Below are 126,186 nucleotides of genomic sequence, written 5' to 3' on the forward strand. Positions count from 1 at the left end.
CCGGGCTTCCGGAGGGGCGGCATTTGCGATCTGCCATGGGCTCCCCCAGGCTCCTAGAGACACGTCTTCTCTGGTGTCCGTTGCCCATCCCCTGGGACGGCCGCCAAGGCCACAGGGTTCGAACTGGTCAATCGGCAGCGGCCCAGCGGGCGCAGCCAGGGCCAGGTAAGGAGGCTCCCGCTGACTCAGCCCTTGCCAGTCGGTTTCGAGCGTCAAGGAGAGCGCAACATTTGACAACTTTTCTTTTTCTCTCCAATTTTAAGGGAGCGGCTTATATTCGGGTACAGTGGTACTTCGTGTTACGTACCAACCCCTCACGAATTCTTCGGGTTACGCGCTCCGCTAACCCGGAAGCAGATGCCCCTTTTTGCGACCTCTGCCCCGCGATGCGAGCGGAAGTCGGGCTCTGGCGGCACGGCAGCAGCAGCAGGCGCCATTAGCGAAAGCGTGCCTTATGTTTACGAGCTGTTTCCGGTTACAAACAGAATTAAGTTCGTAACTGGAGGTAGCACTGTATTATCTTTCTCTCTCTCCCCCCCCCCCTGAATTTTAAAGGTGCAGCTTATTTGTGGGTGCGGCTCATATTCGGGCCAATACGATATTAAGATTATACCAGCAAGAATGAGTCTTTCTGTCAAAAAATGATTTAAATCAAGTCTTCCTGACTAGTGATTTACATCATGATTTAAATTGATTTGATTTAAATCAAATCCACCCTGCTGGGATCCAAGTCACTGGGAATAAACAGCTTCCCAAAACTGTGTTTTGCACAAGTGTAAAAGCGTGCAAGTGTTACAGGATTTCACCACAGTTTACACACACAAAGACATATACTGCATACATCTCAGAGCAGAGGTTAAAGACACCAAACTGAACCAACAACCCAACAGGCAGAGAAGCTTCAGTCAGTCTTTATTTGACTCTCGCCCAACTTTCCTCAGATGGTGCCGCCCAACATTTTTACTGGTCAAAAGAAGGTGGGTTTGTTTTGCTCCCATGAATAAGCAAACGGCAGATGTCTAGCTGGAATATATGGCAGCTTCCAGTTTCACAGGCAGGGAAAAAAATAAAGAACTCTGTGTTCGCAGGAGCCCTTGCTTCCCACTGGGCAGAGACAGCAGAAATTTGACAGGCTTTAAAAGCAGCAGAAAACATAACTATATTAAAAACACAAAGTAAATACTTACTGTACAGAACAACCTCTCCCAAAATAACCCCTATCCCAAATTAATAAAACCATGACTTTTTAGTTCAATTAAAGTGCAGTTCTCGAGCCATTCACACACTGCTGTAGCCAAAACAAAAATCAATGAGGCTGATCCAGGAGGAATCTGAAAAGTTCACTTCCACTAGCCTTGAAACTGCACTACAAGTATGGGTTTTGATTAGGCATGTTGGTTTTTAAAAAGCTACAGAACCTCAAGAAAATTTTTATTGGCACCAACAGACTGGGCTAATAAACTTCTTCCCTCTAGTGAAACATAGAGCCTTAGCCTGGGAGACATTAAGCCTGCAGCCAAAAATATTCTCTCAGGCATGACAAGGTTTTCACAATATCCTGCTAGGTCCCCACCACTGATAGATCACCTTTTCCATTTAGCACCAGTGTGAACATAAAAGTAGGCGTTTCTCCCCAAGCTGCATCTGACCTTAGGAGGAGGTCTTGAGCACATACCACCCTTAAAATCTTTCTCCAGTAACAGAAACTTTTCTTCCTTTTACCAAATCTCGTCCATATTCATATTTAATATATTTCCCCATGCTTTCATCGACATAATTTCCCACAAACACACACTACATCCATTGCCCAATCACCACTGGTTTGAGAAAAGACTCCAGTTTCCTTGGCGTATGATTAACCTGTTTGGATTTTAACCTGCAGATTGGCTCCCCCCCCCCTTCCCCTTCTTAAACATCAGACATCATTCCAGGCAGCTGATTTAAATAAAGCCTACGGAGGATTCCTCCGTGCCCTCCTTCCCTCGCTGATCCCACCCCGTTCTTCAAGTTTACATTTCTCAACCCTTCGGAAGATTCGCTCTTCAAAAGATCAACCCCCATTAAGGACCCAACTCTGCAAAACCCGGGGGGGGGGGGGGGGGGGATACAGTGTTTCAGGATGAGAAAGGAAGGAAGGAAGAAATGAAGCAGCATCCACAAAGCATGTCCGAAGCGTGGCCGTGTTTGCAAGCCGCGAGCAGGAGCCAGGAAAAGCAGCCAGGGAGCAGGCGGGCTTCTGCTGCAACTCCGCCTGCACACGAGGAAACCCACTGACTTACCCCAGTCGAAAGCAGACCAGGACTTTCACCAAAGAAAAGGCCTCGCCCCTCTTTCCAACTTTACAAAATCATCCCCTTTCTTTCTCTCTCTTTCCTTCTCCTTCTTCTTCTCCGCTCCTAAAAGCTCCTTCCGCCTCGCACCGCGCCAGGATCCAAGCAAGGAAAAACTGAACGGAGGAGCGACCCACGTCACTCCCTTTTCCCAGGCTCGTCCCGCTCTCCCCCCCCCCCGCGCAAAAGGGAGCGGCCAAAAGGACTGGAGGAAAGTCCGGAGAGCCCGCCCCCTGGCTCCCGCTGATTGGAGCGCGAGGAAGTCACTCGGAGGAAGGGGGAGAGGCTCGGGGTTTGGGCCAGCCTCCCCATCGGCATTCCAGGATCGCTGGGAGGCGGGGGGAGGAAAGTGGCTTTGCAGAGACCGCGGGGAAAAGGAGGCGAATCACCGGGGTGTTTATCACGAATGCAAAGCGAAACGGGGATCTTCATTACCAATGCAAAGTGGAAACTGGTTTTTAGAGTTTTTCCATTTTAAAAATCTTTTTGCCCTAGTAGTTTCAGAAACTGCATGCTCTCGAGGGGGTGGGGGGAATAGCCCCATGGCTTTCAGCAACTTAAAAAAACAACAACTGTGTTATCCTGGAAGAAAACTGCCTGCACCAGCCCATGTTGGGGGGATTTGGAATAAGGTCGCGTTTTAACAGCCTCCCCGCCGTTTGTCCCATTTCTTCTTGCAAGGTTTGCGCTTGGCAGTCCGGAACTGAAATGAACTTCAGTTTGGTTTTACAATGGACGTTATTCACGCAGCAGCAACAGCAAACACCAGCCAGTCGCACAGCCAAATTCTGAATGAATTGCAATTCAACTCGGGGACTGTTGCCAAATCATTCAGTTTAGGGACTGTCGCTAAATCATCTTGTTTGTTTGTTTGTTTGTTTGTTTGTTTGTTTGTTTGTTTTAGGATTGAGGAATCAAAACAAAAGTTTCTCAAACTAATTTTAAAAGGTCTAGCTTGAGACAGGAATTATATAATCAAATAACTGTAGAATTAGAAGGGACCCCCAAGGGTCATCTAGCCCAACCCCCTGCAATGCAGGAATCTCAGCTAAAGCATCCATGACAGATGGCCATCCAACCTTTGCTTAAATGCCTCCAATGAAGGAGATTCTACAATCTCCCAAGGGCGACCATTCCACTGCCAAACAACATGCTGTCAGAAAGTTATTCCTGATCTTTAGTTGGAATCTCCTTTCTAGTAACTTGAAGCTGTTAGTTCAAGTCCTAACATCCAGAGTTGAACAAAAAACAAGCTTGTTCCATCTCCCATGCGACAGTCCTTGGGATATTTGAAGATGGCTATCATATCTCCTCTCATTCTCCTCTTTTCCAGGCTAAGCACACCCAGCTTCTTCCTTCGTTCCTCATAACACCAACATCCTCGCCACACAAAACCCAGAGCTTAGTACACACACACACACATGCACCCAGGCAAGCAAAATACACTATCACTGTCCAGTGACACATTATATCCAGGCAAAAGCACCCAAGGAGAACCAGCAAGAGGTTTGGTCTAGGTCTAGGAAGAGTCCAGAAGCCAAACAGAGTGACCTCGAGGGCCACATGTGACCTTCATGCTTGATGTCCCCACCCCTATTCTAGATCTTCAAATGTTACTGTATAGGAGTTCTGCCCCCTTTTGGACTCTGCCTTTACACATAGGAGGTACAGTAAGAATATAAACATTCCAACACTGAAGCATTTAGAAGTGTTCAAATCAAATGAATCCCACAGACATTTCATGAACCACAAAGAAGTAGCAGGAAAACACCAGCTGGCTACGGTCGGTTACATCCTGAAACTCCCACTGGCCACACCCATAGGCTGACCTACACACATACAGTTGTACATAGAATCATACAGTTGTAGTGCTGGAAGGGTTCCAAGGGTCATTTAGTCCAACCCCCTGCAATGCAGGAATCTCAACTAAAGCATCCATGACAGACTCCCTGAATGCTTATCACTCAGCACAGCATCAAGGCGGCAGCAGCTGGTGTCCATTGGGACTAATAAGTGGAAGGCAGTGGCCCCAAACAGTTGTTCAGTTGTTGAGTCATGTCCGACTCTTTGTGACCCCATGGACCAGAGCACGCCAGGCACCCCTATCCTCCACTGCCTCCCGCAGTTTGGCCAAACTCATGCCAGTCGCTTCGAGAACACTGCCCAACCATCTCATCCTCTGTCGTCCCCTTCTCCTTGTGCCCTCCATCTTTCCCAACATCAGGGTCTTTTCCAGGGAGTCTTCTCTTCTCATGAGGTGGCCGAAGTATTGGAGCCTCAACTTCAGGATCAGCCCTTCCAGTGAGCACTGGAATGGATAGGTTTGATCTTTTTGCAGTCCATGGGACTCTCAAGAGTCTCCTCCAGTAGGTGGAGCCAATGAGGCACAGAGTCCACTAATTCTAGTTTTGCACCCCCTTCCCTGCTGAGCTTTACAAGGGCAGACTGAGACTAAGGAAGCTAATAGCCCCTGAACTGGCTGTTAAGTGGCAAGGCGGGCCTGTGTGGGTGCCTGAGAGCGGACCAAGTTGGGTGGGGAACATCCCCATGAGCCCTAATGGAGCAGCCTCCCCTGCCTCAAGGGATGTTACTAATGGGTGCTTTCTCATCAGCCCCTCACACATTCACTGGCTGTGCTAGGGAGGCCCATCTCAACACCACTTTGGTCATAACTAAAAAGGCTTTGATACAATGATAGCGCAGCACTTCATTTTTCCAACAAATTGTGCTGTTCTTTATCTGAAAATTAAGCCCCAGGTAAGCTCTTCCTTGCATAGATTATGCCATCATTTTAACAAAGTGACAATTAGCATAAGACAATGCTACTAAGTCTGCAGGAACCTTGAAACTATAACACTTGGATGTGAGAAAACTGCTAATATTTGCACTGTGGTGCTTAGTCGGGGTATTTTAGGTTTAAGATTTAGCACTTCTATGGTATTTTAACAGCAATAGGTAGCTAAAATATTTCGGCTGTTATAGGAGAACTGTGGTTGCTTCTAGTCTATGACTGTTTTGCAATTTAGGGGTATTATTTTTCCTTCCAAATGGAAATGGAATAAAAATGGTGCTCTAAGCCAGTGTTGGATTGTTGGTTTTTTAATAAATAATAATAATAATAATAATAATAATAATAATAATAATAATAATAATAATAATAATTATTATTATTATTATTATTATTATTATTATTATTATTATTATTATTTGTACCCTGCCCATCTGGCTGGATTTCCCCAGCCACTCTTGGCGGCTTCCAACAAAAATCAGATACAAAAATATCACACATTAAAAACTTCCCTAAAAAGGGCTGCCTTCAGGTATTGTTTTGCTTTGTTTTGCAGTACTAACTGGTATATGGTAGTTGCACCTCCCCCTCCAAAAAAAGAGGCTTCTAAAGCAAGCGTTTCTCCTGTGCCCATGACGGCAGGCCCCTCGGCACCGCCAGCCCCAGCAGTGGCACTTACTCCTCGTCCTCATCCTGCAGTAGCATAATTGCAGGAAGCTGCCGGGCTGCCACTGCACCTGCCACTCTGCCAGCTCCAAGGCTAGCAGAAGGCACTCGGCACACAGCAAATGGACCAGGTCCATGGCGGCATCAGCGTCAGCATCAGTGGCCGGGCCAGGCAGCACTAAGAGGACTCCTGTTTCCTTGAAGGCCTCGCATGTGGCGCAGAGGTGGAGGGCCATGTCTCCGGGCACTGGCAACCCCAGCTCCGGGTGCTCGGTGGGGACTCGCCCCACACCGACCCCCAGCCTGCAGCCACAGCCAGTCGGGTGAGAAGGTTACTTCATGGTAAGTACTGGCACCTTTTCTCCCTAGAAAACAGGCACTGGTCTAAACAGTATCACCAGCACTGCCATGGCAAAGACTCTTCTATAATATTTACCTTATTCTTAATGGAAGTCCTGTTCAGTGAAGCCCTCTTGCCATTTTAGTCTGCAGCTTCCTTTGTGTCGTTCCCCACCTGTAATTCCTCCCTACTCAGCAATGATAGGCCTGGGCGATGTATCAATCAGTGTACGAGGGGCAGACTGCGCTAGCGGCTTCACTCAGCACAGTATATCGCGGGTGAAACTGCCACTGCTCCTGAGTCCCTCTGCTATCAGTACTGCTTCAGCATTGGGCCGCTGCCAGCAGAGGGACTAGAGATGGGAAGGCCTGGGGGGGGGGAACCGGAAAATTGGGAGAAAGCAGTCACACACACACAAACACACCGTTTTTTCCCAATGCCATTTTTCTTTGGGGGGGGGGGGGGTTGATATAGTTTGAATATTCCACACACTATTTTTTTCCTGCGGGAAAAATGGCTTTGGGGAAAAAAATCAGAAAAATCCTGGGAGGGCCCCCCTCAATTTTTCCATTTTTCTTCCAGGCCTTTCAGCACCCACACTTTGGTGCTCCCTGCCGACTGACACCAGGCAGGTGCTCTCACTGTACTCTTTCCGGCAACTGCTCAAAACATTTTCGTTAGGGCCAGCCCACCTGAACACGTAGAAGCTGCATGTGATTTACTTCCTTTTAACCATTGCTGACTTTAATCATCTTTTGAATACTCTCAAATACCTGCTTTTAACTGTGTTTTATCAACCATTTTAATGTTCTGTTGCAGGGCCGTCTTAAGCATATCCGGCGCCGTGGTTCTAAGATCCCTCTGGTGCCCCCCCACCCCCCGTTTCCCAGAGTTGCTGACCATTTTACAGTGCTGCTGCCAGCTTTGCGGGGCTGGAGGAGGCGGGCAGCGGCTGCAGAGCGACTCCTCCGGTGGGGAAGATGCGGCGGGCAAGGGCAATGAGCTGATGCCGGGAGGTGCCGCGTCCAGACTCCGCCTCTTCCCCGGCGCCCTCCAGAACTTGGCACAAACTTGGAGCCCTGGTGCCCCGCGCCACTTGCCTCGATGGGCAAGACGCCCCTGTTCTGTTGTATATTTTTGTAAACTGTTTAGAAGCTCTCATACCATCCTGTGGTTTATAATATATAATAACAAATTCAATTTAAAACACACACACACACACACACACTCTTTTTCCTTTCAAACAGAGTTTAAGCCTTAGTGCAACATACTATTTAGTAACTGGATGTTGGTTACTTCTGGGCCTGGCATGCAAAAAAAAATTGCCTTACGCTTTGCCCCGGCTGTCCTCAAGTAGAGATGGGAAGGCCTGGGGGGGGGGGGGGAAACAGGAAAATTGGGGTGGAAACAAGTCCCCTCCCCCTGTTTTTTTTTTTCCAAAGCCAGTTTTTAGAAGTCCATGAGAAAAATGACAAAGAGGAAGAGGAAGAAGAAATGGAAAATGATAGCAGTAGTTCAGAAAATGAGATAGAATAAACTGCATGTATATGTTGTGTCTTTTGTGGGTTTTTTTTTTTTTTTTTGAAGCACTACTCAAAAGGCAGACCTTGCATGGAGCTTAAATATTGAGGTGGACCTTAACTTTATTTGCTGTTGGTGCTAAGGGGCAAATCTGATTATTTTTTAGGTTGATGGTTTCTTGCTTTTTTATTGCTTTTGAGGGAAAGGGGGGTAGTTACCTGTTTTATTCCAAGAATAATGCTTTTATATACACTGTGTTTCACGTAATTTGTAAAACCACTCCACACTGAACTTTTTTTCAATTTTTCCAAAATTTATATTTTTTTCCAGGGAAAAAGCAGGGGGGGGGGTTTTCATGGCTTCAAAATTTATGGAAATTTTACATCTGTAAGAGGGACTCTGGAACAGTGGCAGTTTCATCCGTGATGTACTGCTGTCTGAGGCCGCCGTCGCTCTCTGCCTCTCATACCGCAGAGGGAAGAACAAGCAACTCGAATTTGTTTCATACTTTAAACAACAAAAATAGAGGAAACCATTGTTTATTGCCATCCTGGCCTGAGTCCTTGCAACCTTTCTAATTGATTTTCTGAATTCCCCAAGGACTTCTATTATTTTATTAATTTCTTCATGGAACAGATAGCAGAAAAGCAGCATTTTGTATGAACTTTGCTTAAAGATACAGTACCTGTTCTGACCAATTAAATTAGTTTTAGGGGTCCACAAGCTGTGCATGTGTTCTGTTACCCAATCCTATTGCTGAAAATAATTGTGCACGAAGTGATAGTGCATGTAATTGTTATAAAAGTGTCTTGAATTTTGTATTTGTGGTCCCAGCTTTTTGGCTATATCTACTGGGGCCTCTAGATTTATGCTGCAGCAATAAATATACAGTAAACTCTTCCTACACACTGAGTTTGTCTTCTTTTGGCTGAAGGGTCAGCGTTTTTATTCCACCCTCCCTTGTATGGTAACAATTGTACAACCAAAAACACTAGATTCAAAAAAATGGAGAGAGGTTATATGAAATATTTATTTATTATTTTCAGCCTGTCTAGAGCTATCCAAATTGCCTCACAGAATGTAATAAAACAATATAAAAATAACCAATTAAAACTCTGCCATAAATAATTACACCAGGGGCCATACAATAGTGAAAGCAGGTCTTTAAAAAGCATTTAAAAAAGAATAATACTTCTAGATATTGTCAGGGGTCTAAAAGCAGGCTTTCCAAGAGAAAAAGTTCTGTACTCTGTACCAGCACCAATAAGGCCCTGCCTCACATGCCAAATAGTGTAAGCAAGTGGAACTGAACCTCCCAGAAGATCTCAGTGGGTACATACAATCATGTGGGAGCAGGTGATTTTCTAGAAGGACTGCCTTCTGACTTGGACGCCATTTGAGGCACTTCTTTGACTGCCCCCCTCAAAGAGAGGTCCAGAGGGTGGCAAAACAAGAACAGGCAGTTTCTGTGCTGGCTTCCCACTTGTAGAATGCTCTCCCCAGGAAGGCTCGCCTGGCACCCTTGTCACAAAGCTGTAGGCTCCAGGCAAAAGCGTTTCTCTTCTCCCAGGCCTTTGACTAATTAAACAAATCTGTGGCCTTTTTAAATAGTTTTTGTTAGTTATGGTGTTATATATTTTGCATTGTGACCTGCCCTGTGATCCTCGGACGAAGGGTAGTGTATAATTCTTTTAAAAGAAAGATACCTGGACACAACCCCTGATTTGTGAGCTGTTTGTATGCTCTCATAACCCCTTCCTCTGTGTACTCAAGCCCCTCGTCTTTATCATCATCATCATCATCATCATCATTGTGTTTATTTCTATACTGCCTTTTGGCCCAGGCCTCCAAATCTTTCTTTTAATACATTGCCCTTCTCAAGGCATAAAAATACAAAACACAAAAACAAGATGCATAATTAAAAACAAGAACAGAAACAAAACGAACTCTTAACCTCCTCCTACCAAAGCAGTGAATGGATTAAGACAAAATAAAATACAGTATAACAAAAACAAAAAGATAAAAGTACAGTAGAAAGAAAACTATTAACACCATGAATTACACATTATACACAAACAGCTGTCCTCCAGGGCAGGACTAGCTGGATTAACGTTCTAGCTCCTCAACAGGCAGCAGTTCTGTAGGAGGAGCAAAAGGAGGGGCTAAAGTTGGTGTCCTGATTTTCCAGGGACAGTCCTAGAATTACAAAAGCCATTCCGGCTTCTGATTTGATCCCAGAATGTCCCTACTTCCCCCACCAGTGCTGCCGCCACCACTGAGCTCAGAGTGGAGAATGAGCCGGCACTTGTCCAAGCGACTACAACGGCTGCTGCAGCTGCTGTGAGGGAGCACTCCATTGTGACTCTCCCTGGCTGCTGCTAGCCTCCTCCCTCAGGCCCCAGCTCTGAGGGGCAGGCAGAGGGCAGGACAGCCCTGGAGGGAAGAAAGGGGGAGCAGAGCAAGACTTTCTTTCTTTCTTTCTTTCTTTCTTTCTTTCTTTCTTTCTTTCTTTCTTTCTTTCTTTCTTTCTTTCTCTCTTTCTTTCTTTCTTTCTTTCTTTCTTTCTTTCTTTCTTTCTTTCTTTCTTTCTTTCTTGCATTTCATGTTACTTTAAATAAATAAAGAATAAGTTACAGCAACTATGAGTTAACCCCACAAGGCTTATCCACTCAGCTTGCTGAGGACTCCTTTAAGAAACAGGGATAACCAACTTCTCCATAGGGACCGTCTGTCTGGGGAAACATGCTTTCACTACTTCCAGATTCCTGGTCAGGGGAACCTAACACAAGCCCCGCCCCCAACAAAAAACCCATCTATTTTTGAAAACCTTCTCCTCTGGAGAGAAAGGGGTGGGGGGCTCAATCCTCTGGTTCTTGTGGAGGGCACTTGGGCCACAGGCTCCTCCTCTCAAGGAGGCACTCAGTCAGCCCATGTTATTGCGGTTGCCGTAGCCCCTGGGGTGAAGTTCCTTCCACTCATCCCACTCCTGGGCTTTTCACAAAGCTTCATTGTCATCCTTCTCCTCCGCTTTCTTCTCTTCTTCCTGCTGTTTTTCCGCAGCTGCTGAGGCTGCTTGTGATATGCCCTGATCAGAAAGGGCTCCTTGCTTTCGATGCTGCTCATACCACCAGTCATCCATTGCCATCGTCGCCAGGCTTGGGTAGCCAGTGCCAAAGACCTTTGCCTGGGCCGCATCCCGGGTCAGGATCAAGGGCTTCAATGGTGTCCCAAGCAGGCATGGGGGCTGCATCACTGTACCCTGCTTCATCAAGGCATCCCGCCAAATGAGGATGGCGGCTTCCTGATCAACGCTCTCAATTTCCTCCAGGCTTGTGCTAATCCACTTCTTGATCTGAAGCAGGTAGAACTCCCGGATCTGCTGCTCCTCCGCCTGGCCACCATCGATGAAGGGCTTCAGGGTGGCCAGCTGGTTCTTGAGCTCCTTCTTCTGCTTATATCTTTCGATCTTTGGCTGCCTGGCAAGGATAGCCGCCTGCTGATCAGACCCCAGAACGGAGTTGAAGGAGCTACCGGAGGACTCACTTTCATCCCTGCTCTCCACACCTCCACCTCCCGTGGGAGTTTGAAGCGCCCAATCCCATAGTCCTTGCAGACCTTCAGGAAGAAGAAGAAGAAGAAGAAGAAGAAGAAGAAGAAGAAGAAGAAGAAGAAGAAGAAGAAGAATATAAATAATATATTTATTTATACCCTGCCCATCTGGCTGGGCCTCCCCAGCCACTCTGGGCGGCTTCCAACACAATATTAAAATACAATAATTCATCAGACATTAAAAGCTTTCCTAAACAGGGCTGCCTTAAGATGTCTTCTAAAAGTCTGGTAGTTGTTGTTCTCGGTAGTGCACACATGCCATTTGAATGGGAGTGCCCATCAACTTTGCCCGGCCCCATCAAATACTTTATATTAAGGCAACGATGTAATTTATCTACATTCTGTAGAGAGGAGCAAATTCTGCCAGCATATTTAAATGACTTATCCACAGCTAAAGCCACTCAATGAGCCAAGAATGGCCTGCTGTTTTGATTCCCTCAGCTCTCCACAAGACTATCCTTCCTGCCTCCATAACAAAGAGGAAAACAACACACATGCCTTGTAATATCCACTTGTTAGCACTTTAACCCTCAAAGGGTTCCCGGGGGAGATGACAGCATCTTCATAGTTGAACAGGAACTGTGTTGGCTTCCCATTTCCAAGCGTGTATTTTAGGATTACATTCATTGGGTCTGCATTTCATTCATACCTTGACCTTTCAGAGTTCTTGGCTTATTCTTCCTGTGACACAGTTGTAGAGTATGAAGAGGCCCAAACTGGGGTGGGCTTAGGCCCATGGTTCTCACTCTGTGTGGTTATACTGACCTAATATCAGTGTTCTAAAGTCTCATACTGAATCATTGCTTTTAGCTGTAGAAGGGGATTGCGTTTACATACCTAGAGATGACATTAAAATAGACCATGATTCACCCACTGATATCAATGGCAGAGATTTAACCACTTATAAAAATAAATAAATAAAATAAATGCAAAGCCAAGGGCACATCATGTTCACCTAACTCCCCACTATCCCACAGCAACATGCAGCGGAAGGGGAGGGTGAATCTGTAAATTTTGTTTTCTCTCATTTCTCGATTTTTCAGTCTCAAATTCTCCACATTTTCACATCAGTTCATCCTTTTAAAAAGAATCTTCAATAAAGTCATCGGCATCTTAGTCAAACGATCTCCTAATGTAAACATTTTGCATTCAATTTTGTGTAATACAATGCATTTTGTATGCATATTTTTATGGAGACCTGAGTTTTGGTCTGCATATCGTTTTGGAAAGTTGGCCTCTAAATATAAACTGAATTGAATTTCTCCCTGATCCCTAAGCAGAACTTATTTACATTCAATATTACAACATGCTACATCTCCTCCTCCTCCTCCCACTCCACATAATTGGCTGCTACTGCTGGGGTGGGTGTGGGTGGAAGAGACACATGGAACATTGTGTTCCTGTTCCCCACAAGGATGTCACAGATTATCTGGAGAAGGTGCATTATTCTATGGAATATTATTGGGTAAAGGAGGAGCTAAATACATAGTGCCAGCTACATGTTTGGTATAATGTCTATTTTGACCAGAAACTGAACTATATATTGCCTCTGCTTCCCTCTGATCTGGTTCTACAGTTTATTCCATGCATTATCTTGAAAATAATATGCCAAATCAACTGCAGGATCAATGCCAAGGCTGCCTTGGCTGGGGACTTTGCAGCAGCTGTGACGAGCATGACACTTTCTCACCACATCTCTGGCCCAACCCTGAGGCAGGACATGCTTGCAACCTGGCCTTTACATACATACACACATACATACATACATACATCCTTTTATTTGTATCTTGCCTTTCCATGCTCAAGGCGGCTTACAACATGAAAAAATTACATAATTAACCACATAACTAGTCAAAAACAAAAAATAAAACATCAAAAAGCACAGAACCAAATAGAACAATTTCCACATAACTCATAAGATCTAAAATAAACAACCAACAACAAATGAATATTTCTTTCAGTTTCCTCATAAAATATCAAACATCCCTTTGCAAAACTGCACTTCATTTGGTGAAACTCCATTTTCACTGGCTGCACAAGGGGTTTAAACAAGCACCCTTGTGATAATCAGTTACTTCTTAAACCACACTTTTATTTTTAGCCTAAATGGATCTGAAACACAGAAGTAATAGTACCTTTGCTCAGAGAGTAGAGAGAAGAAAAACAAACTCCAAGGCTGAAATAATGTTTGGCAGCAGCATCTCTTTAGAATGATGTGTCTTCTAAGGGAGGTGGAGATGGGAGGGAGAAGAAGGAATTAAAAAAACCTGCAACATGCCATTCCAGCAAAGAACACAAATTAACAATTCAGTAAAACAGCATGATTAGCAATGCATAGCAGTAGCATTCATTGCTGAAGATTTCATATTTTGCCTCTAGCCTCCAGACCCTTCCCACCCTTTTGGCCACAGTGTCTGAAGGCTCAGTGACCATAAAGGCAGAATGAGAAACATTGGCTTCACTCAGAAGATCCCAAGATACAGTTTCAAAAGAATTTAGATTTAGCTTCAAGTTACTTCCCCACTCCTGTTACCCCACTTTTTCACATAGCCCCAGAGCATATTGTGATAAGCGGAAAACCTAAAGCCTTTCATTCATTCTAAGTTGTTTACTATATAAAGTACAATGACATCTTACCGGTATGTGAGGGTTCGGTTGCAAGGTTTCCATTCATAAAGGAAAACCAAAGCCTAGTCAGGGGATGGTGCTTGGGTTATTTATGTGCTCTACTACTTTTAAATTAAACATGCCTTATTTTACATATAGTGGAAAATTACTGCAAGATGTACTCTGCTTTTAACACAATATTATGCAACCAATCACTCCCGCATTAATCTAGAGACCAAACTTCAAAGGAACATTATGAGAACGAGACAAGCTCCCAAACGCCACCAAATGTATCAAAACAAGTTTGCAGAAATTCATCTCATTCCAACCTGAAGATAAAAACAGAATGCGGCGATAGATTTTCATTCCTGCTCAGCGCTCATTTCCTCTCCACCCATTCATCTTTGTTTTTCATGGCCTAGCTTTGCTTGTGTTTTGGAAACAGCAGGTCGCCTGGTATTGATATCTTTTGGTGTTCCTAAAAGCTCCTGGCCTTCTTCAGCACTTAATATAAGGCCTTCTAAACAGCACAGTGGCTTCAGAAATAAAAGCTTCTTCACATATCTTTAAAATAAAATTATTATTTTTTTCAAGGCCCAAGGCATTTTCCTGCCTGAATTGGAACTTCAGAACAGAGTCCTGTATTGTCTATATGTCAGGGCCAATCCTGTCACCATTCATAAGTTATCTAGAGATCTAGGCCTGTGACTTGGCTTCTGATCACTTACAACCTGGACAAAATGTGGAACTTGAGTGCAATATTTCCAGAATGAACTCTGGGGGAAGAACTGTAGCTCGGGGTAAAGCATGTGGTTTGCCTATCACATATTCAGTCCCTGTTATGTCCCCATGGGGCTGGGAGACAGCGCTGCCTGAATTCCTGGAGAGATCCAACCCCTCATTGCAGGCAATACCAAGCTATAAGGAGCCATGCTCTGATTCAGTAGACACATCTTTCCATTTATAGGTAGGTAGCTGTGTTGGTCTGCCATAGTCAAAACAAAATAAAAAATAAAATTCCTTCCAGTAGCACCTTAGAGACCAACTAAGTTTGTTCTTGGTATGAGCTTTCGTGTGCATGCACACTTCTTCAAATACATGTTCTCTATTCCTTCCTTTTCTTAAGAGTCCAGCCTTTGTCACTGATGTAGGTTAAGGTTGAGAGATGGTGACTTCCCAAATTCTACCAGCAACTTTTGCGGTTAAGTAGAAAACTTAAGAGGACTTGGAGAAGTGGAAGCAGGTAAAAATGGCATAGCATGTTGGCTTGGTCACTTTTATGAAAAAGCCAACATGCTATGCCATCTTAGCAAATGCACACTTAAGAGTAGGGGACACTTGTAGAAGAAGCTAATCTCTTCTGGAGCAAGGAAGGGGAATTACGGCATCTCTGACCATTGGCCATGCCAGCTGGAGCTTATAGGAGTTGGAGATTAACAACACGTGGAAAGCCACAGCTTCCCCATTCCTAAGATTTTTCAATTTACTCTCTCACGTGTGCTCTTGAATCATGATCATGCGTCTGGGGGGAGGCAGCAGACTGAGGGAGGGAGGGAACTGGGAAGGCAGGGGGGGGGAAGAGAAAACATTGAGGGGACTGTGGCTCAGGAGAACATTATTGGGGAGGGCCACGGGACCCCGGTCCCGCTTGTGCCAGGAGAAGGGGACGACAGAGGATGAGATGGTTGGACAGTGTTCTTGAAGCGACTAGCATGAGTTTGGCCAAACTGCGGGAGGCAGTGAGGGATAGGCGTGCCTGGCATGCTCTGGTCCATGGGGTCACAAAGAGTCGGACTCACACGACTGAACAACAAAATTGTGTGTGGGGACTTCTGTGAGGGAAAACTTGGTAATTAGTCTCAGGCAGAAAATGGTCAAACAAACAAAAAAAGTTTTATTAACAAAACAAAAAAAACCTATGAAACAATGTGGGTCAGGAAATGCTTAGTTACTTTAACTACAAGACGTCTCAGGCCTAAACACAGTGTTAGAGTCACGGCTTCTCTTAACCTCTCTTTACTCAAAATCAGTTATACTTCAATTTCTGTTACTTAGTTGTGGCAGTTAAATATTTTTAACACCATACAGCTTCCTTCACAGATTAATACCCTGGTTCATGAGTGAAGGGCACTTTTCCTCAGTTACCTCTTAACAATCCCACTCCTGATGGTATAACAGACCCAGGGGATCCCCTCCCCCCTTGTGACTGGCTTGGGGGTCTTCTGGACCTAGCAGCACTTTCCCCTCCTGGCTAGACGGAGACCCAGGGAGCCTGAATTCCCACAGGATCTGCCTCTCCGGGCTCATCCACAGCCCTCCCAGAACACTCCTGTCCCAGACCCTCAACATGGTCTCCCTATCTAAGCTGTGAGGCTCTGACCTCTTGTACAGTCCCCTCAGTGTGAATGTTTCACTCAAATCCGAACCAGTTCTCTCCATCTCACTATCTCCCAACTCAAATCAGACCCATCTTCTCAAATCAAGCACTCTCTCTTAACCTGAACCTCAGACCCATCCTGAGGGAATGAGGTCCTCCTTGAGCTAAAAAAAGAGGAACCCACAAAGTCCAAACCAAGTGATTAAAAATAAATTGAATATGGCACTTTGAAAAATGCATATACACACACACTACATTTTTGTATAAAATATATATTTATTCTTCCTACACATTAGTTAGCATAACTATTTACAAAAAGTAGAAACTGGCAAAGAGGAAAGGTTGAAGAGCAAGCTCTGTAAGTGGAAAAACAAGAATTTAATAACAAAGGAAATGAACAGATACTGTGCCTGTCACTAAGGAAAAAACACTGTCTTATTAAACTGAATAAAGCTAGTTCCAGAGATGATTTGCCCCAACAAAGAAAATGATACATGAACCATCATAAAAGATCTCAATAGTCATTACCCGAAGAGTTCACAGTGCCAAATATGCTTTAGGATGTCCATTTGAACCCTTTCAAAATTTTGTTCACTCATCCATCAAGTTCACAATTAGGTGGGACACAGAAGTCAAATTCAGGAGGCTTGTGGGTGTTTCCACAGGATCAAACAAGGTTCTTTCAATACAGTACTCTGTACCTCTGGAAAGCAACTCACTTTGCAAGATGGACACTACGAGAACGTACTGGGTCATGGGGAAGCCAAGAGGTCAATAATTTTCTTTAAAAGCTCTGCTGCCAAATCTTATTGCTTCAGATCATCCATTCATACCCTTTAAAAAAATTATTGCTTATCAAAGGGGGTGGGGCAAATAATATATTCAAGGAGCTGGAGGTTGCTTTGAGATGTTTACAGGTGAAACTCAAAAAATTAGAATATCATGGAAAAGTCCATTTATGTAAGCAATTGTTTTCATTAGCTACTGGAGTTTAATATATGCGATAGACTCATGACATGCAAAGCGAGATATGTGAAGCCTTTATTTGTTATAATTGTGATGATTATGGCGTACAGCTGATGAAAACCCCAAAGTTGAAATTGTTAATTTGGGCAGGTTTTTTACCTGGTAGACATATGAATAGCAATACAAGAAATATTGTGGATATATTGGAAAGACTGGAAAAGAAGTTAAATACACAAGCTGCTCTGATGTTTATAGACGCTGAGAAGGCCTTTGACAATATTTCTTGGAGTTTTATGAAGAAAAATTTGGAAAAGATGGAGGTCGGTCAAAGATTTTTAAATGGCATAAATGCCATATATAAATAACAAAAAGCAAAAATTATAATAAACAACGTGATATCTGAAGAAATTAGAATTGAAAAAGGAACGAGACAAGGTTGCCCTATCTCCCCCCTACTCTTTATAACGGTCCTGGAGGTCCTTTTGAATATGATCAGAACTGAACAACATATAAAAGGAATAAGGGTGGGAGAGAAAGAATATAAATTGAGAGCCTTTGCCGATGACCTTGTGTTATCCCTAGAAGACCCATAAACAAGTGTGATTAAAGCATTACAGACAATTGAATCATTTGGACAAGTGGCAGGATTTAAGTTAAATAAAGCAAAGACCAAAGTTTTAACAAAAAAATTAACACCCGTGCAGGTACAGAAATTACAAGATCAAACTGGTCTTAATTTTGTTAATAAGGTGAAATATCTGGGAGTTAATTTGACTTCTAAGAATCTGAACCTGTTCAAGGATAATTATGAGAAATTGTGGAATGAGATAAAAAGAGACCTGGATATATGGACAAGACTGAAATTGTCTTTGATGGGCAGAATAGCAGTTATAAAGATGAATGTGCTACCAAAGATGCTGTTTTTATTCCAAGTGCTTCCGATTACTGATAAGGTGGACTGCTTTAGAAAGTGGCAAAAGGACTTATCTAAATTTATCTGGCAGGGGAAGAAACCTAGAATAAAATGTAAGATTCTAACTGACTCTAAGGAAAGAGGTGGATTCTCACTGTCAGATCTTAGAATATATTTTGAAGCTGCAGCCTTTTGCTGGTTGAAGGATTGGTTCATGTTAGAAAATACGGATGTGCTGGACTTGGAAGGACATGATAATGTATTTGGCTATCATGCGTATCTTTGGTACGATAAAGTCAAGGCCCACAAAGCTTTTAAAAATCACATTATTAGGAATGCCTTGTATCAGGTTTGGATTCGGAATAAAGATTTGCTGGAGAGAAAGACCCCCAGGTGGCTATCGCCAGTTGAAGCTAAGGCCTATAAGAGACCTAATATGCCTGCAAAGTGGCCAAAATATGTTGATATATTAGAACAAGAAGGTCAGAACTTTAAATTGAAAAGCTATGAACAATTGAAAGAGAAATTATCTGACTGGTTGCAGTACTGTCAGATAAATGAAGTTTTTAAGTTGGATAAGAAACAAGGCTTTCAGTCAGAGAAATCCAAGTTGGAAATGGAACTAATAGAAGCTAGCACAAAAAAATCTTTCCAGAATGTATAATTTGTTGCTAGAGTGGCATACGAAAGATGAAATGGTTAAATCAGTGATGATTGATTGGGCTAAAGATGTTGGGCATAATATAATGTTGGAGGATTCGGAGAGACTGTGGAGGGAAGGTACTAAGTTTACTGCATGCAATGTTTTAAGGGAAAACATCATGAAAATGATTTATAGATGGTATCTAACGCCAGTTAAGTTAGCTAAGATGTATCACGGTTTGTGTAATAAATGCTGGAAGTGTAAGCAAATAGAAGGTACCTTCTTTCATATGTGGTGGACGTGCCCAAAGGTAAAGGACTTCTGGGAGATTTATAATGAGCTAAAAAAGGTGTTGAAAAACACATTTACTAAGAAACCAGAGGCCTTTCTGCTGGGCATGACCAACTATGAAATTCCCAATAAAGATAGAACATTTTTTATGTATCCAACTACAGCTGCTAGGATTTTGATAGCTAAAAACTGGAAAACTGAAGAACTACCAACAGTGGAAGACTGGCAGATGAAGTTGATTGAATACATGGAACTCGCAGAATATATATATAACCCAAGTGTCTCTGCGGCCAGTCCCTGTGTCTCTGGGTTTGAGCTCCTGCGCATGTGCCCCACGGACACAGGGATTGGATGGAGAGACATCGGGCGGGAGCAGCGGCGGCAGTTGAAGTGGGGCGGTTGAATCAGAACGCCGGCGCTCCAGAGGACGAGGGGAGGCTGAGAAAGGAGGCCACGCTGCCACTCCCGCCGCTACAACGAGAGCCCCGAGGCCTAGCGGCCCGCCCCGCAGCTTCTTCGTGTTTCCGAGACGGGGAGGGAAGCCCGGCCGCCCCGCTCGGCTCCGCCGCTTCTCCGTCCCTGTAGGAGCCCCAGAAGCTCTGTACCTGCCCCAGGAGGCCTTTCCCGCTGCCACGGGCCTGCCCAGGATCCTCCGCCATCTCCTGGCCCGGCGCATTGGCCGGACAATCCCCCGGCTTTGCCATCTTTACCCCGAGGAGGCCGTGGGCGAGAAGCCGCGAGAGAATTAGGCTAGCAGGCTGCTCCCCTTAGAGCACTTCGGCAGCCGCTGCCTGGTAACCTCAACACCGTGGCTTCTCCGTGTTTCCGAGACGGGGAAGGGGAGGGAGGGAAGCCCGGCCGCCGCGCTCGGCTCTGCCGCCTCTCCGTCCCTGGTGAGGCTAAGCCCTTGGCGGGGAGGGCCTGTGCCGGCCATAGAGCGCCTCCCCTCCTCGGGCGCCTCTATCTCCCACTCTCTGGGCTCCCGGGGTGGAGGTGGGCAAGGCGTGCGTGCAGGGGGTGGCTAGCTCTGGGTTTGTCCACCCCCCGACCTCCCGCTAAAGCAGGCTTTGGCAGGGGGCGGGGCAGGCAAGCAGCGGCTTCTCCGCTAAAGCGGAGAAACCGCTGCTTGCCTCTCCTCCACCCCCCGACCTCCCGCTAAAGCAGGCTTTGGCAGTGGGGGTAGGGCGCCAGAAGATTGGTCTTGCCTAGGGCGCCAGAAGCCCTAGCACCGGTCCTGGCTGCTGCAGCCGCCATCTGACTCAGGGCCCCGAGGACTAGCGGCCAGGGAGCACCGTACAACAGCCCACCCTGTGGAGTGCCGACGCTCCAGAGGCCGAAGAGGGACACCGCGCTCCCACAGCTGCTGCAGCCGCCATGTGACAGCCCACCCCACGGAGCAGGAGAAGGAGCTCAAGAGGCGCCTCAATTTTATAAAAATTGAACTTAACCCCCCCCCAACAAAAAAGAAATATTTTAAAAAGTGAGTTTTTTTAAAAAAAAATCACATTTGTTCTAGTGCCCGTTATTTTAATGGGCTGAAACCACTAGTAGGATATAAGTAGTGAGAATTATGTTATGTGGATTTTACTAGGAATATAATAGAGTTATATATGGATTAAGGTTTATATTGTTAAGATTAGGTGAGAAAGAAGATTTTACAATGTTACAAAGTTACTAAAGAAGATTAGAAATGAACGCAGAAGAGAGGACGTGAGGAGGTCCCAATATAATGTGATGAATATGAAAAAGATATTTAGATTTTTGTATTTTTTTGTTTGTTGTTGTTTTGTATGTATTTTGTATTGTTTGTTTTATTGGAAAATTTAATAAATTTCTTATAAAAAAGAAATTGTTAATTTGGGGTTCTCATCAGCTGTACACCATAATCATCACAATTATAACAAATAAAGGCTTGACATATCTCACTTTGCATGTCATGAGTCTATCGCATACTGTATATTAGTTTTACCTTTTAAGTTGAATTACTGAAACGAACCTTTCCACGATATTCTAATTTTTCAAGTTTCACCTGTATTCTTACTCTACACTTTGAGCCATCTTTAGCTTTGTCAGCAACCTTTTACACATGCTCCATATACAGCTACGTACATGATTTTAGTATTTTCCTTAAAAAGGAGAGGGGGAACACCACTTTCAGTTTCACTTCTATTTCTGAATAGGCAAGGAAGTGCACAGGTGGTGGGCACGACATCTCGGTGCTCCCCTGGCATGGGAAGTGTCCCGGCCACCTTGCTGGCCCTAACGTCTGTTGCCAGCTGGAGAACACCAATAGCTAGACAGCAAGAGTTACAAGCTTGGTGGATCAGGAGAATGCTGTGGACATAGTGTGTCTTGATTTCAGTAAGGCTTCTGACAAAGTCCCCCATTATATTCTTGTGGAGACACTGGTAAAATGTGGACTGGATGAGGTAACTGTTAGGTGGATTTGCAGCTGGTTGACTGACCAACCCCAAAGAGTGCTCACTAATGGTTCCTTGTCATCCAGGGAAAAAGTGACAGGTGGGGTGCTGCAGGGTTCTGTCCTGGCCCATTGTTGTTCAATGTCTTTATTAACAACTTGGACGAAGGAATTGAGGGGATACCCATCAAATCTGCAGATGACACCAAACTGGGAGGGGTAGTTAATGCTGCAGAGGACAAAATCTGGATTCAATGTAAGAAATTGTAAAACTGGGCCAAAACTAACAAATGAATTTCAACAGGGACAAATATAAGGTTTTACACTTGGGCAGGAAGAACCTGCTGCACAAATATAAGATGGAGGACACCTGGATTGCCAGTAATACATGTGAAAAGGATGTAGGGGTCTTAATTGACCGCAAGTGTATCATGAGTCAACAGTATGATGCAGCAGCAGCAGCAAAAAAAAAAAAAAGCTAATGATCTTCTAGATTGCATCAACAAAAGTCCAGTGTCACCATCAAGGGATGCAACACTCCCACTCTATTCTGCCTTGGTCAGACCACACCAGGAGTACTGTGTCCAGTTTGGGGCACAATTTAAGAAGGATATTGGCAAGCTGGAACATGTGCAAAGACCAAGGGTCTTGAAACCAAGTCTTATGAGGAACGGTTGATGGAGTTGGGTATGTTTAGCCTGGGACAGATGAGAATGAGAGATCTGATTACCATATTTAAGTATCTAAAGGGCTGCCACATGGGAGATGGAGCAAGCTTGTTTTCTCCTGCTCCGGAGGGGAGGACCCAAACCAATGGATTCAAGTTGCAAGAAAGGAAATTATGACTAAATATCAGGAAAAGGTTTCTGACTGTTACACTGTTGAACAGCTCTTACTGACTTCCTGGGGAGCTGGTGGACTCTCCTTCCTTGGAGAGGTTGGATAGCCACCTGTCATGTATGCTTTAATTGAGATTCCTACATTGCAGGATGTTGGGCAAGATGATCCTTGGGGTCCCTTCCAACTCTTCTTCTTTCCTTGGCAATCACTCATAATGCTGCTGGTCAACAAAAGATTCTATGTTGTCCAACTCTATGATTCTAACAAAAGTAGGCTGAAAAAAGTTATATCCAGTGGCAAATGTCCTGTCATTTTCTAGAGATTAAAGGTAAAGGGACCCCTGACCATAAGGTCCAGTTGCAGACGACTCTGGGGTTGCGGGGCTCATCTCGCGTTACTGGCCAAGGGAGCCGGCGTACAGCTTCCAGGTCATGTGGCCAGCATGACTAAGCCGCTTCTGGCGAACCAGAGCAGCGCACAGAAACGCCGTTTACCTTCCCGCCGGAGCGGTACCTATTTATCTAATTGCACTTTGATGTGCTTTCAAACTGCTAGGTTGGCAGGAGCTGGGACTGAACAACAGGAGCTCACCCTGTCACAGGGGTTCGAACCAACCTTCTGATCGGCAAGCCCTAGGCTCTGTGGTTTAACCCACAGCAACACCCGCATTAAATAACCCTAAAATGATTGTCTCTGCCCTTTCATATATGTACTGCAACATTACATGTGTGATTAGTGCAGCTCATACATTAATGCTGTTACAATACAGTACTCCGGAATAGTACAAGTAAGACCTCTAGTGGCTATTGGACAAAACTACTCACAATTTCTCTCCCTAGAATTATTTCCCTGGTATGTTTCACAAGTTACAAATTTAGAAGTTCTGTCACTCTATACCTGCAGAATATTCCATAATGTGGAAAAGGCAAATATTATACAGGTACTGCATATAACGTATTATAAATTTTCCCCAAAACACTGATGCAAATATCTGTTTCATAAATTTGTGGAGGTGGCTTCACATACAGACATATATTACATAACAAAATATTCTAATCTTACTATTCTCAGTGGAGCAATCATATTTAAAGACTTTAGAATTTTAAAATAAATTGCTATTTAGTATAGGCAGTAATTGTTTTTCTAAAGTTCAAATTTGTAGGTGTGGGTTAAACCACAGAGCCTAGGGCATGCCGATCAGAAGGTTGGAGGTTCAAATCCCCGCGATGGGGTGAGCTCCCGTTGCTCGGTCCCAGCTCCTGCCAACCTAGCAGTTCGAAAGCACGTCAAAAGTGCAAGTAGATAAATAGGTACTGCTCCGGCGGGAAGGTAAACGGCATTTCCATGCGCTACTCTGGTTCGCCAGAAGCGGCTTAGCCATGCTGGCCACATGACCCGGAAGCTGTATGCTGGCTCCCTTGGCTAGTAATGTGAGATGAGCGCCGCAACCCCAGAGTCATCCGCGACTGGACCTAATGGCCAGGGGTCCCTTTACCTTTACCTATCTGCATGTTCAAGTTTAAATTACTTTATGGCAGCAGACCAGTACTTCACATTCTCAGAAGGACTCTCTATGTGAAAAAAATGCACTCCAATGGCACAATGTGCTAGAACATCCTCACATAACATAATCATAGCATTTGCATGTATTCAAAATGGACATCCTGTATTCTATAATACATTTCTAAAGAGCCTAGAACAGGAATACTAATGGCCAATGCTACAATCTTATACAGTTACCTTAAGTCTCACTGAACTCAGTGGGAGTTACTTCTGAGTAGACATGCATAGGATTGCAACTGTAAAACTACAAAGCTCAGCCCCCTGCAAAAACAAACAAACAATTCTAGTATAACTATATTTTCTTCAAGGCTTGGGTACCTTGGGTATTGTCAGATATGATTCTCATATTATGCATTAAAGATACATGGGTGCTCAAGAGCTACTCCAAAGGTGGAAAGTGCATTTTAGTTTATTACTGAAAGATCATTGGCTTCCCTGCTCAAAATTTGTGTGTGTGTGTGTGTGTGTGTGTGTGTGTGATGTTTTCTACCACTACTGCAAACACTAGAAAATAATATACCAAATTTTGTTGTTTTAACTCTTTCCTGTAGCAGTTTTACATTGGAACAATGCACAATCTCACGATCAATATGGATGACTGCTCACTCCCATTCCTCGTTTCTTGATCCCTGGGTTCAAACAATCCAACAGCAAAATAAAATATCTTAAGGACAAGAGCTCCTCCAGGAATGGGCATAAAAAGTCTAGTTCTAGTACAGTATTCAAGTACAGTACTTCTACTCAAGTAGCAGTAATAAATTAGGAACAAGGAAAACACATATAAATAGACAGGAATATTTCAGAACAAAATCTCTATGCCCATTTTACAGTAGATCATCTTTTAAATTTTTTAAGTAAAAATATAACTGTTTTAAGATTCCGGTCAGCAAGTGTATCAGTAACAAAATTGAGGTCCTGTGTCATTTTTTAAAAATCACACGTTTTTAACATATGCAGCCAAAATGACTGAGAATAAGGCCAAAGTCATTTTAAAATATAGATATTGTAAATCTGAATTAAAGTCTTAAAAGGTACTAGTACAGTACTTGAGAACAGATTATTATTTTGTTCATCAAAGTAGCTTAAATTCCTTCTTAGCTATGTACAGTGGTACCTCGGGTTACAGACGCTTCAGGTTACAGACTCCGCTAACCCAGAAATAACGCTTTAGGTTAAGAACTTTGCTTCAGGATGAGAACAGAAATCGTGCTCTGGCGGCGCAGCGGCAGCGGGAGGCCCCATTAGCTAAAGTGGTACCTCAGGTTAAGAACAGTTTCAGGTTAGGAACAGACCTCCAGGACGAATTAAGTTCTTAACCCGAGGTACCACTGCAATACTAAAGAGTCCACTGCATGTCACTGAGCTCTGCTGGATTGCCCAGACCTCCTTCAGCTTCCAAGTAATTCATAAGAGCAGCCATTGCAGTCTCATTTTCACAAACTGCATTAAAATCCAGTTGAGAAGCATCACCTAAGAAAAGAACAAAAAATGCCACATCTTTATGCAAAAATCAGCCTCTGTAATACATTGTTTACTCTGAAACATGCAACATCCTTTTGGCACAAATAACTTTACACATCACATCTGTATTTCCTTGTACATGCTGCAAGATAGCCAAGACTGGGATACAAAGAATGAAAACACAATTTGTACTGACTGGCAGCTGCTCTCCAGGAGTTCAGACGAGGGATTCCCAACCCTATCTGGCTGAACCTGAAGTCTTCTGCAGCCAAAGCAGACCCCTCTACCTCTAAACTACCTCTAAACTCTTTGCCTTTGAGAGCTTAACTACTGCAAGGTAAATTGCTGCTTAATGTTCCTTAAGTGGGTAGTTCAAAATGCCCTGTTGAGAATGATTCTGACTAGCTTGAATTTATGTTACCAGAAAAAGGAAACCTTAAAATGTTAACAGATTTCTAATGAGTGTTTTCTTTAATAAATAATAATAATAATCTGAGTGACTTTATCTGCAAAAAGACTTTGCTAAATCATTGCAGGAGATCATGTGGCACGTACTGGGCCCTGAAGAAGCAGGTGGTTCCACTAAATTGCGAACCACCTGAAAAAGTCTCCTGCTGCTTTTTTTAGCAGATGCAATAGAAGTGGTGAAGGAAGTCTTCTTCGCCGTCGCTACCGCCACTTGGTAGGCTCGACATTGAGCTCTAACCTGTGTCCGGTCAGACTCAGAATGAGTTATCCGCCACCGCCGCTCTAGCTGTCTCAGCGATTGTTTCATTGCCCTCAGATCCAAGGAAAACCATGGCGCTATCTGGGCTCCATGCAACCGGAGAGGGAGCTTCGGAGCCAAACAGCCCTGGTTAACTCCACATTCTAGTGGGTCACCAGGGGATCAGCTGAAAGGGCATCAACATGGGATAAAGCATCCCCTACCACTCTCTGGAAACTATTTGGATCCATTAACTGGCGGGGGCGGACCATCCAAATCGGTCCCACCTCCCTGCAGAGGGGAACGGTCACAGAGAAGTCCAGTTGCACCAGGAAGTGATCTGACCATGGCACTTCTTTAGTTTCGCTTTTATTTAATGTCAGATCACCAGCATCCATAGAGATGAATACCAGGTCTAAGGCATGTCCTCGGCTATGAGTCTGGCCAGACTTATTCAGGGACAGCCCCATAGTGGCCATGCTTTCCATGAAATCCTGAGCGGCCCCTTTTAAGGTCGTGTCGGCATGGATGTTAAAATCCCCTAGGACAACCAAACTAGGTGTCTCCAGGAGAACATGCGTCACGACCTGAAGCAGCTCGGGCAGGAAATCCTTGGTGCAGCAGGGAGGTTGGTACACCAAAAGGAATCCTGTACTGCCCCTATTGCCCAACTTCCAGAACATGCACTCAGAGAACTGGGTCTTCCCAATAGGACGACTAGTGCAAACTAATGACTTCCTAAAAATCACTGCAACACCCCCCTCCCCGCCCACAAGGCCTGGGTTGCTGTGCATAAGAGAAAGCTGGTGGACAAGCAGCAGCTAAGACAGGCCCACCTGCTTCATCCAACCAAGTCTCTGTTACGCATGCCAGATCAAGTTCTCCATCCACAATCAGGTCGTGGATGGCAGTGGTCTTATTCATCATTGACCTGGCATTTTGCATTGAAAAAGAGGTATCTTAACACACATTAAAATGTACATATTAAATGTAGGCTTTATTCAGTTCTGTTAAAATAACTGATTTACCTTCATTCTTTACTAAAATATTGTTTCAAAACAGAATGAAGTTTGAGATGAGTCAGTTTACAGAAATAAAAGCCCTTGGTGGCAGTGGTTCACCAATATTTGTGAGCTGCATTTCTAAGCTAACTGGGCTTGCTCAATGAAAGATTTCAATTTTCTTCCCTTAAAAAAAAAAGTCGACCACTTTGACATCATTGAAGCATGACAGGCACAAACAGTAAATGCAATTGTGGAACAACTGTGTTAAGCATTGAAGTGTTTTATCTTTGTGGATCAGCTAGAGCAAGTAAGGGGAATTTTTTGGGCTCTATGGCTGACAGGTGGCTCATACCTCCCATCTATCTAAAATGCAGGTTTCTTCCTCTTGCTTTCCACAGCAGCAGCAGGAGGGAGTGGGGAACAAAAGGGAGACCCACCCCCTGCAGGAAGTGAGAGAAAGTGATGCTGGAAATGAGAAGAGACAGAGTGGTTCAAAAAGCCATTTGCCTGCCTCCCTGCGCTGCTGCTTCCACTTCTGACACTGGAGATGGAAATGAGCCATGCAGGGCAGCTTCAAAGATCAGTGCTTGGAGGGAGCAGCGGTTTCCAAGGAATGGAAACAACTTCCCTCTCCTCCAGTGAGGTGTGCTCTTACCACCCATCAGTTAATGGGCGGTTGGGAATGTGCCTTGCTCCTGCAATGGAACAACCAAGAGCCCACTTTAAGCTCCCAATTGTTACTTTGAAGCCTCACCCTTAGTCATACTAAACCTGTATTGTATCATGCATTAAAGGTAAAGGAACCCTGGATGGTTAAGTCCAGTCAAAGGCAACTATGGGGTGTGGCGTTCATCTCGCTTTTCAGGCCGAGGGAGCTGGCATTTGTCCACAGAAGCTTTCCAGGTCGTGTGGCCAGCATGACTAAACTGCTTCTGGCGCAACGGGATGGAAGCCAGAGCACATGGAAACGTTGTTTACCTTCCAGCGAAAGCAATACCTATTTAGCTACTTGCACTGGTGTGCTTTTGAACTGCTAGGCTGGCAAAAGCTGGGACAGAGCTGGGACAGGAACTCACCCCATCCCACAGATTTGAACCACCAACCTTCCGATTGGCAAGCCTAAGAGGCTCAGTGGTTTAGACCACAGTGCCACCCACATCCTCTGCATCAGGTACAGAGCAGGCTAAACGGGGAGACTGGCAGGGGGCTGGAAATTCCCCATCCATGAGTTAAGAGCATTTCTGTCCCCAATCAGGCTGCATCTACAGGTGACATCTATTTCTTTTAAACTAAGGATTCTATGAACAGGAGCACTGGTAATCTCAAACTGGTAGGAACTAAACACCTTCAGTTGCACAAAGTACTTCTGCAGAGACTTACAAACACTTCATTAAGAATAAATAAACACAAGGGAAACTTACTGAGAAGAGGTTTGTTGCTGGGGAGTGGAATAGTGTCCTGGTGTTGCCCTGAGGTTTCCACATCTAATATTCCTGAAGGACACAGCTGAAGAATGTCTCTCTTTGGCACCTGAGCACACACAAAAATGGTAACAATAGCCAGAAATCAACAAAAATGATATTACAGAAATCAAATACTTTTCAATGCGGATTCTTAGGGATACATTGTCAAAATTAGAGGGCTTTGTTTACAAGTGATGCAGGAGTAGGGAACTGGCAGCCCACAGCCCAGATCTGTCCCATTATGGCAGGCACTTGAGAACAATTGGAAGTGATGTTTTGTCCAGCTCTGCCTTCACAGACAACTCAAAGGAAAAATAAAAAAGCAGCAGGAAATCTGTGAGATCTACCTCTTCATCCAAGGAGGAACATGTGTTTTATGCCTGCTTACATGTAAGTATGCTAAGAGTGTGTTATATGTGTGCATGTTGGTGCATATGCATGAGTGTGGACTGGACTTGTCCACTTTAGCTATACCCACTTTGGCCCTGCCTACCACTGACATGTGGCTCGTGAACGGTTGGCCATGAGGGAATGCAGCCGTCTAGTGCAAAAAGATTTCCCATCCTTGATGTAATGAATAACAGCTGCAACAATTCTGTATTTGCGATGCCCTCTAAAATAGATTTTCGCCTTTAGTACAATAAAATCACCAGAAAGAAAGAAAGAAAGAACAACTAATTTTGTTCTGTATCGTGGTCTGAAAATACAGCTTGACAAAGTATCACAATGGGCCCCTAACTGAACTGCTTCAGAGGATACTTACCAAGAAGTAATAGTTGTTCCTATCCAGTTAGTTTATAGTCATAGAATCAGAGTTGGAGGGGATCCCTAGGGTCATCTAGTCCAACCCCCTGCAATGTGACTCTTTTGCCCAACAAGGGGCTTGAATCCACAACCCTGAGATTAACAGTCTCATGCACTACCGACTGAGCTATCCCACAGTCAGAAGCTTTCAGGCTCCCAAAAGGAAAGAGTTGTTGCCGTTTGGAAACAGCATAGTCGGTTACAGAAAAATTGCTATAGGATGAAATAACAGTGGCCTCCTGCACATCCTACATGAGGCCATGTGTGGAGCCAAAGATGAGGACTACGTTGCTAACCCTGCCCAAAATGTGTGTTGAGGATGGACATCAGAAGAGCCCCCATCAGGAGCAATTTGCCCACACATATGGGGCTTCACATGATCAGGGCCTCAACTGCACAGGTGGGCCTCTCATGTAGAACCTTTACCTATTAGCAGGTGCATTACACATAGGAGACCTTCACATAGCTGTCAACTCCCCCCCCCCTTTTTAAGGGAAATGCCCTTATTCCGAATAGGACTCCTTGCAAGAAAAGGGAAAAGTTGACAGCTATGCCTTCAGACATGATGTTGGGGGTGAGACAAGAGGCCTGGCACTCCTCCTTGCTCTATATACGGATTCTCTTCATGTGTGCAACATGTTTAGAGGGCTAGTAAGAAAGATCAAATCAAGTTATTGGGTTATTAGCCTTTCTTAGAGGCCAGTGGCTTATGGATACTCACATCACTACAGTCTACTGGGGAAGAAGACTTCCTCATAAGATCTGATGGACTTAACTCGCCAGAAGATGGAGATGTATGTAACCTAGATAAAAACAAAAGATGACATTTAATCCTCCTCACAAAGTCTTTGGCAAACACAAACAATCTGGCCTCTAAAACATTTATATTATTTATTAACTAGCGCTGTTGTATCAGAAACCAAGGTTAGCAACATTCGCCCTTTAAGTAAGATCTCCACCCCTTCCCTCCAAGGTCTTAGAGCTCCATCTCTGGAGGAACTTAATCATATTCAGTCCTATAAAAGAGTCCTAAAATTCAGACTAAATGATCAAGAGGCTGTATTGTTTAAAACTATGGCCTAAGCTGATTAAGTGATTCTTTAGTTCTGCAAAGTTTTAGTAGAAAGGGATGCCAGTGAACCAAAAGGATGTACTGACAGCCTTGATGGATCAGGCCAAAGGCCCATTTAATCCAGCATCCTGTTTTACAGTGGGCAACCAGATGCCTATGGAAAACCCACAAGATGGAACTTAGAACAACAGCACTCTGTCCGCTTCTAATTCCCAGCAATTGGTATTCAGGGGCCTATGAAGTTAGAACATAACTACTGTTTCCTCAATGAATTTGCCTAATTCTTTTTTAAAGCCACCCGAGATGGTGGACACCACATTTTGTGAGAACAAATCCCATACTTTAGCTATCACTGTGAGGGTCATGTGCACAATCAAGTGTGCCACGGCCATGTATTAATTACAGTTAGTTGGAAACTCTTCAGGAAATTTGGCCCTCACACTCAGCTGGCAGTCGGCATGACTTCAGGGATCAAAATTAAAGCCAGATCAATGCATTATTTAGGACTACCAATCCCCCCTCCCTAAATGTGGATTATTTGTTTAAATTTAATTTTCTACTGGTGCCTAAACAGATTACCGGTAATCAAGACCTCATGGCTTGGAGGAATATGAACCTCATGACTCTGGGCAGCCACAGTTAAAATGGTCCAGGCTTGTGTTCTTTTTCCAAGTGCTCCCTCTTTTAATTTCAAGTGCAAGTATTAAAGGTTGGCAATCCACTCCACTAAACAGATCTCCCATTTTATTAAATATGCGGGATTACAGGCTGGTGGTAAGGGATCTTTAGAGATTTGAATTTCCGGTGTCCAAGGGTTCTCAGAAGGAACTTGTTTCAACACTTTATGCTTTGCTTTTATACCTATAGTTTTCTCCCTTTGAAAACCCTTCAACTAACATGAGAGGGTGACCTAGCTCTTGAAATGAATCCCTCAGAGTGGTCTAAAATCCTGTCTTCTAAAGCTTTTATTTCAGTTTTGGCCATGGTTAATCCACCTTTTAAAATAAAAAAAATGGTTAGCGTTTGTTGCAAAAAACAAAACAAAACAGAGTTACCTTTGTAAATTTACCTTTGTAAATCTAAGACTTCATTTGCAATCTCAGTTCCTATGCTTCCAGCCCCAAGTACAGTTCCTGTAGACATCCCTGGTACACCAAGAAATTGTGGCTTTGCTGTATCTATGTTTTAAGAGACAGGGAATCAAGATGATTTTATTTAGTTTTACATTGTTTCCCACTGTAACAGATTATCTATTTTATTTTATTGAAATAATTTTTATTAAAGATTTTATTGAATTACAAAAGAACATGCAATCTTTCTCTCTCTCTTTTATCATAGAGTCTCAGTTATGTTCAATGTAAGAAAATGTATCAAGTACAGGGTTGAAGGGCAAGAGAGGTGATAGGAGAGAGTGGTGGGGAGATGGTGGGTGGTAAATTTTCATATTATTTTTCTCCCCCCCCCAAAAAAAATTGGCATATGTGTGTGGTTTTTGTGGCAGCATCACTTGGGCAGGTTCTATTTCTATTCATTTGTTGGTTTACACTGGCACCGAGAGAAGGTTGAGAGGCAGATTATCTGTTTTAACGCTTAAAAGTAATTTTAACTGTGTTATAAATATATCCTATTCACAACCATTTGTTTAAATTTTGATGACATAGATGGAATGCTTTCCCCTTCATGTAACGTAACTTTCAATTTCAGTATTTTTTTTACACTTAATATGGGATTCCAACTCTCTGCTCCAAAATAATAAACAAGGATAGAAACTTCAATCTTTTCACAGATGTAATACGATGAAAATTATAATTGTAATTCATTTTTCTCTTTCACAGAAGTAATACGATGAAAATTATAATTGTAATTCATTTTTCTCTTGCACATTTTTCTCAGCTTTTACCCTACAAGAGTAAGACACACGCAATAAAAATCTATGAGTTATTTGTCCGCAGAGCGCAGATTTATAAGAATGGGAAGGTGTGTACATCCAGACAGCTTCTATATGGGGTATGTAAATGTTAAGGAGTACCTTTGAACAGTGGTTGTCAACATGGTCCCCTCCAGATGGTTCTGGACTTCAGCTTTCATTGTTCCTAGTCACTGCCCATAAGACTGAAGCTGATGCAGTCCAATGCCATATGGAGGGAACACCGTTGGCCTTTGATTAATACCATATTTTCATATCAAACTGAAGGGGAGTGAATACACTTATATGTTCCATTTGCTCCTTATATGCTCCAGTTTGCTCTTCATAAAAGATTTGCACATTTACCCATGTGAAGGAAGCTTTGTTTGTTATGTTTATATGCCACCTTTATCTTCCATAGATCTCAGGGTGGTGTATTTGGCTTTGCTTCTCCCCATTTCGCCCTCACAACACCCCTGTAAAGTACAATAGGCTGGGAGATGCTGACTGACTCCAAAGTCACCCAGTGAGCTTTATGGCTAAGTGGGGATTTGAACCCTGCTCTCCCAGGTCCCAGTCCAGCACTCTAACCACACTGGCTTAAAGCTTAAAGCTCTCCAAAGTGGTGTTAAGTTTAGCCACAACATGCTGGTGAAACAAGTGGCACTGCTATCATCTAAATTATAAGTGGTGTGTATATAAAGGTAAAGGGACACCTGACCATTAGGTCCAGTCGCGGACTCTGGAGTTGTGGCACTCATCTCGCTTTATTGGCCGAGGGAGCTGGCATACAGCTTCCGGGTCATGTGGCCAGCATGAATAAGCCGCTTCTGGCGAACCAGTGTGTATATACATCACCATATAAAGAAACAAGTGTCAAAATATTGTAGCAAAAAGGCTGCAACCAATAAGGCTGCATCTTTTAATGTATTTTAATGCCTTAACATTATTAACAGTAGGTGTTTTAGATGCATACTAGTATGTGAGAATCATTTGATCAAGAGGCAAGAAAGAAATATTCTAAATAATAAAAATGATATTGTACTACTAATAAGTGATAGTTAATATGGTCCCTGATCTAACAACATTGTCACACTATGGAACTAAAAACAAAGGGTTAAAAGGACCGCAAATTTCCTGTGCCACAAAAACATACTGTTTTTTGAAATTTTATTCAGGTTGCAAACACACCAAGGCTTTAAAGCATATTTAAGACACCCACCCACCAAAGAATGCTAGGAACTGTAGCTTGTAAATAACAGGATGGATGTGCTTTAAAGGTATGGGACGTAAACAATTTCACAAGCTATTTGCAATGCAAAGCGGGGAGGTGGGAACTGATATTTGGGGGAGGGCCTTTTAGTTCATAGAGGTATTTGCATGCCTCTTCATATGCTGGTCACTTCATTAATTTAACAGACAAGTCTGCAGCTTGTATCAGGATTTATTTTTTAAGTAAGGTGCCCAGAGTGAAGCTCCCATTTGATTTATGTAATATTGTGTGTATTATTTTCACTGTAAGCATGTGTACTTGCCTTCTGTAGACAGGGAGTTGCAGGGTAACAGTGCCTCCTCATCTGATTCATTATGATCTCTAAAATTCACCAGAGTAGAAAAGTTACATACAGGAGCTTTCCCAGACTTAAATAATATACATGTTTTCTACATGAGTACTATTTCTTGCTTCTTCTTCTTTTTTGTGTCTTATCTTACTCTGTACTTTTGAGTTTTCAATAAAGAATCATCACCACCACCATTCCCTAAAACAGCCTTTCCCAGCTTCCCCCAGCCAAATCCCACCATCCCTTGGATGATAACCATGGAGGTAGAGGCTGAAGGGATTGCAGTTCAAAACATCTGGAGGACACCAGGATAGGATAACCTAACATTTGCCAAGTAAGGATTGCCATCCTAATTAGAAACATCCAATCTATTTATCCAACACAACAAGCCTGACATGGGCTGGTGAAATGGAAAAAATTTAATAAAAGCTAACACTTGCTATGCAGCCGTGGAGCCAACAAATGGCTTAGAAATTAATACATTAATATTTATTCCATTTACAACTGAAGTCCTAGCATACAAGGTGACAGTATGTTAGTATGAAGGTCAGCATGGCAGAACCAACATAGAATACCTGCATTACTATTGCATAATTAAATACAAAAGGAAACTTTTTTCTTTACATTCAAGCTCATAGGCAGTGAATGCACATGCATTCTTTTAATTAACTTTGTCTTTTTATAATATCTAAGCTATGGTAAATATTTAAAATAGTTTATTCATAGCTTATATGAGTAAGACTGAAACTTACGAAACAACTGTGTTGACTGACACAATGTACTCCAGTTCTTTGGTCCATGGATTTATGAAACTAAACCACTGACTTTTTAACGTGACAAAAGAGCCATCTTTTGCTCTGAATTTGTAGAAGTTTGTGAATATCTTTTCTTTGCTCTGAAGCACTGGGAAAAATATAAAACATGAACAAAACCAGGGTTCAAATGTGTTTCAATTAAACCTATGTTCATACAGCAACTGTAAAACATTAGGCTGCATAAAGACCATTCAAAAGATGTCATCCCTATGATGCAGATAACATGATTCTCGTGATCATTCATTTAATGAATGAGAAACAGAGGGAAAAAAGGGAACTTGCTAAAACATGAGGTGATGAATCAATTTCTGATGAAAGTAAAAGTGGCCACATATAGCAGCTACAGCAGGCATAGGCAAACTCCGGCCCTCCAGATGTTTGGGACTACAATTCCCATGATCGCTAGCTAACAGGACCAGTGGTCAGGGATGATGGGAATTGTAGTCCCAAACATCTGGAGGGCTGGAGTTTGCCTATGCTTGAACTACAGTTAACCATGGGTCTGGATACTTGGTCATTCTCCCATCTTGCCAGAAGCGAGAAAAAAAAGAACACTTTAAAAATGTTATTTCTCTGGCTGGAAAAAGAAACATTGTTTCCTACCTGAAGGGCAGTTCTTGCTGCTGGTAGTAGCTCATCAAACCAGGATGCATCACCACCTTGTGTTGAAGGCAGGAAAGTGAGCTTGAGGGAAGTAGGACTTTCCCAGACACTATTTATTTATGCTTCCAGTGGGAAGCAACACAGGAAACTGCCTTATACCAAGTCAGGCCTCTATTCCATATAGCTTACAGCCTCAGACGCTCCAGGCCTCTCTACCTGGTTCTTGGGGCTTTCCCAAGGCAACACACCAACCTGAGCCACACCTTCACCAAACCAACTTTTCACTCTCCTCAAGTATTTCTGCCTGGGAGGAATAGGGCTGTGAACTCTGATAATGCTTCTTGCTTGTCTGGATGGAGAGGGATGTGTGAATATGAAGAAACTAGCCTATACTACAAAGGTTAAATTCACATGTATTGTTCCACTCATTTTTTGTCTCTGATCCTGCCACCACCAGAAGGGAATGTAACCCCTGGGCTGAAAAATATTCCCCACCTTTGATCTACACCAGTGGTTCCCAATTAGCTAATTACTGAGGAGCCCCTATTTTTCAAAAGCCACAGCAAGGACACCCTACTTTTGAAAATTTTGATAACTCTATGGTAGTTACCTCTGCAGAGCAATTTTTTGAACAAAATGTGGGGTAGCCTATAATAAGCAAAGGATTTTAGGTATACAAAAAAAAAAAAAAAACAGACTACGGCTGAGCAAAATCTGGTTTTCAACATTGTCATGTATCAGCAGCTAAACATCATGATATTCTGATGTATCACTGAAATTGGAGATCAGGTGGGGATGAGGGAAGGAGAAGTCACGGAGATCTGGCGGGTGAAGTGCGTGCAGATCAGGCATGGGGATGAGAGAAGGAACAGCCACGGAGATCAGGTGGGTGGGGGGAGGAGAGGAAGCAGAGACCCCTCCACCGCATGGTTTGAGTGGGAGGGATGAGGGTGCATCAAGCCGCCATCAGTGGGGCAGCCACTGGTGGCAGCCAGTGATGATGCACCTCCACTGTGGCTGCTGCTGCTTTGCTTTCCTGCTGACTGAGAAAATCTGCTCAGCCTCAGCACCAGGGAAAGGTAATGCCACAGTGCCTTGAAGTGAGGGCAATCAGCTGCAAAGTTATTGGCTGAGATCATCGTGTGATATCAGTGGTGCCTTGAAATTGGCTGCCTTGCTCTCCCTCGCACAAGGAGTGATACATTGCTGAGTCAAAATCATTATCACAATGTGATTTCAAAACCGATTTTGGCCAATATATTGAAAAATCACACAGCGCTAAAACAGACCATAAAATTTGTGGTATTACCATGCAAAAATGACCCCAAAAATGGTTGGGGAAAAGCAAGGGATGGGGCCGCGGACCCCCTGGGTGTGTTTTGCGGACCTCCAGGGACCCCTGCACCCCAAATTGATTGGCAGTGGCTTTCCAAGGTTTCAGACAAGAGTTCTTCCTCAGCTGTACCAGAAATGCAAACCTGTAACTCTCTGCAAGCAAAGCATGACCTTCACACTACAGAGCCACTACTCAAGATAGCACTCTTCCCCCCACAATTTTTTAAAAAAATGTTAGCAGTAGAAAGAAATAAAATACTACCATACTTTACCTGCTTTGTGTTTCTCTGTTAGATGGCTGTAATCATCTTGGTGGAAGTACTCATAACATGAAGTTCCTAGAAGCTCTTGTGGTAAGTATCCCAAAATAACTGTTGCACTATAAAGAAAACACGAACACACTACAGATTCTGAAAATATCTTAAACAGGCTTTTTAAACACTTTACTCTGATCCCTCATGCATACGAAAAGCAACGGATGCTCGTTTCTGAAAAGAAAGAAATACTAAAACTGGAAGTTAACATATACATCCAAACAGAAGGACAAAACAAATGCTACATTGTAATTCTTTTTTTATTATTAGATCTAATAAAATGAAACATCACCACAATTCAAAAATTAAACTCAACTTCGAAACCACATTTAATTTTTTATTTAAACTTCAATCAGTTTGAAGTCAGAGATTATTTGTAAATGTTCATATCAAATCAAATCAAATCAAAAAAACCTGTTAGAAACTAGTATTTTAAATAAGTCTTATTTAACTAAAGGACTCCGAAGTAGTTTATAGAGCAACAGCAAGTTAACAGGAATTCTGCAGTGGGGGGGGGGGGATCTTATCTAAATATTGAAACCTTACACAATTTAAGAGCTATTGTCTTAAAATTAAAAAGACAAAAATGCTTACCGCTGGTCTACAAAAACAAATTTTCCATCCATGGCAAAACGTGCTACAAATTCTGTTGGCTTGACTTTTATCTCACCAATTTTTTGTGGAACAGTGCAAGTGTGTAATCGCCCAATTGCAACAAGGCAGTTAAAGTTACTGCTGTCTTTTTCAGCATCACTCTCCTCTTCAGCTCCCACTTCATTAGGAGGCCAGCTCTTCAGATACCCGGTGCAATGAACAGTACAGTACTTTTTAAGATCTAATTTAGTACAAACACAAAACAGTTTTTCAATTTCTTTTCTAAAATCACCAGAAGCTACTACATTTTGCACTAACCTAAAGGCATGAGCCATACAATTATTAAACTCAAGACTGTAGTGTTCATTTGTTATGATTTTTTTTTTTTAAAAAAAACACTGTTTAGGTTTGGCTTACCTGTGGAAGCGTACTTCTAATCTTACAAATGATTTGAGAAGGTAAGTCATAGGTGCTGGCAATTAAAACGTGTTCTTACATATAAGAAGAAAATTTAATAGTTTAGTAATAAAGACTGCCTTCCAGTACAATACTGTCTGATTTCAAAAGTGTTATGATTTACATTGAGCCAGATAAACTGCAGAAGGGACTTTGAGCTTGAGCCTATTAAAAACTTAATGACCCCCCCCCTCCAATACAAAAATATGGGGAAATCAGGAAAGAGAACGAAGAGGAAATTGTATTTATCTTTCATTTGGATAAATAAAGGCATAATTGCAAAGGTTTCTCCTATCGCCAAAATGGGAAACATTGAAACATGAACCAGACAACTGCAGTTTCAAATGCTACAGTCCAGCAACACGCACATCATATATCAGTTTGGTTCTAAAGCCTTGGCCATATTTAGCACATGTACAAATTATTTGTGAGAAACAATGAGCATTATATCAGGTAAAACATCCCAATCTTATGCACTGCTCTGTGGAACTGACTTGCTTAGGATGCTGTTGTAGCAATATGCTTGCACTACTTCACTTGAAGTGAGAGATAAGATGGAGATGAAAGGTAGGCTTCAGTGGGGTATTGTTCAGCTGTTACTGCCTATTCTAAGGTTTCCCAGGCAAATATCAAGTGGCAGTGGCGTAGGAAGGGCAGGGCGTAGGGGGTGCTGCGCCCCGGGTTCCAGGGGAGGGGGGTGACACTCCCCGGTCCCTCCCCTGCTGCCCAGCACCCCGTCCGGACGGGGCAGCCTCATAAGCCGCCGCTCGCTCGCCGGCTCACCGCAGGATCAGCAGCGCCGGCCCGGATGCATCCGGCCTTCACAGCTGCTCCCATGGCGAGCGAGCGAGCAGCGGGTTGTGGGGCTGCCCAACCCGCCGCTTGCTCGCAGCAGCACTGGCCGGATCCACTACACATGCCCGGAAATTCCGGGCATTTGCAGTGCATCCAACGCATCGTGACGTCACGATGCACGCGCCGTAACGCCCTGCCTCCAGGGAGGTGCCTCCACGCCGCCGCCCCAGGCAGCGAAGAGGCTTCCTACACCGCTGTCAAGTGGTATACAAAACATGTGAAACAATAACACAGCTGTAACATTTTAAAAAGATCATATTCTGAAATACACTTGCACAAGTAAGTAAGAATAGGGGAAAGCTGAGGTTGAAGTTGCATTCTTTAAAATGAGGTATGTGGTCTCACAATTAAACCAATAAAAATGGTTAAATTTAAGGAAACCAGCTGTACAATATTCTACTCAAAAATATAGTCATTGTCCTGTGTATGCAAATTTCTACAGACATAAAAAAGAATGATTCAGGCACACACTGTGCAATTGCAGAGCTTCCCCAATTTCTTAACAGCTTTTGAGAAAACTTATATCTGCTGTAGTCCTGGTAACTTAAATCCTATTCAATGCCTTTCAGGAAACCATTTCATGTTTCCAGAAGTGGATTATTCTCATGAATTCTACAATTTCACATCACTTACAGTGCAAACCAACATATGTATACTTTTTAAATGTGTACAGAAATGCAGTCTCAAATCATATAATAATAATTCAAACACATTATGATTTAACACATACAGTACTTGAAATAAAATATTATTCACTTATTTAGAAATACCTTTTGTCTTTGAGTTTGGCAAGGACTCATTTTCTTCATTCACTGTGGTTTTTATACACTTTATTCGACAAAAAAATGAACGGCGAGCACCAGAATACAGACGACATGATGACCCAGCTTGAAAATCTGTGTGAACTTGCAAACCGGCTTTTAAAGTTTAAAAAGGAACAAAACACACACAAATACTTGGCATGTGAAATAAAAACACTATTCAGCTTTAACTTGCTTCCAACGTACTTGGTATTGTTTCTGGAATTTTTGCACATATAGCTTAGAAACCTTTGATGAACAAAATATGAAAATGAAGAAATATGGTTAAGTAACTCAAGAGGGGAAAGCAGCAATATATTTTACAACCCAACCAATGTTATGCATGATGATACAGTATGACTGAAGTTTGAATTTGAACTCCATATAGCTTTAACCACTAATTTGGTAGGAACTTTAAAAAAAAAGGTTTCTGAGGATGCTCATACAAAAACCAGTTACAAGTACATAATGTATATGATAGAAGCAGTATCTGATGGCATTAGGAATGACACTTAACATTTTTCAATACAGTGATTCTTGGTAGTGAAGCATTTTATTCTATGCTAGACTACACCAGGTTTTTCTATTGACTAAACACACACACAATAAACCAGCATGCCTGGTAAAAATGACACGACTGATTTTGGTACATATCTAAAATTATTTCTTGACATTATAAAAAAAAAACCACATGCTTCTTGGGGCACTTTCAGTTGTCTTATAAAGTCTTCTACATTAAGTACAATCAAGCACTCATGATTTAGCTCATACAAATCAGAACTACAGGAACTTGGCTATTATGTACATGTAGCACAGTGGAACCTCTACCTGCCACCATAATCTGTTCCGGAGGTCTGTCTGGAGGTCAAAATGGGTTGCTGCGAGAGGCGCCATTGTGTGCAGGTGCGGGGGGCGATTGCCCGCTCCTGCGCATGCACGAATAGCGGCAAACCCGCCGGTTACTTCCGGGTTTGCTGTGGACATTGGGTGAAATGGACACAAGTGGAAGTGGATGTAAGAAGTTTGACTGTATGTACATACAGCTAAATCATGACATCTAACCAATTTTAGGTGGAGACTTACTTTTGGTGTCTATTAGCTTTTCTCTGGGAGAAGCATCTGAAGATGAAAGTTGCTCCTTCACTTTGGCAACATCCTTTGGATGAAGATAGTCAAAAAGACTTTGCCCAATCAAACTCGTCTAATGGAACACAACATTGTTACCTCATAAGCTGTGCATTACAAATCTCATTCACAAACAAAAAGACACAAGTATACTGAAGGACACTGAGTACTTAAAAGTACTCCACTGTAAGGGCTAAGGTATGTGTGTGTGTTTGTGTGTGTTGTCACACATTCACAGTCACAATATAATGGATTGTTGAATCAAACATTTGGGTTTGTTTTCAAAGAAAACTGCATTTAAACAATATCAGGTATTTTCACATTATAACAGAGTAACACCATGCAATTCTGAAATTCAGTGGTAAGGAAACAACTAGGTGGTGGTGCCAACCACAACTATTATAACATGCAGGTGAAGCTTGTCCACTGTCAGCCACTAATGGGGAACAGCCACATGTGATTGAAGAACTCCTGCAATAGTCATTAACGGGGTGTTGTAAGGTTCGCGTGATGGTGCTTGCGAGTAACGAAGCAGGAACCCAAACAGTCTTTTGACAGTTTTATTGTGCAAACTATTTACAGTGCAGAGCTACAAAAAGCACGTCTGTCTCAGTCGCTGGCAGAATCCGGGAATGGCCCCTTCCGGCTCCTTCCCCAGCATAAGAGCTTTGACACCCCAAATCTCCTCCTACCCTCCTTGCGTTTCACCCCTCTGCGCAACTGGGGCACTGGAAATGGCGTGCTTCCCTCCTGACCAGCAGGACGAGGTGAGGTGCTGGGGCTCTCAGCAGCATCCCCAAGCCCTCTCCTCTCTCGGCTGGCCCCTTCCCCTTCCTCCCCACTGGAGGTGTGGCTGCTCTTTGCGCTGGAAGAGGTCTACTGCTCAAAAGGCTTTGGGGGGTGTCTGTAAGCTAACGGACCCTCCGTACCCCTCAGCGGGCCAGGTGGCAGTTCCCTGACAGGTGTGTTTATTTGTTTTGTGAATATATCCCCAGTCCTTCAAATGCAAGAAGAACCTACTGGATCAGGTCAATGGCTTATCTACTCCAGCACCATGTCCTCAGTTAGCAACCAGATGCCTCAGGGAAGCCAGCAGGAGCACAACTGTACTTTGCCCACCTGCAATTCCCAGAAACTGGTATTGAGGCACACAGCATCTGACAGTGGAGGTAAAACAAAGCCAGTGGATAGCAGCTGTTGATAGCTTTGTCCTCCGATGTCTCCAGGGCAGCTTACAATAAAACCTCTAAAACTAAAAAATGGCAGTGCATGTGTGATGGTGAAGGGTGTGGGGTTGGCACTTGTAACCAGATCAGGGAATTAGTAACTGTTATACTAAATATTTTGCTGTGAAATACTGTCTACATTCAGTATTTAGTACACAAAGTCACTTACTGGGTTGTAGTTAAGGATCTTGAAAACAGATTCTGAAACAAACAGGATTTTCCCTCTGTCACATCCAACCACAAAGAGGAACCCATCAGCAGCCTGTAAATTCAGAGATAGAAAACACACACACACACATACACACACACACACGTTTATAGGCAGCAGGCAGAAAAAACAAGATCTCAGGAGACAGAAAAATAAATTATGTCAACAGTAGTTTTAATAATTTAAGATTGCAGCATTGATTTGAACATACAGTATTATGTTAGTTAAAAACATGTTTCCTGGATCCTTGTGTGTTTCTAAGCACAATTCAAAATGCTGGCTTTTAATCTTTAAAATCATTACAGCTTGGATCCAGAGTTTCTCTCCTAATGTCAGAGGGACGTTCTTTCTATCTTAGGAAGAGAACCTTGGATCTAGCTCAGGATTGTCTAAAGCAGGGAATCAAACTGAACCTGCACCAAACCCCAGAACAGAACCTGAAGCATTATCTTAAAGTTTCTACTGAACCTTAACTGAAAAAGCACTGTTAAAACCAAGTGTCACTAGTTCAGAATAAGCATTCAACCAATGAATCAACTGATATGGTAAACTCACTGGATCCACCAGGATCAGAATAAGCACATACATTAAAACCAGTATCTGGGAGGATTTATATATTTTGTGGTATACAGGATTCTATATTCTGTTCTCTCCAAAGACTAGAGCTGGGAAGCATTGGGCAGATTAAAAACATTAAAATTCATATTGTCACCACAAAGATCCAATTTGAAGAAGTCAATCTTGGAGGATGATTTGTTTGTGAGACAGCAGAAATGATAGAAAACTTGTCATGCCCTTTACATGTAGAATGAGGAGAGGGGCAGCAGCTTGAACCACCTGGAAGTACCGGTAGCTTTTAATAGGCCTTAATGTCTTATTATATTTGATTAATATATCAATATCAGTCATCTTGAGGTTGTTCTGGAGAAAGGCAAAGAAAGTTAATAATGCAGTATGAAACAATTACTGTTGAAATAACACTCAATTCCTGACCTTTCTTTACTTACCTTAAGAAGTAAGTGTTGAAGTTCATCATCTTGTAAAAAAAAAGGCTTGTAGCGGATTTCTGAGTAAGAATTAGAAGAACCTGCAAAATGATAAACGATAAATTAATTTCTAAAAGGAGACCAAAGGCAGATAAAGATATTTCACACAAAGTCATTGATTTACTAGCAGGAAAACACCCCACAAATATGCTCACATGACAACACTTGCTTTTAAAAATACAAACTTGTCATAAAGGTTTGCAAGTGAAAGCTGAGACAAAACAGTATGGAAAACCCACAGACGACAAATTTTAAGTCTTAAACAGATATAAACAGAGAAGAAAATTGTAGAGGGCATTCACAGTAGTAGTACCCTCCCTGTGGAACACCCTCCCTTCAGATGTCAAGGAAATAAACAATTATCTGACTTTCAGAAGACATCTGAAGGCAGCCCTGTATAGGAAAGTTCTAATGTTTGATGTTTTTGTGTGTTTCAATATATGCTGTGAGCGGCCCAGAGTGGCTGGGGAAACCCAGCCAGTTGGGCCGGGTATAAACAACAACAACAACAACAACAATACAATCAAACCTCTGGTTGCGTCCGCTGTGGGTTGTGGTTTTGCGAACACGGCAAACCCAGAAGTGTTTACTTCCGGGTTTCGCCGCGTGCGCATGCGCAGAAGCGCAAGATCATGCTTTTGCGCATGCACGTTATCGCCGCTCGGGATCTGGACTTTTCGGGGTGCGAACGGCACCCCGGAATGGATCGTGTCCGTAACCCGAGGTACCACTGTAATAAACAACACCTTTCAGGTTCCGTTTTCATAAATACTTAAAAGCAGTGGGAAACTGTTCTAAATTTAACATCAAATCCAATGGGCTGTTTCAACAGCAATAAAAGCAAGGATTGCTGTGTCAGTGCAACATTATAACTTGCCAGGACACTTTTCATGCCTTACAGAGAGGCAGCTTCTTCAAAAGATATTGCAATCAAAGGAAGCATTAGCCGGGCACTCAATTTGTCCTACATAGGACACTGTAGTATTTCTATTTGTGGAAGTCACTCTGGCTGGTGTACATCTTTTTTACACTTAAAACAGGATATTTTATGTCATTCTTAACTCACTTTTCAATGACTTTAAGTGCTGCACAGTCATTCTTAATACTGTGAGTTTATCCACTTTACGGGCCACTGGATTGCACTGAGGTATCATAGCAGATAGTTCTTCTATGAGGTTATTCATTTTGTCTCTTCTTCGTTTCTCTGTTTGGCTATGAGCCTCCCTAAAAAGAATGCAGAAGACATATCTTGTGCAGCGGTACTTAATAAAAACCAGTACAAGCTGAACTCCATGTAACATGTTGCAAAGTTATTGTATGAACAGCAAGAGAATGCAGAAGGAACCATACTGATTTCTGCAATTAATAACTAGAGATGGGAGAAAATATTGATATACAAATATACATAGGGGCTGAGTATTCATGGGGGATAAATAAATGTCAAAACCTCTTATTTATAGTTTTTGACATTTTTTCAAGTGTTAATTACAGAAGTATATATGTATGTATACACACACCTGAACATGATCTAGGGTTAAATCTAAAATTAACACTAACAAATGAAAGTTAAGGCTTTATATTCTTAAAACTACCATGACCCCTCAAGCAAACAAATTAAAGCCTGCAATAACCAGTACACATGCACAAGAACTAGGGATATGCCAGTCTCTCTGGGATCTTCCTCTGACTCAGGTAGATCTTCTTGTATAACTTTATACCCTGTAAAAAGTGGCGTTCAGCAGTCTACTAAGTTCTCACATTCAGCATAACTCTACTAGCCAAACAAGGAATACTAGCCATTTTATCTGAAGCAGAAACACTGTTTTACTTAACTACACTGTATTTATGGAAAGTTATTTACATTTAGTCTTTAAGTGATCTTGATGAGCATTTTGAATTTGTAGAAACACAAATATACATTTAACCACCACTTTAACTCTTCTGAGCATGGTATTCAAAAGTACAGTACTGTATTATCTATTTGCTTGTTAGTTCGTTAAGGCATTATACCTGCTTTGGAGATCATCAATATCACATGCATACCTAGAGAAAAGAGAATTTAAACTATTTAGAAGAAATCAAAATCAAGAATGAAAAACTATTACAATAGAAAATCATGCTGAGTTTTCCTTACTCTTCTTACAGTAGAGACCTGGGACACATAAGAATGCCAAAAAAGAAAAGAAAATGCCTTTCTTCTTTACCCCTGAACACCAGTCATAGAAGACTGCACTCCAGCAATGTGATTCCAAGAATTCTCCTTGGTTTTTGTGGCAATTGTACTGAAGAGGTACTAGAGATTTTACTGCAGCCTGAAAAAGCCCAGGGCAACTGTAGTCAAAGTTATTTCACATACTGCAGGGGTAGGGAACCCTTTTCAGTTTAAGGGCTGTGTTCCCCATATGTAGAAACTTGGGTGGGGGGACATACGCAGGATGAAACCCAAAAAAAGTATACAGTGCAAAAGTCACATGCACACAAATCCAGTTACGGAAATACATTTTCAGGCACATACACACACCACTTAGCTACTTCTGCATAAAATTCAGCTTCTTTCCACCTAGCTCCATCTCTCCAAACTTTCCAAATGTATGAGTGCTTCCTAGCACAGAAAAGAATGCCCAGAGGAGTGCAGGATATGGCTACTTCCCTCAGTAAGGGAGCCCTTCCAAACATGATGACAGCTGGTGAACTAACTGCAGCAGGCACCAGCAGAAGAAAGTCTTCGTCAGAGGGCAAACGGGCAAATTTAGCAGGGGATCAAATACTTTCCCCCCTCACTGTAGCCACAATTTTTGTTAGGGGGGGCAGAACCAACATGATTAAAATACTTAACTAACTGACCATTGTTTTATTTGATCTAGGGAAGGCTGCTGCCCCCCCTGCCCATGCCACTGGTTCCCCACCCAGTACAATCAATTTGGACCTTGCTATAACCATAGCAGAATACCCTAACAATTAATACACATTTTCCCTTATCACATCTGTCACGACATAACTTTTTGTTAATTACTTTTAATCATCTGGCAATTTAAAACAATGTGCAACTTCCCAGTAATTCTTATAATATAGTACACTAAGGATTCAGGTAAATATCCCTGATGCCATAACCAACTTAAACAAGAAAGTATGTGAAAGATGCTCACATTCAGAAAGTGGGTACTGTCATAGAATAATAGAATCTTAAGTGTCGGAAGGTACCCAAGGATCATCTAGTCCAACCCCATGCAGTGCAAGAATCTCAGATAAAGCATGCATTACAGATGGCCATCCAACCTCTGCTTAAAAACTTTTGGTATTATGTCAATTTTTAGTATTATGAAAAGCGCTTTGGAGAGCTCAGATAGGAGTTAGTAGTTCAGAAACAGATTTTCAATAACTCTATGGAAAATCCAAATAGAAGCAGCATGATGTATCTGAAGAGGTAAGATGCCATTTTTTGGAAAAGATAAAGATGTACATAAAAACGTTCATAGTGTTAACTCACTGAGACCATCTGTGGCAAGAAGAATCTACACTAGACAAATGGAAAGTAGGAATAAATTTCATTACATCATGGAGGCCACCTGAAACACCTGAAACACCTCCTTTGGATAGGCTTCGTTCAGTAGGATAATCTTGGTACCAAATCTAATGGTTTTTAGGTTAAATATGTGTTGTTGTTTTAAAATATGTAATCCCCTCTAATTAAATCCTATAATGTTTTCTGTTGTTTATTTCCAGCCCTGCTGATTTATTATTACAAAATATCAGGGAAGTATCAAATTATATTCTTGGAAAGAACAGATAAGAGGTAAAAACCTTAAAAAGGAATGAGAACAGACAGTGTGAGTAAAATATGGAAATGTATGTTGGTTTAGGGAAATTATTGATTTGAAGAAGTTTACAAGGAGCAGCTAGTTGGAAATGGCGTGAAGCACAGTAAAGAACAGACTTTTCCAAGCACAGAATATGTCATGGTAAATGAATAAAGGTGCAAATAGGAACTGGAAGCACAGGAAGCTGAAAATGCATTATCGCCGTTCTGTCATATGTAGTTCCTGAATATACACAAAAATATCTCCCAAAATAGATGTGTTGGATGCATAACATGTACACACACACACACACACACACACACTAGCAACTATAGGTCTAACACAAATCCAGTATTATTATACTATAGCGAGGCAGAAATACCCCCCTCAAACTTACTGGTTATCAGAATCACTTCCTTTGCGTTTTCTTGGAAAGTCCACCCCAAATGTATTACTTGAGTTGGCAGTGACAGGCTGAGCTATAGGAGTCATAAGGCTTGAGAATGCAGAGGCAACACACTGGTTTCCTTCCATCTGAAAATTATCTACAAATAGTAAAATAGTGCCAAAGTTGAGACAGAGTGATTTTGTATGTATTACCAATCTATACAGAAATGAAAAAAAAAAATGCTGACCTAAATCCATGAGTTGATACAAAAGAGCTCCACCATCACAAACATGCTTCTTAATTCTGTGTCAATCAATCTGTCCATTTGCATAATTTATGTCCCACACCGTCAACAAAGATTTATGCTCTTAGGATAGCTGCTAACCATGGTGTAAGAAGCAAGAAGTAAAACTTAAAATAATAAAATAAAAGCAACAATAATACAAACTAATGCAGGAAATTAAAAAGAAACTAAAACATTGCCAGCCAATTTAACTACGGTATATGGTAAAACGAATCTTCACTAAGTTAAATAATGTTCACAGTTCTTTAAGCCTAGGAAAACAGATTGCCTGGTGACTAAGGATTCATCCACCCACTTCCGCTTTCCCTGGGGAAAACCTGCTGATGAATAAACGTCAATAGGGTTTTCTCTGGATTGATATTTGCTCCGATTTAGCGCTGAAGAGCAGTTTTCCGGGGGGGGGGGGGAGTGGCAAGGTAAAGGCAAAATTGCTTGGACTTGTGCCTAGAAAACAGAGAATGTCATTTGGACCCATTCTTTCTAGGCATTGGACAAGCGAAAAGTGTGGACGAGCCCTGAATAATAGTAATGCTGACTCTAGGTGGACCTCCTTTAGGAGAGTATTTTAAAGGTGTGGCATCACCAAAAAAAGGCTTGCTCTCTGCCACACATCAGGCTGTAGAGGCACAAGGAGAAAGGCCTTAAATAATGATCTTAAGGAATCGGTAGACTGATGCAGAAAAAGGCAGTCCAACAAATACGGTATTTGGATCCAGAGCTGTGTAGGGCTTTAAAGGTTATGACTAGCACTTTGGACTTGAGCTCAGAAAGTCCCTGGAAGCCGGTAGAGTTGTTGCAATAAACACCAATTATTTTCTCTTCACCTCATCCCATTATCAGCCTAGGAACAGTGTTCTGGGCTATCTACAGTTTCTGAACTGTCTTCAAAAGCAGCCTCATATCTGTTACCAAGGCAAATATAACCATGGCTAGGCTAGCTCAGTCTAGGAGAGGTTGCCTTTAGCATATGAGCCTGTCAAATGCCAGAAGCTTCTCTGTGTCACCAAAATTACTTTGTGCCACCAAAATTACTTGACCCTTAAGAGAATGACAAACCTAATATCACTCCCAGGCCGTTAGAGAAAGTACAATCCCTTCCAGAGCTTGTTGAAAGAGGATTAGCTTTTAGTGTAACTTTCCGTATAACTACTGCTGCTCAGGCCCAAACAGACTGGGTGTGTGTGTGTGTGTGTGTGTGTGTGTGTGTCATATGGGCCACTTGGCCCGGGCCTCCGATTCCAAAGGGGGCCTCGGTCACCATATTCACAATTGCTCACCATTAGTTAAATGTAAATACTTAAAATAATCCTTTTCCCTATGTATTTTTTAAAAGCACTATTGTATATCTATATTTTCCATTTTGTCTTTATATGCAGATACAGTTCAAGCCTTGAAATCCCCAGGGTAAAAAAAGGGGGGGCACATTATCTACCTGGCCCGGGTCTCTGCCTGGCTTTGCAAGGGCCTGCTGCTGCTGCAAACCCAACCTACAATGGGTACAGAAAAGTACCGGTAACTGCCTGAAGCTTTCTCATCATTTAAAACAACTGGCCTTTTCTTCTCCACACTATGCTGTGCATACCACAACTCAGTAAGAATTACAATGTCTGTCTGTCTGTCTGTCTGTCTGTCATGCAACCCCTCACTGAATGCCTAAGTTTACTTACTTAATTAGCAAAATGTATACCGGTACACTGTTGGATTGTAATAAAATCCCTAGGCACTTTACAGGAAATATTGAAACAAGTAATCAAAAACATTTAAAAATAATTGACAAAACACACTGCAACTACAGATAAAAGGTTTTCCAACTTAGAATGAATACCTAAACCCTCTGCATGTAAGGCCACATAAGAGTCTTCATGCTTTTTTCATGTTCACACTGAACTTATTACAACTGCAGAACTTCAAACACATCTAGGGGAAGCAGTGATTTTGCTGCAAAAGACAGCAGTGAAGAATCTTGGGCAAACTTAAAAACTAACATTTATTTTCCAGTACACATATGTACCTGCTTACATACAGTTTCCCAGATTAACTGCCCCTTCCTTATCTTGCTTCAACATTTACCTATTTCATTTGCATGATCAAGTAGTTAATCAGAGGCTGGAGTTGAATAAACACGAGGGAAAGAAACTTGACTAAATAATCAGATGTGTCTTAATTTGCATCTGTTCCCTCACAGTACAAACAACTACATAAGCAACAGCATTATCATCATTTGCATTAAAGAGAAGATTGAGAATTATAATTCATTAGAAATATGCTGGAAAATGATAGGGCTAACATGGACTGAGCATGCCTTGCTTGCGTGAATGAAGCTCTTACTCTCAGCACTTCAATATAATGAACACATAAGAAAGTACTTAAGACCATTACAACATTTGCCTTACTAATGTACCTTCTAGCACCCTTGTAATAGCTGGTAAGCAACAAAAAGGTTTACCACCCACTGCTGTAGGTGTTTAATCTTGGAATATTGCAGTAAATATAACAGCCAATTGTGCTTCCATTTTAGGGAAAGTAAACAGATTACTGTGACTCAAATCCAGACATCCCTGAATGACCCAATTTCTACAACAGATCACAACATTCTGCAGAACTGTTAATGGAATTTTTTTTACCCATACATTCTTATCCACACCTTGCAGGCTCTCATCTTTCTTTCTGTTTGTACCCTAACTTTATAATGCAGAGTGAGGCTTTTTCTGTGGTGATTCTACAGTAAATAAAACTCCTTCCCCAAGGAAATCTGCCAAAGTCTGATTGTCCAGTTTTAAGAAAGTTTAGTTTTTAGGAAAGCTTTTGGCAGTTTTATTGTGTTAGGAGGTAGATGATGGAGCAGTTTGGCCATAACAAAAAATTGTAATTTAGCTTTACATGCAAACGCTGGCTCCTCCTACCCTCTGCTCCTGCAGCACAGATGCAGTAAGATCAGAAATAGGTGCTTCCATTTTAAACTAATTCTAGTTTGTTGCTGTCTCACAACCAGGACCTGCAGCCATTTGAAACTATGGTTTGTTCACACAAACCAAAATCAGAACCCACAGTTAAAATATCTAGGCCTGTTTTGACAAACTGTAGTTTCTCAAACTTGGGTATCCAGCTGTTGTTGGACTACAACTCCCAAAATCCCTGACTGGCCCTGCTAGCTAGGGGTGATGAGAGTTGTAGTCCAGCAACAGCTGGAGCCTAAAGTTTGAGAAACACTGGTTTAAACATTCTGCCCTAGTTTGGGGGGGGGGAACTACAAACTGAAGTTAGTTTCAAATGGAATTGGATTTCTACTTGGAGCTGCATCAGAAGGGGGAGTGCATAAGCTTTCAGCCCATGCCCATAGAAATAAACTATGGTTTACCATTACACTCAATCCAGAACCAATTACATGGATCACGTGGCTGCTATCTTTAAACTGCTGTTATGATTTTTATTTTATCTAGATAAATTTCCAAAATGACAAAACAAAACCAATAGTTTCAAAATACAATAAAATCCTATAAATATACAAACTGGTAGCCATTTCTGGCTAATATTATATATAAGCAATCCCTTGTTCTACACATAGCTGTTATTGCACATAATTCAAGTATTTCTGCTATACCACAGGATCATTTATAAATTCATTGTTACTAAATTTCCACACTTGGTTTTTCTCAAGATTACAACATGTCCAATAAACAAATTTGATCAAATCACGCAAATTAACAATATTAATCTGCCAACAGGCAGGGGTGCCAAGGAGGTTCAAAGAGTACACATGTATTGAATAAAATATGGGGGGGGGGAGAGGTAAGCCCCACCCCTCATAATCAATCACATGATGTGGTGCACACACACCAGTTGAATGGCAATGTCCCTAAACTTTGGCGTTAACTGCTATGTAGACAAGTCTTAACCTTCTGAACGATTCCTGTGAGATAAACCAGCCTGGCTGCTCCCTTCTTTCAGTGTTGTCAGCCAACCTTGTAATCTCCATTTGAGATCAGGTACTCCCTTTAAATTATCTGCTGATTCCACTACAGAGTAAATGTGGGTGAGTGCTAAAGAATCTTCCACCCTTGCGAAGAAAAAGAAAAAGCACATGCAAACTGAAAACTCTGCAAAGGGGCTAGGGCATGTCTTCTAAACTCCAGGCAATTTTTTGTTTAAAAAAATTCTGTATTGTTAACTCATAGTACAATAGTACATGTCTATTCAGAATAAAGTATATGTGTTTAATGAGTCTTACTCCCAGGTAAGTGGGTAGAAGATTGCAGCCTAGGTTTTCTTGTGCGGAGGGCCCAGAGAAGGGTTTATGGTGATGCTATACCCTTGGGCATGCTATTCCAACCTGGGAGTGAACTCACTTGCATACAGTTGGGTTTTTGCATCGAAACACACAATAAATAGGCCAGATTAAGACTGGTTGAAGCCTTGGAGGTGTACTAATATGGGGGCAGGGGAAAAAATGTCCCTTTAGAGTACAATCAGTTTGGCTAAGGAAGCAAAAACTAATGTCTATAATACAAGAAAGAAGTCCCCTTTTGCAGCCATCTTCAATATCTTCACAGCAGCCATAAGAGATAGGTTCAGCTGATAGCTAGTAACTGGCCCAAGGCAGGCAGCTGCACCAGATTTAGGGCAATGCAGGCAGTTCCCCCACACATGGCGCAGAAACAAGGGGGCACAAAATAGTAACAACAACAACAACTATTTACAGTATATGGGTACCTACTGAGAAGATCCATACAAAACTAACTGTCCCATTAGGAATTATTCTGAAAATAAGAATGTTTGGATGGTGGGGGTGGGGGCAAATTATGCCTTCACTCAGGGCACCATACTGTATTACCAAAGTCTGCCCCTGCAGCCAGTGAGCAAAAACAATGACAAGCTGAACAGCATGTGCTCACACACAAATGCATGTCTGTGTGTGAAGCTTTTTTGTGTTTGCTACATTCCACTCCTGAATTTTCATAGCAATCAAAGAACAGTGTTTGTGTGTGTTTGTGTGCACGCCTGAATTCCTGGCTTTGTGTGTTTTTATTTCCAGTGTTTCATCACTTCTTTTTTGCCTGTGTAAATGCAGCATTACAAATTATGCAATTACAGGTGTAATTTTTTTAATATATATCAAGTTGCCCAAATGTTTTGTGGCTGGTTTTGTAATATGTCACGGGAATGGTGGAGAGAAATATTCACTGTGTGCTTCACAAGTGGAGTGTTGTTCTCCAATTTCTGGGCATGTCCCCCTCCCCCGGGAAATGCCGCAGTGGGACAGTGAGGTGGGGAGCATTATGTTCGCTGTGGAAGCAATATGCAGGCAGAAGTGATTACTGGGAGCCAGTGTGGTGTAGTGGTTAAGAGTGGTAGACTCGTAATCTGGGGAACCGGGTTCGTGTCTCCACTCCTCCACATGCAGCTGCTGGGTGACCTTGGGCTAGTCACGCTTCTCTGAAGTCTCTCAGCCCCACTCACCTCACAGGGTGTTTGTTGTGGGGGAGGAAGGGAAAGGAGAATGTTAGCCGCTTTGAGACTCCTTCGGGTAGTGAAAAGCGGGATATCAAATCCAAATCCAAACTCTTCTACTGTAGTTGGAGGAATATGGGGGTAAGGTTGGTGCTGCTGGTATTAAATGCTTAAATGGATTCCTGTTGAAAAAGATCAAGGCACTTTTTCTGGTTCTCATTCCCTTTTTATCCTCACAACAACTCTGAGGTAGGTTAAGATAAGTGACTGTTTCAAGGGCACAAACGAGCTTCATGGCTGAGTGGGGGTTTCAAATCATTTTTTTTTTCAAAAATGAAAAAGAAAAAAACCCTGTAATTATTATGTGGTTTTAATAAATATCTCAATTGAATACACTGCTTGCTTTTTAACTATTTATAACTTGAATTTTTCCAAGCATCAGCATCTGAACAGATCTGCTGTAAAACTCATCTGAAATAAATTACTAATGATTATGTGCATAAGGTTTTAGTGATGAGTTGTAAACAAATAGCTCTTTATTGTTCACCTAAATTAAAATTCAGAAGAACATTTACCTATTTCTATAAATACATTCATATACAAGGGCACTGCTATTTGGCATTTAATATGGCAGGTGGAAGAGATTGTGAAATGGCAATAATAGTTTTAGAAAGTACTCATGAGAGACATTTCAGTATATTTAAGTTTTCAGAAGAGTAACAATTTCATCACTTATCACCCTTGTTCCTCTAAGTTCCATGGACCAGGAGGAGCAAATAACAGCAGTAACTTAGTCAATGGGCAAATGAGATGTGATAACAGAATAGGAAATACATTAATATAAAGCTTATGCCGAAATTACTCCAGCTATACACCTCTCCAAGTGTGTTGCTCTGTGCAAACATGTTTGTGACAACCACTCTGTATATTCACTGTCTATTTATGGTTTAAATTTAAAAGAAAGCTATTTATGGGATTTGAGGGAGGGCCAATGGCAGGCTAAAGCGTCATCTCACTGAACAAACCAGAATGCTGGCCTTCTCTGTTGCTGCAGCGATCACTGCTCTACACAGGGTTTTATCGCCCCAGCCCTATTTATTATTTTCATTGTCATGATGTTGAAGGGAAACTCCCCACTGGGGTAAAAATCATATCGATCAGATAGAAAGCTCTTTAACTTGAGCAGGTTGAAAGCAAAGAGTAAGGTTACCATAACTTCCATCATACAGCTTCAATATGCTGATGACAGCGTAGTGTAGCGTGTGCACGCTCAGAGGATGACCTCCAAACCATCCTAAATATATTTGCAGAAGCCTACGAAAAGCTTGGCCTATGCACAACATTCAAAAAACCAAAGTGCTACACCAACAAGCACAAAAAAGCCCTCTGCAGCGCGACAAATCCAACTCAGTGTTGTAATGTTGGAAAATGTTGATAACTTTTAAGTTACCTTTCCACAAGGGCTGACATTTACTGGTATGCCAAAATCCAGCATCGCCTTAGCTCGGCGAGTGCAGCTTTCTCCTGATTGAAGGGCAGAGTGTTTGAGGACTGCGATATTTGCAGGGAAACCAAAATGCTTGTTTACAAAGCTATTGTACTACCAACCTTATTGTATGCTTATGAAACACGGACCACTTATAAAAGCCCTCTCCAACTCCTCAAAAGATTCCATCAACAGTGTCTCTGATTTTTTTTTTGCATATCACTAGGGAAGGCAGGCGAACTAATGCCAGTGTACTTAGCAAAGATCACGAAGAAATGATTCTTCAACATGCCTAATTATAGTCTTCCAAAGCAACTACTCTATTCCGAACTTAAAAATGGAAAGCGTAATGCTGGTGGTCAACAAAAGAGGTTTAAAGACTCTCATGGCAAATCCCAAAAAAGTAGTATAAACACCAACAACTGGGAAACACTGGCCTGTGAGCATTCCAATTAGAGAGCAGCCTTTACCAAAAGTGTTATGGACTCTGAAGATGCTAGAACTCAGGACGAAAGGGAGAAACGTGCTAAGAGGATGGCATATTCGGAAAACCCTCACCACGATCAGCTCCCATCTGGAAACCTATGTCCCCACTGTGGAAGAACGTGTGGATCCAGAATTGGCCTCCACAGTCACTTACGGACTCACTGTTAAAACAGCATTAATGGAAGACAATCTTAAAAAGGTAAAGGTAAAGGTATCCCCTGACCATTAGGTCCAGTTGCAGACAACTCTGAGGTTGCGGTGCTCATCTCGCTCTACAGGCAGAGGAGCCGGCGTTTGTCCGCAGCTTCTGGGTCATGTGGCCAGCATGACTAAGCCCCTTCTGGCGAAACCAGAGCAGAGCACGGAAACACCATTTACCTTCCCGCTGGAGCGGTACCTATTTATGTACTTGCACTTTGACGTGCTTTCGAACTGCTAGGTTGGCAGGAGCAGGGACCGAACAACGGGAGCTCACCCCGTTGCGGGGATTCGAACCGACCTTCCGATTGGCAAGCCCTAGGCTCAGTGGTTTAGACCACAGCGCCACCCGTGCTACAAGTGATCACCAAAGAAAAAGAAGACATACCTTGTTTAGTTCAGCATCAGAAAAGGAGGGTGTAGAAAGATCCAGTACTCGTTATGAGCTGGATTTTTTCCTGGAGATCAGTAATATGGCCTATAGGTTTTTTTTATAACTATTTCTTAATAGGTGAAAACTGGAAAATTAAACAATCCAGTCATAAACTTCACAAGGAAAATACCAGCCTCGAAACAAGATAGCACTTGACCTATTTTTTGAAGACAGAACTTATATATGCTACTTCTCTAGTATGAAGTAAAAGAGAAATGACAACAACAGAAAACAGTCTCAAATTGGAACACAATTAGCATATACCTTTCTAGATTTAAATTTTGGCAACAGACAACTTTGAAGTGTTAAGAAGGAAGCTATACACTTTAACATTGTTCTATATATCACTTGACCCTCTGATTTAAAGAACAAGGGATATTAATATACACAAAAGTAATCCATAAAGTACCACAGCATGGAAAAAATTATCTTGACACATACAAAATTATTAAAAAGCTAAGGAGTAAAAACATATTTTAAAATTAACTGTAGATAAAATTGCAGCGTATTGTACACCAAGAATAAGGACCTCCAAGGATATGCGACTCCAATTACAGTACTGTACACTGCTCCAGCCAAATGGTAAAACTATTTATCCATCTACATAGATCTATAATTCTATAGACTATTCACAGAAAAGTGCACCTGGACTGCATTTAGCAGCATTTAATGCATCCCAATATTTCAGTTAAATAATGTAGAAATCATACCCAAATTGGGACTGATTTTAACCTCCTCTGTCAAACATAAAATACACAACAAGTATTAGTTTATGTATCCAACTGATGTCAGGGCAAGTCACTTATTTCAGAAAACTGTAGTTCCACCAAGACACATTTTAAAAGCTCCAGAGGGGATTCCTAAAGCATCGCTGCAGGTTCCTTTTCCTATTCCCCGCTTTTTCCGAGAGGGGAAAAAACGTCATTTGGAGAAAACTGAAGGAGAAAGGGAGGCTGGCAGCAACTTTGTTCTCTGCGCGACGAACACCAGCCGTACAGATTTTAAAATGTACGTGTCCGACAGCCAGATCACGCACATTTTGCAAAAGTAGGGCAGGAGAAATAAAGGTCGTCGTAGCGAATCGCAGAAGAGGAGGAAGTTTCGCATCCCGCTTACACACTCATCAACCCCACTTTCACTTATTCTTCGATCCTTCGGGCGTGTCTTCGTTTGTTTCGGGGGTGAAGGTGGAAAAGGAAAATAGGGCGAAGTTGCTTCGAGTCTTGCTATTGCCTTGCGGCGCTTTCTTTCCCAGCAAACCCCCTTTGTGCTGTGGGGGGGGGGGCTGCCCTGGTTAGGATATTTAAAACCAACCAACCAACCAATCAATTAAATGCCTTGGGGGAAGAGAGGGAATCGCACCTCCCGCCTGCCTCCACATTCAGCTGACCTCGCTGGTGGCGGCGTTTGCCACCCAATTCTGCAGTACTGTATTGGAACTACAGAATCGGGAAGGACCCCCGAGGGTCATCTAGTCCAGTGTTTTTCAACCACTGTTCCGCGGCACACTAGTGTGCCGCGAGATGTTGCCTGGTGTTCCGTGGGAAAAATTGAAAAAATTCGAAAGATTTTTTTTTTTTATGTCAAATTTCCACGGCGAGCGGGTTCCGTCGGGGCGCCATTTAGCCTCTCTGGGGCATCGCCCTCCTCCGGCCAGCAGCGCGCCCGTCCGTCCAGAGGGCCGAATGGCTTCTCTCTGCCTCGCCGGCCAGCGCGCCCGCCCGCCGGGAGACTCTTTCTTCTTCACCCCCCTCCCCGCTTCGGGCTGCGCAGGGACACAGTGTGCAAAGACACACAAAAGGGAGGAGGGGGCTGCAGCTGCGGCCAGGGTCCGGCAGGACAGGCGAGGGGGAGGAGGCGGGGGCGCGAGGGGCTACCCGGTCCTACTTTCGGTGCCTCTTCATTGGCCTTTGGCTGGACCCGGGCGGCGGGAGGAGCCAGCCCTCCGTCCCCTCTCCCGCGCAAGCACCTGAGGTCAGCCTCGCCAAGCGCCCGCCTGAGAGGAGGAGGAGGAGGAGGGGGCGCGGGGGAGGAGGCAGCCGGCGGGTTCTCCCGGGGGATCACCTCGCTGCCTCTACACCGGCGTGGCTGTGGGGAGGACGGGGGCCCGGTGGGAACAGGCAGCGCTCCTTGATGCGCGCCCTCCTGAACGGGCTTCTCGCCCTGAGGATTCTGTGCAGCGCTGCCCGGCCCGACAGGGATGCATAGAAGAGCTTCCAGCGCCAGGAGCAGCTGGGCGGAGGGGCTTCCCGCCAGCCATGGCGAAGCGCCTCGCAGCCCGTGCAATAAGGGAACAAGATCCCCCAAGAGCCAGCGGCCTGTTGCAACCTGAGCGCAGGGAGAAGGCCTGTCTCTCCCGGGGCTGCGGACACCCCCCCCCCCAACATCTCGCTCGCTGCGCTGCTCCTGCCCGAAGTAGACCGTCAAATGCGGGGGGGGGGGTGGGGATTGCTGAGGGACCCCAAGGAGAGCTGCCGGGGTCCCAGAGTAGAAGAAAGGCGGCAGATAAAGGGCAAAACATGCCCCTCCAAGCACTATTAACCCGTTGTTGCCTTCCTATTTGTCGTCTATTAAAATGATGGCTTGGGGCAGGGCAATATGTATTTGAAGAGCCTGCCAAACTCAGCTTTCTTTTCTACTTATCTATTTATGGCTGTCCTCCTAGCTCTGATTTTGGTGAATTGCTGCTATAACTGGAGACCTTGTTGAAGCTATGCAAGGTATGACACGCAGCACTTAGGGCTGATAAAGATCTCTCAGCATCAGTGCTGTGTGTGGCCAGCATAAAACTCATTGGCATTCTTTCGTAGCAAATATTCGACTCTTTCATTTCCTCTTGTTTAATTCCATAAGAAAACTGGGCTGCTGGATCAGACCAAAGGTCTGCCCCCCTCCTGCATCCTGTTCTCACAGTAGCCCAATGGAAATAAGCTTGAAAGCAGGGCATGTGCTCCCAACATGCTGCCTCCTATGTGAGGTAGATTTGTGTTTATTTGATTCCTATTCAAGAGAATTACTATATATATAGTCAATATAGGCACAGAGTTAAATTTTTTAACATTTTCTAATGGTGGTGTGCCTCGTGATTTTTTCCATGAAACAAGTGTGCCTTTGCCCCAAAAAGGTTGAAAAACACTGATCTAGTCCTACCCCTCACAACGCTGGCCAAAGACGCGAAACCCGCCGCTCCTTCTGAGGAAGGTCTCGCTCGCTCCCCGCCGCCCTTCCTCTCACCTGCGCCGGCCACCGCTGCTGCCCTCAGCTCTTGGCTGCTGCCGCCGCCGCCGCCGCCGGTCTCCTCAGCGCCCGCCTCTGCCATGGCGAGCGCCCCCGGCTAGTCCGGGGCGACGGAGGCAGCCGCGGCCCCCTGCCCCGCAGGCATGAGGCGAGGCGAGGCGCCCCCTTCTCCTCCTCCACCCCAGGAAGCAGGAGGAGGCGGCCGAGGGCGGAGCGTCTAGCCCGCGGCGCCCGCCGACGAGCGAACACCTGGGCGCGGGTTTCCTCAGCCGCAGCAGCGCCGCCTCAGTGTGTGGCTTCTTCTCGCGAGATCGCGGCCTCGCCGCTGAGGCCGGAGCGAGAAGAGCACCGAGGGGAAAGTCGGGGGCGTCGCTTCATGGCGCTCGGAAAAGCTTCCCGCCCTCTTGGTCGCCGTCCCAAGCGGCACCTGCTGAGGGACCGAAGCAGAAGGGAGAGGCGAGGAAGGGCGGCCCACCTGGACGACGCTGCCCTCGGCTCCTCGGAGGGGAAGGAGCGGCGCGCAGACGTCTCACAAGGCGTCATGATGACTCCTCGGGGTCGGGCATCTCGGTCGGCGGAGCGCGCACGAGGCTCTCGAGCCCCACGGCGGGAGAAAGGCTGGATGGCAGCGGGGGGGGGGGTCCCTTTCCCTTATTACATGATAGGAAGGGAGAGGAGGAACTGCGCCTGCAGCCGAGGTCGCCTCTTCCGCTCAGCCGTGCAAAGCGCTGCGAGGAAGCTTCGCCCTCTTGGCAGCTCGGGGTCGGGGGGCGCAGCTTGAAACCGCGGCGCTCCCCGCGCGATCGGGACGCGAAGGGACTTCGGCGCTCAAGGAGCGCCCAGCAGCTGGCACCCGACCAGCGGGCAAGCCGAGCTCCGACCCAGATACTCGAATTCCGCCGCCTTACCTGGGAACCCGCTGAACCACTTCCAGCCCACACTGGCTGTCACGCAACGCAGCTCTCACACCCGCCGTGGTGGCGCCCACCGCCGAGTTTCATGGGCCTGCTCTAATCCTACGCTCTACAGAAGATAACTCGCAAAAAGTGCCTTCTCCATCTAAACGCGTAGTTACACCGCCTGCGGATTTGAAAAACCGCGTGAGGCGTAAACATGTCGCAACCCGGGGGCGAGAGGGATTCATCTGAACCCGCACCTTTAACAAAACCTGCTCGCATCACAACACGGCGCAGGTGGCCCAAGATCTAGCCTGAGGTTGCAGTCCCCTTGCAGTATGCACAGTTTTGTGAAAGTATGTTCAAACTGACCTGAGTAGGCATGTATAGAATTCTGCTGTCAACAACTACAGTATTCAAAAAGCTCAGGCCATGCTGCAAGGCTGAAGTTGGATCCAAGTGCCCAACAGAGGCCCTGGAAGTGCCTCCACAAGAACAGATGTTTGGAGGCCTCTGCTTCCCAAAATAAGCTTTGAGCATTCCCAAATCAGAAAGCACAGCTGCTAATAAAATGTTCCCTAGGGAAAGGATGGGGAACCTGTGGTCCTCAGGTGTTGCTGGACTCGCAACTGCAGCCAGCATGACCAGCAATAATGGTTTTTTGTTGTTTTTACAAAACATATTTATAGCCCACAATTCCTCCAAGGAGGTCAAGGTGCTGTACATAGTTCTCCACATTTTATCCTCACAACCCTCTGAGGTGGGTTAGGCTGAGAGGCTGTGATTGGCCCTAGGTGAGCTTCATGGCTGAATAACCACTATGCTAAACTGGCTGATGAATGACGTGACAGTCCAGCAACATTGAGAGAGCAACAGGTTCCCCACCATAGCCTTCTCTGATGCCCTAGCACCATGTCCAGTGCAAAGCTTTATTTTTATGCAAGGCATTATCAACTGTACAATGCTTATAAATATGGAATTGAGGACTTGGAACTCTAAAAGAAGTCTTGGGCCATTTCCAATCATACATACTTGTTGACAGATGCCATGCATTTTGATTCTATCACTCCAATTTTGTACAACCTTCACTGTTTGTCTGTTTGCTTCCAAGCTCTATTCAAGGTGCTGGTGTTTTTGTTTAATCTAGCTTTCCCTGAACTGTTACTAATTTTGTATTATTGGTTAATTGACTGATTGAATAATATTAATGTTTTGAATTTTATATTTAACATTTTTGTTATTGCTGACAAAATTTTGTTTTGACTGAGTGGTGTATAACTTTGCTAAATAAACAAACCACTTACAGCTGCCTTTTGTACATTTCTCACACTCAGCTATATTGGTAAAGATAAAGTGCTTTATAACACTGACACCAGATGATGCTGTGGAGACCCATCTTTAGCCAATGGGATTTCCCTGTATGAAGTTTATAACACATTTAACTGAATGGCTTCTCTGATGGGTCTGGATCCAGTCATTTAACTAGGCATCATCTGAAGCTTTATTCCAGCTCCCTCAACCTGTGGTGAACACCCACTCTAGGTATTTCAGGCATGTCATTTTTCAAAAAAGACCTCTAGATGATTTCTTTTTTTGGGGGGGGGGTTGGTCTGGTGCCTTGCCACGTTGGTTATTACTGGGTTTGGGTTTGTTTTGTAGTTTTTAATGCTTCATTTGGCTTGGGGATTATTATTTAAAAACGCAAACCTGTTTTGATACTGTACCTCATTAGTTCCTCAAAAATTAGGTGGGACATACATTTTTGAAACAAAAGAAAAAGATAAAATTAAGAAGCAAGCTGTTGAGAGTACTTGAAAATGCTCTCATGCAGAAGTGCTCAAAAGCATAAATGGAGAACAGGACAGCATGAAAATCAAAACAAAGTTGATCTAAGGTATATGTAAAAAGAAAAAAGAAGAAGCAGAAAATGCTTAATATTGCAGAACAGATCCCGACTAAACATCAGAAATAACTTTCTGACAATAAGAGCTGTTCGACAGTGGAATGAACTCACTTGGATGGTTGTGGACTCTCTTTCCTTGGAGATTTTAAAACAGAGGTTGGATGGCCATCTCTCTTGGATGCTTTAGGTGAGATTCTTGCATTGTAGGGAGTTGGACTAGATGATCCTTGGGGTCCCTTTCCAACTCTACAGTTCTATGATTCTATTCCATTTTTTAATCAAGGTGACATGATGAAGAAGTACTTCATGTGCTATGTTTGAACAACTTCCAGACGAGGACTGGCAGCTGTGGCAATGACCCAGGTGGAGTATTCCTCCTATCTACCTGCAGTTCCATAAAAATGCTCCTTTAGAAACAATGAAAGATTGTACTTTCATATGCTTTCCCATGTAAAACATGGTGCATGTATATAAAACTAGCATGTGACAGCTGGGACCAATGGAATTTGTTGTAGTCCAACAACTAGGTTGGTAAATGCTGGTGTAGACTCTTCCACCTGCATTCCAGCACACATTTTGCAGGGCTGTACCATAGATTTCTGAACAGCTGTGAAGTTTGCACCACTGCAGTCTGAATATTTCCTTTTTAAAGAAACCAGTGCTGCTGGCAATTTCATCCACATTGGACCAATTGTCCAGAAAAACATTTGTTACATGCTGTGATTTCTTCTATTCACTCAGCTTTGGGAAGTGCAATTCCATCAGGATTCTATTGTACACAATAAGCTATCATGAGATGGGCCCATTTTTCAAATCTAATGAAAATACTTTTCATTTTAGAGCCGCTTAGCACTGCAGTGCTATTATGGCGATAATAATAATAATTGAAAAGGCAGGATTGTGGGGAGGGGAGGGGCTGTAAAGTGTTTTGAAGAGCCTTAGAGGAGAGGAGCCTCTAAGATCACAAAGGTGTAAGACAACAGTAAATGTAAACTACAACTTGTAAAAAAGAATGCCATGTTTATTTAATATGCTGTAAAAAGCCTTATATAAATCTTTATAATGCTTTCTAGTGTAACTTTTCCCAAACCACAACTAATGAATTTGTGTATTTTAAAAAAGAGAGAAAATATAGATTGTAATTGCCATTCAATTTTCAAGTGATTTTTTTTAAAAAAATTAAATCATTAAACAAGGTCAAGGTACTTTTCAAGCACTGATTATTTATTGGGGAAGAGCTGTGCACAAATGTGCAAAATAAATAAATCAAAGAGAAAAAGCAGAAACTCATTCACATGGTTTTCTGCATCTTTTCATGGGCTGTTGTAGTAAAAACTAGAACTAGTTTGCCCAAAGATATAGAATCTGTGACTCTCTTGATGTTGGAATACAGCTCCCATCTTTCCTAATCATTAGCCATACTGACTGGGGCAGATGGGAGCTGGAGTCCCAACAATTTCTACCCACTGCCAGCAAGCAAGCAAGAGGGCTGGCATGGAGGGAGTAGCTCCTCTTGAAGAGCAGTAGTAGTGCCGCCTTCTGATGTGCTTCAGCACTTTGGATTATGTAGCGTGTTCCAGATACCATAGGAAATCAAAACAAAACTATGACTTTAATAATGGATCCAAGCAGCCTATGTAGTCTTCTGCGATCAGTTAATGAGGGTAATTCAGGTTAATACCACGTTCTCTCTCACTGCATCCAGTGACTGTGGCTATGTATAACCAACCTTTAAAAAAATAAAACCTCTAGCAAAACAAAACGAAAAGTGCAATTGCTCTAGCTATATTAGATTTCAAACACTGGCAACATTGGTTGATTCTGGATCATTTCCCCATACAAAACTCTGTCCATTTTTTCATTCCACAGCTCTCCTGGGAACGTACCATTCCAACAGGCAGATGGGGGATTGAACATGGAAGCTTGCATATTTGCTACTTCTCATTAAACCTCTCTTACCTGTAGAAAGTTAGCATGGCAGGGAGAAGAATTTTAGAATTCTTCCGAACATGCAGCTAGTTGCTTAAATGCAGGAACTCTCTTCAAAATTTTTCTTTAACTTGGAAGGTGCAACTTGTCCACCACTCTGGTTCTGAAGTGGTCCACTTACAAAGAGGGCTGTGCTATGTGATATTTGCAAGTTTGTAAGTTCATCTCCAATTCATTGTATTAAAACAACAACTACTACAACTTACCCCACAGCCATAAATATTAGTCAACCCAACCCTCACCTCCCGAAGTTAAAACCATGTGAGTAATTTCATCCTTCTTAAACACCACATGTTGACAAGAAGTGAACCATATATACTTCTAGTAAACAACTGTATAAATTTGCAATCAAGCCATTTCAGGATCTTTGGTACTCAGAGCAGAATAAAATGGCACAACAAACCATCAAGGGGAAGTTAATGCAGGAGGAAGAAAATGAAAGAAGCAAAAGGTAGGTTGTACACTGATTTTTGAAAATATTATTTGGCTGCTGTTTAGCCTGTCCCAGATTTTTCTCCTCTCTACTAGTTTTCCACTATGAAGCTGTAGTTTAATTGATTTCACAGTACTATTTCTCCCCTGAAAAATAAAAGAATTGCAGCTCTCTCCGCAGAGGTTTATTATGCTAAATATACTGGGTCCTGAGTCCCATTTCTATACCAGTTCCAATCTGAAGTGCAGCTTCTCTTTAAGAGCCCTGAGCTAGAGCATAAGCCATTAAGTACAAAGAATAACCTTCAAAAGAGCTAGTTTCAACCAGTATATGCATTTGTTTCAAGCAGCTCCATGACAATATCTTATGTCATCACATGCCATCTGTAGGAAACCTATCGAATAGAGTTACAAAAAAGTGGCTTCTGGTTTTCATACTGCATATCTAAAACCCTGCCCAGGTTAAACACACAACAGGCAACATTACCGAGAAGCAATGTCGCTTCTTACAAATGTGATATGGGTTGAACCCCTGGGCAAATTAGACACATTACAGTACAGAGCCATAATACAAACAGAGGCATAATTGACCTTCACTCACTCACACACACACACACACACACACACACACACACACCAGATACAAAGATGTCCATTCCTTTTTTATTCCAGTACCTTTGTTATAATAAAGTTAACAAAAATATTCACTATTAAAAAAAAAGTGAGAGAGAGAGAGAGAGAAGCCAGCTGGCACTGCCAACTAATTCTTGTAGTAGTCTTAGAAATCCTAATCCGGTAGAATTTCCTAGTTTCAGTCCATCGTTGTGACCATTTCAGTGTATTGAGATCTATGCCAAGCGGGTCTTGGTGATGCAGCAGCTACCTGAGTTCTTTGTTTTATTTCTGCCGTGTTTCACAACTTTCCAGCATTCATGTACGAGGGGATGGAGCCACGCTGAGTGAGCCCTTCAAACCTTTTGTAAGTATAATTAAGAAAAACCCAGTCCTTGGACTTGTAATCAGGTTCTGTGGTGTTTGGCACTAGAATGCAAAAGTAAAGATTATAAATACGCATGCATATGCACAGAGTCAAGCTTCAAGCAATGCCAAGCTAATTAATACTGAAGACGGAAGTTAATCATTCACACTGTATGACTTTTAAATTACACAAGGAAACATGTTTTGACCAGATGTTAGTCTCTCCATTGTTCAGTTTATATCAGTTTTATCTTCTTTCCTTCTATTTTTGTTCTAACCGTCATAATTTGTTTTTAATCTCCCTCTCACCCTGTTCCTGATTCTAATTTTGTTTTTTTGTTTTCATCCCTGTCGGACTACTACAGGTGGCAACCACTCTAGGAGTGTCTAGTTGACGCGTAATTGTTGATGTACGGGTCTTTTTGGATCCGGAAGAATGCAGAACAGGGGCGGGGCAGAACTCCCCCACGAAATGCTCGCCACCTCTACTCCATTATTTTGTCTACTACAGGGCTGAAACTGGTATAGCATCAAGCACATATCCACCACTGTGCTTGATGCTATACCAGTTTCAGCCCTGTAGTAGACAAAATAATGGAGTAGAAGTGTTCTGCCACTTCAGCCCTTTCCCTCATTATATCCTGGACCGCTGGTCGTTCTTACTTTATTTTTTATTAATTGTTTTAAACATTTATAAATACTTCCCCAAAGCCCATCCGCAGTCTCTTCCCCTAATAGCACAACAACCTCTTCTGTACACACTGCCCCTCAGTGAAATTAGGGCAGCTCAGCCAGTCACTGACAAAATAAATCCATTAATGCATCACAGTATATATTGTTCTGATCAGTTAGAAGCAGAGAACACTTGAGTTTCATTTTAGTTTCTCATTTTCATCTTGCTTTTTTTCAGAAGTAGTCAAAGTAGCTTAACAAAAGAAGACATACATAATTTATATCAAAACCCAATTAAAATGATAAGACACAAACAGGTTTAAAAGCAAGCAGCAAAAAATGTTTAAAAGCCAACAGCAGCAAACCAAAAACATGCTGATCAAGTTTACATAAATTTGCTTATAACGTCTCAGTTGATAAGGAAAAGTTAAGGAACACAAAACACAGGTACAAGGGAATGAAGTGAAAAATGATAGAAGAGACACACAACATTTCTCCCATGTGAAAGGGAGATGTTAAAGCCTGCTAAACTGTAAGAGATGGGGTGGCCCCCAGATAACAAAAACAAGAACTCTGAAATGAGGTCTTATTCCCAAAATTATGTGGTTCATTTAATCCGTATTGCAGCATTAATGTGCACTCTCACCTGGCTGTAAAATATCGGATTCTGGGAATTCATCAAAATTGGAAGTGTCATCAATGCTTTTGATTTCTATAGTGATTGCAGCTGGCCTCTCTCTACAGCAAAACAAAAATACCAGAGTAGTGAACAGCACAAGCAACTTTATAATCATTTCACAGTGCATAAAAAACCCTAATGTCAGGGAACTGTCCCCGAAAGGATGGGAGGCAGGGTTTCCGTATACCGAAGCTCTTTTGTTGGGGTCAGAACCGGAAGGCACCATTCCCGGATTCTGACGATGCTTGATACAGACATGAACTTATTAGCTCTGCACTGTACATAGTTTGCAAAATAAAACTCTTAAAGGAAACTAGAGTTTTGCCTGCTTACTCATGAGCAACCAACAGAGGACCTTACACCTAACAACATCACATCTTTCTAGGAAACTTCACTAGATCACGTAGATTTAGAGATATATTTGCTCCATTCTATTGCTATTATTTCATCGAGGAGCTGAGGATTAAGTGCTGAATGCAGCCCACTGGATCTCTCTGTATAGCCATTGGGACTATCCCCATGCCACAACCCTCACAAGCCCTGCTTCACATCCTAATTAAGTGCTTTCGGAAGGTGCCCTTGATTATCACTCCAGCTTCACCTGTTTGAGTGCAGGTGTTTGTGTAGGAACTTCTGACTTCTGCTGGAATGTAGCCTACCGTACAAAGGTAAGAGTTGCACCTGTTGGCTCTGTCTACTTTTTGCCTCTGGGTGTCAGAAGACTGACCACAAGGGATTGCAGTCCTTGGCCCAAAAAAAGTTTCCCATTCCTGCTTTAATCTTTCAGCAACTGTACCTGATATGTCCCCAATCAACACCTTCAAAAAATGGGTGACTCTTAAGTTCTTCTACTCCACTGCTACCAATTCTGTTTTCTGCATCAATGCAAAATCTGAGAGAAAGAAAACATGACAAAATGTTGTTCACCAATGGAAATCACTACTGACACCAGGAGAATTTGTAAGGGAGCTTTTGGGTTCCCTTACTAATTCTAAGAAAACTGATGAAACTTGTGCTGCTTGCAAGACATTCCCATAGTTCCTTTATTTTCTCCATACACAAATGTGCAGATGAGACAAGAATCACTTCTTCCCCATGGCTTCTTCATTCAGCCATACAGTTGCATATAGGAACAGTTACTGCCAGGAAGATCCACTGTAAATCAATCATGCATTCATTCATACAATAAATCCCAAGTAGTGACAGTCTACGCAGGGCTGAAAATAGTATTAAACTAGCACCAAAAAAACAAAAACAAAAAAGATGGTGGGCGACGGCAGCAGCAGGGCAGTAGAGCACTGCTGCTACTACTAATACTACAACTACATCCCACCCACCTACCTACTACTTACCCACCAACACAACTCCAGATTTTGCCTTCATGCTAAGTCAGTTTCAGCTTGCAGTGGTATTCCATAAAGCTGGAGTAAAGGTAAAGGTAAAGGGACCCCTGACCATTAGGTCCAGTCATGGACGACTCTGGGGTTGCGGCGCTCATCTTGCTTTACTGGCCGAGGGAGCCGGCGTACAGCTTGCGGGTCATGTGGCCAGCATGACTAAGCGGCAAACCAGAGCAGCGCACGGAAACGCCGTTTACATTCCCGCCGGAGCGGTACCTATATATCTACTTGCACTTTGACGTGCTTTTGAACTGCTAGGTTGGCAGGAGCTGGTACTGAGCAATGGGAGCTCACCCCGTCACAGATGTACACAGCCTCTAATCCTAAGAGAAATGAATGCACTCTCGGAGAGGCAGTGTCTGTGGTGTGGGAGAAGAATAGCATTGTCCCCGGGTAAAAATATTACAAGTTGAATCCTCAGGTGAAACACAATAGTGAGGTAAGATATGCAGATATGAGACAATTACAGTGGTACCTCAGGTTACAGATGCTTCAGGTTACAGACTCCGCTAACCCAGAAATAACGCTTCAGGTTAAGAACTTTGCTTCAGGATAAGAACAGAAATCGTGCTCTGGCGGCGCAGTGGCAGGTCCCATTAGCTAAAGTGGTGCTTCAGGTTAAGAACGGACCTCCGGAACGAATTAAGTACGTAACCAGAGGTACCACTGTATATGTCAAATGTAAAAATATGAGCATAAACAAAGGTCCTTAGACTATGCCATGAAGTATTAAGTTTGGATTATTAAGTCATTCAAACTCCTCCTGTATCTTCAATTTTATTAATGTGCAAGAACTTAAGAGCTGTTTTTGCTAAAGAAGAACAAGGATGACCATTTTTTAATAAACAGAACCAAGAAGTTACTCAGCAGCATACTGGCTCAAAACACTTAGGCTATATCTGGCTGTGGCAGAGGGAGAAATGGGGACAACAAGGCTCTGCTGAGATCTGCTTCATTTGCATCCTCCTCTCTCTGAACTGCTTCCACTCAAGCAGGCCACCGTAAAAACTCTGTAACTTTAAGAACTCATGTCTGAGTTCACTTTTTTCCTCTTCCTCTTCCAATCCTTTTTTTTTTTTGAGCCATGACTTTTAGATTGAAAGCCTGCAGGCATGGACTGTCTTGCTTCTTGTTCATTCTTAATCTTATGCAAGATGAGCCTTTTTGGGGCTGAAGAGCAGGGTAAAAATGCTTAAAACACTGACATCTACGTCGCTAAACTGGATCAGCTAGTCCTACTATCTTGCCCACATTACACAAGTAGACACCACCAATTAAAGAAGGTTTTGCCTTAACTTATTGTAAGGATCTTTCCTGCAGAATCTTGCGTCTGCTCCTAATTTCAGGAGTGATTTTCCACAATAGCTTCAACAGCTTACAATTTTTTTGGACTTCACTTTGCTTCAAAACATGGATTAACAAAGCAGATTTTATTGGGCTTTATGAAAATCAGGGGTACTTTCTGACATAATGCCAATGTTGTGGGAGCTGGTACAACATAGCTCCTTCATGTGCCAATGACGTTAACACTGGAAGCCTGAATTCATGGGAGAAGGCTTCCAATTCACTTACCTCCCACTCTATCATCCACATTTGTGAGAAGAGCAGTGCTGTTCTGGAAAGTAGCTCTGTTTGCAGCCCCTCCCACATCCACCTGGATCCACATGGCAGAGGCTCCCCCAGTGGTAAGGCACTGACCAAACGGCTCTACATTGCATGTGCTAACAAAGCTAACATCACTGTGTTTGTTCCACAAGCAGGAAAAGGGTGGTGGGAGAAAACAGAAGCATCAACTCACTTTAGAATTAAGTCCTTGGCTTTTTCTGAAATGGGCACCTCAGGTGGAAATACTAGAGTCTCTTTCCAATTCATAACTTTCCTATATGTTTCTTGAGGTGTTTCAGAGCAGAAAGGGGGATAACCTGAAGAAATGGTGGGGAGGGGAAATCATTAAAAATGTTGTGCTGATTTGAATGTCAGATTTAGACTAAATTACAGGAAAGGTTATAAATCAGACGCAGGACTGAATATCAACCTGCAAGTCAATCCTCGGCTCTCTCAACAAAACGCTCAGAGAAAGTGTTATTCTCACTGGGAAAGAAAAGGGACAAAAAGATGAATGAGGTCAATAATTCTTACCTATTAGCATTTCATACATAATCACTCCCAAAGACCACCAGTCACATAATTTGTTGTACCCCGTTTGCATGAAAACTTCTGGAGCAATATAATCTGGGGTCCCAACAGTAGAGTATGCCTAAAAGCAAGATGATTTTAAGAAAAAGATTTAGTCAATACACTGGCAATCTTATTAACCTGAGTTATAATAATGTATAAGCATTCACCTGCCATCTAATAACAGCCTTTTAGTTGCTTGAGGAGATTGGGTGACACGTAGAGGTCGCTAAGCATGAATTTTTCAGCAGAAGGCCATCAGGCTGAAAAACTTTGCAGAAATTACTCAAAGGTTTACAATAGCTCACCAAAAACAGTACTTACCAGTTGTCGCCTATTCTTTTTCCATGTTTCTGCTTTTCTTTTAGAGTTCATGTTCTGAAATGCTAATTTGCAAAAACATAAATTACAACCTTCAATTTTAGCAACACAAGAAAAATTCAGATAGGGCACAATCCCAATGTTACCTCTGTACAAGGGGAGCTACGTTAGCATACAGGTGAAACTCGAAAAATTAGAATATCGTGGAAAAGTCCATTTATGTAAGCAATTGTTTTCATTAGCTACTGGAGTTTAATATACGAGATAGACTCATGACATGCAAAGGGAAATATGTCAAGCCTTTGTTTGTTATAATTGTGATGATTATGGCGTACAGCTGATGAAAACCCCAAAGCTGAAATTGTTAATTTGGGGTTCTCATCAGCTGTACGCCATAATCATCACAATTATAACAAATAAAGGCTTGACATATCTCGCTTTGCATGTCATGAGTCTATCTCATATATTTGTTTCACCTTTTAAGTTGAATTACTGAAAGAAATGAACCTTTCCACGATATTCTAATTTTTCGAGTTTCACCTGTAGTTTAATACTGAAACTACACTGGTAAATGTGCAAACAAAAACCATGTTTAGGGAAGAAGGAATTATGTGGTTACTAGTGGTCAGCTCCTGAAGGAGGGTATGAAAGCCAATGCCATCATTCCACCCTCCTCTCTCCAAACTTGGTTAAAACATATTACCAGAGCAATACAGAATCAGGCTATTCTGAAGCAGCTCCACAGAAAGGTAAATGTGTGAAATCAAGTTTTATAGATGCAAGGGATGGAAAGTGAATGCAGCGCTGGAAACTGTTCATGCCAAATATTTGTACAGGACTTCAGCACAGAAGACACAGGAAGATGGACTTTGTTTTTAACTGAAAAACGGGTATCCAGGTTTCGTTTTTGTGCTGTGATCTTTGGTCTCATCCACACATGGCGCAAAATCAGGTAGCAGAATAGGCCATACCACTTCAAACTGCAGGTGGGGGTGCCATTTTTTAATGCTTGCCAATGTGCGTGTGTGGTTTTTGTTTTTTGTTTTAAACAAAAAGCAGGCACATAGTAGTGAGAGTTAGGAGCAGGTTGAGCATGAACATATGTTAGTTGTTCTGTGGGTTTTTTAACTTACACAATAAAAAAGGAACTTTGAAAAATGGTAGCCTATTCTATCACATTTTGCTGCCATGTGTAGACCAGGCTGAATTTACATGGCCTTATTTCAAATATATATATCTAATTTGGAGAGGGGAGAGGCTCTTATCTACCAAAGTTTTGAATAGTTAGCAGGGCAACATGAGAACCTTTCGGCAACACCCGGCTTACTGTCCCCCCCAGTCTTGGAAAGGAGAATGACTACTAAAACAATGCTACTGCGAGCTCACACCACTTTCTCTCTGCAGCTCTATTTTCCCAAGCCCCATTGTTCATTTTCTCTAGTAGCAGCTAATTTCACCTGACCAGGCAAAAATGGCAGCTGCTGGAGCAAGTGACCAAAGGTTTCTTTAGAACACCAACCACATTTATTCAAAAAGGAGTTCTGGCAAAAGGAATGCACTGATATAATGCCTATCAATGCCTCTGAGGGAGTGCAGAGTAGTTTAATACTTTTAAGCTACACCAGGCTGTACTTACAGAAGTCACTTGGTGGGTTGTGTGTAAGATTTCTGTAGAATTCAGTTCTGTGAGCTTTCTTTAAACCTGTGCAGAGTCCAAAATCAGAAAGTTTTACATGCCCCTAAGGAAAGAAAACATTACATGAGCTTAGGTGCTGAACTACCGAAAATCCTTGGAAAGCTTGCAAGTCCATACTTAAAATGCCCAAAACTAGAAGAGAATTACAACAAAGGAAGAGGCACATATTTTGAAAAGAAAAAAATGATTTTCAGTCAACAGCATTGCATTGTTCTGGTTGAGAGGAGCCTGTTTTCCAACTCCTTTCCTCTAACGCCTTTGCATGTACCAGGAGCGGGTAACCTGCAAACTGGAGTCTGAATGCAGACCTTCAGGCCTCTATCTGGCCAACTGAACTCTTCCCAGGTGACACCCCTTACTGGTCCTGCTTTGCATAAGAGTGTGTTTTTGCCAGGCTGGATTGTGTCCTTGAACTCTGCATGTCTGGGTGGAGGATAGAGAGGGGTACGCTAGTGTGTACAGAAACTAGCTTATTGTACAAAGGTAAAATTTCCATTTGCTGCTCTGCCTGCCTGCTTCTGCCTATGGCCTCGCCCATCCCAGGCATTCGGGCCTTGGAAAATTGTTGTTTATTAAATTTATATGCCACCCTTCATAATAGGATCACAAGGAGGTTCACAGAATAAAATAAAAGGTAAAAACATAATAAGTAAAACAAAACAGTAACTCCCCTTCCCTTTTGAGGTTGCTCAAAAGGGCACACATCCATTGAGCTGAAAAGTATTCCCCATCCCTGGCATAAACATATCGTGAGGGACAAGAAGACTGGCTTTCTACCATGGTCACTGGCCAATCCCTTCAGCCTTTGCAGGCTGCCAACTACCCAATGTCAGAATGAAGACAGGAAAGTACAGTAAAATCATCTTATACCTTTGCATCCAGGAGAAGATTATCTGGCTTAATATCTCTGTGAATAAAACCGAGCTGGTGAATTGCATCAATGGCCAGCACAGTTTCAGATATGTAAAACTGTGTTTCTTCCTCCGATAAAGTATCCTTCTTCATTAATAAGGTCATCATATCTCCTGAATCAAGGAGAAATACATATTATAGGATTTTACAAACAAATAGGCTTTGTTAATCCAAATATTTACAAAGGCACAAGCTCAATCAGTTCCAATAAGTATTTTCGAAACTCAACAGTTCAGAGCAGAGTGATAAAGGCCCTTTCATGAAATATTGGGGGGGGGGACACCCCAAATATTTTATGTAGTCACTTGCATATACACTTAAGCCTTCTCTTGATTTTTTAAAACAAGAAATAACTGTGTTTGTATTGCTACATTATGTCACAGAATAAAAGCCAGTGTGAACAAAACATTCCTCATCCTTTAATTGTCTTAAATGATTGGGAATAGCTATAAACTTTCCTCAGTCCAGGGACTCAGCTATACAGCTGCAAATAAAATGTTTTAAGTGTGTTTTAAGTGCAATATACAATGTGACACTAGATGGCGATGGTGAGTCTTATGGAAAATTCAAAATATTTTAAAAAGTGCTGTTTTTAAAAAAAGCATTTTCAGAGTGGTTTTTATATGTGTCTAGATTCCACCCAGCTCTCAGTCCAGCCAGTGACACTGGTTTCAGGTATGAAGCATGGACTATTTATTTACCTCCAGGTAGAAACTCCATGATCAGGTAGAGATTCCGTTTGTCTTGAAAACTATAAAACATCTTCACCACCCAGGCACCATCTGCTTCAACCAGTATATCTCTTTCTGCACGTATATGAGCCACCTATAGTTGTGAATATTGAACAACAGAATGTTCACAATAGCCAAAACATAAAGAATTATTCTCCTACATAAACCACCAGTTGACCCATTTTCATATGCAATGCAGAAATGCATTACTGCTAGATAATATAAAAGTGTAAGTACATGGGTGTGCACACACACACACACACTTCCCAAAATAGACTAGAGTGATATCAATGTCAGCCCCAGAAAATTACAATGCACACAAATGCCATTGATATTACTGTATTAAATTTTTAGCACTTAACTCTGTGTCATTGATTTCAGTGGGACTTCAACATTTCCTCTTGGGCAATATAAGCCAAATAATTTCAAAGGAAGCCTATTTATGCCATCAACAGTGGTAACCGCTGTCAGACAAGCTTAATCAACTTGCAAGCTTGAGGTCCATTTCGCAGAACCAAGCTTTATGTGTTAAGGCGTAGTGATCGTGTATTATACATGCTCACATGAATTTGCTCCATCTCACAGTAAACAAGGTAAACAATACAGAAAAAAATAGTTTACAGTAAATAATTAAATACCACAAGGTATTTAATTCTATCTTAAAATGCAACTCCCGATTAATTGTTTCAAGTGACTGGCTTCTTTTGTGTTTTGTTATATGGCCAGAAGCGGTTTAATCCTGCTGACCACTGTGGAGAACTAGCCCAAAGCCAGGACTAAGCAAGATAGGGGTTAAATTTTGTGTCAGTTAGAACCCAAAGGGGCGGGCTCAGCCTGGGTATAAAAACCCCCTCTCTGTGGTCAGTTAAAGAGAGTTGGTAGGAGAAGTAAGTTGAGCAGGGAGTGAGAGCTGGGTCAAGCGTCTGAGGTGTAGCATTGGTGGAAGTTAGCAGCGAGGATAAACAGATATTGTGAAACGTTTTGTTATTGGTAATTAGTTGACTGGTAGAGGTAATAGGCCGGTATCATCTAGAGGTAATAGGCCGGTATAGGACCATCTTTATAAGCTTATTGAACACCATTTATTTATTAGAAACCACAAGCTTTTGTACACAATAAACAACTTCTTTATTCACATAATCATCGTCTGTGGTAAATAAAGCAAGCAGGTTCCGGTTAGCAGTCTGGTGAGTTGCAGCTGGGGACCGTTTGTCGTTGGTGCAGCACTCATAGACCGTGAAACGTCCGGGGGTTCTGTACAGGGTTGAAGTGCCCGCGACAGCCACATGATCCAGAAAGCTGTCTATGGAAAAATGCCGGCTCCCTTGACCTGAAAGCGAGATGAGCGCCGCACTCCAGTCGCCTTTGACTGGACTTAACCATCCAGGGGTCATGTAACTTTACCTTACCTAAATGGCCAATGCCAGCCTTTACTTCCAGACAGAGTCGTTTCCTCTGGCTGGCTTCAGGAGCTGTTTTCTGCCATGGCGGCTGCCATGATGCCTCACCGGAAGTCCCATCACTATTGGTTTTGAAGTGCTTGCAATATACTAAAAAGACATACCTGCTCTTTCTCTAGCATGTCAGCTTTTCTTAGTATCTTCATTGCATAAATATGACCCGTATCTTTCTTCTGAACGAGGCGGACCTGTGGGTTAATTTTTTTAAAGCCATTATTAAAGCATACTGTGAAGCTAACAAATTTGTAATACTGGGGTAAATGCAGCAGACTGGCTGAATAGCAATTCCAAAACTGGAAGAAGGGTGAATGTAACACTCAATCTATATGAACACCTGATATCTGCTACAAAGAGCAACAAATGCTACTAAAATCCATGAAGATTAGAAGGAAGGTTTCTAACGAGAACTGAGAAAATTGGGGGTGTAGGGAGAGAAACCCAAGTTTACTGATTGTTTATTGAATGTTTATCACAGTTATTAAAAAGAAAAAGTCTCAAAGAGGGAGGGAGAGCAGTACGAAAAATGAAGGATTCTGAGCTCATTATAAGGTCCGTCTGTCCGTCCCACCCTACATACCATAAACAGGATTATTGTTCAGTAAGTTATTCTGACAGGAAGGCATCCTGAAATAAAGAGAAAATACACAAATTACGAACCTCTCCAAAAGCACCTCTTCCGATAACTTTCAAAGATTCAAAGTCATCGAGGCCTAGCCTTGTTCTCTTCAGCCGCAGAAATTCGGTTTCTTTGCGGGCATGCTGAGATCTTCGCAGCTTTTTCTGAAATATATATTAAGCATGAGAAAATCCACAAAAATTGTATAAATGAGTAATCAGTTAATAATAATAATAATAATAATAATAATAATAATAATATTTATTATTTGTACCCAGCCACTCTGGGCGGCTTCCAACAAAAATCAGATACAAAAATATCACACATTAAAAACTTCCCTGAAAAGGGCTGCCTTCAGGTATTTTCTGAATGTCAGGTAGTTGTTTATCTCCTTGACTTCTGACGGGAGGGCGTTCCACAGGGAGGAACCCACCCCCATCATTCAGCCCGGACACTGAGATCCAGCGCCGAGGGCCTTCTGGCGGTTCCCTCACTGCGAGAAGCAAAGCTACAGGGAACCAGGCAGAGGGCCTTCTCGGTAATAATAATAATAATAATAATAATAATAATAATAATAATAATAATATTTATTATTTGTACCCAGCCACTCTGGGCGGCTTCCAACAAAAATCAGATACAAAAATATCACACATTAAAAACTTCCCTGAAAAGGGCTGCCTTCAGGTATTTTCTGAATGTCAGGTAGTTGTTTATCTCCTTGACTTCTGACGGGAGGGCGTTCCACAGGGAGGAACCCACCCCCATCATTCAGCCCGGACACTGAGATCCAGCGCCGAGGGCCTTCTGGCGGTTCCCTCACTGCGAGAAACAAAGCTACAGGGAACCAGGCAGAGGGCCTTCTCGGTAGTGGCGCCCGCCCTGTGGAACGCCCTCCCGTCAGAAGTCAAGGGAATAAACAACTACCTGACATTCAGAAAACACCTAAAGGCAGCCCTGTTTAGGGAAGTTTTTAATTTGTGACTCTGTATTGTATTTTGATGTTTGCTGGAGGCCGCCCAGAGTGGCTGGGGAGACCCGGCCAGATGGGCGGGGTATAAATAATAAATTATTATTATTATTATTATTATTATTATTATTATTATTATTACCGAGAAGGCCCTCTGCCTGGTTCCCTGTAGCTTTGCTTCTCGCAGTGAGGGAACCGCCAGAAGGCCCTCGGCACTGGATCTCAGTGTCCGGGCTGAATGATGGGGGTGGAGACGCTCCTTCAGGTATACAGGACCGAGGCCGTTTAGGGCTTTAAAGGTCAACACCAACACTTTGAATTGTGCTCGGAATAATGCTACTATCACCAAGAATGGGATATAATTCCCTCTAGCCTCCCATAGGGATGAAGGACTCAGTGACTCCCACTGGTGTGGTTAATGTATCATAAAATAAGAACACAAGAATAGCCCTGCTGGGTCAGGCTAGTGGCCCATCTAGTCCATTGTCCTGTTTTCACAGTGGCCAACCAGGTGCCCATGGGAAGCCTGCAAAAAAGACATGCCAGCAACGGCATTCTCCCTTCCACAACATATTGCCTCTGACTGTGGAGGCAGACGGCAGTCATCATGGCTAGTAGCCACTGGTGGCCTTTTCCTCCATGAATTTGTCAAATCCTGTTTTAAAGCCATCCAGGGTGGTGGCCATCGCTTCCTCTTATGGGGTCAAATTCCATAGTTTTAACCATGTGTTTATTTCGTCTGTCCTGAATCTTACAAAATTCAGTTTCACTGGATGCTCATGAGTTCCAGCAATACAGTAGAGCCTCTACTTACGGACGTAATCAGTTCTGGAGGTCCGTCCGTAAGTCGATCCAGGTTGCTGGTAGAAGCGCCGTTGTGCGCAGGCACATTCGGCGGCAGCCGCTTCTGCGCATGCACAAACGCTTCTGCGCGTGTGCAAATCATGGCAAACCCGGTATTTACTTCCGGGTTTGCCGCAGGCCCCAGTAGGGGCGGTCGTAAGTAGAGGTTCTACTGTATAAGAAAGGGAGAAAAACTTTTCTCTATCCACTTTCTCTATGCCATGCAGTTTTATGCACTTCTAACTCACCTTTTCACTAAACAAAAAACAACAACCCATTGTGCTGCAGGGACGTAGCAGGGGGGGGGGAGCTTCCGGGGTGACTGCCCCGGGCACACTTGGGGGGGTTGCTCCTCACACCGCCATCCCCGAGCCAGGCCTGCACTGGTGTTGCTTTGGCGGTGAGGGCTGACCTGGCGCAGTGGGCTCTGCTCACCCTCTGTACCCCACTGTGGAAACACTCCTGAAGCAGCTTTGTGAGAAGTGTTTCCATGGTGGGATGCAGAGGGCGAATGGAGCCCACTGCGCCAGGACAGATCTTGCCACTGAAACAATACCAGCCCCAAGTGGTGTCACTCCAGCGACTCGTGTTGTTTCGGTGGCGAGGGCTAGCCTGGCGCAGCGGGCTCCTTTGCTCTCTGCACTCCACCCCATACACACCCTGGCGAGGGTGCATGCTGCCCCCTTTCCTCACAGGGGAGTTGCTCCATCTCCTTGATAATTTTGGATGCCCTTTCCTGAACCTTTTTCAAACTCTACAATACCCTTTGTGAGGTGAAGTGACCAGAACTATACACAATATTCCAGGTGCGATCACATGATCAATTTGTATGATGACATTCTGGTATTGGCAGTTTTGTTTTTTATTCGTTTCCTTATGGCTCATAGCATTTGCCTTTTCAACAGCTGCTGCACACTGGCCAGCATCTTCATGGAGCAGGGATCACCTGGGCCAGTTCACTCCTGCGGAGATCCCTCCGTGGGCCGGATTGCGTACGCATGTGAGTGCGTGCGGTCACGATTTCCGGCATCTGCATCTGCGCAGACACGATTTCCGGTGTCTGAGCATGTGCAGACGCGAGTCCGCGCGCCGTGCTGTGCCGGTTTAGCACAGCATGCAGGGACTCGCCAAGTGGGCGGTTCGTGAGCCGGTTAAACAACCCCTGTGGGCCGCTTGTGGCCCATGGGCCTTAGGTTGCCTACCCCTGTCATACAGCCATCCACTACAAGCTCAAGGTCTTGTTCTTCATCAGTCACTGCCAGTTCAGACACCATGGGCATATATGTGAAAATAAGATTTTTTTGCACATTTGGTATTCAAACATAAACAAAATGTAATATTTAAGCATAAACAAAATTTAGTATTTTAAAACAAACTATGGCTTAATGTGATTATGCAGCAGGCTGGTGCCTTCTGCTGAAAAAGTTCTCACACCTGTCACAATGGCTTGTTGTACAAACCCAGGCTTATGGCTTGTTTTCCTCCAATGACCTACTCCAAAAAGACATTTTATCACTCCTGGTCAAAATAGTTAAATAGGCAATGGTATCTTAGCTAGGACTTAGACCTTATAGAGCTGCTGCTACTGAGAGTATTGAGGTAGATAAATGGTCTGCTTTTGTGTAATGCAACTTTATAGATCCATGCACAGCCATTACTTTGAGCCCCACCTTCAAGAGAAAATTGGTTAATAACTGATATGCAATATTCAGCATGCTGCCTAATACTAGAAAAGCTGCCAAATAATAGTTTTCATGAGCAAAATAGACAAACATCTGTTGGTAGAGCATGAGACTCTTAATCTCAGGGCCATGGATTCGAGCCCCACATTGGGCAAAATATTCCTTCATTGCAGGGGGTTGGACTAGATGACCCTCGTGGTCCCTTACAACACTACATTTCTCTGATTCTACTATGACAGGGTGCCTCTAAAAACCCCAATGCTTTATATCTTGTATCATTTGCAGCCACAAGATGGCACTGTATACCCATTTCTGTCAACATGAGATTTCCCAACTTTCCCAATCATCTCTTGTAGCATCACTGGCTCCTGCCCCCCCCCCCAAGTTTTAAAGGAGGGTGCTGAGCCCCCTCAATATCCAGTGGTGATGTCACATCGTCGCACAACATCGCATGCGGGGTGTCACATCACTGTGTGACATTGGCCCTCTCAATCGCCAGACGCAAGCCAGCGCCAATGCGTCTTATGTTATGACAAAATTGCAAGGTCATTCCCACTCTCATGGTGCTACAAGGAATGGATTCCTAGAGCATGATGATTAATTAGTTGTTCTACTTATAAAAGGGCTTGCCGATCAGAAGGTCGGTGGTTCGAATCCCCGTGACAGGGTGAGCTCCCGTTGCTCGGTCCCTTCTCCTGCCAACCTAGCAGTTTGAAAGCACGTCAAGTGCAAGTAGATAAATAGGTACCGCTCTGGCGGGAAGGTAAACAGCATTTTCGTGCACTGCTCTGGTTTCGCCAGAAGCGGCTTAGTCATGCTGGTCACATGACCCGGAAGCTGTCTGCGGACAAATGCCGGCTCCCTCGGCCTATAGAGCAAGATGAGTGCCGCAACCCCAGAGTCGTCCACAACTCGACCTAATGGTCAGGGGTACCTTCACCTTTACTTATAAAAGTGAACCACAGTGACTTGCAGCACAGTATAAACACTAAAATCAATTACAACAAACAAACCAATAAAAACTGTTTGAAAATCTTTGCCAATAAAAGGCAGTCTTGCTGAATCTGCCATGCTAAAAGAGACCACAAGTGTTTGAAACCATTAAAATATCAATACTGGTTCAATTATATGGGATTATCCTCCTCCTTAAGGAAAAGGCAGCTCCTTCTACAGAATAACTCTATCCTGTTCCAAATCTAGCAATCCTACTTTCCCACAACAAAGAAGGTGCTGTTATTACCTCCTACCTGTGTTCTCCTCAGCTTACTCTCGCTTTCTAGGCAACGTGATTCCAAGACAGACCGCTCAAGTGCATGCCCGTGAATCATTAAGCACCAATTCTGAACAGTAAGCTTCCAGCTTAAATTAGATTCACATTACCTCTTCATCTGCTAAACCTTCCTCCTCCATGGCCACTTCTAGTTTCTTCTGCCTAGGTTGATAGAAAAAAGGGTGTGTGTATATATTATAAAATGAACTGCCTCTATTTTACTCTACTAGTGTGACTTCACTCCTCAAATCATATCAGCAGGAAGAATTGGAACACAAATGTCGAGTACAGAATACGAGTTTATTTTAAGCTGCCACTGTTCACCCAATGCCCTTCCTCATCTTTCCCCAACTTGGCACCCAGCAGATGATGGACTACCACCATCTCTGAACATTCACCAAGTTGGCTGCAACTGATGGTAACTTGGGTCCAACATCATCTGGAGGACAACAGGTTGGGGAAGTCTGGGTGACATACATAGATCCAGAAGACCACTCACACACTCATTCACCTGCTTGGGTCCCTTTTGTGTTTCCCTGGAAGGTGCGGAAAGGAGTATGGAACCCATGGCTACCTCAGCAAAATCCCTGAAGTGCCCTGTCCAGCCTCCTGGTTGCTAATCCCGACACAAGAGAATAGAAGGGCACAAGACAACATAAGAACAATGTCTCCACCTTCTCTCTTCAAAATTTCTGGCCAAGTATCGCAAAACATGTTTCTTCACTGACTTGGTGTAGGAAAACAATATCCAACTAAAAATAAAAAGGTACATTTTGCTGAACATCTAGATAAAAAGCAGAGCTTCTTTTGAGACCTCAGCTTTTCCAAGGGGTTGATTAACAATGACATTGATACACAAATATCAACATTGTAAACCAGGCTTCCTCAACCTCGGCCCTCCAGATGTTTTGAGACTACAATTCCCATCATCCATGACCACTGGTTCTGCTAGGTAGGGATCATGGAAGTTATAGGCAAAAAAACACCTGGAGGGCCAAGGCTGAGGAAGCCTGTTGTAAACAGGCTTTTTTTTTTTTGCAGAACAGCAGGCTGAAATGGCACAAGGGAAAGCTGCTGAAACCTTTTTAGCTATTCACACCGAGAAAATAGGTGGCCAGTTAAAAGTTATTTGCTAGCCAGAGTTGTGTACATGTTTTGAGGGGGAATAACACACACACACACACACACACATACACACACACACCAAACATCTACCACACACAGAAAACTCAGTATAGAGGAAATCTAATGCCCAGTACCTGGTTTCTCTTTCTTCATGCTGCAAAATTAGGTTACTATAAAAGTTCTCCAGTGTGAGCTTGGCCACGGTCACTCTCTCCCGGGTGTGGTTGCTCATGGGAAAGGAAGTTGGAGTCCCTGCAGTCATTGCCATAGTAACATGTACTGAAACAGAATGCATAAAATAATAATTACTCCGCAGAAGAAAATTTCCCCACACCAAAAAATAGAAACCCACGACAAGGAACACAGAGTCCCTGGATTACAGTATTAACTCTGCATGGGCTGCTTTAGCACTGTGGGATGTTTAACTATTCACCCGCCTATAAACATCTGAAGTCAATCAACATGGACTCAAGTCACTCAGGAATCTCTTTTTGGTACAGCAGATTGATACTGCTATGGTATTTCCAGCCTGTGTCCCACACAGTATGGACCTGTAAACACACCCGCACACACCCCAATACCAAAGACCCAGAACCCAATGAAACAGAAAGAGGAAAGCAGATCTGAATGTATATAATGCAGAGTTACATTGAAATCACTGCCACGTCAACCACCACTGAAGATGTCAAGGAAAATGAAGAAGTCACAAGCTTCAGTGAAATTGGCTAGAAAGGAACCTGTCTGAGCTCTCCATCCCCTTGCTGCTGGCCCCCCACCAAAGCTAGTAAAGGCTTATGTTTTTGAAACGAGTGGTTTTTCAGGTTTATTGTCAAGGAGAGAACAATTAAACATCATTAAAAAATTTACACCAGCAAAAGCAAACGAACAAGTATAATCATAATTAAAATCCTTATGAGGTCTAAAACAGTGTTTTTCAACCACTGTTCCGCGGCACACTAGTGTGCCGCGAGATGTTGCCTGGTGTGCCGTGGGAAAAATTGAAAAATTACTTTATATATAGTCAATATAGGCACAGAGTTAAATTTTTTAACATTTTCTAATGGTGGTGTGCCTCATGATTTTTTTTCATGAAACAAGTGTGCCTTTGCCCAAAAAAGGTTGAAAAACACTGGTCTAAAAGACCTGATGCGTCCAGTCAAGTGTGTTTTATATATTTCAGGTGGAACATTTTCTCAGACAACAACAGTCTGCTAAAGAACATAACTGTCATCTTATTTCACAGGGCAAGAGGAATATAAGAGAAATCAGGGTTACTAAGGGTTCAACTAATCTGGTCTGCATCCAATCCAATTTAAGTCACCCATGAGTCTGGCAGTTGTGAGAATCATTACATATGTACACAAGGCAACAAGTGTTTCAATAGTTCAATCCTCTTCAGTTTTGCTACCATCAGAAACAGGCTGCCAGTGTTCACTTAGTTCCAGAATGTTACCCTCTCACACAGCCATTACCATCGCATATGTTTGGAAATCACAGGTTGCCCTTTCAAAAGCGATGTGATAATTATTTCTAGTCAAAATTAATAGTTCGGGCTTTCTGTCTGCTGCCTAAACATCTAGAGTAGTGTTTCTCAATCTTGGGTCACCAGCTTTTGTTGGACTACAACTCCCATCATCCCTGGCAAGCAGGACCAGTGGTCACGGATGATGGGAACTGTAGTCCAACAACAGCTTGTGACCCATGTTTGAGAAACACTGGAGTAATTTTTCTGTAGCATAAAGTGATCGGATTGGAGGTGGGGTAAAAAATAATAATACTCTGCACAGTCTGTTTCCCTGCAATTCCTGTACTTGCTAATACAGACACCACCAGACAGACAAAGTACACCTAATATGTTGGGTTTTATTGAGCCTGGAAAGAGCAGGTAACATTTCTGGTACTAAACAGCCAAGCTATAAATAGGGTGGGTGATTCTGTTTCCAAAGAAAGAAAATTACAGAAGATTTCCCATCTGATGAAACAGTGTAGTGCCTTATATATTATACCAAGGGCTGTCACCCACCACCAGCTCTCCACCCTGCTAGACACCAAGCACGGCCACCTTTCCTCTCCTGTCCCCCTGGTGATGTTCTAGGAACGGCAGATGCCGCAATGGCAGGGTAATGTGATGGGTAGCCTGCTGGGACGCTGATCCAAGATCCAGATTCAATTATCTGGTAAGCTCACTGAGTGATCTTAGGCAGGCCACTATGTCAAAATAACTTAACATTGTTGTCCGTAAGTGTAAAATCCAGGTCAAGGGGGAGGAAATCCATGTATGACATCTCATAAACTTTGGAAGAAGGGTGGAATAATATCATTCAGTTCATTTGCATACCACCCTTCATGTGAAAATCACGGAGCCGTTTACAAGATTAAAACAATAAGACAAATAAAATTACAGATACATATAACAATATGGTGTGTTGCATTTTTCAACTGCCAAATTCCAAAAATGAGGGGTGCTAAAAAGCTGTAATATGACTTTGGAAGTTAAAAGATATTTCAGTCAAATATAATCTAGTTTTGCTTACTATGTAAAATGTGTGCAAAATTGCATATAAATAATTAAAAATGATTGCCTAGTACTTACAGTTGTATTGTATTATTATAATTATTTTTTATTTAGCATTACCTGACATTTTCATCAAAATTCATTTGCTTTCCAGAAGCAGTTTATGTGCTCCTTCATCAAACGTAAACGTAGCTAAATGTTCTCCAATAACAAAAATAATAATTTGAATTCCTCACACCCCAAAACATATTTTTAAGACCCCCTCACTGAAGAAATTTGCAAAAGTTAAGTTTCAACCCTTAATACGACACACCCTAATAAGCAATTCATATATACACTAAGCAACAGGGGTATTAACTGTTAAGCATAGTAATTAAATTCACTGAAATAGTAAATGCTTTTATGCATTACTATGTGTTTGTTGTGCCTTCGGCACATATTAAGTTGTATATTATTGCTATTGTACGTTTATTGATGCAGCTCCACCTACTGGCCAGAAAGAATGTTGCAACGGATGGCAGTTGCTGGCAGTTGCTGGCAGAGGGGAGGGAGGTTCCATTTGGGGAGAGAGCCTGAGGGATTTCTGTTACCTGTTTTCCACCGATGGTATCACATCGTTGTTTTACCCGATCTTTGTCTTTTAAATAAAGTTAGATTGCTGAAACAGTCTCTTTTATAAAGGACAAAGGGGTTTACCTGCCTGTCAAGCTACATGTGTCACCAGACAGTGTAGTGGGGACAGAACAGTAAAATAACGGCTTTCCAGCAAGAGGATAGGAGATACAGACTACACAGAGGCCTGCTATTCTGCCAACGCGGCACCTACGCACGGCAACACAGCAGTCTCTACACAGTCAGACTTCTCCATAAGCAACATGTCTCAGAGTCGGGCGTCTTCGTACAAGACAAGGTCCCAAGTCTCTGGTTCTTCTAAATCCTCAACTGTAAGTAACGCACTCGCTATTGCCCGTGCCAAAGCTGAAGCTGCTAAAACACGTGCGGCCTTTGCCAAACAAGAAATAGAGATGAAAAAAGAGAAGGCTAGGTTGGAATCTGAAAGAGTGCAACTAGAAGCAAACCTAGAAAAGCTCACTATAGAGAGGGAAGCAGCAGCCGCCATAGCCGAGGCAGACGCTTTAGAAGCGGCTCTATATCCTGAAGTGAACGCAACAGCGTACTCAACCCAGACCCAGGACTCCAAGATCCCCTACAACGCACTTTGGCGTATGTCTGCCATCATTCTAAACCAAGCAGCTACGTTCCTCCGGAGCAACCCATAGAAGAAGAAACTAAGATGATAGCCCAAGACCTGTACACAATACTGCTGCAAGCCAGTGACAAGCTCAGCCCTACGAGTAATCCAGCAAAACCAACCTTCATGCCGGAGCAGCACGACAGAGGTCGAATAAAATCAGAGCCACCGGAAAGGTACGATTGCATTACACCCTTTCACCATAGTGACACTCACCACACTAATCAAACCACGATAGACTTTGCCAAGTTCCTCGCTAAACGTGAACTAGTCACAAAAGGACTTGAAAAGTTTAACGATCACCCTGAAAGTTACAGAGCCTGGCGTACTTCCTTTCGAAATACTATCGAATGCCTAGACCTATCGTGTAGTGAAGAGATGGATCTCTTAGTCAAATGGCTTGGCAAGGAGTCTGCCAAACACGCCCAAACGAAATAGAATAAAAAACATTAATTACCCAGGCATCGGTCTTAAAATGATCTGGGATAGACTTGAAGAGTGCTACGGTTCAACAGAAGCTATAGAGAGTGCACTATTTAAAAGACTTGATAGCTTTCCTAACATACCTGCTAAAGCTTACCAGAAACTCATATTAAGTTGTATATTATTGCTATTGTACGTTTATTGATGCAGCTCCACCTACTAGCCAGAAAGAACATTGCAACGGATGGCAGTTGCTGGCAGAGGGGAGGGAGGTTCCATTTGGGGAGAGAGCCTGAGGGATTTCTGTTACATATTTTCCACCGATGGTATCGCATCGTTGTTTTACCCGATCTTTGTCTTTTAAATAAAGTTAGATTGCTGAAACAGTCTCTTTTATAAAGGACAGAGGGGTTTACCTGCCTGTCAAGCTACATGTGTCACCAGACAGTGTAGTGGGGACAGAACAGTGTTTCAATGTGATTGGTTGGTAACTGAATTCTAGTTCTTGTGTGGTTGGCTAATGTTGGTCACATGGGAAGCATCTAGTGAGGGAGAGTCTCCATTTTATGTGAAGCAAAATGACTGTTTTAGAATCCACTGTGAACACTGCTAAGTTGAATAGAGCAGGGCTAGGCAACCTAAGGCCCGTGGGATCCGGCCCAATCACCTTCTCAATCCGGCCTGCAGACAGTCCGGGAATCAGCGTGTTTTTACATGAGTAGAATGTGTCCTTTTATTTAAAATGCATCTCTGGCTGAAAAAGGTTGCTGACCCCTGGAATAGAGTGTGGGAGTGCTTCTTCTGCAAGAGAAGCTGCAAGAGAAGGAAAAAGAAGAAATCTCTCATAGGAGCTGCAAGGCATGGCGTAATTGAAATACAAAAGGCTGAGTAAAGAGGAAAATACAGTTGTTTAGAAGTTAGAAGAAGAGACTGTATGCCCATGCATGAGACTGTAAATATTATGTTTTAAGTCATCTGTAACTATAAGTTTCTGCAAGAAACGTTTTTGAATGCTAAAGTCTGGGCGTTGGTTTAATTCCAAAGAAGAGTGTCAGTCATATAAATGATTTAACATTCTTAGCTGTGATTTCGCTACTCTTCCTTCAACACACACACAGAGTACAGTTGCTTAAAAAAAGCTTAAATGTTTGGTAAATAAATACATCAAGCTCACCAAGGGCACTTGGCAGATTTCTAGGGGTAGAAAGTTCCACAAGCAGGGCACCACAATTGAGAAATCTCTCCCCAGTTACTGCATACAGGTGACTGTCCACTGACAGTTCCACAACTAGAGCCTCACCTGTAGGTCTGAAAGGTGAGGCTCCTTAACAACACCTTGAACTGAGCCCAGAAGCATTTTGGCACCCAGTACAGATCACAGAGAATTAGGGATAATTATGTTTAATTCGGCATTATATTCTGCTATAAAAGGTGGAGGGATTTATTCAGAACAAGATTTTGTTCCTTTATGTCCCTTTCATTTTAACAGAAATCTCAATCCCTAATCTTAAAAGTTTTCTATTGTAAATCAGTTAAGACAAAAGTGTTCAAAGTTCAGTTAAAAGTATTTAGAAAGGACAAACAATCTCAGAGTAGTTAATGTTTTAACACTGGAGGGAACCTCATGGGATTTACTTCAGAGCAGGCATATATAAGATTCTACAGCAAATTGTGAGAATCTAGAATGTGTTTTTACAACTTTTCAGTTTGAAAAACCTGCAGTCACCAGTATAATTAGATAAAATCCTAAAATTAGAACCAGAAATGCACCAAAATAAAGATAGCTCTCCTGAACACAAGCATTCCTATTTTTGAAAAAGAATGGCACGCAAATGTTTTGGCAATTTAAAGTAATTCTGCTTTGCTCTGAGGACTAGCCAGAATGATGGCTCTAAAACTAAAAGCAGACAGTGTCACATAACTCACTTGGGACCAAATAACAAAAGTCAAGAACAGTCTCTGGAAACGTAAGAAAATATGCCACCACTATTCACAGTACAAGAATGAACTAGTAGATTGTCTTGTCAGCTAATTCAGTGGTTTTAAACCAGTGTGTCATGGCACTGTGAAGTGCCTTGACTGATGGCCAGGGTGCTGTGGGAAACACTGGCCTCTGTCCCTCTTTCCTCGCCTCCCCCCCCATGCCCTCATGTGTCACTGCCTCCCACTGTCTTGTGCAGCTATTTGTTGCAACAGCCCTGATGACAAGCTACCCAGGTGAATTGTCTCTCTGGGGCTGGCCAGGGGGTGCTGGTTGCCAGGAGCTAAGGTGGCCTCAGAGTAAGCAAGCTGGCAAGGGAGCCCAGCCAGCTAGTCTGCCAGCCTTTGCTGTTGGGAATGGACAGACAAGTCTCAGGCCTCTGTGGGAAACGAATGGCGCTGTGGTCTAAACCACTGAAGCTCTTGGGCTTGCGGATCAGAAGGTTGGCAGTTTGAATCCCCAAGGGGAGGATGATCTGTCCCAGCTCCTGCCAACCTATCAGTTCAAAAGCACACCAGTGCAAGTAGATAAATAGGTACCGCTGCGGCGGGAAGGTAAAAGGTGTTTTTGTGCGCTCTGGTTTCAGTCATGCTGGCCACATGACTTGGAAAGCTGTCTGTGGACAAACGGCTTCTTCGGCCTGCAAGTGAGATGAAAGGGGTATGTAAGTATGCTTACATACCAGTTTAAGGCTTTTCCTTCAAAAAATTGCAGTGTAGTCAGGGACCAGACAATCTCCAGCACTTTCCTGAGATTTCCAGGGGAGAACACCAACTATTCAACCTGTTGAAATCTGTAATGTAAATCCACTCAGGAAGTAGCGTGCCCTGGGGTCAATACCAGCTTGCTATATTTAGGAGCAATGGTATGGCTGGATTTCATGCCAAGTGAAGCAAATTCTTAACACATTGGCAGTAGGGGGAAAGATTTCTTCAAGAGACTCAAGCATTTCAGGATAGCATCCTCCTTCTAGAAGAAACAGCATGGCTGCACATTACACTGACTATGCAATAGCTCTGCTTGTTCAGAATCCTGAATGCTTTCCCCACAATATGCAAAGGAAGCTGGAGAAGTTGCCACTCTCCCCTATATGTTGCTTTTTAAGGGAACTGCGTGGAAAAATTATGAGCAGAGAAAGGCAGTATGCAGCTCCTCCTTCAACATGCACAATTCCCTTTCCCTCTGGTTTCCTCTGCCTGTTAGCAAGGGAGCCTTGAAATTATACAGTTACAGGTAGGTAGGTAGGTAGGTAGGTTGGTCTGCCAAGAACAAACTTAGTTGGTCTAGGGAAGGATTTTTTTATTTTTTATTTTGTTTTGAAATTATACAGTCAGAGTTCTCATTTGGAGAGTGAAATGTGGAGGCAGCTTCTAATAAGTGAGATACAGTAAGGCCAATGTCTGGACAGCTGGGAGAATGGAAAACAGGTTTGACTAACAAGACTTGAGTTTCCTCCGAATTGAAAAGCAGGACATATCTGAACAATCACAGCTTAATCTTTAGTCTTCCAGGCTGCTTAATCACTAAAAGGGCTAAAAGAGAACTTTGGGAGAAATAACACTTTAGACAATGCTTTTTTAAATAAAAACAAACAACAAACCAGTGCGAGAGCAAGGATTTTAATTTTTAAAAATGCAAAGGTAAAATGATATAAACTTCATAGCAATGACTGAACTGCATCATCTTCCCCAACCTGGTGCCTTCAATATGTTTTGTCTATAACTTCTATCAGCTGCAGCTGTATCACTTCAGACTGTTGCAGTAGCGGTGGGATGGCCGGGGGGGGGGGGAGAGAAAAAAATACTTTTTAAAAAAATCAAATACTCCCCCAAGTAGGAAAACTAATGTAGCAGGGGGAGAGCTGGTTAGAAACCTCTTCTTCCTGAATACTATTTTTTTTATTTGTAGGGAGTTTTTCATATTGCAGAGCACTCCAAAATAAAATGTTCCCCCATCTACAGTTCAAAGTGGTGCAGAACCTTGGACAAGTCACAGTCTCCTCTCAGAGTATGGCCCCTTAACTCAGTGTTTTTCAACCACTGTTCCGCGGCACACTAGTGTGCCGCGAGATGTTGCCTGGTGTGCCGTGGGAAAATTACTTTATATATAGTCAATATAGGCACAGAGTTAATTTTTTTAACATTTTCTAATGGTGGTGTGCCTCGTGATTTTTTTCATGAAACAAGTGTGCCTTTGCCCAAAAAAGGTTGAAAAACACTGCCTTAACTAAGCAAGCTAAGGCCATAGCTCTTACTATGTAATAAAAGAAGTGTTACATGGGCTCTTGAGCACCAGATTTTCAGTGAACAACTTGGCATCTGAACATGTTTACACCATCATGTTACAAAATTTTAACTGAGGATTATCATCCAAAAATAATAAACAAAGCTTGACTTTGTTTGTGGGCAGAGACTCTAGCATTTTTTCCAGTCACATCCTCTGCCCATCATTTCATATTACTGTTGTCGTGGTTAGGAATGGTAAACACTACCTAACTAATGTTTGTACAGTCATTTTGTCAGAGTTAAAAAAAAATGTTGCCGATTCATCCACTCTATCATAGAATCTTTTGCTTCAATTAACCTCACATCATTGTTGTGTGAAATGCCAATGGCCGAGGTGTGTTAAGTGATTGTAATCCAGGGATATGCATTACGTAAATAAACCCTCCAAGTTATCCTCCCATTTTGTGTGTGTTGCGTCTCATACACTGAAGGCACACAGGTTCTTCCTAGATAATTATTAGCTTTTAAAGGACTAGACTGAGGTTAGTTGATATGTTATGGGGTTGTTGTTTTTTTAGCAGATCTACTCTTGTAGAACTGACCCTTGTATCTCTGTACCTTCTATCCTACCCTGGTACTACACTGAGTTAAAATATACAATGGTACCTTGGTTTACGAACTTAAACCGTTCCGGGAGTCTGTTCTTAAACCAAACCGTTCTTAAACCAAGGCATGGTTTCCCATAGCAGCGGGGGACTCAGTTTACAAATGAAACACACTCAACAGGAAGCGGAACATGTTCCGCTTCCAAGGCAAAGTTCACAAACCAAAACACCTACTTCCTGGTTTGCAGCGTTCCTTAATCCAAGTTGTTCATAAACTAAGCTGCTCTTAAACAAAGGTACCACTGTACTTTAAATGAAAAGGATGAGTTAAAAAATATTAAAAATATAAAATAGGTTAATAACTTAATTCGTTCTGGAGGTCCGTTCTTAACCTGAAACTGTTCTTAACCTGAGATACCACTTTAGCTAATGGGGCCTCCCACTGCCACCATGCAATTTCTGTTCTCATCCTGAAGCAAAGTTCTTAACCCGAGGTACTATTTCTGGGTTAGCGGAGTCTGTAACCTGAAGCATCTGTAACCTGGGGTACTACTGTATTTTCCTTTTAAAAGCCACCAGGCAGTCAGACTTTTGTGTAAATCAAAAAGAAACTTGCAAAAGAGATATGCAGAGGTCCCCTCCCTTATTCTTCTCCTTTGACAAAGTAAACATTACATACTCAGAGCACTATTATGGGCAGAAGAGAACGGCAAATGAAACCAAACGTGTGCAGGTGCAGCAACTGTACATAAGCAGTGAGCCGTAAAAAGAGTGGTATGATTCTACGTGACTTCATCTCATAAGTGAGGTGCTTTGCTGACAACATTGTCAGTACCCTTGAATACAAGGAAACTGCACCCAAGCAACAAGTTCAGTTGTTCCAGACAGAAGCTTCGTCATCTATCCAAGACAAATATGGAATTTATTCGGAACAGCCTACTACTGCGCAATATCTTGGCTGCTTTATGTTGTATGACTAAAGGGCAGGGGAAAAGTCCCTTAAAATAACCTTTCCAGTAAATATCCAGACCTGCTTTTGCTGCCAAAAGAAACTGAGAAAGCCCATGGGAATAATAATAACCAAGAGAAGTTTGCATAGTCTGAGTGAGAGGGAACAGAATAAAGTTAGGAAGGGCCATGGAAGAAGAAAAAAAGACGACAGGGCTCCAGCTATTTCTCACAGAACTTGGTCATTAAAGTCCTAAATTGCTAGACTTCTTGCAAATGACTTGTGGGTATGCACTCTGAATTAAATACCAGAAAACACTTCTTAGAGTGAAAGACCAAAGCTCAGTGACAGAACACAAACTTTGTATGAAAAAGATCCCAAGTTCAAACCCTGCTGTATTCTGCAGTACCATTATCAGTCAGTACAGAGACAATATTGAGCTAGAGAGACCAATAGCCTGACTGAGTACAAGCCAATTTCTTATATTCTAAACTGCTGAACCAATAAGCCACTCCATATGTTGGATCAGCTTGCTACCAGCTATTACATAATCAATAACTATACCATCCCCATTGTGTCTGGGGAGGAAAAGAAAAGAGTGTGTATGTTAATAACTTGGTCATACTTATATTTGCAAAGTTGAGGACAAAATGGCTCGGAAATTGTTTAAATAAACACTTGTAAGTAGTGATCCTGTCCAAAATAATGCAGGATGAATAAGGCAAAATGGAAAGACAGTAGCAGTATAGCTTGGGTAGGAGAGGAAGTTAAGATTATCCAAGAAAGATTCTGCAAAGGAATATAAATTTGGAAGAGCAATTTTGACAGGTGCTAGTATCCACGAGAGAGGGATACTGTTCTTGTTCGTCTCTCCCATTGAGAGTTTTTTGCGCAGTGCAATCAACCCTCAAGCACACTACTGTGTTCTTACTTCCTCATTCGACATCTTGGATGAGCACCATTTGTTCTCAACTATGGTTATGGTGCCACCCATTGTAAAAGAATTTCATTAAATGCTAAAGGTTTAGGCAATCTTGATACAAGAGACGCACCAAAAGAAAAACAGCAAAACTTCTATACTGCTTTTAAAGGGCAAATGGTTAGGTGACCAAACCTATGTCCCAGGATCTTCCTCAGCAAGGGGCGTGGCCATATTGATTCCAAAAAACAAAAGCCTTAAGGGGAGTTATCAATATAATTCATAAGGCCTGTATCTCTAACTCCCCTACCACTTTAATTTCTTTAGATGCCTTCAAGGCATTTGATTGCATTGAATGGAATTATCTTTAAAAGCTTTTATTAAGCATAGGGTTTGGAAATAGATTTCTGAACTTGACTGGACAAATCTACTCTGAATCTTCTGCTTGTATCACTATCAATGGATGTGGCTCAATCCACTTTTAAGATTAATCGGGGGACCAAACAAGGATGTTGTCAGGGAACAGTCAGCGCCCAGCGGGGCGGTGCAGGGGCTGTCAAGGGATGGAGAGCCACAGCACTGCGGGGATAGCAGCGGGATTTCCAGCGGGAGCGACAGGAAGGAAAGCAGCCCAGCGGAGAGAGGGCTGGGGGGTGCTTCAGAGACCCAACGCCCCCCCAGCGGATCCAGCCAAGAGGGAGCAACAACAGTTCCATCACCCCAATTATACAGGGGTGTGAAACATAAGAAGGGAAGGAGGAGACTAGGGGTGCCCAAGTTCTTATGTTGGGGGGGCACTACAGAAAAGCGCCACTTCCGGGATCTGAAAGTGACTAAGCTGGTCATGGACTAGATACAGATATTTATTTACGACCATAGGTCTACAATATAAAACCATATACAAAACAATATTACCGGTACATCAACACTAAGTGAAACAGAGTAAAATGAAACGAAACGAAGCAAAAATATGTAGATAAAATAACTAAAATAATTCAATACAATTCAATAAGCTGGTCATGGACTTTTGAGCTCTGCACTGTACATATCTGCACAATAAAACCTGTAAATATACAGGACCTGAGTCAAGCCTCTTTACTCGCGAGGAACCACAACAGAACCCTTACGGGTGTCCTCTGTGGCAATCAAGGCTCTAGCCTCCAATCTCAGACCCCACCCTGAGATTGAGGGAATCCAAATTCAAGGGACAGAATATAAGCTAAACATTTTCATTGATGATTTACCGCTTATGCTACAAAATGCTACAAAAGCCCTCCCAAATCTGCAAGAAACCCTCAACTGGTTTTCAGAGGCAACAGGATTGAAAATTAACTGCCGCAAATCTATAATACTACCCATCATTTCATCAACATCTGAGCATTAATGGTTGCGCTCTCATTCTGGTTTTAAAGTCGTGCATGGAGGATTTAGAAATTTAGGGGTGGTCATAACTGTGGAGCCAAATCAGCTCCGTCATAGGAACTTTGGACATGTCTGTAGGAAAATCAAAGCGGTCCTTGAAGCACCTAATCTTAAGCTGGCTAGATCGTATAGCAGCCATAAGGATGTCCATACTCCCCAAATTCCTGTTCTTGTTTCAGACTTTACGTGTACTTATCCCCACTTCCCATTTGGCTCACTAGCAACATCTACATCATAATTTTATTTCTGGAGAAAGGAGAAGCAGGGAGACATTGTCAAACTTTCTATCGTCCCAGGACCAACCGAGGTCCCGGGGTCCCGTGTCTTAGGCTATACTTAGGAGGCTTTTCAATTAAAGCAAATGGTACACATTATTAATGGTTCAGTCTCAGTTCCCTGGGTTAGAAATGAACTGGTACCCTTCCAAGCCTTGCCCTTTCTTAAAAACCCCTGGGCACGCACCACAAACACAGAAAATCCATTTTTACAACTAGCATTTAAAGTGTGGCACATTCTTATCTCATTATACACGACAAAGCTATCTTTAGCCACCTCACCCCTTGCTTTTTCCTGTAAGACCAATTGCAGTCGTTAACAGTCGCCAACAGGTTTCCCACACCCATCAGCCGATCACCCATTCCCACCACCCTTGTGAGTAATACCCCTCCCCACTCTCTCACTATATATAAGGGTCTGGTGACTTCTGTTTCAGTGTATCTGAAGAAGTGTGCATGCACACGAAAGCTCATACCAAGAACAAACTTAGTTGGTCTCTAAGATGCTACTGGAAGGAATTTTTTTAATTTTGTTTTGACTATGGCAGACCAACACGGCTACCTCCCTATTCCCACTGAAAATCCAACTCACCTCCTTCCCGAAAGGAGGGGCTAACGAAAATATGGGACATTGCACTGTCAGAACACCTGACACACAGACAGAGTCTTTAATGGTTCATCAAAAATAACCACTTTTATTCGACTTGGTATCAGTTTTTCTCCTATGTTAACTCACCCAAACAGCCCACTAAACCCCCTGCTCCACACGTAAATCTGTGGAAAGGCTTTATCGAGAACTAATTTGACTCGCCTTTTTCTTCTTATATGTGATAAATGTATGCAGCATTGCATTCTCAGTTGTCTTCCAGTTTTCCCCTCCCCTCCGTATTCTCATTTTATTTTTCCATTCATTATTCTTACTGCATTTGTATGTGCTTATGTCAATAACTATTCTGTATGAAAAATGATAGTGATGTTTCTTATTGAATAAGGGTGGGGGGGGGGGCGGTGGCAAGCCAGCCTAGGAAACTGCAGGCTCTCCACATTCCATGGTTTCATCAGGTAGTTCTTCGTCCTAAGCAGTTTCAAGCATGGCTTCCAGAAAAATCTAGTTCTCGCCCCTCCGCTGGGCTCTGCCAGGCTGAGCACTCCCAGGTCAGGCTTGCCACGGGGTGGAAGCGATGGAGGGGAGAGGCAGCGGCAGTAGCAACATCCCTTTCCCGCTGTCCCTCTCTCCAGCTGGGCTGCTGCATGTGCCCAACCCCCCACCGCATGCGCACACCCAGGGATGCGCGTGCCCATCCACCCCAGGAGGCAGAAGGGTAAACTATGCCACTGAACCCAACACAAGCTGTGTCCTTCGGTGCAGCTTGGTAATTTCGCACTTGGACTTAATGGTCTTAAAGAGCATTCCCTTTAGAAGGGAATTGCTTTAATCTTTCTGCTGTTGGAGCAAGGATGGGGGGACAGTTTGCCAAAGTGTGCATGCACATGAAAGCTCATACCAAGAACAAACTTAGTTGGTCTCTAAGGTGCTACTGGAAGGATTTTTTTTTGTTTTTTATTTTTTTTTTGACTATGGCAGACCAACACGGCTACCTGCCTGTAACTGAACCTTCACTGTCATCAGTCTAGTCTTGTAAATTGCTCTTCTGATGGAGATTCAGCAGGAATCTTCAATATTTATTCTTATGGGGCTGCTTCTCAAGACGAAAATTTCGTCTTTTTTTTCGCAGGATGAATTATTTTTGTCTAGCGGGGCACCACTGTAAAATAAAAAAATTCCTTCCAGTAGCACCTTAGAGACCAACTAAGTTTGTTCTTGGTATGAGCTTTCGTGTGCATGCACTATATATAAGGGTCTGGTGACTTCTGTTTCAGTGTATCTGAAACAGAATGCATTGGTGCTGGGCTTGTCTGCAGCCACACTCTGGGTGGCCATTTGGGTGGGAGTTGGATTGCAGCACCCTATATTTTAGCTGCAAGCATCTGTTCTAGCTGCATCACTGCATTCAGTCAATCTAGATGTTGTATCATCTCTACTAGTGACTATAACAAATAGTTTGCAAGTTTAAGCCTAATTCTCAAATGGGTCCAGCTATTTATTTGATGGACATTTATAAAATCATTTATTAGGGTCCAGCTATTTATTTGATGGATATTTATAAAATCATGTGTGCTTTTGAGATGAAAGAGCATCTCAATTACTTCTACTAATCTCAGCAAAATAAACTGCCTGACATTTAGGACGGTAACCTTGCATCTGGTAAGCATTTGTTACAATGTCTGCTATTTTTAGCCTTACTGTATTTCTGTGATGTAGTGATAACAGCGCTTCCTTATTTCAGTTGGGTCGTTGAACTTTCTATGAGTTCACCACCATTTGGATTTAGTATCCATTGAATTCCAGGTCAAGGATGGAGGCGGGGGATTGGCACATTACTAGTTGCAAAAGATTTTAAAATATTGTCTTACAGAAAACAGAATACAGTACGGTAGTTGGATGGAAATGAGTGAATGCTATATTTAGCGGAAAGAGGGAATTGAAGTCTTTATCTTTTTCCATTTTTCTCTCTTTCCCTTTTTTTCTCCCCCCGCCCTCTTCTTTTTTCCTTCTCTTGTTCCTTTTTAGATTATGATTTTAAAGTATTTGTTTTATTCTGTTGTATTATAAAAAGATAGTTTATATTGGCTATGAACTTTTGTAGATATTTGGGTAAGTATAAATAAAAATAATTTATTTTAAAAAAGGCCACCTGCAATTGGTTGATGGGACACTTATGAAAGGTTAAGATGAGAATGAGTTTGTTATACAGGCAGAGCATGTTTATGATGCATCTACCAATAGAAAGCCTGCAATTTAGAGTATTTATGCTGCAACAGTAGTTTGCCCATATTGTTCCAAGCACAGGGATATATTGCTTTAAACACAGGAATATATTTTTCAAGCAGAGCAGTACAAAGCAAGCAGCTGTTGCTGTTTTGAGGCAAGAGGATTCTGTCTGGGTACAGGAAGGGAGATTGCTTTAAACAGTCCCAAAATTGCATAATAATAATAATAATAATAATAATAATATTTGTAACTCACCTATCTGATTGGGTTGCCCCAGCCACTCTGGGCAGCTTCCATTACACAAAAACGTAATAAAATGTCAAACATAAAAAAAAAACTCCCAACACAAAGCTGCCTTCAGATGTCTTCTAAACGTTTTGTACAGAGGAAAGAAGTCTACTAATTTCCTCTGTAAACCCTCCACACTGTTTGGTTCTCCAGCATGCAGTAGTTCAGTTCCAAAGAGCCACATCTCCACACAACTTCCACAAATGTTGTGGGAGAGATCTTTAGGTTCCAATCATTTATGCATAAAGTTTAGTGAGGAAAAATCGAATAAAAATAAGTTCAAAAACACACATACATGATCACCTCAGTTCTAGGGCCCATACACAAAGGCTGAGATTGCTACTTACTTATATAAAAACTACACTTTTTAACATATAAAGTGCATTATACAATATATTTGTTTTTTTGTACTGACAGCTCTGTCAGAATCACAGAATTGGAAGGGACCAAGAGGATCATCTAGTCCAGGGGTGGCCAACTTCCAAGAGACTGCGATCTGCTCAAGAGTTAAAAACTGGCAGTGATCTACCCCCATTTTGTTGAGCTTTTTTTTTAGGACGGAAAGCCCTGTTTTGGGGGGGGGGCTTCACGTAAAAGTTGTTGAGCTTCTTTAGGGAAGAGGAAAGCGACATTGAGCTTCTTTTTAGGAAGAAAAGTCCTATTTTTGGTGGTTCAGGTCATTTTAGGGGTGCAGGGCAAAGATGTTGAGCTTTTTTTAAGGGGAGCCAAAGTTTTTTAGCTTCTTGGGGGGGGGGGAGCCACTGATCTACCGGTGATCAAACAATCCATAGGTTGAGTTCATACAACATAACAAGCCATACCATGATTTATTTGAGCCATGTGGGTGCTATGGTGGTGGTGGTGGGGAGTAGGAACTGTGTAGAGGCCCACATGGGGGGGGGGGAGCCAATTTAACCATGGTTTAACTGTGGTTTATCATGATATGCGAACTAGACCACCATATACCCTTCTGAGTACAGTTGAAAACAATATGACAAGAGATTTTTCTTCCCAACTTATAAAGCAACTTATAAAGCAGGGATACCCAAACTGTGGTCCATGAGATTCACTCAAGAGTTTCACTCGACATGTCCATATTAAATATTGATTTTTACTTGCATTTTATTGTTTCTTATATTTTCTTTTATTGTATTGCTATTTGAATTATATTGAATGCAAATTGTAATATGATAAAATGAAATGTAAGAAATAAGAGAAGTAATAAAAGTACCAAGTAAAAATCATACAGCATCTAGCACAGCCCATTACAATTGCTTCAACAGGCGGAAAGTTCACTTAAGTGGTCCACAAAGACCATCAGCATGAGGGGAGCAGTTTGGGAACCCCAGTTACAAAGCATCCCATAACGGGAGCTTTTGAGAACCTCAGTCCAATGAGTCCAGCACAACAGACTGTATCAAATGTAGGCATTTCTTTAGGGTTTACAAGAATGGCCTCAACATCCTTTGCAGAAACATGGTATGAAACAACAAATAAATGCACTTCAATTGCAAGGAACAAATGTCTGAGGTATTTCACTGGTCCATCTAAGCTTTTGTTTTTAGTTATTCTTAGAGAAATATGTCCTTTTGCTCACTCGCTTCTGCAGATGAGAGAGCAACTGCCAAAAGACATTCAGATGCCATGGATACATAGATCTTCTCAGCTGGATAAGACTAAGCTGGTATACTCTGGCATTTCAAGCACCAGGCCAAAACGTACAGCGTTGGACTGCACTGGCAACCCATCATAACTAAGCTGTTAGCATAGTTTTGAGGCAATAGTTATTTATTGTCTCTGTTCTTATTTTCATCATGGTTCGTTGATCAAGATGCATTCAACACCCTTTTAAAAATATTTGTAACCAATGTTTGACAGACAATTAAAACTTTAGTTTTGTTGCTTGTTTACAGAGCTCATTCTCTGAAGAATGTTATAATGCAATTACTGTCAACAGCAGGTCTCTTATAAATGTAGCTATACACCAAAAATGAACAGAGAGTGAGATAAGATTATGTGATTTTATTTTCAATAGGATGTTTGATTTATGCCAGCCATCATTACCAAAAGATATGTAAAGCCTCTAGATCAACAAAACCAAACAATTTACTGCATAATACCAGTCTACTCTTTACAACTGAGTGATGAATACTGCATTTAAAGTAATTCCTTTTATTATCCTAACAGATGAGCTTGCTACAGATCTTTCGTGATATAATTTCAGAGATTAAGCTGCTTCACATTTTTTATTCATCTATCTGCATTTGAGACAATATAAAGATATGACCATTAAAAAGCCTAAAAGAGGAATACATTCAAAAATATTTCACATGTAAACAATAATATCATTTTCACAGGTTGGGTAATAAAGACAGATTTATTCATATTCATATTTCTGAGAATTTTTTGCAACTTGCTACAAACATAAAGCCAAGCCTATAGAAACAGTATTACTACAGCAAGGATGAACAAACTGTGCCTGATAGGACCATGAATTGTATCTGGATCCAAAGTCTAATCAAGGTATGTGGTTTTTGCTTTATTTAAAGTCTACCATTTAACTTGTAAAGAAAAGAAACTTGTTCTCTCCTCAGGTATTTTTTGCAGCACCTGAGCCCCACATATCTTAAACCCTTAATGATACTAATACTGACTTTTTTTGAGTGTCCTCACGCTCCTGTCTTGTACACAGCTATCTACAAGAGTGACCACTGAAAATACAGAAGCTGACAATCTCTAAGCTAGAACAAAAAGGGATATAAGTTTGTAGGAGAAAAATATTGATTCCCCCCCTCCCTGGAAAGAACAGCTTCACATTTTCATTCTCTCTACCAAGGATAGGACAAGTAGCAGCAGTCATAAACGACAAAGATTTATGCTAAATGTTACAAACCACAAGTGCGGTTTATCACTGGAACCAAAGGCCTACGGAAATGGGGGAAGCTTCTTCTTTGGTAAATTGAAAAATAAAATAAAGCTGCACAGAAGGAATGGATTAAGCAAGTTACATCAAGATCCTCCCAACTCTTACTCTGAACACAGGCTCACCTTGAGTGTTTATTTCTGCTTGTAGATGCCTGAACTGTTGCCTCCAAGCAGCGTTCGAAATTAGCGCAGGCACATTTTGCACCTGCTATCGGCCACTTGCAACTGAGTGAAGATGTCTGGGTGCCAGAATGGCGCCTGACATCTCCACCATCTGGAGGTGCATGCCTGGGGATCACTAGATCTTGACTGTTTTCACACACTAATACCATATCCTGTAGAATTCTATATTTTATCTACACTATCAGAATAAATTTCGGGAACCAAAATGCTTCTTCTGTGCAGCCTGGCAACTATAATCTTGGTTTAAGGGGCCACTTGGCACCTAGCTCATATATCTGAGTTTCTAACACTGCCTCCAAGATTCACATCTCTCAATGAGAACAAAGCCAGTGCAAGATTTCCACAAACAGCCTATGAAAAGACTGGTCTTTCTGCCTAAAGATAAGGTGGCTTATGTTACTTTAAAGGGGAATTTTTATGAAGGATAGTTCCATAAATAGCTGTTGGCCATGCCATCTAAATACAACCCCTGTGTAAGAGATACGACAAATACTAGCTGCTGGAGGGCAAAAAGGAGAAGACTGTTGTCTTCATCCCTACCAAAGGGCTTCCCAAAGCATCTGTCTTGCCATTGTTTGAGAATGGGTGCTAGACTAGATCCGGAAAGACCTTTACTGTATATATATCATGTAAACCAGGCATAGGCAAACTCGGCCCTCCAGATGTTTTGGGACTACAACTCCCATCATCACTAGCTAACAGGACCAGTGGTCAGGGATGGTGGGAGTTGTAGTCCCAAAACATCTGGAGGGCCGAGTTTGCCTATGCCTGATGTAAACTATTACATATTACTAGGATGCATACTCTGTTGAGGCCTGCTTACTGCATCATCTGGAAGTTCCTTGGCTTGACAAAACTCAAGAAAGTCAATAAAACTTCACTGACTTTTCACCTAGTAAGTAGTCCAGTTGAAGTTAATCAAGAAATTAATGAAAATGACGGTGAATTCAAAATAACCAGGAAAAGCTGTTAATGAGGTTTATTTTCATTTCCTGCTCTTTCTTGCTGTCTGAAGAGAAGCAAATCTATTTCACAATATATTCCACAGGGCCCTGTATACATGTAGCAGTGCATACATCCCTCTCCACTGAGATCCATTTGCAGAAAGTGACTTTGCAGAACTGTCTGCAACACAGCAGGATATTTGGGAATTGAGATAAAGTAAAACACAAAAAGAGACTTCAGACATGATGGCCTACACCTCTATATGGAACAAGCACAAAAGGAAACATGAGCTCAGCACACGCTTAATGGCAATGAAACAGTTCTACGCTAAGAGCATTAAAAAAATTAACTAATAAAACAAACCTGCTAATAAAAAAATACAGATTTTAAGCTTGTTCACCAACTTCTTTGTTCTCGTGTACCATTTTGTCTCATGTAAGCACTTGAAGGGTTTGTTCTAACAAACTTCACTTCTTCAGGCCTAGAACCTAAACATTATCCTACTTTGTACGCACCTTTAGCTCTTTTTCCAAACCCATTTTAAAATGATACAGACCAAGCAGACCCTCAACTAACAAAACTACAAGTTTGATCAGGAAGTCAAGTTAACCTTTGTGTTATGCCCTTCTTTGGTTTTATAGAATAGTCTGTTTGTTTTAAAGCAGGTTTTCCCATCACTTCAAGTTTGGCTAACAACAGCATTTCAAATTTGAAAAAATAAAATAAAACTGAACATATATGAACTAAGTACGTATTAGGCCTCTTTCATGCTTGTAAATCCTTGTTAAAAGGTACCACATTGTTAAATGTATCTGACAGAACATACAGGTCGCAAAGGTGCCAACAGTGGGTTATGTAGCAAGAGAATGGGGGGGGGGGGGAAGAAGAGAAGTTTTACCGTTGAGCTCTCTTGGTAAAATATTTGGGAATCACAACCCAAAAAAGTATTCAGAGAAATCCTATACATGCTTCCTTGGGAATAAGTTGCATGGGGTTCAGTCCCAGGTAAGCATGAATACAGCAGTAGTCTAAAACATGCCAACTTTTCAGAAAGAATGTAAACCTGCTAAAGTCGCTGGCAAAATTGAGCATTTTGAGATCACAATTTGATCTGAATGCATACGCACCCCTGAAATCCAAACCAACCGATGGCGCACATCCACAAGGGTGAAACTGAAGGTGACTTGGCACACGTGCCAATCTACGTTTGAAACAGAGCAGTCTGCGTGTGGAATCTTTGCTATGAATTCAGTGACAACCCCTTTGCCACATTAGCAAGGCCAACCAAATGAGCAAGTGGAAATAATTTATTTCATACTGGGAAGCAGATATGAGGCTTGCAACTGAGTCACAGCTTGTCCTTTAGCTGCCTCCACTTCTCAGGTGAAAAAGGGCACTTCTCAACCTTGTCACACAAGCTGCATGTAACAAGGCACCTCATTTTTCCACACTGTGCCCAATACACCCTACACTTCACTCTTGCATCAAGATTGGGGGAGGGGGCAGCAGGAGACAGAAAAATATAAAGTGGCAGTGCGTTTATATTACATGCATACACTCTCCCCTCTTTCTGGATAGCCTCCTAATCTCTGCTCCTCTCTCGGCAGAAGCATCTGGCATTTTCCCCCACGGTGGTGATGGCTCTGGCCTCTGCCGAAGGCTCATAAGAAAGAAAGAAAGAAAGAAAGAAAGAAAGAAAGAAAGAGGGGGGGGCTCCCCACATGACCTCCTTGTAGGTGTGACAGTGCACCAAAGTGAAACAAGTCTCCCGCCCACCCCTCAGCCTCCTCCCCCCCCTCTCTCTGAAGGGGGTGGGCTTCACCGGTGCAGCCTTCCTTCTTCCCCACCCGCACTCACCTCGCCAAGCCTTCGCTCTCTCCCTCGCCCGCAGCCCGAGCGTCTGGCCGCTTCCCCTCTTGTGCCTCTAATGGAGGGAGGCAGCGGCAGCAGCAGCAGCCAAGCGAGCAGGAGGGATCTACTGTGTCTGTTTACTAGCCAGTTCTCGCGAGAGGGAGGGTAGATCACCTTGCACAAGAAAGGGATGGGGAAGCCGAGAGCCGCTGCCTATTGGCTTCTCGGCGGCGGCTGAAGCGCACCGAGTGCGAAGCCGAGCGAGCGCACGTGCGCCCGGCGCTGCTTTTACGCAGCTGGGGATCCCGGCGCGCAGCAAGCGCCGCTGAACTAACTGCGCGGGAGTTGTTTGTGGCTGACCCTGACTGAGAGCGGCGCTGCGTTCAGTCGGGAATGAGCGGGATCGGATCCCGGTGCAGGGGCCCACCTTTTGCAGCGGGCCCCCCAGCTGATGGTCGTAGTGTGGCGCCGGCGCCAAGGCTGTTTTGCGCCCTAGGCAAGGCTAACTGCGCGCGCGCAGACATGCACATCCAAATGGCTAACATATAACTGCATTCCTTGTTTTCCGTAACAGTTATCCGTAGAACCTGATTGCTGTGCATAGAGGACAGAGTGGCCCTTCTATTAAAAAACACCCGCTGACATCATCTGTGGGAATGCTGGAGCTTTATCCTAAAGCAGGGCAGCGAAGACCAGCTGTAAGAGAACAAATATTCACAGCATGACGTTGGAGCGCTCGACTGGATGCTTCTCTGTGAACTCTGCCAGCACAGCAGATGGCAGGCAGGGAGGGGCGTGGAGGTATTACAGTATTTGAATCTAGTGGAAAATTAGGTGCAGTTTGTTGATCATGCCCACCCACCCCTCCGGTTTTTGCCGCTCCTGATTTAAAAAGTGCATCCAACTTACATTGTTATTGGTTAGTGGGGTGCCAGATCTTGGGGTGCCATATTTCCTCCTCTAGATTCTTGGCTGCTGGGGTATTAATCGGTGCAGAAAATTGTAGAGAAACAAGAACTCAGGCCACAACGATGATTTAAATGGATCTCTAAGCAACCAGTACACATCAACCATAAAACTTTTAAGACTATTAGCTGAAGAAGAATCTCCAAAACAGGGCCTTGTCCTGGCGCATTAATTTCACCTGGCATATAAACTTTAAGAAATAAATCTATGCATAAGAGACTTGGAAAAACTTGAATCATTTAAATCATCGTTGTAGCCTGAGTTCTTGTTTCTCTACATTTTTGGGGTATTAATCGGAGCCTTGAGAATGAAGGTGAGCTGACAGGCTGAGCTTGTTTTTTTTGCCAGAGGGGCGGAGGGAGATGATAGCCTTGCCATTAAACCAGGGGTAGGCAACCTAAGGCCCAGGGGCCGGATGCGGCCCAATCGCCTTCTCAATCCTGCCTGTGGACAGTCCGGGAATCAGCATGTTTTTACATGAGTGGAATGTGTCCTTTTATTTATAATGCATCTCTGGGTTATTTGTGGGGCATAGGAATTCATTATTTTTTTTCAAAATATAGTCCAGCCCACCACATGGTCTGAGGGACAGTGGACTGGCCCACAGCTGAAAAAGGTTGCTGACCCCTGCAATAAACCATCGCAAAAGCCATCTACAAAACAAACTACCCTACCGGTAATCATGGGTGTAGCGGGGGGGGGGAACAAAAGGAGTACTTAACTAACTGACCAATCACGTCAGTCCTGTCCCCCCAACAAAAATCCTGGCTATACCCGTGCTGGTAATGGAGGGGGAGGTTGCCCAGGCACGCGAGTGTGAGGAGGAGGAAACTAGGCAGAACTCCATGTGGCGCTGGTTGGAGGAGGATGCACTGAGAGACCAATGGCCATGATTGGCTTCTACTTTGGACCTAAGCTTGCTGAAGCAGTGAAAGGAGCAACGAAAGATACCTTTGGGGTTTAATTAAACCCTGGGGATTTAATGTTCTGCACCATTGAAGGCTCCAGGTGTAAATGTGTGTGAATAAACTATATTTCTAAGAGACTGCAGACCGCACTCTGCCTTGATTTCCCAATGGAAACACAACCCTGGGTGAGCGTCTGGCTACCGTTTGGCAGAAATTGGCATGTAACAATATACTGAAAATTTGCATGGACCTGAGTTACTCTTTCCTGTATAAAAAGAAGTCAGCAATTGATGCATTATTTGGTACTGTAAACACAAATTGTTAACCTGGATTGACTGGTTTTTTTGACTCATTCGCCTCTTGTCAGACTATTGGACTGGTTGCCAGAGATGTTGGAGTAAAACTTCCTTTACATGCTTTACCTGTGCAGGAGTTAGGGCCAGCCCCCAAAGTACTGTTTCTGACACCTCTCCTACATAATGTTTGGGTTTATGTGCAAACATTTTCCTTGTCTAACCCAGTTCCTTCCAGACGTCTTGGGCTACAACCCCCCATCAGCCTGGAGGCACCATGTTGGCTGTTCCTGGTGTGAAGAGTCTGCAACAGCTGTTGTATACTCTCTGTTCCTTTACACAGACCTCTGTGGCTCCTTCATTCCCAGAACCTAAGCACAGAATCAGCCCATCATATCGGCTTGTGATCCACGTACCAAAAAGAGCACTTTTTTCAATATCAACCATCTTGGGCCCCACGGCAAGGGAGGCCTGATTGGTGCCAATCCATGATAGGGCATTCTCAGTAGCAGTCACCTGGTTTTGGATTGCCCTCCCTGGTTTTACGACATTGTCAGGCAAGGAATGTCCAGCGTGAGGAATTAACTCTTTATTGTCAAAAGTACACTTACAAGTTAGGGAAAGGCATGTCCATCTGTCCTATGTCTCTCAGCTACTCCTAGGTGTGCACCCAGTGAAGCAGTTGCCACAAGAGAGATGCCCCACCCTGACCTCGGGTTATGTATCTTTTCTACCTGAGCTATGCACAAGCAGGCAGACTCCACCAGTCTGAAACTTGCTACTGCTCCACCCACTTCAGTCCTCTTCTGGTCCTGGGAGACTGTGGAGCAGGAGAAGGAGGTGGGGAAGCCCTCGACTCTATGCCAGGGGTCAGCAACCTAAGGCCCACGGGCCGCAAGTGGCCCACAGGGGTCGTTTAACTGGCCCATGAGCCACCTCCAAACTGAGCCGCCCACTCTGTGAGTCCCTGTGTGCTGCGCTAAAACTGTTGCGGCGCAGAGACTCACTTCCGTGGCACCGGAAATCACATCTGTGCAGACACCAGAAATTGCAGTGCGATCTGGCCCATGGAGGGATCTCCACTGGAGTGAACCGGCCCAGGCGAGGTAAACCTTGCTGACCCCTGCTCTATGCCAACCTGACCTATATCTCCCTCTTGCACCTATTCTTGACTTTCCAATTCTTCTCCTGCCTGACACTTGTCTCCTGGAGGTTACAGACTCCCACAAATCACTGATCCCTTCTTTCAACCCCACTTCTCCCAGTCCCCACTCATTAGTGTCCAACCAATCCCTGACATCTGGTGAGGTGCATCCATCTTCTTTATGAATAACACTAAGAAGGGATTTTAAAACATTCATGTTCACCCAGGCTGAAATATACACTTCCAGCAACCTTCAGATTACAGGGAACTCTCAGCTTACGTGGGGTCACATTCTGGAGATAGTGTGTAAAGCCAAAATCACGTACTGTATAGTCAAAATACATTGAGTTCAATGGTGGGTGGGATTGCCAAAGTCTTATTTTCTGGGTGCCCGCTCCCTTAATTTTTTTTTGCCAAGCACATTAAGCTGAATACACACAAGTAAAATGTGTGTAAATTGAGAGTTACCTGTATTAGATTTGGGGATGGGTGACTGCTGTTGAAAGTTTTTAGATGTTCTTAATGCTATTTAATGTTTTTATTCTATTGTTTTCCTGCTTTCATCCCCATCTCCAATGTTGAGGCTTCTTGGAACAACCGAGGACTCTGCAAATAAAACCTCAGTAATGGTGGACACCCTTCTCTGAAAGACACCCTCCTTTCCACTATTAAGTTTCTGCAACTTTAATTCCAGTGGACCATTGAATGTATGTTATCTGGTCATAACTGCCTTGCCACAACGAGGATAAAAAGGCCTTTGGTGGTACTTGGGCTTTGGCAAACTTGCAGAGGGCAATTATTTTTTCTGCATCTATTCAAATAGGTGAAGCCCACTGATTTCAATGGGGTTTTACTTCTCAGCAAGAGTAACTATGATTTACAACCTATGAACCTTACCTAGACTTTTTTTCTATTCTTTAAATGGAAAGGACCTTGCATCTTGCAGGCCACTATTAAAAACAGAATGCAAACTAGGGTCTGGGGTGTTAGTGTGGGACAGGTCTGGTGGGGTACGTGTTGTGCTCCTTGTATTCTTCAGCTTTGCCTTTTGTCCCTTTTGCTTCATTTCTCAAGCACTGTGGTTAATTAATGTGATAGTTTTCATTTGATGAACTGGAGGAGCACTGTTTCCCTCTCGGCTCTGTCTCATTACTAAGCTCAGCAAGTTTAACAGTGCTGCTTAAAGTTTGGAAGCATGTGTGGTATAAGGTACCTTTGATGTGAACAGGATGGGGCTCTCCCTATTTGCAGCACGAGTCGGGGAGTTAGTTGCCCGTGCAGCTCTTTCTCGAGAATCTTTGGTTTTGCCTGGTCTCTGTGTCTGATTCCTTCTTCTCATGACATAGAGCAATTGACTCACTCTGGGGAAGATCCCTGGGGCAAATTTGTCCAACAGCATTTGTTAATAATCCTCTTCCTTCTTTTCCGCAGATCAGTATTCTGCTAATATGCAGCCATTGGTGCCAGTGGAGGATTCTGTGCATATTTAATAATATGCAATTATTTAAAAGGGTAGATGGGCTGTCATTATAATGATTTTAAAGTTGCAAGAATTCACAGAAAACAACTTCTTGGATATATTTTAGATTAAATTACAAAAACAACAGTATATATCTTACGAACATGTTGTGGTTGGGAAGTTGTAACATAGCAAGATTGACAGTCTTTTTAATTGCATATAACAATAAACATTCAGTGTTTAAAGCCAGTGAGCTAATGAGCCTAACAATCCCAAGAACATCTTGAAGCAGGATTTAAATTGGTTGCCATAGAAAGCAAGAACAGGGGAAGAATTCTGTGTTTTAGGAGAAGGGCTCTATCTATGACAGTCCGACAAAGGCAGGGAGAACCAAAGGAAGGTCACTAAGGGGTAAAGTTTTGTTTGCACTTTTCTGGTAATCCAATATTTATTAAAAGCAAGTGAAGCATGGCTTTTTCAGCATCAAGCAAGCAGCTGGGAATTTCAGCTAAATCATTTTTCTTCTGCCAGAACTCAACAGGTCAGATGTGGCTTAGTCTTGCAAAATACCCTGTGGCCAATATACCACAAAGCTTTAATGTAGGGCTTGTCTCCTAGTAAATAAATGCAAATATTTCAATAATTCATTTTGTATGGTTCTTCGAAACTAGTGTACATTCTCAATGAGTTTTATGCCCATTTGGAGACAGCTTTCAGTGTCTAGCCCTGAAGTGTTCATTCTATCCATTTAGAGAGAGGGCAGCCCACCTTCATAGTGCCCAAGATGAAACGGCTGGCAATCAGAGGGCAACACCTCATTTATGTAATTTCCTCTCCACAGACCCATCTGGCAACTACTTTTCTATCTTTTCGTGTGTGTGTGTGTGTGTGTGTGTGTGTGTTTTCCTAGTCCTTTTTAGGGTCTGAGTTTTATTGTTTTAATCTGCTTTTAGTATATGTGTAATTCAGATTTTGTACTGTTTATGAGTTTTCTTATTAAGCGGACATGAAACAATTGGTGTACAAAATACTGTCAAAAGCACTTCAGTTTGTGTTTTAATTTTTACATTTATATAACTGATGGTAGAATAAAAATAAATTTAAAAGTAGGTTTGATTTCTAATCAAGTATCAGGATGATGTGAGGGCAATTTAGCTAGTTTCTAATATTACAACACAAAGAAAAGCAGTAGAGTAAAATTGTGTGTGTGTGTGTGTGTGTGTGTGTGAGAGAGAGAGAGAGAGAGAGAGAGAGACTATATAGATATAAACAAACTATTTTAAGACATAAATTAATTTTTATTTGTCTGCACGTTTGACATTAAAGTGTTGACCTGTCATATTCAGCTATGCTTCATTTATGCAAATTGTCTTAAGTTCCAACTTTGGACGCCATCAAGACTTGAGCTTCCAATAAAAAATGACAGCTCACGTTTGTTTGAATCAATTGATTTAGCCCAAGCTGTGTCCCATGTAGAACAGGTAGGCAAACCTCTAATTCTTCCATACCTTCTCTCCTTCCGCTTCCACACCAAAGCAGACCATTCAATTATATCCATAACAGTGTATAGAGCAGGGATGTGGAACCTATTGCCCTGCAGATGCTGCTGGACTACAACTCCAATAATTCACTGCCCATGTTGGCTGCAGCTAATGGGAGTTGTAGTCCAACAATGTCTGGAGGGCCAGAGGTTTCCCACCCCAATGTCCAGTGCTCATCCATACCCACATGCAGATGTCTATAAGCTGTTCAACAGTTGGATAGTACCCAGATCTCCCACAAGAAATAAAAACCAAGCTCTTGCTATCCATTGCAAATCTGTACTGGAAAAACGAAAGGATTTTCTTTAGTCTGCTAGTCAATAGAAAAATAATAATAAACATTAGGAGCAAGTTAAAGACCATGGCTTAGTGACACTTTACATGCACAGTCGTACCTTAGTTGTCAAACGCCCTGGAACTCAGACATTTTGGCTCCCGAATGATCGAAACCTGGAAGTGACTGTAAATGTCCAACGGGGCTTCCACAGCTTCCGATTAGCTGTAGGAGCTTCCTGCAGCCAATCAGAAGCCGTGATTGGAAGTTGAATGCTTTGGAAGTCGAAAGGACTTCCGGAACAGATTCCATTCAACTTCCAAGGTACGACTGTATTCTGTTTCTCACACAGAAAACAATTCCATTCAATAAAACACTGTGTGTCAGTATGCATGCCTTATTACACACGCATGCCTGGGGCATTTAATTCATTATGACTTCACAAGGTTGCCTATGAAATGAAATCAGACATTCTGATCTATCAAGCAGTAACAATCAAAGCACAGGGCTTTGGGCATAAGGAACATATTAAAAATAAAAAGTTTGGCAACTCTTAAATTGTGATTACTTCCCACTAGTGCAATGCCATACGAAAGACTGAATATTCTGTCAACAGGGAGATGTTTTCCCAGAAGCACAACACCAGACGTCTTTCCACAGGATTAAGGCTCAACAGTAATGTACAACTTGTTTTTGGTTTTTTTAAGTCCTCCCCTCCCCATCTTCTCAAGAAGTTCAAATTCTATGGTCAAGTCCCAACACCTCTGGTGGTTAATCTGGAGCAGGTTGACTATGACTTCCACTTCTTGTCTTCAGCTGTGATTGAGCAATGTCAGCTAAAGCATTCTGTATCTTCTCCAAGAGCATATCCCCACGATAAACCACCTCTTCAAGACGTGCAGCTGCCTCGTGATTCTCTTCCTCCAAGCGATGCAAACTGGCAGCCTATACATTTCAAAAAAATAGAAACGCTGACTGCACATTTGTTTAGTACTTTAAAATTGAAGAGGATTTACTGGGGGGGGGGGCAGAAGATAAGAGTCATTTCTGGGACCCTCTTATTTTTAGCCTGTGAATAGCTGGTGTCTTATAACACTTTGTAATACTGCATGTTATTATGCATTTCAGTAACACAGAACCTGAAAAGTCTAATACAGTTTCATTTATTGGAGACAACTCTCAATGACTTCGCAGAAGTGGCAGTGCACATGTTTTGCATCCAAAAGTCCCTCCAGGGCTGAGAAAATACTACCACCTGAAACCTGCAGTTACTACCAGTCTTTTGTTGACAATACTAAACTAGATATGATCAATGGTCTGACTTGGTATGCAACAGCTTCCTATATTCTGACACCCCCTCAAGCACTCAGAAGTGGACTTCTTATTTAAATTTTTATCTTCCCTATCCAAAGAGCCCAGGGCATCAAACAACCATGTAGCAAAATAGAATTAAAAATAGAATTAAATCCATTTTTAATGTTTAAAAATAGATATAAAATGTTGTTTTATAAAAAAGGTAATAATTTCTAAGTTATCAAGAACTGTATTTAAGATAGATCGATTAAGCTTTTTAATGGTCACAGCAGGAACTAGGCCAGTCTTCAGTTCTTGGGCAAGCTACCAGCACATAGTGGCCTCTCAACTCCAGGTTTGGTCCATTTTCATATAGTTATAGGCCAAGTTATAGAACAAAAACAATCTTGGTCGCTCTAAGTGCATTGTCTGCATCAATCAGGAGTTGGTGTTTCTGCTGGATTTGCAGAGGTTTGATATCATAAAATTGAGTAAAATTCTGGACTAACAGGCTGAAATGGGGCATTGGCACCACAAATCATTCTGGGAAGTGTAGTTCCAGAAGGGGGTCCTGGGAGACACATTTTGGCTAATGGTTCCCTACAGAGATCACCACCCCCGCCAAAGAAAATGCTGTCTGACATTTATATAAGAGGTGATAAACCATACTCCAGATGCTGGATTTCAGCTCCCATCAGCCCCAGCCAGTATGGCCAACAGTCAGGAATGATGGGAGTCTGAGTCCCGCAGCATCTGGAGGGCCACAAGTTCTCTGCCCCTTACTTAGAGTGTACAGCATTAGCAGTTATTATGGATTTCTCTGTGCCAGTCATAGTTGTTTCATATTCTTAGCATCCAATAGGACACAAAAGCAGTATTACACAAAGCATATGAGCCATTTAAATTTCATTTTTACCTGTAATGTGGCTGTTGATTCTTCACTGGGCAAGGAATCTATTAATACGTCAATATCCTTGGCAGTTCTTGCAATCAATGCAGCAAATAGCTGGGCATATTCTGTAAAAGCAACAACATTGACACCATCTTTATAATTATTGCAGAAGATCAAGTTGTTCAAGTCATAGTTTAGAAGAAATAAAATTTCAAGATGCACAAGAATATTTATGACGACAGATATTTTTCTTATTTTACTTGTCTTCTGTGAATTATTACAATAACTACTGTAAAGATTTACTGTACAGCACATGGGAATATTTTAGACTTTCTATAGAAAGTCTAAAATAACACCACATTTCCCTACAAAGTGCAAACAAGTTGGATCTAGTGTTGGTTTTGCCTAAGCAGAAAGCACTTTGTTCATGCAAGGCAGGGCACCTGATTTTCAACAATCCCACTGCCTATATTGGAATGCGGCAGAAAGACTGGTGATAGGGAGTGGCTGCTGGGATCATATAACAATGGTCCGAAAGATCTTCACTGGCTCCCAGTACGTTTCCAAACACAATTCAGTGTTGGTACTGACCTTTAAAGCCCTAAATGGCCTCGGCCCAGTATACATGAAGGAGCGGCTCCACCCCCATCATTCAGCCCGGACACTGAGGTCCTCCTCACTGCGAGAAGCGAAGTTAGAGGGAACCAGGAGGAGGACCTTCTTGGCAGTGGCACCCTCTCTGTAGAACACCCTCCCTTCAGATGTCAAGGAGATAAAGGACTACATAACTTTTAGAAGACATCTGAAGGTACTGAGAAGTTTTTAATGTTTGATGTTTTACTATGCTTTGTATATGCTTTATATATGCTGTAAGCTACCCAGAGTGACTGGGGAAACACAGCCAGATGAACAGGGTATTAATAATAATAATAATAATAATAATAATAATAATAATAATAATAATCCATTACAGAGGGTCCCCCAACTCTTGGAAGAAGCTTTGTTGTGGGAGACTGGAGACTTAAGGGTTGGGGGGTGGATGGGATCAGTAATAAGTGCTCCAACCTGCATGAGTGGAAGTGTCTTCTGCTATGCGGAGAAGTACCTAGGCTCTCATGCACCCTTGGCAAAGAGTTGTATCGGCATCTCCAACCAGAAACTCAAGAAGTTTGCTTTTGTTGTCTTAAGTGTTCTACCAGTGGAAGGCATAGCCTCTCCGAGCCAGAGTGAAGTACATTTTTTGCACCCACCTGAGCCTGTGCCATGGGATAACCTGGCCAATCCATAGGTATGCCCCTGCTACTTAGGCAAAGCCTCCACAGGATAGGTTCTATTATGTTAGTAGTCCATTAATGAACAGGAAACAATATTATGAGATGTGAGCATTACGATGACCATATAAGTCGCACAGCACAATCCCTTTGCATATTTACTTAAAAATAAGTTTTACAATGTTCAGTGTAGCTTACTCGCACCATCTTCAGGCTGCAATCCTAAACATGCTTACTAGGTAGTAAGGCCCACTCAAAATGGTGAGACTTGTAAGAATCACAGAATTGGAAGGGACCCCAAAGAGTCCTCTAGTCCAACCTCCTGCAATGCAGGAATCTCATAGAATATGAGCATAAAGGTAAAGGTAAAGGGACCCCTGACCATTAGGTCCAGTCATGGACGACTCTGGGGTTGCGGTGCTCATCTTGCTTTATTGGCCGAGGGAGCCGGCGTACAGCTTGCGGGACATGTGGCCAGCATGACTAAGCCACTTCTGGCGAACCAGAGCAGCGCACAGAAACACTGTTTACCTTCCCGCCAGAGCGGTACCTATTTATCTACTTGCACTCTGACGTGCTTTCGAACTGCTAGGTTGGCAGGAGCAGGGACCGAGCAACAGGAGCTCACCCCGTCGCAGGGATTTGAACTGCCAACCTTCAGATCCACAAGCCCTAGGCTCAGTGGCGACAATACACGAATACCAGAGTTTCACAGGTTTAGTTTGCTATAAGATGCTTCACATCTGAGCAATTGGAGGCAGGGCAGTAGCATCACTAAGTCAGAAAAGTGGTATATTCCTGCAGTCCATAGTCCCAAGGCTGTCCAAATTACAGCCACAAGAATCCCTCCTCATAGAAGGCAAACAAAAACTTATGGTGGTATGAATATGTCTTCTAGGTTGATTCAATGTTTACTTGGAGGAATTCCTCATGGACAATTAAACTGAGGCAAATGTTAGCTGTCTCTCTTACATCAGTTTCAGAGAACCTTTAGCCCTGTAGATTTTGATAAACTATCAACTCCCATCATCTCTGGCCACTGGCCATGTTGGAGTTGGAGTTCAGCAACCTCTGGAGGGGCAAGAGGTTCCCTACACCTGCTTTACACACTTGTAGATCCTACAAACAACCCCTGCCAATTCATTATTGATTAAAAAGCTGTTAAGGAAGAAATTTACATAATCATTATTTAAAAAGTAAATGACAGTTACTGGTTTTCATTGTTCTTGTTACATATGTTTATTTTATAAAACCAGCAAGACATTTAAAAAAAAGTAAAGGACCGTTCAGAATTAAAAAGAGAGATTCCCATTTTACATTACAGTGCATTATATTACTCTTCTCTCCCTGAAAAGTATTACAGGGAAGTTTACTTGCCTTCTGTAGGATTAGTAGGCTGATCCTTGTTTATTGCCGTTTGAATATTGGTGAAGGAAGCGGGCGGGGCACACTGCTGCAATACTCCAATCGCGTTACAAAACTGATCAGCAAGCTATAGACAAATACAAAATACACGAAGCATCACCCGTCAGCTGCTTCAGGCATCTCATGAAGTACCTTTTTGTGCCCAGGCTCTTTCCCTGACTCCTAAGCTTGGACCTTACTGATGTTTTTATCACCCTCTTTTTACTGCTTTACCCCTGCGCTTTTGCACACTGCTTAGGGGTTTTAAATAACAAGCTCTTCAGAAAGGCTTTTACATTAAAAGTAATAATAATAACAGTAACAATACCACGATCAGCTTACGAACTCGTAGCATCACAATGTATTTATTACGCCCGGCCACCGGATCCCTTCCCGCTCCTCCTACCAGCCCACCACCTTTCTTAACGGGCCCAGGGATGTTAAGCTGAAGGCACAAACACGGCCTCCTCCCGCGCCGCCCGGGCTCACCGAGTTCACGGCATCCTGCAGCTGCGTGAGGCGGTCCGCCATTGCGCGCCAGCCCCGCATTCAGAGGCGGCGCCCTCTTCCTCTGCTCCTTATTGGGCGCAGCCAATGGACCGAGCTGGGGCGGGGAGGCGGGCGTTGGGGTTGCCAGGGCGACGCCTCGGAAGCGTTCCCTTTTGGGTCCGACTCGCTGCCGGTGCCATAGGCCATGGGAAAAACAACAACCAAACCCAGGCGAGAGTCTCGGCTCTGTGGCGGCGAGAACCGTTTCGTGGTCCGCCCTCTGTCGGAGAGGAGGAGGCGTTGCCGCTCTCATTTTGAAAAAGCAAAACGGGGAAAAGTCTCTTGTGGCACCTTAAAGACGAGCAAATTGTAGCTTGAGAGTTTTTGGTGCGTGTGGTACACATGGCAGCGGAATAGTAAACGGTGAAGTCAGAGGAAAATGAAAGCAATACGTTATTAAGCAGTGAAATACACGAAGTTCAGGCCATTGGCAAAGCAGTGTTGGCCATGACACACGTTTATTTTATTAATTTAACGAAATTTATATACTGCTTGATTGCAGTAAAACCACTAAGCCGTTTAAGAGAAATATTAAAAGCATCAATAAAAAAAAGTTAAAGGTCATTAAAACCAACAGTAAAAATTATTGAGGCACATCAGCCAGTGTGGTGTAGTGGTTAAGAGTGGTAGACTCGTAATCTGGGGAACCGGGTTCGCGTCTCCGCTCCTCCACATGCAGCTGCTGGGTGACCTTGGGCTAGTCACACTTCTCTGAAGTCTCTCAGCCCCACTCACTTCACAGAGTGTTTGTTGTGAGGGAGGAAGGGAAAGGAGAATGTTAGTCGCTTTGAGACCCCTTCGGGTAGTGAAAAGCGGGATATCAAATCCAAACTCTTCTTCTTCTTCTTCTTCTTCTACATGATAGGCTTTCCAAAACAAAAATATTTTCAAGCAGACACTGAAAGGAGTACAGAAATCAATAGGCAGGAAATTCCAAAGTTTAGATGTCACTACATTAAGAGATTTTGTTACAACTGTGGAACGTGATGTGTTCTCGTTTTGTATTTTTCTGCTGTGAATCACCCAGGGATCGTCGGGTGAAGGGCGATATACAAATTAAATAAATGGTAAGAATAAGCATTATGAGGCACCACACCAATAACGGTACCAGTTCCACAGGTTTAAGCAGCTGAGTGGATGAACATGGGGTAAGGCAGATATATCCTGGCATTTGTAAGTTAGTGTGATTAAAATATCGCTATTCCTATTCAAATCATTTGTTGATAGAATTGGACCTTTAAATAAATGTGCTAATCTTTAAGGTGCCACAAGATTCTGTTGGTCTTGATAAATTATGTGGCTTTACATTGCAGTCTTCCCTTGTTTGAGCATAACCCATCTCCAATCCACAAAAGCTTGTGCAATAATACATTTGTTAGTAATTTAAGATTCTACAATATTCTTTTGTGGTGTTTGCTGCAACAAACTAACCCAGCGCTTCCCCTCTGATTGGCAGTAGAGAAACAGATGGAGCTGCTAGAGCTTTCAGCCTTTGTGCACTCACTTGGAGTAAATGTGTGCAGGATAAGTCAGTGGTAGAGAGCATGGTTTACACAGTACATGCAAAAGGTCCCAGCTCTAATCCCTGGACTCTGCCTTGAAACTTGCAGTCAGTGTTGGCAACATTGAACTAGCTGGACCAATGGCTCTGACTTAGTGTAAGGCAGCTTCTGACATTTCCAGTTTCTCAGGAGGAACTTCTGTGGTGATGTATTATGAAATGCCGTGAAAAGGATGCCGTCAACCTCTGTATAGCTCATTCACACAAGACTAATTCTTTCTGCACTTACTTGCTAGGAAGCATCACTGATCTCTGCGAGATTTACTTCTGAGAAACATGTACCTGACAGGGCTATTACTCTGGGGAAAACCTGATTCGACTCAGAAGTAATTGAGCAAACAGGGCTGAATCTACACACATATATAAAATGCTGTGAAAAATGCTTTTATTAAAAAAGATTTTAAAATATATATGGAATTTTCCATTAGCTCACCCACACCATCTAGTGTCACATTTGTATAATGCACTTAAAACACACTTAAAACGTGTGTTTGTGCTGAAAAAGATGGCAACTGCAATGAGTAACCACCAGCCTCTTTCACGGCCCATAAACCTGCACATCAGCTCAGGGGGTAAGAAGCCCCACCCAGCATAATCGACCACAAGACTTGGCGCACATACACCATTTGAATGGTACTTTGAGGGGGGGGGGCTCCAACATGGGTGTAGCCAAGAGGGGGCATATCGCTTGATAAAAAGCTCAACCACTTTGGCTGCCCCCCTTAACAAAAATCCTGGCTACGCTCATCCCCTCCACGGCCCCTAGGAGTTGGCTCCTGGCACCAGCTCCTTCTGCCCCCTCCCTTGGTTATATATAGTAGACCCTCAGGACAAGTCCATCTAGTCTAGCCTGCTGCTGCTACGACTCCCATGCCCATTCATCTGAAACGCCAATAGATTTTCTCTCCATAATGTAAGGCTGCATTTTCCCCTTCCCACTCCAATTGCTTGCGGATTAGTTATTCCCCTCCAAAGGTGAACCGAATTTTCAATCGTTTGACATTTTGGGTGAAGCGGCATTCCCATCCACGGCGGCAGCGACAGATGCAAAGCAAGCAACAGAGCTGCCATTTTTTGGGAATGAGGGTTGCTGCAACCTACGCGGCTGCCTTTGCCCCTTTGCCGAACAAACTCCGCGGGACGTGTTGCTGTTGTCAGGGGCGTAGCAAGGTAAATTGGTACCCGGGGGCAAAAAAAAAAATTGTCACCCCCCCCCCCCAGGCATGGGAGGGTCAGGTGGTACCGGTGCAGAAAATTTCTTGTCAACCCCTCCATTGATTCCCCCTCCCCGCAAAAATTGTTTTACATTATTTCATATTTTCTTACAAAGGAATAATAACAAGTAATAATAATAAAAAACTTTTCTTTATATCCCACCCTCCCCGGCCAAAGTCGGGCTCAGGGTGGCTAACATCAGATACATAACATTGGCATAAAATCAAACAATAATTAAATTACCTCCTAAAAACATCTCAAAATCAAATTAAAGTCTAATTAGATGGCTTTCCACAGGGTTAGGGTTGGGAACAGTAAGTGTTCTCTGAACTGAAATTCCAGCCTTCATGACATAGGAAAACAGCCAAGTGAACAGCTATTTTGGTGGAGGAGGGTCAAGATATTAACCGATATGCATGAAATTTAATATATAGCTATATAATCCCTAGTATAGTAAGATAAGACCTTCGGAGCAGGCATTTTCAAAAATTTTTTTTAAAAAATTCAAAAAAAATTGTTCCTTGATAATTTGTCACCCCCTCCATTATGGAACCCAGGGCGGCCCGCCCCCCTCGCCCCCCCTTTGCTACGCGTCCTGAACGGTGAATACACACAAGATGAAAATGATGTACCGCTGGTATATTACCCCGACAAAATTAGCAAAAATGTATAGAACAGGAAACAAGAAATGCTGGAAGTGTAAGATGCAGGACGGTGACTTCTATCATATGTGGTGTGTGTGTGAGAAAGTTAAGCAATATTGGGAATTAATATACAATGAGTTTAAAAAGATGTTGCAATACACGTTCCAGAAATTACCCGAAGCCTTCTTACTAGGAATGGTTGGAACCAAAATTATGAAAACTGACCAGAGACTATTCCTATATGCCACCACAGCAGCTAGAATACTGCTAGCACAAAAATGGAAAACACCGGATCTACCAACAATTGAAGATTGGCGGGTAAAATTATTAGAATATTTGGAATTAGCCAAAATGACAGGAAGAATAAGAAACCAAGGCGAATATTTAGAATTGGCAAAATTAACAGATATAATAAGAGGTAAACCCAGAAGTTTAGTTAAAAATGAGTGGGAATGCTTGAACAAATATTTTAAAAAAACAAGGATCAAAATCGACAATCTGGTTAAGTTTAGAGTGAAAGAAATTTGTGAAGAAAGGAAAGAAAGTAGGAGGATTTATTTTGAATTAAAATTAAGAAAGATAAAAGATGGGGAAATGATTTAAAACAGACGGAAGGATGAATCTGAAGTAAAGTACTGTATGGAAGGTGGAAGTCACTGTATAGACTACTGTATTTGTATGGAACTGCAGCAATGCAGGGAGGAATATAGGAAAGATAAAAAAGTTGAATAATGTGTAACTAGAATTAATTACTGCTTTTTGTTTCCTTTGTTTGTATCTCTCTTGCATTGGAAGAAGTTACCAACGTGACTATACACTTAGTCTTACTTTTTCTTTTCTTTTTTTTCTTTTTTCCTTCCCCCTTTACTACTTCCTGTGGTTCTTATTTTTGTTGTTTTTGTATTTGGTTTTGTTGTTGTTTTTTGTTTTTTATCTTTTGTGGTTGTTGTTATTCCTTTGTATTTGTATCTGCGAAAGGTTTTTAAATTCGTTGTGAAATTGTTAAATCTAAATCTAAATAAAGTTGATATTATTAAAAAAAAGAAGAAGAAACCAAGGCGACCAAAGGGTTGTAACAGATTGGAGTAAGTTTATTGGCTACTTAAAAAATCATTGTAATAACATGACAACACCAACAGGATTTGACAAAATACTTGCAATGTGATAGTGAAACATAAATTTAAAATTAATGAAATATGTTAGAACAAGGAAATGTGAGAATAAATAAAGCGTAAGAATGAAGGGAAGTAATAAAAACCAGAGTTGCAGGGGAGGGAAGCCAAAATACTCGGCGGAATATATGTGTAGATAAGGAAAAGGCGATGATATAGAAATGTGCTATGTTTCTTTCTTTTTACTTTTTGTTTCCTTCAATTGTAATACAGAAAAAGCATAATAAAAACATTTTTTTAAAAAAACAAAATGCAACACAACGCAGTTTTAATTCAACAATTTATTATAAAATTCAATAAATGACGAACAGCACACGTAATCCAAGTGAACTCCTGAAAATTAAAGAAAAACAGAACTGTTAGTCAAGGAAAAGCAGATCAACACCTTTTGTTCGCGACCTCAAAGCAACCGCCACCTCCCTTAACACCACCCAAGTTCTTACAACCCATTCAAAACAGGGTGCCCACATCGGCTCCCTATCTCAATTTAAATAACAGTCACCCGCAACCTTCCTCTCTTTTGCCCACACCAATTAAGGACTTTGGATGTAAAGCAGAATGAACATGGACTCTCAACTCAGAGGGTGTTCTCCCCGCTCCATGCAACTTTCCCCTTCCTCTTACCTATATTATTTTGGTGATGGTCTTGGCAGCAGGCACAGCAGTGCAGAGGCTTGGTGTTTCTGCAAGAAAGAAGGAATCTTTGTCACAGGCCGTTGCAGGAAGTCCCAGGTGGGCAAAGGGCTCTTGGGCTCTGGGAGAAGAGGAGGCTGGACCAGACGGGCCCTTGGCCTCATCCTGCAGGCCCTCCTTGTGTGTTTTCCAAGGCCCCCCTCCTCCCCCCTGTCCCATTACCTCTAAGGCGAGAGGCCTTCTCCTGGGCTCCCAGCCTGACCCTTTCCCTCGCTGCAAAACAAACGGAGACGTCAGCAGATGCCTGGCTCCCAGCCCCATAGCCCCAGTCTGGGCCAGGAGGGTGGGGGACCTGGGAAGGGGGCATTTCCTCCTACCTGATCTAATCAATTTCCATAGGTCCTCCTCCACCTCCGTATGGGCATTTTGGCTGCGTCCCGGCCGGCTTGGCACAGAAGCAGCAGCCAAGGTTTCTGCTCTAGAGCTAGATCTAATAGGTGGGAACCTTGGCTGCTGCTTCTGCGCCAAGTCGGGCCGGGACGGAGCCATACCCATACGAAGGTGGGGCAGCGGGGAAGCCCTGTGAGGGTCAGGGTCTGGGAACCGCCGGGATGGTCTTTTCTTTGTCCCGGAAGCCGGAGATGGAGCCTCATCCCTGGAGGCGTGGCTCTGTGGAGGAAGCAGGACATATTATAAGAAAGGGCTTGGGCAGACCCAAAACTACTGCCCCATTTTTTATTTCACAAGGACCCCTCCCTCCCTTCACTCCCAGTACCTGATGGTCGTTGCCACGTCGCTCCAGGGATTCAGCCAGGATGAAGTAAACGTTGGGGAAAGGCTCCCTTTCTGCAAAGAAAAATGGAGGAATCAGCTAACGCCTGGCTCCCTGGCATGCTAGCACCAGTCTGGCGCATGAATGAGGGGGGACATGGGAAGGCAGCATTCCTAAATTCTAGGACACTCAATTGGCATTTCTACTTACTTGAAGTAGGAGCCTTTCCCCGCTCATCCTGGCCGGCCTCTCGCCTAAGGAAGAAACAGGCTCAGTTAGTGTGTTTGGTTGGAGGAGCCGATTTTGCGCCCCACCCCTCGCCTGCGCCCCTGGCAGGTGCCCACCTCACCACTCCCCAGCGACGGTCCTGCCTGGAAAGGGAGCCCTGACCAAAATCCCTGGGAAACACTGCCCCTGCCACAGAGGCTCACAGCTTACCTCCGCTCTTTTCTTTTATCTGCACCGCTGGGCTGCTGCTGGGGGGTTAGAGGAACGGCCTTCCCCAACCCACGGCCCTGCAAAGGAAGAAGAACATTGTGCTTTTTAGGAGACAGGGGTCCCGTGGGCCTGCAACCCCCCAACCACTCAGGTCAGTGCCACCACCTCCCTGCACATGTGGGGGACGGATTCCCCATGGAAATAACCTACCACAATGGTAAGGGGTGCCTCCTGTGGGCGGCTGAAAATTCTCTTGTGCCCTAGGAGACAGAAAGGAAAATAAAAACAGAGGAAGAGGTTAGAAGTGGGAAATATCCAGGAATCCCAAAATCAGAGGCCCTGGCCTATATGTTGCACAGGAGGACTCTGGATCCACCCTGGACCTCAACCTTCCTCTGTTCCCTCCCTGTGTCGTACTAAAGATTGTAAGCCCCTCAGGGCAGGGACCTTTTGACCAAGGGTCACGTGCAGCGATGGCGCAAAAGAAATCTCACTAGGCTCCTGCCCCGTTGTAAGAGACAAAAATCTGCCCTTATTCCCTTATGGGGTACACAAAAGCCCTTTGAAGGTTCTACATGGGTAGGAGAATATAACAGAGGTCAACCAGAGAAGACTGAGAAGCAAAGCCTTTATTCTCGCTATTGCAACAGGGTGCTTTCCTCACATACAGGTGAGCAGGGTGTGGCGATCACACAGGGTCCCCGGTCGTTTGACGGACTATTGATCCCTGTGCCACCACAGTCCCGCTGTCCCGCTGCCACCAACCAGGATCCCCCCCTGGTAATCACTGAGACCAGTCAGGTTTCTTTTTAAAATTGAACCAAAAGAATAAGTTTATTTTTCACACAGTAACAAGCTTATGGTTTCGAATGCAGTGCTTTGCTTACGTTCTTAGATAATATCTTGTCAATATCTCTTTGCTAGTTCCAATAGCTAACCCTGATGCCTCCTGTTTATTATTCACTCTGCTCTAGCTCTGCTCATTGGCTCTATCTCCCTCTCTCTATCCCTCTCTAACTCTGATTTAACTCAACTGCCTAACTTCCAACCTCTAACTGCCTTTTCTGTCCTCTCTAACTGCCATCCTTCCACACTCGAATTGCCTGGAGAGCTCCCATTGGTCAAGCTCCTCCCTGCCAAGTTAACCCTTGGAGAACCTTAGGGGTGAAACGCCACACAGGGAAGAACCCAGGACACAGGTGCGCCTGCCCTTATATAGACATTTAAATTGCCCGCCCTGGAGTCCAAGACACTCCCCGATACATCATGCATACATCACAAAAGGGGTGTAACCCAAGACCACCCCCCAGATACATCATGCATACATCACAGAAGGGGTGTAACCCAAGACCACTCCCCGATACATCATGCATGCATCACAAAAGGGGTGTAACCCAAGACCACCCCCCAAATACATCATGCATACATCACAGAAGGGGTGTAACCCAAGACCACCCCCCAAATACATCATGCATACATCACAAAAGGGATGTAACCCAAGACCACTCCCCAAATACATCATGCATACATCACAAAAGGGGTGTAACCCAAGACCACCCCCCAGATACATCATGCATACATCACAGAAGGGGTGTAACCCAAGACCACCCCCCAGATACATCATGCATACATCACAGAAGGGGTGTAACCCAAGACCACCCCCCAGATACATCATGCATACATCACAGAAGGGGTGTAACCCAAGACCACCCCCCAGATACATCATGCATACATCACAGAAGGGGTGTAACCCAAGACCACTCCCCGATACATCATGCATGCATCACAAAAGGGGTGTAACCCAAGACCACTCCCCAAATACATCATGCATACATCACAGAAGGGGTGTAACCCAAGACCACCCCCCAGATACATCATGCATACATCACAGAAGGGGTGTAACCCAAGACCACCCCCCAGATACATCATGCATACATCACAGAAGGGGTGTAACCCAAGACCACTCCCCAAATACATCATGCATACATCACAAAAGGGGTGTAACCCAAGACCACCCCCCAAATACATCATGCATACATCACAAAAGGGGTGTAACCCAAGACCACTCCCCAAATACATCATGCATACATCACAAAAGGGGTGTAACCCAAGACCACCCCCCAGATACATCATGCATACATCACAGAAGGGGTGTAACCCAAGACCACCCCCCAGATACATCATGCATAGATCACAGAAGGGGTGTAACCCAAGACCACCCCCCAGATACATCATGCATACATCACAGAAGGGGTGTAACCCAAGACCACCCCCCAGATACATCATGCATACATCACAGAAGGGGTGTAACCCAAGACCACTCCCCGATACATCATGCATGCATCACAAAAGGGGTGTAACCCAAGACCACTCCCCAAATACATCATGCATACATCACAGAAGGGGTGTAACCCAAGACCACCCCCCAGATACATCATGCATACATCACAGAAGGGGTGTAACCCAAGACCACCCCCCAGATACATCATGCATACATCACAGAAGGGGTGTAACCCAAGACCACTCCCCAAATACATCATGCATACATCACAAAAGGGGTGTAACCCAAGACCACCCCCCAAATACATCATGCATACATCACAAAAGGGGTGTAACCCAAGACCACCCCCCAAATACATCATGCATACATCACAAAAGGGGTGTAACCCAAGACCACTCCCCAAATACATCATGCATACATCACAAAAGGGGTGTAACCCAAGACCACTCCCCAAATACATCATGCATACATCACAAAAGGGGTGTAACCCAAGACCACCCCCAGATACATCATGCATACATCACAAAAGGGGTGTAACCCAAGACCACTCCCCAAATACATCATGCATACATCACAAAAGGGGTGTAACCCAAGATCACCCCCAGATACATCATATATACATCACAGAAGGGGTGTAACCCAAGACCACAACCCAGACACATCATATATACATCATATATACACAGGGCCGTCTCAAAGGGATCGTGCGCCCTGGCGCGACGATCCCTCGGCGCCCCCGGTGGGCCGCCTCTCCGCCCACCTCCCTCCCGCGCTGGCCGCCCCTCGGGAGGGGGGGTGGGCGAGCGGGGGATGGGGGCGTGGCGCTGCAAGCCGGCCACCCTCCGGCGCCCCAGCTGGAGCGCTGGGAAGGGCGCGCAAAGCCCCGCGCTGCTCCAGCGCCACGTCCATCATCCCCCGAGGGGCGGCCAGCGCGGGAGGGAGGTGGGCGAGTGGGGGATGAGGGGCGTGGCGCTGCATGCCGGCCACCCTCCGGAGCCCCAGCTGGAGCACTGGGAAGGGCGCGCAAAGCCCCGCGCTGCTCCAGCGCCACGTCCATCATCCCCCGAGGGGCGGCCAGCGCGGGAGGGAGGCGGGCGAGCGGGGGATGAGGGGCGTGGCGCTGGAGCGGCGCGGAGCTTTGCGCGCCCTTCCCAGCGCTCCAGCTGGGGCTCCGGAGGGTGGCCGGCATGCAGCGCCACGCCCCTCATCCCCCACTCGTCCACCTCCCTCCCGCGCTGGCTGCCCCTCGGGGGATGATGGACGTGGCGCTGGAGCAGCGTGGGGCTTTGCGCGCCCTTCCCAGCGCTCCAGCTGGGGCTCCGGAGGGTGGCTGGCTTGCAGTGCCAGGCCCCTCAGGGCGGGGGCAGGTTGGGGAGGGGGCGCCCGGTATGCCGGCGGGCTCACGGGGGCGCCCCTGGGGGGCCTGGCGCCCTGGTGCACCGCGCCACCTGCCCCTATGAATGAGACGGCTCTGTATATACATCACAGAAGGGGTGTAACCCAAGACCACCCCCCAGACACATCATATATACATCACAGAAGGGGTGTAACCCAAGACCACCCCCCAGATACATCATGCATACATCACAGAAGGGGTGTCACCCAAGATCACCCCCAGATACATCATGCATACATCACAGGGATTATCACTTTAATTCCTGAGGCAATGGGAAGGGTCCCCCCCCCCCATGCAGAAAAACACTTGGGTCACCTTGGGAGTAAAAAACGGTGCTTCAGACATGAGGCCTTGGTTGCTTGACACACTTATGAACATTTATTATTATTATTATTATATATCTCCTTAAAATTCTTATTACACCGTGCAAGCTGAAGCCCGCTACAAGCCTTTCCCTTAAAGCCAAAGGCTGTGTACATCCCATCCCTCTGGGGCCCCTGCAGCATGAAAAGGGGCTAAGTCTGCAGAGCTGCATTGCTGAGAGGCAGGGACCTGGCAGGTTATCTACAGCTGTCAACATGTCAAGCCAGGGAAATAATAATGATAACAACAACAACAACAACAACAACAACAACAACAACAACAACAACAACAATGCTGCCACTCATCTCCTCTAGGCCTCCTACCTGCACCATCCATATTAGATAAATTTTCTCTGTCTCTGTCTCTGTCTCTGT

The 126,186-nt window shown here is 43.2% G+C and overlaps 3 protein-coding genes and 1 pseudogene across 3 annotated transcripts; all 4 read right to left on the bottom strand.

Moving 5' to 3' along the window:
• Nucleotides 1-10,497: 10,497 nt before the first annotated feature.
• On the bottom strand, nt 10,498-19,755 carry LOC117054584 (annotated as a pseudogene).
• A 5,048-nt stretch (nt 19,756-24,803) lies between these two features.
• ARNTL2 (aryl hydrocarbon receptor nuclear translocator like 2) lies at nt 24,804-59,102 on the bottom strand. The gene is made up of 17 exons (XM_033161995.1): nt 59,003-59,102; nt 47,423-47,570; nt 45,239-45,271; nt 44,295-44,452; nt 43,190-43,269; nt 42,144-42,236; nt 40,707-40,824; nt 39,594-39,740; nt 37,513-37,753; nt 36,877-36,983; nt 34,604-34,754; nt 33,825-33,883; nt 31,453-31,561; nt 30,033-30,114; nt 28,466-28,574; nt 25,207-25,343; nt 24,804-24,978 (listed from the first exon to the last, which is right to left on the bottom strand). Exons 1-16 carry the CDS (start codon nt 59,085-59,087, stop codon nt 25,210-25,212), a joined length of 1,854 nt encoding a protein of 617 aa, XP_033017886.1. The 5' UTR covers nt 59,088-59,102; the 3' UTR covers nt 24,804-24,978; nt 25,207-25,209.
• A 5,760-nt stretch (nt 59,103-64,862) lies between these two features.
• Nucleotides 64,863-103,447, bottom strand: STK38L (serine/threonine kinase 38 like). Its single transcript, XM_033161998.1, has 14 exons — nt 103,350-103,447; nt 81,887-82,031; nt 80,738-80,789; nt 75,907-76,029; nt 75,354-75,437; nt 73,760-73,883; nt 73,017-73,171; nt 72,087-72,189; nt 70,454-70,515; nt 70,094-70,211; nt 69,753-69,876; nt 67,351-67,446; nt 66,522-66,613; nt 64,863-65,266 (listed from the first exon to the last, which is right to left on the bottom strand). The coding sequence occupies exons 2-14, from the start codon at nt 82,018-82,020 to the stop codon at nt 65,139-65,141; spliced, it is 1,395 nt and encodes a 464-aa protein (XP_033017889.1). The 5' UTR covers nt 82,021-82,031; nt 103,350-103,447; the 3' UTR covers nt 64,863-65,138.
• Nucleotides 103,448-110,651: 7,204 nt separating this feature from the next.
• MED21 (mediator complex subunit 21) lies at nt 110,652-115,384 on the bottom strand. Its single transcript, XM_033162995.1, has 4 exons — nt 115,278-115,384; nt 114,762-114,876; nt 112,138-112,238; nt 110,652-110,873 (listed from the first exon to the last, which is right to left on the bottom strand). Exons 1-4 carry the CDS (start codon nt 115,335-115,337, stop codon nt 110,700-110,702), a joined length of 450 nt encoding a protein of 149 aa, XP_033018886.1. The 5' UTR covers nt 115,338-115,384; the 3' UTR covers nt 110,652-110,699.
• Between the last annotated feature and the right edge of the window lie 10,802 nt (nt 115,385-126,186).

Source organism: Lacerta agilis, chromosome 10, assembly GCF_009819535.1.
Source record: "Lacerta agilis isolate rLacAgi1 chromosome 10, rLacAgi1.pri, whole genome shotgun sequence".
Lineage (NCBI taxonomy): Eukaryota > Metazoa > Chordata > Lepidosauria > Squamata > Lacertidae > Lacerta > Lacerta agilis.

What these genes read in the sequence shown, in the direction of transcription:
- STK38L (XM_033161998.1), bottom strand. Translation starts at nt 82,020, where the DNA reads ATGGCAATGACTGCAGGGACTCCAACTTCCTTTCCCATGAGCAACCAC. An exon ending in GCCAAGGACTTAATTCTAAA is followed by an intron (nt 67,447 to 69,752) that starts GTGAGTTGATGC and finishes TCTTTCTCTCAG; the next exon opens with ATTTTGCATTGATGCAGAAA. An exon ending in GTTGATTGGGGACATATCAG is followed by an intron (nt 66,614 to 67,350) that starts GTACAGTTGCTG and finishes GTTTTGCTGTAG; the next exon opens with AGAGAGGCCAGCTGCAATCA.
- ARNTL2 (XM_033161995.1), bottom strand. Translation starts at nt 59,087, where the DNA reads ATGGCAGAGGCGGGCGCTGAGGAGACCGGCGGCGGCGGCGGCGGCAGC. An exon ending in GCACTTAAAGTCATTGAAAA is followed by an intron (nt 43,270 to 44,294) that starts GTGAGTTAAGAA and finishes ATCATTTTGCAG; the next exon opens with GTTCTTCTAATTCTTACTCA. An exon ending in CAACTCCCTGTCTACAGAAG is followed by an intron (nt 31,562 to 33,824) that starts GCAAGTACACAT and finishes CTTAAAACATAG; the next exon opens with ATACAGCAAAGCCACAATTT.
- MED21 (XM_033162995.1), bottom strand. Translation starts at nt 115,337, where the DNA reads ATGCGGGGCTGGCGCGCAATGGCGGACCGCCTCACGCAGCTGCAGGAT. An exon ending in TGCAGGATGCCGTGAACTCG is followed by an intron (nt 114,877 to 115,277) that starts GTGAGCCCGGGC and finishes ATTTGTCTATAG; the next exon opens with CTTGCTGATCAGTTTTGTAA. An exon ending in AATCAACAGCCACATTACAG is followed by an intron (nt 110,874 to 112,137) that starts GTAAAAATGAAA and finishes TGAAATGTATAG; the next exon opens with GCTGCCAGTTTGCATCGCTT.